This window comes from Eptesicus fuscus, chromosome 15 (assembly GCF_027574615.1).
Source record: "Eptesicus fuscus isolate TK198812 chromosome 15, DD_ASM_mEF_20220401, whole genome shotgun sequence".
NCBI lineage: Eukaryota > Metazoa > Chordata > Mammalia > Chiroptera > Vespertilionidae > Eptesicus > Eptesicus fuscus.
Window position 1 is genome coordinate 229,164 of NC_072487.1, and position 121,986 is coordinate 351,149.

Here is a 121,986-nt window from a genome sequence, read left to right on the forward strand (position 1 = left end):
TAAAAAGTGAAATGATAGACACAGGCTTCTTTTATTTAGGAGGGTGTGATACCGAATTTTTGGACTGGAACCCAGATTCTTTGTCCGCCGGAATCAAAGAATGAATCCACAGGCAGAAAGTGGTATAGCAAAGGTGGAGATTTATTGAAGAACAAGTACAGACTCCCACGTGGGGAGGGGGAAGAGTCCCACTGGGTTCCCTTTCCCTATGGTTTATAAAGGCTGCAGATCCTGGTGCCTTGATATCCCCTGTGATTGGTCACTATTCCCTTAGACTGGTTACTATAGTAACTCCTGGGCTCAAAGGTCAAACCTCACCTGGGACATGTGAGGTTCTCCCCGTCCTTCCTTCTGAATGAAGGGCTTCCTTCTCTTTATTTTGTAAACATAGACCTTTCTTGGCTGCTTCCAGTTCCCTTGTCTTATGGAAATATACCTGTTGCTGCCTCCTTGTCTCATGGAGATGTAACTGCACCTGGCTTCCTTGTGTTATGGAAATGTGCCTTCTCCCAGTCTGTGCTTCTCCATGGACCCCAATTCTAAAAAATCCCTAAGCTGCCTATATCCCCCTAAAATTCCTGCTTCAGTTGATTAGGAAACCCCAACTACCGTTGGGGACAATGGACGCCCTGTCTTTCTGGCTGCTTCCTGCTGGCAAAGGGGTCGTTGTTTGGGGCGGCAGTCAGGGTCCCATCAGAAGTGGGCTACTAAGGGTCCAGGGAAGATGGATGTAGCGGCCTCCATTTGCTGTTCCATGCGGAGGACCAGTTGCAGCTTTACGGCTTCTAAATGGGAGAATATGAAACGTAAAAAGCGCCATGACCGGTTTGGCTCAGTGGATAGAGCGTCGGCCTGCAGACTCAAGGGTCCCAGGTTCGATTCCAGGTCAAGGGCATGTACCTTGGTTGTGGGCACATCCCCAGTGGGAGGTGTGCAGGAGGCAGTTGATCAATGTTTCTCTCTCATGGATGTTTCTGACTCTCTATCCCTCTCCCTTCCTCTCTGTAAAAAATCATTAAAATACATAAAAACAAACAAACAGATAACAAGCAATGGTTCGAGACGAGCAATAGTGAAACAGTATAAACCAAGGCCTGAGAGTGGTTTTGATTGGTGGCAGTGGTAGCATAGGTTGTCCTATAGACCAAGATGTAACACATTTTACTCTGAATCGGGCTGCTTATACTATACTTAGTAGTTAGGGATTTGGGGAGCCGGTCTGGCTTGAGAAATGTACTGTACCAGGGTTACAGAGAGGGGCTATCAGTAGGAGTATCTCGTGATGTTTCTGGGTCCCAGTAAGGACAGACAAGGTCTCCTCCAGGTACCAGCCTAGGATTCAGGTGACACTTATGAAAAGACAGAGTAAGTATTGTTAAAAAGATGAAAATACTGATTATTTAGAAATACCAGGGTATGTTACTTATCTGGCACTCATTGTCTTCCCAGGATCGCTTTGAAAGAGAAGTTTCAGGTCCTTTAGAGGCTCACATGAGGAGAAGGTTGGTGATCTAATTGGTGACAATGCAGCTTCGTCCTCCTCCTGTGCTGGCATTCAAGGCGCACTGGAGACGGACGGGTTTAGGAGTTGGCACTGCTGACCTGTGGAGACTTAAGGACGGTGCCTGTAAAAGAGCCGTTGGGGCTGTTTAAAGGTCTGCCCAAATGAATGAGGGCTGTTCCCGAAAGCTCTGGGCAGTATTGTCTATGTTAGCTGACGGCTTTGATTCTGCACTAGTCCTCCCTCTACTAGGCTCTTGTGCCCCTAAGATGGGGTATTGTGAGGACTATGTCCAGGTTTCAATAAACCTTGGGCTTAGAATATTGAGTCCTTCTAGAGCCTCAGGGTGGAGGGGACAGTGTTTCTGATGTGAATGTGAGGCTTTCTGCAGGGTCAGGAAGGATGGGAAAGGAACCACTTACCCCAGCTGCGCCCTAAAGGCTGAGAAAAAGATCTCTTTCTTGGCTTCCCAGACCTGCCTGTAAGGGCTACAGCCTCTGGGGATGGTTTACCAGGGTTTGGGAGGAGCACAGAGAAGGTGGCTCCAGCATGGGGGTAGGAAATTAATTTCCTTGCCCTCCCCCACTGTCAGGCTTACCCGGGGCTCCTGGGTGGAGGAGGCAGCCCTCTGATGAGCCAGATTGAGAGACCCCGGGCCCCATCAGTCCTGTTGGGCCAACTGGTCGCCAACCCCTCCCCAAGGGGCCTCAGTCTCCAGGGGCAGTCCGACCTCCAGTGGTTTCCTTCACAGGCAGGCAGGGCTTCAGGAGTCCACCACGCCCCTTGGGGCAATTCCAACCTGTCTCCGGTTGTAGCATGTTGTAGCAGGTGGCCGGGACTGACCATCGCCTCCGGGCTCTGACTGGGGCCCTTGCCTTGCCCAAGCACGGCACTAAGAGCCTTGGGTCTGGCCCGGCTGCCCCTGTTTCTCCTTTTTCCCCATTCTGGTCTCCATTATAGAACACAGAGGTGGTAACTTGCAGGAGATTTATAAAGTACGCTTGGGACCAATAGCCAATTCTTGCAACCTCCTGATGTCTGGGAAAGACTGAGTGATAAATTTGTCCTTTAAAATTAGTTGTCCCAATTCTGAATCTGGGGTAATGTTAGTACTTGGCCAATGCCTGCCCGAGCCTTTCTACAAAAGCCGAGGGGTTTTCGTCAGCCCCTTGATTAATGGTGGTTAGTTTAAAGCAGTGGTCGGCAAACTGCGGCTCACGAGCCACATGCGGCTCTTTGGCCCCTTGAGTTTTCAGCAAAGGCCAGCTTAGGAGTACCCTAGTTTAAGTTTAAAAAATGTGGCTCTCCAAAGAAATGTCAGTCGTTGTCCTGTTGATACTTGGCTCTGCTGACTGAGGAGTTTGCCGACCGCTGGGCTGGAGTAGTTGGCAGGCTTTGTTTTACTGCGTGTGAGGCCTCTGTGACACAAACCGGCAGTGCTTCATTCCCACCTCTCAGGGTCAGGCTTCCACCGAGGGTCCACGGGGGAACTGCCTCTTGTCCTGTTCAGAAATCCCTGTTTCTTTCCTCAGAGTCCCCTGTTCCCCAGCGTAAATAAGAAAATGGTCATTCCCAAATTCTCTTGCTTTCTCTAGTATGTTTTGCTTTTCAGTGGCTGAGAGGGTCCTGATGTCTCTATGTGAGACCCAATACTGAGTGAAGTTTGGGAAGGCCTCAATGTATTTGTCAGGGTCTTCTGAGAACTTTCCTCGGTCACTTTTAATCCGGCTCATGTCCTGGGCTAAGAAGGGATCTGGGCTGAAGTTTGACCAGATTCTTCAGATCCTTCATGTGTCTTGGGGCAAGCTAAGGTTGGCTCAGAGCTGGGCTGGGGCGAGCCTCCGCCTTCTCCCTCGGTGGACTTTGGTTGTTATTGCCAGGAGCGAGGTATTTACTTTACATTTCTTATATAAGCTGGCCTGTCCCTTAGGGTAAAGAAAGTTTGGACATATGGGACTTCTTTTTTTTTTTAAATATATTTTATTGATTTTTTACAGAGAGGAAGAGAGAGGGATAGAGAGTTAGAAACATCGATGAGAGAGAAACATCGATCAGCTGCCTCCTGCACACCCTCTACTGGGGATGTGCTCGCAACCAAGGTACATGCCCTTGACCGGAATCGAAACCTGGGACCCTTGAGTCCGCAGGCCGACGCTCTATCCACTGAGCCAAACCGGTTTCGGCCATATGGGACTTCTGACCATTTCTTATTTTTCCTACAGAAGAGATCTAATTGTAGGATGGTGTTATACCTGAGGCTTCCCTCTGAGGGCCAGCTCTCCCCATTTGCTAGTTGGTATTGCAGCCAAACCTGAGTGCAGAGAAAAATCAGGCACTTTTTCTTAACGTCTGTGGGTCAAACATATCCCAGTTCTTGAGGCTACATCCTAACGGACTGTCTTTTTGTAGAGAAAACACGCTTCCCATCGGAAAGAAAAAGAAAGAAGACGTGCACAGGATGTTTGAAAGGGCCTGAGTGAACATTCCAGGTCCTGTATCCGTTCTGTGCTTTAGAAAGAAAAAGGCTTTTTTGAAAAAAAGGTAGGAAAAAACTAAGTGCACAGAAAGAGGGCCTGGGCGAACATTCCAGGTCCTTTGAAAAAGGCTGTGGGTGCACAAGTGTCAGGAGCCAAGAGTTGGTCAAAGGATTAACTCTGACCTTCAGTAAGTTACTGAAACTAGGCCCACCTCCTCTTGCCTGAGGACAAAGCATTCCTCCTGTAGCCGCCCTTCAACCGCCACACCCTTTATCTATAGTCAGCACCCTTTACGACTTTAGCCGATTATCTAAGTCAGCCCCCACCCCTCCTAGGCATCTCCCCTTCTAGAAACCACCTATAAGGAACGCTGTAAAAAATAAAATTTCGAGGCTTGATCAGAAATCCTTTTGTCTTGCCTCCATTCTTCTGCGTCCCTTGTCCGTCTCTCATTCTCTTAGGTGCGCCGCCTCGGTACTCCCGTTAGACAGGCTGCGGGTGGACCAGCGCCCTGACACGGCGGTGAGGGCCCGAGCTCCCACAGAGGCCACCCGAGCCTCCCGTGGAAGCGTGCAGACCCCGTGTTACCGTCCAGGTCCTTTGTGATTTAAAAGGACCTGAACGACTGTCATGTTTGAATTACCCACTGGCCTGGATGGGTTGGAGAGCCTGCTGACCTGAATTTCCGCGGGGTCTACTCTAGGAGGAGGACTTAAGAGCGTTTACACGGTACCCGGAACCCTGGTTTGGCCAATGCGCAGTGATCCGGGTAAAGCACCAACAACTCCGGCCCCCACCCCTTGTATGCCCCCGTCATTGGAGGATTTATTCTTTGCCTGATCTTGTATTTTAAGCTTCCTGCTCACTGGCTTAACTTTTAGTTCCCACTGACCCTTAATTTCTGCTGTTTATTTTCAAACGTTAAAAATGTCACCTTCTTTTAAACTGGGGACCTACTTGGTTGCTTCACCTGCTGGGAGAGGGACATGCTAGTTGACTTTGCAAGGAATTACAAAGGCACGCCTTCCCAGTTTTCATTAATGGTGAATATTGGTGGAAGAGATTTTTAAACTTTAAGCTTCCTTTATTCAGGTATGCTAGGAAAGGGATGCCGTAATTTCCTCAAGTTTTACAAAACACCTTTTAGTTCAACCATGATCTGCTTAGAAGCCTGCACTTTAGAGTAAGTTAGATTCATTTCCATAAATTTTCTAAAGACTTAAATGCACCAAAGTAAGGCAATGGCTGTCTAATGACAAAATTCAAAAGTGGCATGGTTATAGATTTGTTAAAAAATGCAACTGATAAAACCTCTGCTGAGACCACAACTTTCTAGTACATCAAACAATTTGTATGTAACATGTGGCACATGGCTTATTGCAGACGGTGCATTAAAGCATTGAAAACAATTTATAAATCCTAATAAGAGAAACCTAAAACCCCAGAATGTCACTGGCAGACTCAGAATTGTCACACTTGCCCTTTTTCCCTGACTGAAAGTTCCCTGTTTGAACTTGGTTCTGCGTATTCTGAAGTAGACTAAAACCTGTATGACATTCAAAGTGTATGTGTTAAATAGAACACTGCTATTAATTTTTATTTGGCAGAGCTTCCTCATGCAACTTCAAGTATACTGCATTGATCTAATTTAGTTCACAGATATTTCCTTTTAGGGAGAAAGAATAAATCTTTGTATCATCTCAGGGCCCTTGAGATAATAAATATCCTTCAGTTAAAATTCTTGAAATATTACATTCGGAAAAGCTGTCAAATATACCCAATTTAAAGATCATTAAATCTTGAACCGGTTTTTAACATTAAAAATTTGGTCTTGGCCACAGAATTATTTTCAATCTAGCCATTAAATTTTTATATGATGCTAGGGGCCCGGTGCACAAAATTCGTGCACGGGGGGGGGGTCCCCTCAGCAGCCTGCCCCCTCTCACATACTGGGAGCCCTCAGGGGATGTCCTATTGACAGTTATTCAGTTAACAGCTATAATTGGAGACTAACCAAAGACTGTTATTCCCATTTCTGAATGTATATTGAAACTTTGAATCAGTCTGGCCTCCCTTTGTGGGAGACGACTGGGCTGATCAGGGGAAGGCACCAGCCCCATCACCCCGCTGCTGCAGCCACTGCCAGTCACCACAGCCACCAAGGTGTTTTCATCAACAGGGACTCCGGTCCCTTCACCATGAAAAATTGACAACTTTCTTTAGGCATTTTCAAGATGTGTCTTTCATAGGATATGACATTTCTTTTTTTTTTTAACTTAATAAATCTTTATTGTTCAGATTATTACAATTGTTTCTCCTTTTTTCCCCCCCATAGCTCCCCTCCACCTGGTTCCCACTCTACCCTCTACCCTTACTCCCCCTCACTGTCCTCATCCATAGGTGTACGATTTTTGTCCAGTCTCTTCCCGCACCCCCCACACCCCTTTCCCCCTGAGAATTATCAATCCACTCCCATTCTATGCCCCTGATTCTATTATATGCACCAGTTTATTCTGTTCCTCAGATTTTTAATTCACTTGATTTTTAGATTCACTTGTTGATAGATATGTATTTGTTGTTCATAATTTTTATCTTTACTTTTTTCTTCTTCTTCCTCTTCTTAAAGAATACCTTTCATATAATACTGGTTTGGTGGTGATGAACTCCTTTAGCTTTTTCTTATCTGGGAAGCTCTTTATCTGACCTTCCATTCTGAATGATAGCTTTGCTGGGTAGAGTAATCTTGGTTGTAGGTTCTTGCTATTTATCACTTTGAATATTTCTTGCCACTCCTGTCTGGCCTGCATAGTTTCTGTTGAGAAATCAGCTGACAATCATATGGGTGCTCCCTTGTAGGTAACTGTTTTTCTCTTGCTGCTTGTAATATTCTCTCTTTGTCTTTTGCCCTTGGCATTTTGATTATGATGTGTCTTGGTATGGTCCTCTTTGGATTCCTTTTGTTTGGGGGTCTGTGAGCTTCCTGAACTTGTAAGTCTATTTCTTTCACCAGGTGGGGGAAGTTTTCAGTCATTATTTCTTCAGATAGGTTTTCAGTATCTTGCTCTCTCTCTTCTTTTAGCACTCCCATAATTCGGATGTTGGTACGCTTGAAGTTGTCCCAAAGGCTCCTTACACTGTCTTCATAGTTTTGGATTCTTTTTTCTTTTTGCTTTTCTGGTTGGTTGTTCTTTGTTTCTTTGTATTCCAAATCTTTGACTTGATTCTTGCGTTCTTCTAGTCTGCTGTTGGGTCTCTGTATAATATTTTTTATTTCAGTCAGTGTATGTTTAATTTCTAGTTGGTCCTTTTTCATATCCTCGAGGGTCTCGTTAAATTTATCGGCCTTTTCTAGGAAATTCTTGAAAAACCTTATAACCGTGGTTTTGAACTCTATAGCCAGTTGTTTGTTTTCCTCCATTTCTTTTGTTTGTGATTGTTTCCTTGTATCCTTATTTTCGCTGCTTCCCTGAGTTAGTAGGGTGGCTTTGTGTGCTAGGTGTCCTATATGGCCCAGTTGGTCAGCCTCCCAGTTACCTGAGGTGGACACTCTTGGTGCACCCCTTAGTGGACTGTGCATACAGCCTTGTTGTAGTTAAGTCTTGATTGTTGTTGGTGTCACTGGGAGGAATTGACCTCCAGGCCAATTTGCTGTGAGGACCCGCTGTGTCTATAACAGAAGAATTGCTGTGCTGGAGACACGCTTATGGGGCAGGGCTTGTTCCAGTGGGGTTTTGGTGCTCACTGAGTCTGCCTCTTGAATGTATGTATCCCTTATGAGAGTGGTTGAAATCTGGTGTCGTCTCACACTGACCACTAGATACTCTAGCTTCTGGATCTCCAATGGGGTGCAGGTCAGCTACTGTCTGAGGCCACCCAGCAGGAGCTACAGCAAAAACTACAGTTTTCTCCTCTTTGCTTGGGGTTTGGAGGTTTTGGAGCAGTCTGACTAGAGCTGTAGTTTATTTGGTTAAGCTGCAACAGGGCAGGCCATTATATGCAAAAGCCGCTGCGCAGAGCTTGGGTGTGTTTGTAGATTGTGCAGGGCGGGGTCTAGGACGTCACTAGGCAAACAGCAATGGTGGCCAGTCAGCCTTCTCTGCCTTTCCGCATTTCCAAGTCCCCCCATCCCATGCCCCAGCGCAGTAAACAATGATTGCTGGGCGCACCTCTGCAAGAAAGTCACCCTCACTTTCCGACCCGATGGCCGACAGTCCAGCTTCTCCCCATAGGAGTTGGGTCCCACGTGTATCCCCAGAAACTGGATTTCAGAGTGATCGGGAGCCTGTCTCCCTTCGGGTTGAAAAAAAGCAGCGCGCCCAGTCGCCCGCCACCAGCCAATTCTCATGCTTTACAGCGCTTATGCTCTTTTCTCTTTCCTTCTAGTTGTAGAACTTCCACTCATCCAGCTTTCCTGTGGTTCTGGGTGATGTCTGTTCTGTCTTTATTTATTTATTTATTTATTTATTTATTTATTTATTTATTTATATTTATTAGTCAAGTACTTTATTTCAACTTTTATTAAACCAAATCCAAGAACTTTTCAATGCCTTACTAGAGTGTTGCCTCACAAATGAACCATCAATTCTGCAGGGGAAGAAACTATAGCTTCAGACACATAACTGAAGTTTGGCTACATCCTGTCATAAATGCTCCAACATCACCAGAAACAGAAAGCTCAGCATGAGGATTTCAGCCCAAGCCTCCCTACAAAAGGTACTTCTTCAGCTTGTCTATGACTTCTTGCAGCTCAGGGAACTTGAGTTTGCGTGGGGGCCCCTTCTTAGTCCCAATTAGAGCTCCATACTGCTGCCGTCCGGGCGCAGCAGCATCACCTCAAAGCTGCCCCTCCGGGGCTTGGCAGGGTTCACCTTCACTGGGAGCTCCGAGGCCTCTAGGCGCAGCGTCTGGCTCAGGGCCGCGGCGTTGCGCCCATACACGCGTCAACTCGTGCAATGCTCAATAACGACCGTCACCTCCTCCACTTCCTTCTGGCCGCCAGCCAGCTTCTCTTGCTTCTCCACTGCCGAGACCACTGCTGCCTCGGCCTTCAGCCTCCTCCCGCGGGAAGCCATGGAACCCGGCCCGGGAACAGGGTGGAGACATGGCCATGGACAGTGGACAGCCCCTCCACGAGCTCCAAACTGCAGGCCCAAAACCCGTTGTGTCTTTTAGTTGTAGTTTTGAAACTGTTGTGTGAGGCAGCAGTTTAGGTGTTTACCTTTGCCACCATCTTGGTTTCTCCAATATTTCTTTCTTTCTTTTTCTTTCTTTCTTCCTTTCTTTCTTTCTTTCTTTCTTTCTTTCTTTCTTTCTTTTCTTTCTTTCTTTCTTTCTTTCTTTTATCCTCACCTGAGGATATGTTTCCATTGACTTTTAGAGAATGTGGAAGAGAAAGGGAAAGACCGAGAGAAACATCAAAGTGAGAGGAACACTTTGATTTGTTGCCTCCTGCATGAGCCCTGACCTGGGCCCCAGCCAGGGAGGAGCCTGCAACCTAGGTACACGCCCTTGATCAGAATCGAACCCGGACCCTGCAGTAAGCAAACCTAGGCATTATCCACTGAGCCAAACCAGCTAGGGCAGGATATGACATTTCTTAGCCCTCCAGCAGCGGAACTTCGTTTTTTCCCCCAGGAGCGTGGTGGAAAAACCCTAGATCACCCTTTTGGATTCTTATACCCAAGTTACTAAGAATATTACCAGTGGCATACAGGGAGCTTAGCCAATGAGCAGTCAGAAAAGGTGTTTCCTCTGTATTTCACACCTATCTCCTCCGATCTCCGGCTCCACCCCTGCCAAGGCCTAAAACCTTGGGGACTGGGCAGGGCCCCCCCGCCAAGTTCCCTCCAATCACTGGCTCTGCCCCTGCCAAGGCCTAAAGCCTCCGGCCCTGGGCAGGGGACCCCCAGCTGGCTTCGATTGCCCGGCTCCGCCCCCAGCCAAGGCCGCAAGCCTCTGGCCAAGGCTCGGGTCCTGGGCAGGGGACCCCCAGCTGGCTCTGATCGCCCAGCTGGCCAAGGCTGCAAGCCTCTGGCCGAGGCTCGGGCCCTGGGCAGGGGACCCCCATCTCGCTCCAATTGCCCAGCTCCACTCCTGACCAAGGCCAGCAAGGACAGGTGGAAAGCTTGGCTTCCTCCATTGCCAGGGAAACCCAAGCCTCCCTCCTGCTCTCCATGGCCGCAGCCATCTTGGTTGAGTTTATTTGCATATTCGCTCCTGATTGGCTGGTGGGCATGGCTTGTGGATGTAGCAGAGGTAGGGTCAATTTACATATTACTCTTTTATTAGATAGGATACTTTGAATGTCAGAGAAACTGCTGGGAGAACACGCCTACCGCCCGCCCATTCCCTTGCCGCCTTGCCCCCCAAGGGCGCAGAAGTTGCAAAGCTGTGGTCTCCTCTTAGATAACCTTCCTTCCCGCCTCAGCACGGCCTGTGCGGGTTTGTGATGTCACCGGCAGGCTTGGGCCACCCAGCACCCATTACTGCCCAATGCTGTCTGATGGACGTGCTGCTGGGCGGGGCTGTGCCAATCTCCCCGCCCTGCCGCTGCCTTTGGGACCAGAAGCGGCTGGTCTGAGTAAAAGGGCTCTTTTTTCCTTTTCCTGTTTGCCCCGGGTGGGGAAGACACTCACACAACTTAAGCTAGTGGTCTTTATATAAACTTCCCTGGTTAACATATACGCAACCTCCACAATTTTACACTTTAAAATTAGCCTTGGAGTCTTAAAATCTTAACCTGGCAGAGCAGCCTCTGGCTCTGAGTGCCACACAGAGCCTGCACAGGACAGACAGACCGCATTCCGTCTCCATACAGACGGCGAGGAGCGAACCACGCGAGCACTCAGTAACCTGGTGCTGTCACAGGCAAAGAGCCTCTCAGGATTCAAACCCGGCTCTGCTCCTCTGTCCGCAAGCAGCCGAGTCCGGCACACGGGGACGCCCCTGTCTTCCACCAGACTGATTCAGACACCAGCGGGAAACAGAACAGAAACGCTCTCCCGCAGTGTTTACAAGCGCGCACAATCCACAGACACTGCACGAGGCACCCCGTTAAAAGCTGTGTCTCTCCTCCCAGGTTTGGGACTGGCCCTCCCCAGAACCTCAGCATTTCCCAATGGACCATTTTGGCACGTGGCTCGCCCGATGGTCTAGCATTCTCCTTTGCATTTCCGCCATTTTTCAGAGAAAAACCATCTGAGGGCTATCCCACAGCACCAGGAAGAGGTGGGCTCGGGCCAAGGGCCACCCAAAGTCGGGGGCGCCTCCCCTTGAACTGGCCTTTCCTCTGCCCGGGTGCAGAAAAGTCCCAGAAGCAGCCCCTAGTTTATGAGAAACGGCTCACCTTTCCAAATTTCAAACGGGCTGGGAAATAAAACCCGGCGAAATGAGACTTCCAAGAATGCTCCCGAGAGCGTGCGACCATTTTACAGCATCACGATGAAGGCGAGAGGCGAGTTACCCAGTAATTAATGAGATAACTGAACAGCGATGTCTGGCTCCAATGCTGAATTCTCTGAGAGGCTAAAACTTCTGCCGGGGTGGGAAACAGTTAGCTGGCTCTTCCTTTCCTAACTCTTGCCTAGAAATTTTCCCCAGGACCCTTACCGTAAAGGCCTGCACCAATGGAGGCTTAGGATTTTCAGCTTAGTGGGTCCTGGACCGAGGAGGCAGCAGTCTTGGCTGGATCCTATTTGGCCTGACTGAGAAAGGAAGCAGAAGAAAAGGCAGATGACTCTCCGATTAAAACCTGCTTGGGACCAGGGCCAGGGGAGTGGACGTATGTAGTGGGTCAGAAATGTGCTGTTCTGGGAACCGTGTCAGTTTCTCTCCCAGCTGTCTAAGACAGCCGCGAGGACCCGGACGCTGGGTGACCAGCCCTAGTATGCATCCCCTGGACGGGTCAGAATTTAATTACATGCGTTGTTCCTGCGAGGCCCTGCACGTCTGTTAGGGTTCAACAACCCTAGACACCCCTGCAAGGTCCTGTACCCACGTAAGGACATTCGAGATTCTCGAACCAGGGGGAGGAATTGCCTCTTTGATCTTGGGAGCTGGGCAGGGACCCAGGCACTCATTCAGTCGATGGCTGGGCTTTGTCTTGTGACTGGCGGAGCCTAATGCTCTAATCCGACCCGGCACCAGTTTATCCTTCCACGGGAGACTTTCTTCTAGCGGCAGTTGCCCTAGTGGCCTTTACTTGACTGACCCATCCCCACGTTGGTTTTGGCCCTGGAGAATCATCCAGGAAGGAGCAGTGAGAGAGAGAGAGAGGGAGAGAGAGAGAGAGACAGAGAGAGAGAGATGCCTGCTTTTTTGACGGCAGCCTAGTTTAAGTGACTGGCAGGCAGCCGTCTGCCTCTAAAATTATACAAGAGACAGAATCCGTGGTCACTCACCATTCGATGTGAAAAGGGTTGCCTGACTTACAGAGAAATTCCCTGCCAACGCACCATCTGATACTGAATTTTGGACTGGACCCCGTGTTAGAGAGTGGGAATTTTTTTTTTTTTTTTTACATATTTTATTGATTTTTTACAGAGAGGAAGAGAGAGGGATAGAGAGTTAGAAACATCGATCAGCTGCCTCCTGCACACCCCCTACTGGGGATGTGCCCGCAACCAAGGTACATGCCCTTGACCGGAATCGAACCTGGGACCCTTGAGTCCGCAGGCCGACGCTCTATCCACTGAGCCAAACCGGTTTCGGAGAGTGGGAATTTTTGAGCATGCTTTCTCCTAGTCAACTTGGCCATAAATCCCAGCTACAACTAACAAATAGCCTTAGAGGATGTATCACTGTCAACTCTCCTGATAACGGGATGCAGTTACTTACTCCACCAGGCGCCAGGACCTTATAAATGACATGTTGACCTTACCTAAGAAAAACTACTTTGTTTAAATTGTTTGCTCTGCAAAAACAGGAGGTAGTGAATGGGTATAAATACGGTCGGACACAAAGGGTCGGGGCTGCGTGGAGAGAGCGGTCAGCCGGCCGGTTGTTAAAGGCTCCCTACATTTTAATTTGGTCTGGACTCCAGTGGCCGTTCACTCGCCTTCGCTCCACAACACCCGGGCTCTCCCCCCCGCCTTGGGAGTCAGTTCTGTGGGACTCTCCCCCGCCCCACGGGGAGTCTGTACTTGATCTTCAATAAATCTCCATCTTTGCTATCCCACTCTTCTGTCCGGCGGACAAAGCGTCCGGGGTCCAGTCCAAAAATTCGGTATCAGGTGCAGGATAGCCAATAGTTGACAATTAACATAACAACGAGGGCACTTGGCTGTGCCCGGACATTCCCTCTGGACAGGAGGGAAGTCACAAGGTACCCTGACAGGCTCGGTCAAGACTGAAAATGTCTTTGTCAGGGGAGATGCCGGCCTAGGACAGGGCACCCACCACAAACTGCTTTTAATTAGCAGGTTTTCACACCATCTTTGTGGTCACTTTAGAGCCGGAGGTTAGCCCTTGGCCCCTTTGCCGCCACATCACTGTACCCCGTTTTTTTTTAATTTCTTTACTGATTAAGGTATTACATGTCTTCACCGGGCACCCGCTCCGGCTGCGGAGCTGCCACGTGGCTCTGGGTCCGGCGGCCTCCGGAGCGGCCCCTCCCAGCCCGCGGCCCGCGGGGAGCCCCAGGCGGCGCCCGCCGCGCCACTTCCGGAAGAGACCGGCCCCGCTGATGACGTGCTTCCGGGCGCCAGGCGGCCGCGGGGCGGGCCGGCGGGCGCGGGCCCTCAGCCCTCCTCCGCCGCCTCCGCCTGGGCCGTGGGCCCGCAGGCGCCGGCGCGGAGCCCATGAGGGCGCGGGCGGGCGGCGCAGTCCTGCCGGGGCGCCGGGAGCCGGAGCCGGCGCGGCCTGAGCTGGGAGCCCGAGGCGGGAGTCATGGCCGAGGAGCGCGCGGGCGCGCGGGCCGCCGGCGGATGCGGGGTGAGCGGGGCCGGCCTGCGGGGGTCGGGCTCCTTCTGCGCTCCCCGCAGGGGCGGTCGGCCCGGTTCGCGGCGCGGCTCCGGGCAGCCCGTGGGGCGCGGGAGCTGGCCCGGCCGGTCTCGGCTCTGCGGCCCCGGAGCGGCCCGGGTCGGACGCGGCAGGTCCGGTCTGGGCGGTGGAGCCGCGGCGTCTGCGGGCGGCACCGCGCGGGGCCCGTCGTTTCCTGAAGACCGTTCCCTCCGTCCGTCCGCCCGGACCGGAGCGGAGCCTCCCGCGGAGGGGAGCTCTGACGCCCGGGAGACGGGTTCCGGGAGGAAGGGGCTCCGGGCCGTGCGGGTCCGGGTGCCCTCGGAGGGCGGGCGGGCGTTGTGTGGGGGCTGTGAGCCCCGCCGTGGACCGGGGCCGGGGCCGGGGGTCCTGCGCGCAGTGGCGGCGGGGCTGGTTCGGGGCCCGGTTCTGCCGGACTGACGCGTTTCCCAAAGGCGGGAGCGCGGGAGGGGCGGCCTCCTCGGGATTCTGGAAAGGCGGGGTGTCTCGTAGGGCGGGAACCCACTGAACTGCTTTTCCTTCGTTCCTGGTGAAAAGTAGGCGGTTACCTGTCCGCCCCGACACGCCAGGCCGCCGGCTGCGCCGCTGTTTCTGACTTCATGGGCAGTGACTGGGCAGGGATCACCCGAGAGCACGCCTCCTCCTTCCGGTACCCACACCCGACATGCGGCCGGCCGGCGGGCGGAGGGCCTGGGGCGGCCCCGCTGCACTTCGGACCTGGGTTTTGACTCGCTCACCGCGCCGGCGGCGCCCCCCGCAGTGGCCCCGGTGCGAGCTCCCCTGGGGGCGGGGTCAGGGCTGCTCTGCGCAGCTCTCCGCTGGCCCCGGGAAGGAAAGACGGTCTGCCGGTCTGCCGGCGGGGCGTTCGGCCTGGGCTTCGATGAGCATGTTTGCCGTCCCAGTTCCCACCGTAATTAGCTACACCTTGGGGCAAGTGACGTGACCTCTCCGAACTCACAGTGATCTTTACCTCAGGGGTTGTGAGGGTGCCTCCGCCGGCACCGAGTGAGCCCTCAGGAAATATTAGCTGTTACTTTTCTCCCAGTGTTTTTGGCATGAATGATTGGTCCGATTCTGTAGGGGTTCCCTGATGAATAAGTATTCGGTTCTCATTTACTAATCTCTACAGGAACTAGAACCCACTCTAAAAATTAAAATGGTTAATTATGTGTTAGAGCGGGAACTTTTGAGGAATGTTGACTTAAAGAAACCTAGACAGTTTATTCCCAGATTCCTTCTCTGACCCCGCAGGTAATTTGGGCACAAGTAGATTTTCATGTCCAGGCTTCCTTTTCTCTGAAGGTGCAGAAGGTCACTACGTAGTGACACATGGCAGCAGGTAAGGAAATGGCTGTAGTGAGAGAGCCGGCCGGGCCGGGGCTCCGAGAGCAGCGAGCGCCTTCAGTCGGACCGTTCGTGGCGTGTGCCAGTGCCTCCAAACGTGCGTCTTCCTGCTTGCAGTTTGTGTTTGCTAGTGTGTCCCTGCAGGTCCCAGGACGTGGTTTTATTTTCATGGGTTAGAATTTTCCTATCGCTTGACTTCATGGTTTCGGGTTCTGTCCGTGCTACTGCTCTAAGGGATTGGCTGCTGCCATTTTTCTACCTTGTTTGGCCAAGAGGTATATTGACCTAAAAATTATATTGACAAAGACATGTGTTAACCTGAGCAATAGAAGGGAACCAAGTGAGCATTGCCTTCTATGAAAGGGAGGTGTGCATTAATTTTTTTATATGCTGCAGCATGTGAATGGAAGTTCTTTCTGCATTTAGATAACCAGTTGCTGTATCATTTGTTGAAAAGGCGTTTTTATTCACTGAATTGCCTTTGTAGCTTTGTCAAAATGTTAGTCTATTCTGGATTCTCTTTCATTGGTCTATTAGTTTATCTTTACATTAATACTATTCAGTCTCTGTTACTGGAAGTTCATAATAAGACAAAACAAATGAGAGTTAGTCTTAGGACCTTGTTCTCTGTTAAAATTGTTTTGGCTATTCTGGGGTCTGCATTTTAGAAGTATTGAATCAGCTTTATGAATTTATACCAAAAAGCCTGTGGTATTTTCTTTTTCATCCTGTATAATAAGAGCTAACATGCAAATGGTTGTCACCCTGTCATTCCGCGACCTGAGGCTGTGCCCCCCCACCCAGCGGGGCTTGATGGGGGGGACCTGAGGCTGCGCCCCCCCACCTGGAGGGCTTGATGGGGGACCTGAGGCTGTGCCCCTCGCCCAGCACCAGACCTGAAGCTGCAACCCCGTGGGGCTTGATGGGGGTGGCCATAGGGGGAGCAGTTGGGGGCGACCAGTTTGGGGGGGGGCAGTTGGGGGCAACCAGGATTGGCGGGGGGGGGCAGTTAGGGGCAACCAGACTGGCAGGGGGGGCAGTAAAGGGCAACCAGGCCAGTAGGGAGGGCAGTTAGGGGCGATCAGGCTGGCAGGCAGAGGCAGTTAGGGATGATCAGGCTGGTAGGGCGGGGCAGTTAGGGGCGATCAGGCAGGCAGGTAGGTGAGCAGTTAGGAGCCAGCGGTTCCGGATTGTGAGAGGGATGTCCAACTGCTGGGATCAGGCCTAAACAGGCAGTCGGACATCCCCCAAGGGGTCCTGGATTGGAGAAGGTGCAGGCTGGGCTGAGGGGACCTCCCCATGCATGAATTTTGTGCATCAGGCCTCTAGTCTACACTAATAAAAGAGTAAGATGCAAATTGCCATACCTTCGCGATGCCCACCAGTCAATAAGGCATGAGTATGCAAATTAACCCAACAAAAATGGCGGGTTAATTTGCATACACAGGCACTGAGCAGCCGGGGCGCGGGGTACTCTGGGCCTCTGGGCAGCATGGAAAGGCGGCTCCGGCAGCCAGGGGAAGGGAGGCCATTCTTGCATGAATCTTCGTGCATCGGGCCTCAGAGATCTTCATGATCTCTGAATGCATAATAATCTGGCCACTCAGTGTATATCCTATATAATAAAAGGCTAATATGCAAATTGTCCCCTCAACCAGGAGTTCGACCAGCAGGGAGGCTGGCCAACCGCCCATGTCCCCTCCCCCTGGCCAGGCTGGCCGGACCCCACTCATGCACAAATTCATGCACCGGGCCTCTAAAAACAAAAATTACACACACACACACACACACACACACACACACACACTGAATGGCCAGATTATTATGCGTTCAGAGATCATAATAATAATATGGTCACTCAGTGTATATTTCCTTATTGATTTGAGAGAGGAAGGGAGAGAGAGAGGAGAGAAATATCAATGATGAGAGAGAATCATCAATCGGCTGCCTCCTGCACACCTCCTATTGGGAATCGAGCCCACAACCTGGGCATGTGCCCTTGGCCAGAATCGAACCTGGGACCCTCAGTCCACAGGCCGACTCTATCCACTGAGCCACACCGGCTAGGGCCCTGCTGGTATTTTCATTGGGATGGTGTTGATTCTGAAGATAAGTTTGGCGAGAATTGAAAACAATATTGAGTGTTCTGATCCATGAATGCGTTATCTCTCCATTTATTTTAGATCTTTAATTTCTCTCAGCTATGTTTTGTAGTTTTCAGTGTATAATTCTTCTACAACAGTTGTCAGATTATTCCCTATTTCATATTTTGGTGCTATTGTACATGTAATGTAAATGTAATACAAATGTAAATTCTTTAAAAAAATTAAATTCACAATTGTTTATTGCTAATATATGGAAATAGAGTTAATTTAAGAAATATTTATAATAGCCATATTTAACAAAATTTACCATTTTAACCATTTTAAGTAGTTCATTAGTGTTAATTATGTTCACATTGTTTTACAATCAATCTCCATAACTTTTTTATCTTGTAAAACTGGAACTTTATATCCATTAAATAGCAACTCCCATTGACTCCATCACAAATCCCCTAGTAACCACCATTCTGCATTCAGCTTCTCAGTTTGACTCCTCTAGAGACCTCATATAAGTGAAGCCATTTACCGTTTGTCTTTTTGTGACTAGCTTATTTTACTTGGACGTGATGTCATCAGGGTTGTTGATACAGATTGTCATCAATACTGTTGAAAGGATGTGTGGCATGTGCCATAATTTTCTTTTAATACTGCATAGTATTTCATTTTATGTATATGCCACTTTTTGTTTCTCCATTTATCTGTTGATGAGTACTTGGGTTGCTTCTATCTCTTTGCTGTTGTGAATAATGCTCCTGGAACATGAGTGTACAAATACCTTTTTTGAGATTCTGCTTTCAGTTCTGGATATCTACCCAGAAATGGAATTGTGGGATCACTAGGTAATTCTATTTTTAATTATTTGAGGGCTTGCCATAACATTTCCCAAATGGCTGCGACATTTTACTTTCCTGCCAGCAGTGCACCAGGATTCTGATTTCTTCACACCCTCGCCAACGTTGTGTTTTTCTGTTGTCTTTGAGGACGGGTGTGAGGTGATGTTTCATGGTTTGTATTTTGCACTCATCTAACAATGAATGATGTTGAGCATCTTTCCATATGTTTATTGGCCACGTATTCCCATATGCTTCCATATGTTTATTTGTGTATCTTCTTTGGAGAAATATCAACTCAAGTCATTTGCCCATTTTTAAATCGGGTTAATTTGGTGTGGTTTTTTTTGTTGCGTTGTAGAAGTTTCTAATGTATTCTGGATAGTAGCTCATCGGATATATGCTTTACAAATATTTCCTCCACAGCTCCACAGGTTGCCTTTTCATTCTGTTGATTGTCTTTTGATTTATAGAAGTTTTAAATTTTGATAAAGTCCAATTAAAGTTTGTAATTTTGATGAAGCCCATTATCTGTTTTTTCTTTTGTTGCTTATAGTTTGGAGTCATATCTAAGCATCCATTACTAAATCCAAGATTTACATCTATGTTTCCTGTAAGGAGGTTTATGGTTTTAGCTGAGGTCATTCATTCATTTTGAGTTACTTTTTATATATGGTGTGAGGTAGGGGCCAGCTTTATTCCTTATCGGTGGAAATTCAGTCGTCTCAGCCCTCCCGTTGAAGCAGTTGTTCTTTCCCCACTGATTGGAGTCGGCACTGTGGCCCGAAATCAGCTGGACGTGCATACATGGCTTGTTTGTAGACTCTCCTTTTTATTCACTTGGTGTGTATGACGGCCTCTGTCTTTAGCTTCCATATTGACAGGTCACTGGTGTTTACTGGGATCCTGTGTGAAACAAGTGGGAGTAATTTTTAACCTTATCTTTTTCCAACTGACAACAGATGACCTGATTGATAAAAGCCATATGCCCTCATTTATCTGAACTCTTCAGGTCATGGTGAGAAAGCAGGTGAGGGGTTAGTAGAGATTGTCCTTTTGCCAGATTCCTTCGTGTGGGGAAAGGGTGGGTATGTGAGTAAAGGTCTACTGTGCTTTGCTTAAGGAGCGCTCTGCACTTGACTCCTATTTGCCTCTTACTCGGGTTGCTGCAGTCCAGGCTGCCTGCCTTATATCTGTGCTAATTCCATTTGGGGAGAAGTTTGGCCTAAGAAAAGGCGCAGTGTGAGTGATACAGTGGTAACACACTCCGGAGGTATCTGACTCCGGATGGAATACCAGCTGAGGCAGTTACTAACCATTTCAGTTGGGCAAGTTACAAGTAAATTCTCCATCTGAGTTTTGTCATCCATAAAATTAGGGGTTAGTAATAGTTACTATCTCAAAAGTGTAGTGTGTGTGATCAGTGTGTGGCATAGTGGCTGTGGCCACTGTCCCAGGACCCTGTTTTGCCTGGGTCTAGCTCAGGATTCTTTGTAATAGACTGTCCTTATCCTTCAGAGTGTTCATTTCCTTTTTAATTTTACATCCATGAAATGGGAGCAGGAATAGTTTCTGTTGTTGCTAGTATTGTCCCCAGCATCTAGCTGACATATGTAGATAGAGCTCAGCAAGTAACTAATCAGTTGGAGTTGAGTACTTTTATTCTTTTTCTTTTTTTAAGTGGACCCCAGTTTTGGGGAACCCATTTTATTTTTTTTAATTTATGTTGTTAATCCTCACCCCAGGATATTTTTCCCAATGATTTTTAGAAAGGGTGAAAGGAAGAGAGAGAAAGAGAAACATCAGTGTGAGAGAGACACATCAATTGGTTGCCTCCTGCACACCGGATAAGGGTCGGGGATTGAACCTGCAACCCAGGTATGTGCCCTTGACCTTGACCCTTTCAGTGTGTGGGCTGATGCTCTAACCATTGAGAAACACCAACCATGATGAGTATTTTTATTCTTTTTTTAAGTATATTTTTATTGATTTGAGAGAAAAAGGGAAATGGGGAGGGAGATAGAAACATTAATGATGAGAAAGAATCATTGATCGGCTGCCTCCTGCATGCCTCCTACTGGGGACTGAGCCTGCAATCCGGGCATGTGCCCTGACCTCCTGGATCATGGGTCAGTGCTCAACCACTGAGCCACGCCAGCTGGGTTTTCAGGAATTCTTGTTGCCCTTTCTGACTACAACTGGCTGTAATACCTAACTAGTATATTTTTAAAATAAAATACCAAAAAATGGTTTGTGTGAATATTATTCTTTAATCTCACAAATATTTTATCAAGTTATGTTTGAACTGAGGGATGAGATTGGAGAGTTACAAAAGGAACCTCAAAGCAGTCTTAAGAGTTTAAACCTAATCATGAGGGCAAAAGGAGGGTGGTTGTATCACTTAAAAATCCTATCTAATAAAGAGGGAATATGCTAATTGACCCTCACACCTTTGCAAAGATGGCAGCGCCCACAGCCTATAAGGAGGGCATATGCTAATTGACTGCCCCACCCTCAAAGATGATGCCACCCACAGCCAATGAGGGCATATGCTAATTGACTGCCACACCCTCAAAGATGCCACCCACAGCCAATGAGGGCATATGCTAATTGACTGCCATGTCCTCAAAGAGGGCGACTCCCAGTCCCCGCTCCACATGCCTGCCTCTGGAGTCCCCAGTCCCCTCAGCTCCCTAGCCACCCAAGGTGCAGGCAAGCCTCGGATGGCTGCTGCCCAGCTGCCCAGGGCTGCCCGAGGCTCCGGTAACCAGGGCTGGCCGAGACTGGCACTGCCGGCAGTGCCAGCAGCAGAGGTGTGATGGGGGCGTCACCTTCCCCTGATTGCTGGGTCACCTCCTGCCCCTGATGGCTCCCGGACTGTGAGAGAGGGCAGGCTGGGCTGAGGGACCCCCCCCTCCAGTGCATGAATTTTCATGCACCGGGCCTCTAGTTAATACATAAGAAACTACTCCCAAATTAGTGGCTTTTCACGATGGTTGGGGGATTAGCAGTTTGGGCCGTGTTCGGCTAGGGGGTCATCACTAGATTTGATTGCAGATACTGTGGTCATCTTTAGGGTGGCTTAAGATGGCCTTGCTCCTTTTGTCAGGCTATGGATGATGGCTGTCACTGCTGGGTCTAAGGGACATCCATTGGGAGGGCTTAAAATGCTCTCATTCTCCTGTGCCTCTAAGGGATTTCTCCACTTGGCATTGAAGGCCTCTGGGGTCTAGGTTCAGAAGTCCACCTTGTCTCTTCACCTGACATCTGTTGGTTAAGACAGCTCCAGTCCAGGAAGTGGACAAATAACTCCACCTATTGATGGAATCGGCAGCACAGTTTTGTTGCCAAAATGTTGGTATGCAGGAATTGGAATTGTGGGCGGTTTTGTAGTCTTGTGCAAATGGATGAGAGTTGTGTTTTAGATGATCACTCTTGAGTGTAGTGTCAAAGGGGCAGGGAAGAGGAGTCAGGCACTGGGTGATGGCTGTCACTGCTGGGTCTAGGCATCAGTAGTCAGCTATGGGAGAGATGGTAATGAGAGTGTATGAAGACATCACAACACACTTATTTAAACATTTTTAAAATTGATATCAACAAGAAAGGTAGAAGGAGAGAGAGATAGAAACATCAATGGTGAGAATCATTGGCTGCCTCCTGCACGCCCCTACTGGGGACTGAGCATGCAACCCAGGCGTGTGCCCTGACTGGAATTGAACCGAGACTTCCTGGTTCATAGGTTGATGCTCAACCTCTGAGCCAGGCCAGCTGGGCATGACTCATTTTTCATTGTCTGCTTGCTTTCTTTCTTTTTTTTAATATATTTTATTGATTTTTTACAGAGAGGAAGAGAGAGGGATAGAGAGCCAGAAACATCGATGAGAGAGAAACATCGACCAGCTGCCTCCTGCACAGCCTCTACTGGGGGTGTGCCCGCAACCAAGGTACATGCCCTTGACCGGAATCGAACCCGGGACCCTTGAGTCTGCAGGCCGAAGCTCTATCCACTGAGCTAAACCGGTTTCGGCCATTGTCTGCTTTCAAATGTCTCAAGATGTTCTGTAATGATTTATAAAAGGGCAAGAAAATGAAGAGGGGACATTGAACTGATTGAGAGAGGCAGTACTAGATCAGCCTCAACTGGAAATAACTGGTTTTTTAATCCTTACCCAAGTATATTTATTGATTTATTATTTGTTTAGAGCAAGAGGGAAACATTGATGTGAGAGAGAAACATCGAGTGGTTGCCTCTCATATGCGATCCAACCAGGGACCAGTCTTGCAACCTAGGTATGGGCCCACAACCTTTTGGTGTATGGGACAATGCTCCAATCTACGGAGCCACACTGGCCAGGGCAATAATAGGTTAAGTTTTTATAAAGCCTTTCTAATTAGCTCAGATAACTTAAAGGAGAAGTAAATATATGACACTTTTTTCCTCAACATATTGGGCCCCAAGAACTTAGAAATAATTGGAAGTAAGGAAGATTTACTTTTGTGACCTTGTGTCTGATTGCTCACACAAAGTTCCCACCATATCAAGCCTGCCTGTTGCATTTTTCTCATATGTCACTGTTATTGGTTAGGGATGTATGATAGTACAATTAAAGTAATTTATGTAGAGAGGAGAATAATGTAACATTTGCATTTTAAAAGATGTTTATTTTTAAAATTTTTACTTTAAAAATATATAATGTGTGAACAAAAAGGTGGGTTGTCTGTTGTTGTTTTTTGCAAGGTATTAAAAATAATAGCATGAAGAAATGTGCACACCGAAGAAAATGTGCATCTTAAAAATATTTAATCAGCATTGTAGCAACATAGTTTCTATCCAATGGTCTCCGTAAATAAAGCTTCATTGCCCGGGAAAGAGCACCAAGTCACAAACTGTAAATGAAAAAGGGAGTCTTCCTGTGCTTCCTACTTGTAGCTGCTCTTCAGAGTTTTTTGAGATTCTTACATCATCATGCTTGATAAATAAAACAAATGATTCAAGAGGAATAGGCTGTTTATTGACATTCACGCTATTTGACTGTTTGGAAGCATTTACTTTGCTGTATACAGTGAGTGACTATCAGAATTCTCAACCAAGTAATTATGAAATTATCAGTAAAAGAATATAGGCCATTTACTTTTTTTTGTGTGTGTGTGTGTGTGTTACGCTTATTATTATTATTTTTAATATTTTTATTGAGGTATTATATGTGTACATATCTTACTATTACCCCCCACCCCACACCCACACATGCCCTCCCCCCCCAGAGTTTTGCGTCCATTGTTTATGCTTATATGCATGCATACAAGTCCTTCGTTTGATTTCATAACTCCCCCACCTTTCCCAAACTTTCCCCCTGTACTTTGAAAGTCTGTTTGATGCTTTACTGTCTCTGTATCTATCTTTTTGTTCACCACTTTATAATGTTCTTTACTATCCCTAAATGAGTGAGATCATGTGGTATTTTTCTTTCATTGACTGGCTTATTTCACTTAGCATAATGTTCTCCAATTCCATCCAGGTTGCTGCAAATGATGAGAATTCCTTCTTTTTTATGGCAGCATAGTATTCCATTGTGTAGATGTACCACAGTTTTCCGATCCAGTCATCTGCTGATGGGCACCTAGGCTGTTTCCAAATCTTAGCTATTGTAAATTGTGCTGCTATGAACATAGTGGTGCATATATCCTTTCTGATTGGTGTTTCTAGTTTCTTCGGATATATTCCCAGGAGTGGGATTACTGGGTCAAATGGGAGTTCCATTTTCAGTTTTTTGAGGAAACTCCATACTGTTCTCCACAGTGGCTGCACCAGTCTGCATTCCCACCAGCAGTGCACGAGGGTTCCTTTTTCTCCGCATCCTCGCCAACACTTGTTGTTTGTTGATTTGTTGATGATAGCCATTCTGACAGGTGTGAGATGGTACCTCATTGTTGTTTTGATTTGCATCTCTCGTATAATAAGTGACTTTGAACATGTTTTCATGTGTCTCTTGGCCTTCCTTCTGTCTTCTTTTGAAAATATTCTGTTTAGGTCTGTTGCCCATTTTTTTATTGGATCATTTATCTTCCTCTTATTAAGTTGCATAAGCTGCCTGTAGATGTTGGAGATTAAACCTTTATCAGTGATAGCATTTGCAAATATGTTTTCCCATGCGGTGGGCTTTCTTGTTGTTTTGTTGATGGTTTCTTTTGCTGTAAAAAAGCTTTTTATTTTGATGTAGTCCCATTTGTTAATTTTCTCTTTAGCTTCCATTGCCCTAGGGGCAGTGTCAGTGAAGAAGTTCTTTTGGCATATGTCTGAGATTTTGTTGCCTGTGGAGTCCTCTAGTATTTTTATGGTTTCCCGTCTTATGTTTAAGTCCTGTATCCATTTTGAGTTTATTTTTGTGTATGGTGTAAGTTGGTGATCTAGTTTCATTTTTTTGCATGTATCTGTCCAGTTTACCCAACACCATTTATTGAAGAGACTGTCTTGACTCCATTGTATGTTCATGCCTCCTTTGTCAAATATTAATTGAGCATAGTGGTTTGGGTCGATATCTGGGTTCTCTATTCTGTTCCATTGATCAATATGTCTGTTCTTGTGCCAGTACCAGGCTGTTTTGAGAACAGTGGCTTTGTAATACAGCTTGAAATCTGGTATTGAGATCCCACCTACTTTATTCTTCTTTCTGAGGATTGCTGAGGCTAGTCGGGGTCTTTTTTTATTCCAGATGAATTTTTGGAGAGTTCTTTCTAGGTCTGTGAAATATGCTGTTGGTATTTTGATGGGGAGTGCATTGAATCTGTAGATTGCTTTGGGTAGTATGGACATTTTAATGATGTTGATTCTACCAATCCAGGAACATGGTATGTTCTTCCATCTGTTTACGTCTTCCTCTATCTCTTTTTTCAGTGTCCTGTAGTTTTCTGCGTATAGGTCTTTTACCTCCTTAGTTAAGTTTATTCCTAGGTATCTTAATTTTTTTGGTGCGATGGTAAATGGGATTGCTTTTTTAGTCTCTCTTTCTGTAAGTTCATTATTGGTGTATAGAAAAGCCATAGATTTCTTGGCGTTAATTTTGTATCCCGCTACATTGCCGAATTCATTTATTAAGTCTATTAGTTTTTTGATGGAATCTTTTGGGTTTTTTATGTACAATATCATGTCATCTGCAAATAAGGACAGCTTCACTTCTTCTTTTCCAATTTGGATGCCTCTTATTTCTTCTTCTTGCCTAATTGCTATAGCTAATACTTCCAGTACTATGTCAAACAGGAGTGGTGAGAGTGGGCATCCCTGTCTTGTTCCTGTTCTTAGGGGAAATGGTTTTAGTTTTTGCCCATTGAGTATGATGTTTGCTGTGGGTTTATCATAAATAGCTTTTATTATGTTGAGGTACGAGCCTTCTATTCCCAGCTTGCTGAGAGTTTTTATCAAGAAAGGGTGTTGGATTTTGTCAAATGCTTTTTCTGCATCTATTGATATGACTATGTGATTTTTATCTCTCAATTTGTTTATGTGATGTATCACGTTTATTGATTTGCGGATATTGTACCATCCTTGCATTCCTGGAATAAATCCTACTTGGTCATGGTGTATGATCTTTCTGATGTACTGCTGGAGCCGATTTGCTAGAATTTTGTTGAGGATTTTGGCATCAATGTTCATGAGGGATATTGGCCTGTAATTCTCTTTCATTGAGTTGTCTTTATCTGGTTTTGGTATTAGGGTGATGCTGGCTTCATAGAAGGAGCCTGGAAGTGTTCCTTCCTCTTGAATTTTTTGGAATAGTCTGAGGAGGATAGGTTTTAGTTCTTCCTTGAAAGTTTGATAAAACTCTCCTGTGAAGCCATCTGGCCCCGGGCTTTTGTTTGCCGGAAGCTTTTTGATGACTGCTTCAATTTCTTCCATAGTTACTGGCATGTTGAGCTGTTTAGAATCTTCCTGATTAAGTTTTGGAAGGTTGTATTTTTCTAGGAATATGTCGATTTCCTCTAGGTTGTCCAGTTTGTTGGAATAGAGTTGTTCGTAGTATTTTGTAACAATCCTTTGTATCTCAGCGGGATCTGTTGTTATTTCACCTCTTTCATTTCTGATTTTGTTTATTTGGGTCCTCTCTCTTTGCTTCTTGGTGAGCCTGGCTAGAGGCCCATCAATCTTGTTTATCCTTTCAAAGAACCAGCTCTGGGTTTTGTTGATCTTTTGTATTGTTTCTTTGGTCTCTATGTCGTTTATCTCCGCTCTGATCTTTATTATTTCTTTCCTTCTGCTTACACTGGGCTTATCTTGTTGCTCTCTCTCTAACTCTTTGAGTTGTTGGGTTAGGTAATTTATTACCATTGTTTCTTGTTTTTTGAAGTAGGCTTGTAGAGCTATGAACTTCCCTCTCAGGACTGCTTTCATTGTGTCCCATAGATTTTGGATTGTTGTGTTTTCATTGTCGTTTGTTGCCATGATGTTTTTTATTTCTTCCTTGATGTCTTTGGTAACCCAGTCATGGTTTAATAACATGCTGTTTAGTCTCCAAGTATTTGATTTCTTTGGGTTGTTTTTATTGTAGTTGATTTCCAGTTTTATGCCACTGTGATCTGAGAAGATACTTGATATGATTTCTATCTTCTTGAATTTGTAGAGACTTTGCCTATGTCCTAACATATGGTCTATCTTTGAAAATGACCCATGTGCACATGAGAAGAATGTATATTCTGTGGCTTTGGGGTGAAATGTTCTGAAGATGTCGATTAATTCCATCTGTTCTAGTGAGTCATTTAGGTTTGATGTTTCTTTGCTGATTTTTTGTTTAGAGGATTTGTCCAGTGGTGATAGTGGGGTATTGAAGTCTCCTACTATGATTGTATTACTGTCAATCTCTCCTTTGATATCTTCCAGGAGTTTTTTAATGTATCTTGGTGCTCCTGTATTGGGTGCATATATGTTTACCAGAGTTATTTCTTCTTGTTGGATTTCTCCCTTTAGTATTATGAAGTGGCCTTCATTATCTCTTGTTATGTCCTTCACTTTGAGATCTAATTTGTCAGATATAAGTATTGCAACCCCAGCTTTTTTTTCATTTCCATTTGCCTGGAAAACCTTTTTCCATCCCTTTACTCTCAGTCTGTATGCATCCTTTTTTTTTGAGGTGGGTTTCCTGTAGACAGCAGATATCTGGGTTTTGTTTTCTTATCCAGTCTGTTACCCTGTGTCTTTTGATTGGGGCATTCAATCCATTTACATTTAAAGTTATTATTGATAGGTACTTATTTGACGCCATTTTTATTCTATACCCCTGTGTACCTTCTTTGCTTCCTATTTCTTTCTTTCTTTTTTTTTTTTTTTTTTTTTTACAGCAGACCCTTTAGCATTTCTTTCATTGCTGGTTTGGTGGTGATAAACTCCCTTAGTCCTTTTTTGTCTGTGAAGCTCCTGATTTCACCTTCAATTTTGATTGATAGCCTTGCTGGGTACAGTATTCTTGGATTTAGACCCTTCCTTTGCATGACTTGGTATATTTCATTCCATTCCCTTCTGGCCTGATGAGTTTCTGTTGAGAAATCAGTTGCTAGTCTGATGGGGGTTCCTTTGTATGTAACTGTCTGTCTCTCTCTGGCCGCTTGTAAGATTCTTACTTTGTCGTTGGTGTTTGCCAACTTAACTATAATGTGCCTTGGCGTCGGTCTTTTGGGGTTCATTTTGCTTGGAACTCTGTGAGCTTCTTGGATTTGTGTGGGTTTTTTCTTCCCTATATCAGGGAAGTTTTCTGTCATTATTTCTTCAAACAGGTTTTCTATTCCTTGCTCAGTTTCCTTTCCTTCTGGCACCCCTATTATCCTGATGTTGTTTTGTTTTGTATTGTCCCGAAGTTCCCTTACGCTCTCCTCAATCTTTCTAATTTTTGTTTCTAGAAGCTGTTGTAATTGGGTATTTTTTTCCATCTTGTCTTCTAGCTCACTTATGCGGTCCTCTGCTTCATCTAGTCTACTCTTTTTTTTTTTTTTTTTTTTAAAAACACACACACATATTTTATTGATTTTTTACAGAGAGGAAGGGAGAGGGATAGAGAGTTAGAAACATCGATGAGAGAGAAACATCGATCAGCTGCCTCCTGCACACTCCCCACTGAGTATGTGCCCGCAACCAAGGTACATGCCCTTGACCGGAATCGAACCCGGGACCCTTAAGTCTTCAGGCCAACGCTCTATCCACTGAGCCAAACCGGCCAGGGCTCATCTAGTCTACTCTTGATGCTTTCTATTGAGTTCTTTACAGCAGCGATGTCATTTTTCATTTCTTCTTGGTTCTTCTTCATTTCTTCTTGGTTCTTACTCATATTGTCGAATTTGTCTTCCATCCTTTTCAGCCACCCTATGATCATTTCTCTGAATTCTTTCTCTGATAGGTTGTTTGCCTCTAAATCGTTTACTTCCTTTTCTGGTGATGCCTGTTTCTCTTTCCTGTGGGGGCTGTTTCTTTGTCTCCTCATGGTCTCTCTTCTCCGGATGTCTGGTTATATAGATTTCTCTCTCTGGCGTTGATTTAAAGGTATAAAATACAACACAACCAGGCACAACAGACAAGGCACTGAACAGAATTGTATTCACGATATTAATAACCTCCAATAAAGGTAACCACCAGAGAAAGACAAATTAGGGAATAGGAGTGGAAGAGGGAGAGTAAAAAGAAAGAACAACAATGAAAACAAAACAAAACAAAACAAAAAAAACAACGAGTGTGAATCTGAACTTGGGAAAAGAGCAGAAAGAAAGAAAAGAAAAAGAAATAACAGAAAAGAAAAATAAAAGAAAAAAAAAAGTAAGAGAGACAAGAATGATACTAAGAGAGAAAAGGGGAACAAACTATATATATGGGGAGTAAACTCCACTAGAACAACCACTATTCCCAGCAAATTCCAGCAACACGAGCCTGGAGATTAATACAAACTGCAACAGCAGCTAATATCAAGTGAGGCAAGGGAAAACAAAAGTAAAAAACAAACAAAAACAAAGCAAACAAAAGAACCAACCAAACCAACAAAAAGAATAATCAAAACAATCTCATAAAAAAGCATAAAAATTCAATCTAATCAACATTCAAGCAAACAACAACAAAAGGCCCGAGAGAAAAATAATTTTTTAAAGGTAGCGTAGAGAGAGGTTTGTATGGATTTGGAGCAGGGGGTTGGGAATTAGATATATAAGTAGGGTGAAGTTTTAGCAGGGAGTAAACTAAAAAAGTAGGGAAAATCTAAAGCCAGAAAGGGTTAAGATAAACTGGGGACCAAAATGGGAAAGGTTAGGAGGAGAGTGATGGCATAATGTTAGCTTTGAGATAGGGTAAAGCGATTGTAAGGGAAAGATGCAAATCGAATGTAGGACACTAATCCAAAAAAAAAAGAAAGAGAAAATCAAATGACATTAAAAAAAAAAAAAAAGTAAAATAATAGTAATAATAGTGTTGATTGAAAATAAAAATGTAATAATTAAAAAGGTGAAAATCGAGTGAGGAAAAAGAAAAAAAATTAGTTTCTTAAGTAAAAGATGCAAAAAATGAAAATTAAAAAATATGAGAATAAAAAATTTTAAAAATTGAAAAAAGAATTGAAAATTAAAAAATAGGAAGACTAAAATGTGCAGTAGCGGCTGTCATTCACTTCCTCTATTATTCTGTTTGGTACGCCTTTTTCCCAGTCTGGGCGGTATTTCAGTTCAGCTTCATTCCAGGGCTCCTCAGTGTTGGAAGCCAGTCCTGCTTTTTAAGCCAGCCGTGTCTTAATTTCTCGTATTTATTTTTTATTACACCAGAGACAATTAGCGTTTCAGCCCCTGGGTGGCAGTGTTTCTGAATTGACTTCCGGGCCTCTCTAGCTCTTTTTTCTTTTTTTTTTCCCCTCTATGGCACTCACTACCGGTTTGTGGAGGTGTGCGCCTCAGGGCTGCCTCTCTGATGGTCACACGCAGCTCTGGTCCCCAGGTTCCGAAAAAGCACCTTCCCCCTGCAGTCTTTCAGGGTTTCCACCTGGGTTTTTCTATGTGTTGGGCTTAGCAATCAGAGTCGGAAAGAGCCCAGGTGTGCGGACCGTGGGTCTGTGCCCCAGACTAAGGAGCCTGCACTCCTTTGAAAATTCTTAGTCTGACCCTCCTCGTCAGATTAAAATGAGTTGCTTTCAGGAGGTCACTTCTGTTAGCAGCTCAGAAGACCCCCCTCCTCATTCACGGATCACGGCAGTTCCAACTGCCGCTGATTTTTCTAGGCACAGACCTCCCGGCTCCTGCCGGTCCTGCGGCTGCCGCGCTTCCCTCACCCAGCGCTTCCCTCACCCACCGCGGGGATTAGAAACCGCCCCTCATTTCAGGCGAAATCTGACCTTTCCGTGGTGCAGTGAAGAGTTTCTTTGAATCCGACTGTTTGCACTGATAGGGGACCGGTGGTCTGGTGCTCCCAGCAGCTCAGTGTTTGCAGTTGTCGCGGAAAGTCAGGTTTCCACTAAAATCCTCCTTTCCTTGCAAGATGGCGAGGCGCCCGGCGAGCCCGCAGCTCCAGGAGGGGACCCAGCCCCTGTGGGTGCTGCGCGGTCAGAGGAACACTGCCCAGCACTCCCCCGCCTTCTCCTGGAGTTTAGCTGTCCCTTGGCTTGCCCACATACACTCCCTCTGCGAGCCCGCCATTTACTTTTAAAAATGTATGCACTTGCCACCCTATTTCCTACTTTTGTTATCATCTAATATCCAGTGCATTTTAAAATTTCTATGATGACTTAAAATTGTCTCTTTTTCCCCCCAGTTTATTTAAGTCAAAACTCAAAAGTCCACATATTTCTTAAATCTATATACTAACACTAGAGGCCCGGTGCATGAAATTCGTGCGGGGTCGGGGGGTCCCTCAGCCCAGCTTGCACCCTCTTCATTCCGGGATCCCTCTCATAATCTAGGACTGCTGGACTGCTCACCTATCTGCCTGCCTGGTCGCCCCCAACTGCCCTCCCCTGCTGGTCTGGTCACCCCTAACTGACCTCGCCAGCTGGCCTGGTCGCCCCTAACCACCTCTGCCTTGGTCCCTGCCACCGTGGCTTTTTCCAGAAGATGTCTGGTCTAATTAGCATATTACCCTTTTATTAGTATAGATAAGTATTTGTCATATTATTCTCTACTTTTCTATATGTATTTAAAATATTCCAGAATATTTTCTTTAAATATATTTTATTGATTTTTCACAGAGAAAAAGGGAGAGAGAGAGTTAGAAACATCAATGAGAGAGAAACATCGATCAGCTGCCTCCTGCACACCTCCAACTGGAGATGTGCCCGCAACCAAGGCACGTGCCCCTGACCGGAATCGAACCTGGGACCCTTCAGTCCGCAGGCTGACGCTCTTATCCACTGAGCCAAACCAGTTTTGGCCTCCAGAATATTTTAAGCGAATAAAAAATGGTCAAGTTGCAGAAAAATAAAAGTTTTGAAATACAACCTGGTAGACTTGAAAGCAACATTTGCATAAAAGGGCATAAGTTGCAGTCTGCAACAAAACTTGCTGTTAGGATTGCTTGGTTAATATTCTTTTGTTGGAAAGGCATGGTATGGGCAAAGGAGAAAAGGAAACCAGCCCTATAAAAGGGAATGTCTGATTGGGCTGTTGCCACAGCAGAGAGGGGCAGGTGCGGCAAAGGTTCAGGCTGTCCCACAGGCAAGGATGTCTGTGTGTGTGGGACACCAAAGGACACCTGTCACACCTGAAGCACAATTTGCTAACACTCACAATTGCAGAGCTCAGGAAGAATCACTGTTTTTAAAACTATTATCTCCCTGACATATAAAATATACATACATATAAATATACATGCCCTCTTCTGAGCTTCCCCTGCCCTCCACTTGGCTATGGCCTTCTTTTCATGTCAGCGAATTGGATGTACAGACATAATTTTTAATGGCTACAGTGTTATCCCTGACTGTTTGACATTACTATGGTTTACTTCACTAACGCTTTATTGTGGGGCAGGTTGCTTCTGTTTCCCCTGGCATCAACAACCACAGTAAACATAATTGCTTATTTGACTGTTTACTTAGGACACATTCACAGACATGGAACTCCTGGCCCAAAGTAATTCACTTGAATTTTGATCCACATTTCTAAATTGACTTTCTAGAAAGTGCTTCTGTTTGTTTAGTCCATTGGTTTTAAATCAGATTACACTCCCATAAATGGGTTAAGAGAAAAACTGTTCAACGCACCTTGGGCAAATCGCAAACTCTTGCTAAACTTGAGCGACCCCAGGGTGCAGGACCTGGAGGATCTGGGCTGGAGGATGAAGTCCAGGGAAGCGCAGGTGACGCAGTCGAGGGCCTTGTGTGGGTATGGGCCTGTTAGTGTGTGTCACTCGGGTCCACGCTTATGCGCACAACCCACACGCCCTCGCTCCCGCTCTGCACCCTTGGCCACCAGGAACCTCCGTGGAGCCTTCCATGAGCTCGGATGCATCCAGTCCCAGCACCAAGCAAGTCTGAGAAAGTTTTCCCAGACTGACTCCCGCCCGCTCCAAGGGGAGGCGGGATCAGGAGGATCTGGGCTGGAGGGTGAGGTCCAGGGAGGCGTGGGTGGCACGCCGAGGACCCTGTGTGGGTGCGGGTGTGTGAGTGTGTGTTGCTCAGGTCCACGCTCATGCACACACCTACACGCCCACACTCCCGCTCTGCACCCTTGGCCACCAGGAACCTTGCAGAGTTCAGCCCGCTCGCCAGTCCCCGCCCACTTGGTCGAGCCTTCGGTAGGACCCTGGCTCTGTATATAAATAGATACCCACGCAGATGCCTGGCAGCTAGCAAGTCCTTTTAACCTCTCTGTTAAGATGTATCCTGGTTTCAAAAATGTTAAAATTTGAAGAAAGGAGTATGCGTACCAATGGAGGAAATACAGTATTTTGAGTACAATTGAGGACTGCTGCAGAAGTGTTTGTAACAGGCAATTTTGGAAAAACAGAACAAAACTCAAATACATCCTCTGTCTCATCCCGCCCCTGTCATTTGAGCAGGTAGATCGCTCCACGGTGACCAGGTCCAGTGTATCTGGGACCCCAAAATCAGTCCTCGTTCCCTGGAAAGGAAGCCAACCCAACTTTTTGAAGTTTGTGGGGGAAGGGTGCGGAGTCTTTCGGCCCGGGGCCGGAGCAGACACCCAGCTCCCTGCGATCAATTGCAGGGGGTCTTTTCCGGCACCAGGCCTAAGCAACCCCCAGCTCTGCGATCTATCGCAGGGTCTGTACTCCAGCAGCGGGGCTGAGGGTACTGGGCGCTGCCATCTTGTGGCTATGGGGGCCGCCATTTTGTCGCGGAGTGATGGTTAATTTGCATATTGCTCTATTATTAGATAGGATAGTTCTCCTTTTTTCTTCTCTTTATACCATTTCTTTGTTGAAGAAACTGGTCCATTTGTTTCAAAATTTTTTCCACATTCTAGGTTTTGCTATTTAAAGACCAGAAAAAAGACATTAGTTTGGTTGTTATGACTGTGGTCTTCCTACATTTACTTCTGTCTTTTAAACATTGAGGTTTTTAAGGAGAATAGGCTAGTGTCTTGTTGAATGTCCCACAGACTGGATTTGTCTGATCTTTGGTTATGATTAGATTCTAGTTAAATAATGCAGATGTAATTGTGTCTTTTGAAGACTTGAAAATATAAACATAGGAATCCTGTGGGTTTTACAGAGTCTTTTGTCAGTTCACTTCTAGGTCTCCCAAGTGCTAACAGCACCTGATCTCATACTAAGCATTGTAACAGAGTCAGAGAACATTCAGTGAAGAGGAGTTTTAGGTTTCCTCTCTGGAAGCCACAAACTGTAGAAAACTAGCAGAATAGGCCCAGTCTTAAAACAGAAACAGAAAACGGGATTTTGACACTTTTAGTATGGAGTACGTTTCTTCCCCTAACCACTGGATTTACATCGCCACTTTCCTGAAGCTTTTGAGCATATGACTGACTCCAGTGCCTATGTCTCCTTCTGTGGCTAGAGCAGTGGTCGGCAAACTCATTAGTCAACTGAGCCAAATATCAACAGTATGACAATTGAAAAATTTTTTAAAAATATATTTTATTGATTTTTTTACAGAGAGAAAGGGAGAGAGATAGAGAGCTAGAAACACCGATAAGAGAGAAACATCGATCAGCTGCCTCCTGCACACCCCCCACTGGGGATGTGCCTGCAACCAAGGTACATGCCCTTGACTGGAATCGAACCCAGGACCTTTCAGTCCGCAGGCTGACGCTCTATCCACTGAGCCAAACTGGTTTGGCTTGAAATTTCTTTTGAGAGCCAAATTTTTTAAACTTAAACTATATAGGTAGGTACATTGTTATTAACTTAATTAGAGTACCCTAATTAGCCACACTCAAGGGGCCAAAGAGCCGCATGTGGCTCACGAGCTGAGGTTTGCCGACCACTGGGCTAGAAGAACTTTAGACCTATAGAGGCCAAGATGCTGAAAAACAACACATAATTAAGAGACTGAATAGTGAGATCCTGGAACCTCAGTATCTTGAATAATCAGTTGATTTTTTTTTAAATATTTTATTGATTTTTTTTACAGAGAGGAAGGGAAAGGGATAGAGAGTCAGAAACATCGGAGTTAGAAACATCGATGAGAGAGAAACAACGATCAGCTGCCTCCTGCACACCTCCCACTGGGGATGTGCCCGCAACCAATGTACATGCCCTTGACTGGAATCGAACCTGGGACCTTTCAGTCCACAGGCCGACGCTCTATCCACTGAGCCAAACCAGTCAGGGCGAATCAGTTGATTTTTTACCAAAGCTCCAGTGATTTGTATTGATGGGATGAGTAGAAAGTCTATAATCATGGTACTTTCTATAATTAGGGAAGATAAAAGAATCAGGGATACTGCAGAATGAAGTTTTATCTTAAAGACTAGAGGCCCATTGCATGACATTCCTGCACTGGGAGGACGCGGGGGTCCCTCAGCCTGGCCTGTGCCCTCTCGTAGTCCGGACCCGGGCCTAAGCCAGCAGTGGGACATCCCCTGAGGGGTCCTTAGGACTGCTACCGTGGCGCTGTGCTCACCAGCCAGCCTTAAGCCCGGCTGCTGGCTGAGCAGCACTCTCCCTGTGGGAGCGCACTGATCACCAGGGGGCAGCTCCTGCATTGAGCATCTGCCCCCTGGTGGACAGTGCATGTCGTAGTGACCTGTCGTTCTGCCGTTTGGTCAATTTGCATTATTAGCCTTTTATTATATAGGATTATTGTATAGGGTAGGTTTTAAATTTATACGGTGTGTGTGTGTGTTAGATGCTATTTGAGGATAATGGATTTAAAAAATTTCTTTACTCTTTTTTATAATAACTTTCTTCCTTTTTTAGCAAGAAGGCTTTGGCCGACCAAGTGTGTACCATGCTGCAATTGTAATTTTCCTTGAATTCTTTGCTTGGGGCCTGTTGACAACTCCAATGCTAACTGTAAGTATTGCTGAACTGGGTCTTCATTTATATGAGCCAAAGAGAAGTGTTTAAGTCTATGTTTGCAGGATGATATGTCTAAATATGTGTTTGAGAGTAGTTTTTGACAGCAATGTAAAGACTGCTTATTCCACTGGGTTGTTTATGCTGTGCCAGGTGGAACCACCTGCAACAGAGCACTTGGGTTGCTCATTAAGTATTCCTGGGTAGCAGGACACTCACTGCACCCAAGTCCTGGTTCATAATGAATAAACTATATATATTTTAAGAGATCATTAAGATGTCTTAGAGGGAATTACAAAGCTTTGTTGAAGATTACAAATTACTTTATATGGATGTGATGGCCTTTGACTTAACATAAAAATTAGGAGATTGGTAAGTACCTTGTAACAATGAAAGTGATGATTGTAAGAATATTGACATTTCCACTTTTGGTAGCTTACCTACAGTCATATCTTTGCAGAGGCTGTATTGAATTTCTTAGAAAGAACTTAGATGTTTGATGTATGGAAGAGAGATGCTAAGTAAAGATTCGGGTACAGATTTTAGGTGCCTAGTAACTAACACTTAATTTTAATAAAGATATTTTAAAATTGGCCTTAAATTACAGTTGTCTTTAATTGTTCTTTTTTTAAAGAACATATTTCTATTGATTTCAGAGAGGGAGAAGAGATAGAAACATCGATGAGAGAGAATCATTGATCGGCTGCCTCCTGCATGCCCCTCACTGGGGATCAAGCCCACAACCTGGGCATGCTCCCCTGATCGGAATCGAACCCAGGACCCCTCAGTACGCAGGCTGACGTTCTATCCACTGGGCCAAACCGGCCAGGGCAAATTATTCTTTAAAAATAATTGGAAATTAACTCTTCCTAGTCACCATTTTGTCTTACTCAAGAGAATCCCTTTGTATATAACTAAACTTTGTTTCCAAAGTAGGTTTAGAAAATAGAGAAATTTAGAGGGTGGCTATTAGCCTTACATGAGACTTCGCTATATACATTTTAAGATTTTAATTCTTGTGGCACATTTAAAATACAATATGATTAAATAAAATTATAACTTGGATGAAGCAATCACTTTAAAAAATTGTCTGTGTTTTAATCCTCTGTTTTATTCTTTCTCATTGTACTACTTTTTTCTGCATAATGCTTTACTACGGAAGGAACTGGGAATAAGTAGTCCGCAATTTAGGTTTCATGAGATTTGCCTGCTGTGCTCATCACTTGTGGCCCTAGGGACTAGGGTTGCCTTGGACACAGCTGGTATTTTTCTTTGAACAAATATATATATTGTAGGTACATATATGTCCCCAAGTGATTATTTCTTTAACGTATTTTTAGCATAAATATGGACACATCAGGGCACTCATTTGAAGAACCTGTTATTTGAGTTTTTGCCCTAGTTCTTTCTTTATTTTTCCTTCCAGCTTTTCTAGGTTGCAGAGTTGCTTCTAGTCTGTTGTGGCAGTCCAGCAGCTCTCTCATTTGGAAGCAATCCTGTGATCTTTCTTCACTGGGTAAAAATTCACATTGAATTGAAGAGTGCTTTAATGTTTCTAGTACCCATCAGAAATTCTGCAACTTCCTTCTACACATTAAAATCCTTGGGCCTTTTTGACCCTAGACCCCTTTTAATTTTAATTAAACTAGTGAATTTTAATATGCCCCAGGGACTGATGCGCCCTCCTTCTTGCTGCCCAAAGCAAATAATATTCCTAGATTTTCTATATCCCTGTTAGTTCCCGGAATGCAGTCTTATAAGGCAGCTAAAATGCTGCTCTCCTGTCACTTTGCAGTTTCTAAGCAGTTCTGCTGCTGTCAAGGATTTGGTTAGAATGGACATTTGTTTGTGAGGAGCATAGAGTCACTAGTGTCACTTTGTCACTCTGTGGTGTCCTAGAAGTGTTGCTGAGTTAGTGGATGTACTTATTTTCTAAGCTCTTGATGTTGCTAAAAATAGTTTTTACATTTTTAAATGGTGGTTTTCCTCAAAATTTTTGCTGAACTTTATTTACAAATGGGATAGATCAGGGATTGTGAAAACATGTCTTGTGGGGCTAGGCAAGGAAGTAAATGTGACAAACATTGGCAATTGGAATATATGTTCCTTCTACTGCACGGCCACTGTCTGCTACTCAGCCCGTCAGTTACATGGCAGTTCAAGCCCCATGTTTTGAAATCTTCAATGACTTCCTATGAAATGCTAGAAAGTCATAGAAAGTTGGGTGAAATTTCCTGAAATTTGCAGACTGACAGCTAATTCACCATGAAAAATACAATGAGTCAAAAAGAATTACTTTGCTAATTTCCCACCTGTGGTGTAGACACCTCTGGTAGCAAGAGTGTTGTTCTCCAGCCTGATGGAAAGTCCTGTTCCTTAGAATTGCACCAAGTGCTGCTTATAGGACCTCTTGCTTTATTAAAGTTCGGGTGTCTGGGAACTCCTGTGGTCCTGGAGAACTTTACCCTGTGACTGTAGGGCTTCATGCCATTGGCAGCCATGAGTGACCTGGTGTACTGTCCTTTTTAATGAATCTGACACCATTCAATTCTTCAAGTATTTCACTTAGAAGTCCCACTTCACACAACTGTGCTTGTGATTGTTACCTTGGAGACCAATAGCAGCTTTTTTCTTTTACTTTTCTTTTTTTATTTTGTTAATCCTCACCACTTTTTCCCATTGATTTTCAGAGAGGGAGGTGGGGGGCCGGGAGAGAGAGAGACAGACAGAGAGACAGAGACACAAACATCAATGTAAGAGAGGGAGGTGGGGAGGGGGAGAGGGAGACAGACTGAGAGACAGAGACACAAACATCAATGTAAGAGAGGGAGGTGGGGAGGGGGAGAGGGAGACAGACTGAGAGACAGAGACACAAACATCAATGTAAGAGAGGGAGGTGGGGAGGGGGAGAGGGGGACAGACTGAGAGACAGAGACACAAACATCAATGTAAGAGAGGGAGGTGGGGAGGGGGAGAGGGGGACAGACTGAGAGACAGAGACACAAACATCAATGTAAGAGAGGGAGGTGGGGAGGGGGAGAGGGGGACAGACTGAGAGACAGAGACACAAACATCAATGTAAGAGAGGGAGGTGGGGAGGGGGAGAGGGGGACAGACTGAGAGACAGAGACACAAACATCAATGTAAGAGAGGGAGGTGGGGAGGGGGAGAGGGAGACAGACTGAGAGACAGAGACACAAACATCAATGTAAGAGAGGCATATCAATTGGTTGCCTCCTGTAGGAGCCCGGACCAGGCTGGGGATCAAATGTGCAACCCGCTGACCGGCTGTAGCTCCGCAGATTTGAGAGTAAGATTCCAGGAGCTTATTTCATAACCTTTTATTAACCCTTTCAGCTATAGATGTTTTTCCAAACAAAGGAGAGAATGGGCTACTGTGAGTCAGTTTACCCATTAACATCTCAGTAAATTGTGCTGTGAATATTTGTGGGGGTTTTTGCTGGCAAAATGGATGATTACCACAATGTTAAGGCATAAAAGAGGTCATCAAGCATGCTGGTATTTCTAATGAACAACATAAACTGATGAAAAAAACAAAACAAATCCAAAGACAGAGAAACATTGATCAGACTGTCAAACCTCAGAGGGAAGGCAGGGGAGGGTGGGGGTAGGGGGAGAGATCAACCAAAGGACTTGTATGCATGCATATAAGCCTAACCAATGGACACAGACAACAGAGGCGGTGAGGAGTGAGGGCATGAGTGGGGGGGGTTGGGGGAGCAACTGGGGGATAGGACACAATATGTAATACCTTAATAAAGAAATTTAAAAAAAAGGAGTGCTGGTATTTCTAATGGTGTGAAAACAGTAATGACCTCAGGCAATGGAAGAGGTAGAAAACTGCTGTTGGTTTGGATGAATGAAAAGCAGTCAGCCTGTGACAGCAAGGAAGACGCTGCATGCTGGAGTGAGGCTGAAAGTTTAAGGCGAGTAGGAGGTGGTTCGATAAATTTAAGAAAGAAAGTGTTTGTTTATAGATTAAACAGTACATTAGACATGTACTGTATGTAAGAAAGGTTAAAACAGTCATTTGGGGATCTGGATGAATTAATCCAATCTACATTATTTCTAATGGGGAAAAATGATTCAGTTTTCGAACAAATCTCAACCATCCTTCTGGAACAAATTAAGTTCGAGAACTGAGGTTCTACCAAGTCGTATTTTCCATATGAACAACTATACATACATGCAGATATTGTACAGGAAATAATTTCTCCAAGTTTTCTAAAGTTATGTTTTTAAAGTGATAAACATAACTTTTATGTTTACAATAGTCCTTCCCAAGAATAAAGGCGATATCTTCCTTGAGTTTTTATTTCTTACCATGTTTTAATTGATTTTAGAGAGAGGAAGGGAGATAGACAAACAGGGATGAATCTGGTTGGCTGCCTCCTGCACGCCCCCTGCTGGGGACAGAATGCACAACCTGGATGTGCACCCTGACCAGGAATCGAGCCACACAGGATGACGCTCAACCACCAACCACACCAGCCAGGGATCCCTGAGTTTCTTATGTGAAAGGTGTTTTAAAAAATGAAAACTTTGACCTTATCTGAGATATTAATATACTTCTTATAATTAGGTTTACTTTATTATGGTTACAGTTATCTTTTGTAGTTCAATTTATTTATATCTTTAATTTCTTTGACTGTCATAAAAAGTTTGAATATTGCTGTTTCCTTTACAGATGCTTTATTTTATGGAGGTTTAGTCATTAGCTTTAAAAACAATTATTGACTTCTTTTATTTATCCCTCCTATAAGATTTTACTGTTTCCTTCTCTCTTTTTTTAATGGAGAAAATTAGAAAGTTTTAGAAAGCATAGATAGAAAATCTTTAGAGGAACAGCCTGCATCATGGCTGTTACCCAGAAATGGTCACTCAGACTGCCAGAAATTAGAAAGCATAGACTGTCATCCATGCATGGTTATGGTTTTACCAAATTAAAAGGTTATCTCTTATTCCTAGAGAGCAGTACCTGCATCGGTGAATGCATGTTTGGATCATTTTGAGTGTAGAATTGTTTTAGGGACGTAAGGGGTCAGGAGTGTGAAGACAGAGCTGGGGGCAGCGATCAGCACTGCTGCTCCTCGACCATGAGGGTAACCTGGAGTTTTGAGTGCTCACGGCACTCCCCCGAGTGGCAGAAGCTGTGAGAAAGCCTGTAGTCAAGAGAGTCAGAAATGTCTTCTAAGCTCTCGGTCTTGCTCTGACAGGGGATGGAAGGGAAAGGGGGAGGCTGAGAGACAGTGTCACTCCCTGGATCAGAGAAGCACTTTTAAAAATATACTGATTTCTTGTTTTGCCGTTTCACCACATTTTTGTGATGTGTGTGACAAAATAAATTATTAAACAGTTCTAACATTCATTTGTATGTCTTTAATTTACATTTTATATTGTTGACACCATTGTAGATTTCCTTCTACTCTCCCCCCATTGCCCACCTACATCTCCCCCTACCCATGCCCGCACCACGCTATTGTCTGTGTCCGTGGCATATGCATGTATGTTCTTTAGCTACTCCCGGCTCCTCTTGTCCCGTCACCACCACCCTTCTCCCCTCGGACTTTCTCAGGCTGTTTCATGTATCCAAGCCTCTGCTTCTGTTTTGTTCACCAGTTCCTTTTGCTTATTAGATTCCATATATTAGTGAGATAATGTGGTATTTCTTTCTCTGACTTGCATATTTCACTTAGCATAATACTTTCCAGGTCCAACCATGGTTGTTTTTTGTTTGTGTGTTTGTTTGTTTTTTACTGCTGCATAGCATTCCATGGTGTAAATGTACCACAACTTTTTATCCACTCGTCTGCTGATGGGCACGTGGCTGTTTCCAGATCTTAGCTACTGTAAACAACACTGCCATGAGCACAGCGGCGCATATATTCTTTCTGACTGGTGCTTCAGGATTCTTAGGAAATTATTGTTCTCCACAGTGACTGCACCAGTCTGTGTTCCCACCAGCAGTGCAGGAGGGTTCTCTCTTCTCCACATCCTCGCCAACACTTGTTTGTTGATTTATTGATGGCAGCCATTCTGACAGGTGTGAGGTAATACCTCATTGTGGTTTTAATTTGCATCTACCTGATAATTAGTGACCTTGAGTATTTTTCTCAAATGGCTGTTGAACATCTGTATGTCCTGTTTGGAGAAGTGTGTATTCAGGTCCTTTGCCCATTTTTAACTTGGATTGTCTGTCTTCCTGGTGTTGAGTTGTATTAATTTTTTATTTACAGTGTGGGGTAAAAGTAGGTTTACAATTGTTCATATGGAAAATAATACAATAAGAAATAAGTAATGAGCCCTAACCGGTTTGGCTCAGTGGATAGAGCGTCAGCCTGCAGACTCAAGGGTCCCAGGTTTGATTCCGGTCAAGGGCATGTACCTTGGTTGCAGGCACATACCCAGCAGGGAGTGTGCAGGAGGCAGCTGATGGATGTTTCTCTCTCACCAATTTTTCTAACTATCCCTCTCCCTTCCTCTCTGTAAAAAAATCAATAATATATATATATATATATAAGGAATAAGTAATGATATAAGAATATACTGTGTATCTCATACTCAGAACTATAAATCTAATTTTACCCCACCCTATAGCTGGGAGATAACCTCTTATCAGATGAACTATTACCAAGTATGTTCTCCCGTACAGTGGGCTCCTTTTGGTGATGGTTTCTTTGGATGTAGTCCCATTTGTTTGTTTTCTCTTTAGTTTCCTTTGCCCTAGGAGATGTGTCAACAAACATTGCTACGAGAGATGTCTGAGATTATATATTCTAGGATTTTTATGGTTTCACTATATACATTTAAGTCTTTTACCCATTTTGAGTTTATACTTGTGTATGGTATAAGGTAGTGGTCTAGTTTGATTTTTTTTGCATGTGTCTGTCCAATTTTCTCAACACTATTTATTGAAGAGGCTGTCTTTATTCACTGTATGCTCTTGTCTCCTTTGTCAAGTAGTAATTGAGCATAATGGCTGGATCAATTTCTGGGTTCTCTGTTCTGTTCCATTGGTCTATGTGCCTGTTCTTGTGCCAGTACCAGGCTGCTTTAAAGTGGCTTTGTAGTATAACTTGATATACGGTATTGTGATTCCTCCAGCTTTATTCTTCTTTCTCAAGATGGCTGAGGGTATTTGGGGTCTTATTTGGTTCCATATACATTTGTTCTAGTTCTGTGAAGTATGCTGTTGGTATTTTTGTAGGGATTGCATTGAATCTATAGATTGTTTAAGGTAATATGGACATTTTAATGTTGATTCTACCAATCTATGGACACGGTATATTTTTCCACTTGTTTATATTGTCCTCTATGTCTTTTTTAAATGTCCTGTAGTTTTCTGAGTACAGGACTTTTATCTCCTTTGTTAAGTTTATTGCTAAGTATGTTAATTTTTTTTATTGTTGTTGCAATGGTAAATGCGATTTTTTTTTTTTTTTTTTAGTTTCTCTGATAATTCGTTATTGGTGTATAAAAATGCCATCAATTTTTGGGAGTTAATTTTATATCCTGTTACATTGTCAAATTCATTTATTAAATCTAGTTTTTTGTGTGTTTTTTTGGTGGAGTCTAGGGTTTTCTATGTACAATTATTCAAGTCACCTGTGAATAATGACAGTTTTACTTCCTCCTTTCCAATTTGGATGCCTTTTATCTCTTCTTCTATGTCTAAGACTTCCAGTACTGTGTTGAATAAGAGAGGTGAATGCAGACATCCCTGTTTTTGATGTTGGCTGTAGGTTTGTCACATATGGCCTTTATTATATTGAGGTATGATCCCTGTATTCTCACGTTGCTCAGAGGTTTTTATTAAAAACTAGAGGCCTGGTGCACGAAATTTGTGCACAGATGGGGGTGTCCCTCAGCCCAGCCTGCACCCTCTCCAATCTGGGATCCCTCTCACAATCCAGGACTGCTGGCTCACAACTGCTCGCCTGCCTGCCTTCCTGATTGCCCCTAACCGCTTCTACCTGCCAGCCTGATCACCCCGTAACCACGCCCCTGCCAGCCTGTATGCCCCTAACTTCCCTCCCCTGCAGGCCTGGTCACCCCCAACTTCCCTCCTCTGCCGGTCTGGTCACCCCTAACTGTCCTCCCCTGCAGGCTTGATCACCCCCAACTGACCTCCCTTGCAGGCCTGGTTCCTCACAACTGCCCTCCCCTGCTGGCCATCTTTTGGTGGCCATCTTGTGTCCACATGGGGGCAGCCATCTTGTGTGTTGCAGTGATGGTCAATCTGCATATTACTCTTTTATTAGATAGGAGAGAGGCCTGGTGCATGGGTGGGGACCGGCTGGTTTTCCCTGAAGGGTGTCCTGGATCAGGGTGGGGGTTCCCTTGGGGCGTGGGGTGGCCTGGGCGAGGGGCCTGTGGTGGTTTGCAGGCCGGTCACACCCCCCGGCGACCCAAGCGGAGGCCCTGGTATCTGGAATTTATTTACCTTCTACAATTGAAACTTTGTAGCCTGGAGCGGAGCCAAACCTTCTGCTCTCTCAGTGGCAGCAGCCATTTTTGGTGGGATTTATTTACCTTCTATAATTGAAACTTTGTAGCCTGGAATGGAGGCCTAGGCTGGCCAGGGCTGCAGAAGCTTGGCTTCCTCCATTGCCGGGGACAACCCTAGCCTCCTGCTCTTCCAGCTCCGTGGCTGCCGCCATTTCTGTTGGGATTTATTTACCTTCTATAATTGAAACTTTCTAGCATTGAGTGGAGGCCTAGGCTGGCAAGGGCAGGTGGAAGGCTTGGCTTCCTCCATTGCTGGGGAAACCCAAGCCTCCCTCCTGCTGTCTGTGGCTGCAGCCATCTTGGTTGGGTTTATTTGCATATTTGCTCCTGATTGGCTGGTGGAGGAAGCATATGTAGCAGAAGTACGGTCAATTTGCATATTGCTCTTTTATTACATAGTATGGGTGTTGGATTTTTTTTTTAAATTTCTTTATTGATTAAGGTGTCACATATTTGTCCTCATCCCCCCCATTCCCATCCCTCACTCCTCCCCACGGATGCCCCCACCCCCCTGTTGTCCTTAACCATTGGTTAGGCTCGTATGCATGCACACAAGTCCTTTGGTTGATTTCTCCCCCCTACCCCCACCCTCCCCTACCCTCCCTCTGAGGCCCGACAGTCCGGTCGATGCCTCCTTGTTTCTGGGTCTGTTCTTGTTCATCAGTCTATGTTGTTCATCATTTCCCCTAGATGAGTGAGATCATGTGTTACTAGAAATATAAGAACCGAATGTGAGATGAGCAATAATAGTTATGCTGACAGGCAAATGAATCAGACTGTACTAAGTTTCTTTCTGGACCAACAGTTCTTTTGAGACCCAATTTCAATGTCCACCAGTTCCTTATGTGTACATGTCGGCACTGACTTTTCAGCTCTGGATGGTGGACAAATGGTGGTAATACAGGTCCGACTCCCTCTGGTTTGGTCTCGCCCGGATGCAGGGGCGTGGCTTCACCCGGACTCGGGCACGCGGCCTCACCTGGACCTGGGACCCAGCATCACCCAGGCCCCGGGGCGCGTGGCCTCACCCAGAACCAGTTGTGCGCGGCCTCACCCGGTCCCGGGATCCAGCCTCACCCGGACCCGGGACCCAGCTTCACCTGGACCCAGGGGCGCACGGCCTCGCCCGGACCCGGGGGCACGCGGCCTCACCCAGACCTGGGACCCAGCCTCACCTGGATCCAGGGGCGCACGGCCTCACCCGGACCCAGGATCCAGCTTCACCTGGACCCAGGGGCGCACGGCCTCGCCCGGACCCGGGGGCACGCGGCCTCACCCAGACCTGGGACCCAGCCTCACCTGGATCCAGGGGCGCACGGCCTCACCCGGACCCAGGATCCAGCTTCACCCGGACCCAGGGGCGCACAGCCTCACCCAGACCCAGGATCCAGCTTCACCCGGTCCCAGGGGGGGCACGGCCTCGCCTTGACCCGGTGGCGCGCAGCCTCACCCAGACCTGGGACCCAGCCTCACCCGGATCCAGGGGCGCACGGCCTCACCCAGACCCGGGATCCAGCTACACCCGGACCCAGGGGCGTGGCCTCGCCCGGACCCAGGACCCAGCGGGGCTTCGTCTTCTTGATCCCAATTCCTGTCGGTCAATTCCCTCTCAGCAATTCCTTCGGCCATTTTCTCAAAGCTCCGGGGCAGCTGCCGCGGAACTCGCTGGGCGGTGGGCTCGGCGAAGCTCTAGTGCGCCTGGTGCATGGCAACGGGTTGGTCCGAGGTCGCTGTGGCTGCACTCGGGTCTGCAGCGGCGACCAGTCGCCGGGCGAGCGCACCTGGATCCGGGACCCAGCGGGGCCTCGTCTTCCCGATGCCAACTCCCATCAGTCAATTCCTTCTCAGCAATTCCTCCGGCCATTGTTCTGGATGGTGTCTGCTCTGCTTTCCAGTTGTAGTTTCAAAATTGTTGTGGTAGGCAACAATCAGGCATCTGCCCTATGCCGCCATCTTGGTCCTCCAGAAGACTCCCAAGCAACCCTATAAATGTGGTTCTGAACACTGTGTCGTCCATTAGTTTACTTTCCTTCATCCCTTCTATTCGTGACCTGCATCGGTGTCTTCACCTTTTGGCTGCCTCCCTATAGCTCAGCTTCCTCAATCTCCCTAGGTGGTTGCTCTTGATACCCTCCTTTGTGGACTGAGTGCGAAGTCTATTGTACTGAGGTGGGTCTCTTATAGATAGCATATAATTGGGTCATGTTTTCTTATCCATTCAGCTACCCTGTGTCTTTTTTATTGGAGCATTTAATCCATTTACATTTAAGGTTATTATTGATAGGTACTCATTTACTGCCATTTTTTTCTTTATACCAATGTCCTGTCTCAATTTTTTTCTTCTTAAAGCACTCCCTTTTGCATTTCTTGCAATGCTGGTTTGGTGGTAATTAACTCTTTAACCTTTTTATTTATTTATTGGAAGGTTTTTATTTCACCTTCAATTTGAAATGATAGCCTTGCTGAGTAGAGTAGCCTTGGTTTCAGGTCCTTGCTTTTCATTATTTTGTCAATCCCCTCTGGCTTGAAGACTTTCTGTTGAAAATCAGTTAATACACTGATGGGAACTCCTTGGTAGGTAACTAACTGTTTCTCTCTTGATGCCTTTAAGATCATCTCTTTGTCTTTGACCTTTGTCATTATAATAATGATGTGTCTCATTGTGGGTTCCTTTGGGTTCATCTTGATTGGAACTCTGTGCTTCCTGCACTTGTGGGTCTTTGTCCTTCACCAGGGTAGGGAAGTTTGTATGTTTGTTTGTTTGTCTGTAGCTATGTTTTGTGCATGGTGTCTTCTTTTTGTATCTGATTTCCTTTGATTACATACCATTCATTATACTTGAAAAAAATATATGTATGGTTGGTTTGAAGTCTAGATGATAGCCTTTTCAGCAGTGACTTTAGATTTTTCCCTGTTAGACATAAGGAGGTTACCAGTCTGGAGTCACTATAATCCACATTTAAGGCTATTGTTTCCCGGACTGCCTCAGTGACATAAAACTGGGCTGCAGGTCCAACTGGGATATGTGTAACCATTTGTGGTACCTGCTTAAAATTGTTGGTGATTGAGGGGGTAGCTAATTAACAGGTTTTTTTTTTACTGCAGGTGCTTTTGTAACAAAAGGAACCGAATGACTGAAGTGCCTTTTTGGGCTCTTATTTAGGTTTCTGCCTCACTATCTTGTTAACTTTTTATACTTTTAGATACTTTTAAAATTTCATCTATACTTAAAAATTATTCATTACATGGTTCCATCTTACTTACCTAGCCTGCCATTAACAGAAGCAGAAATATTTTCCTTTAATTTGCTTTTGAATTTGCCTTGATGTTTGTTTGCTTTTTGTAGGTTCTACATGAAACATTTCCTCAACACACATTCCTCATGAATGGTCTCATTCAAGGTGTGAAGGTAAGAATAATTGTGAATGAAGCCAGGAATTCTTAGCAGTTTAACTCAGGAAGTTTAGATGGGATTTAGGAAAACAGTTATTATTTGTTTTGTAGACCTAAATTTAAATTTTTAGCTTGATTATCAAAGTCAAAATAAAATAACAATCCAAATCAGTAAGGCATAAAATAATTTACTGGTAAATGAAAGACTGTTTTTATTAACGTACATTGCAGTTTATAGAGGGTTCGATTTTGTGAACTTTTGATTTCTCTACCTATCAGCAGAATAAAATGGGCAAGTACTGTCTTCTTTTGAGAAATACTATTGGATTGAGGAAGAAGGATCAAGACTTAGTTGGGTATATGACTTTTGGCAAGGCTAGTAGTTGACAGTATTGCAGATGTCCCCCATTTCCCCCTTAACCCTTCTGCACCTGAGGCCTTCCCCACCCTATTGTCTGTGTCCATGGGTTATGCATATATGTTCTTTGGTTGATCTCTAACCATCCCCTTCAACCCCCTTTCCTCTGAGATCTGTCAGTCTGGTCCATGCTTCCAATCCTCTGGACCTATTTTGTTTGGCAATTTATTTTGTTCATTAGATTTCACATATGAGATTATGTGATATTTGTCTTACTCTAAGTGGCTTATTTTGCTCAGCATAATAATCTACAGGTCCTAGCCACACTTTTTGAGTTCTCAACCTCTTAACATAATTAGCCTTTATTGTTTGAATTTTAATGTGCTCTTTATTATAATAGCTTATAGTATAACAGCTTAAGTATTTTTCATTTAAATAAAATGATGAAAATAATGTTATACTCCAGTTAGACTTCATAGTAAAGTATATGAATATAGTGTCTAATTTGCCCTTCCCAGCTTAGATCATATAAATCGGTGCATAATTTTACTTTGTAATGAACCGTACACTTAAAGTTATGCCCTAATAATTTGCTGAATTTGTACACTGCAGCGGGGAGGGTCCCTCAGCCCAGCCTGCGCCCTCTTGCAGTTTGGGACCCTGAGGGATCTTTAGCGCTGCCTCAGAGGCAGGAGAGGTTCCCTCCAAGGCTCCGCTTGCAGCCATGAACTGGGCTTCTGGCGCTAACCACCAGGGGGTAGCTCCAGCGTTGAGCATCTTCCCCCTGGTAGTCAGTGTGTGTCATAGCAAACAGTCGTTCCACCGTTCGGTCGATTTGCATAGAGTTTTATTATATAGGAGTAGAGGCCCAGTGCATGAAATTTGAGCACGGGGAGGGGTGTCCCTCAGCCCGGCCTGCACCCTCTCCAACCTGGGACCCCTCTCACAATCCAGGACTACTGGCTCCTAACCACTCGCCTGCCTGATTGCCCCTAAATGCTTCCGCCTGCCAGCCTGATCACCCCCTAGTCGCTCCCCTGATGTCCTGATTGATGCCTAACTGCTCCCCTGCAGGCCCGATCGCCCCCAACTGCCCTCCCCTGCTGGCCTGGTCACCCCCAACTGCCCTCCCCTGCAGACCTGGTTGCCCACAACAGCCCTCCCCTGCGAGGCTGGTCGCCCACAACTGCCCTCCCCTGCTGGCCATCTTGTGACGACGTGAAGGCGCCATGCGAGGGCTACCTAGGCTTTTATTAGTATAGATAAATTGAAGACTGCTATTCTCTGGAGCATTATCTCAATCTGTTCAGATTTTGCTTCCTGGCACTTGTCAACAGCTTAGCTCAAAAACTCACAAAAATTCTTCAGAGGTTTGAATGTTTCTTTGTTTTTAATAAATCTTTATTGTTCAGATTATTACAGTTGTTCCTCTTTTTTCAACCATCGTTCCCCTCCACCCAGTTCCCACCCCACCCTTGCCCTCACCCGCCCCACCACTGTCCTCATCCATAGGTGTACGCTTTTTGTCCACTCTCTTCCCACACCCGCCACAACCCTTTCCCCCCAAGGATTGTCAGTCCACTCCCTTCCTATGCCCCTGATTCTATTATATTCACCAGTTTATTCTGTTCATCAGATTTTTAATTCACTTGATTTTTAGTTTCACTTGTTGATAGATATGTGTTTGTTGTTCATAATTTTTATCTTTACCTTTTTTCTTCTTCTTCCTCTTCTTAAAGAATACCTTTCAGCATTTCATATAATACTGGTTTGTCGGTGATGAACTCCTTTAGCTTTTTCTTATCTGGGAAGCTCTTTATCTGACCTTCATTCTGAATGATAGCTTTGCTGGGTAGAGTAATCTTGGTTGTAGGTTCTTGCTATTCATCACTTTGAATATTTCTTGACATTCCCGTCTGGCCTGCATAGTTTCTATTGAGAAATCAGATGACAATCGTATGGGTACTCCCTTGTAGGTAACTAACTGTTTTTCTCTTGCTGCTTTTAAGATTCTCTCTTTATCTTTTAGTCGTGGCATTTTGATTATTATGTGTCTTGGTGTGGTCCTCTTTGGATTCCTTTTGTTTGGGGTTCTCTGCCCTTCCTGGACTTGTAAGTCTATTTCTTGCACCAGGTAGGGAAAGTTTTCAGTCATTATTTCTTCAAATAGGTTTTCAGTATCTTGCTCTCTCTCTTCTTGCACCCCCATAATTCTGATGTTGGTACGCTTGAAGTTGTCCCAGAGGCTCCTTACACTATCTTCATATTTTGGGATTCTTTTTGCTTTTTTGGTTGGGTGTTTTTTTGCTTCTTTGTATTTCAAGTCTTTGACTTGATTCTTGCAATCCTCTAGTCTACTGTTGGATCTCTGTATATTATTCTTTATTTCAGTCAGTGTATGCTTAATTTCTAGTTGGTCCTTTTTCATATCCTTGAGGGTCTCACTAAATTTATCGGCGGTTTCTTAAAAATCCTTATAACCGTGGTTTTGAACTCTATATCCAGTCCTTTGCTTTCCTCCATTTCTTTCATTTGTGACCTGTTTCTTTGTCTCTGCATTTTGCCTGCTTCCCTGAGTTGATAGAGTGGCTTTGTGTGCTAGGTGTCCTATAGGGCCCAGTGACTCAGCCTCCCCAGTTACTTGAGATGGACACTCTTGGTGCACCCCTTTGTGGACTGTGTGCACAGCCTTGTTGTAGTTGAGTCTTGATTGTTGTTGGTATCACTGGGAGGAATTGACCACCAGGCCAATTTGATGTGAGGATCAGCTGTGTCTACGATGGGAGAACTTCTGTGCTGGAGACACCCTTATGGGGCAAGACTTGTTTCACTGGGGCTTTGGTGCTCACTGATTCTGCCCCCAGAGTGTGTCCCTTATGGATCTGAGCAGTTGTAATGTGGATGGTCCCACTCTGATCACTGAGTACACTGGCTCTTGGATATCCAAGGAGGTGCTAATTTAGCCCCTGCCTGAGGCCACCCAGCAGGAGCTGAATTAGTACACTGAAAGAAACATCGATGAGAGAGGAACATCGATCAGCTGCCTCCTGCACATCTCCTATGGGGATGTGCCCGCAGCCAAGGTACATGCCCTTGACCGGAATCGAACCTGGGACCTTTCAGTCTGCAGGCCGATGCTCTATCCACTGAGCCAAACCGGTTCAGGCCGTTGTATGATTTTTAAAGAAGGCAAGTGTTAGGCCGATGACATGGGCTGTGAAAGAATTCACAACTGAGAGAAGAGAGGGGTGCAGGGAGGAAATTTCTTTTACTGTTCAAGGGAGGTAACGGCCAGATTCCATTAGGTGGCACAAGGCACCAAAGATAGAGTGGGTTGGTCTTTTATTAGGGTTTTAGAGAGTAAAGGGAGGTAGAAGGAGGGTTATGGAAAACGATAAAGAGGAGGGGCATTGGGTTGAAGTTCCCCAGTTCCTGCGGGTTGTCTGGAGAAGTTAGTTAGTTTGCTTTCCAGGAGATAGTCCCGCAGACACCCGAGCTCAGGGTGGTGTCTCGGCATCCTCCCAGGCCTGTGAGACAGGCTTAGAGCAAAGGTCCCAGAGAATCGGAAGGGGGAGGCTTGGGTGTGAGAGACTCTACTAAGAGACTCTGAGCATTGAAACCGCAGGGAGCGGGTGCTGGAGACAGCAGCATCCCTTACCACCCTCACCTGTGCTGCCGTCTGAATAGAGGCTTTTTGACTCCGGAGCCGCAGTCTCCACGTGCCGTCTCCAGGCGCTTCTCACGACGGGTGGAGTCACAGCAAAGAAAGAGGCCTTTCTGTCCTCACAGCAAGAACTGTTCAGATGACTTGATACGTTTTTTACAAAGAAATAAAACACTTAAATTCTTAACGTTTTAAATTACAGTATACTAAATAAATACTACTTTTACTTTTTTATTTTCCTAAACATTTATAACTGACAGTAAAGGTTTTCAGTGTTCTGACAAAATTTCTAAAGGTCCTAGAACAAATCACAATATTTCTGATTAATTGAAGTCACTTACACAATTGGAGCTCGTACAGTTAGTTTATAGCCCTGCACCACCATGCAAAGCAAGAACTGCCTGAGTTATTTGAATGGTGATGTGCTATTCAATTGTATGAATATGCCATAGTTTATTTACCCATTTTTCTATATAAATTGTTTTCCAAGTTCAAACCATTGAAGATAATTACTTAATAAATTGTAAAAAATAAATCTCTGTAATTTTTATTGTTTTCTAAAAACGGCATTGTGAAGGTGTAACCAGTGAGTGAGAGGTTTGGGCGTCTACAGTCCTCCATGTATGTAGCCACATTATCTGTCTCCGCCAGGCGCCGTGCTGCTTCCCACCCCACCCACCCCACCCAGCAGCGCGGAGCTCTGTGTTAGTTTTCAGATCATCAGCAGGCTGGGAGCTTGAAAATGATGTCTAGTCTTTTCTTTATTACAAGTAAGGGGTTGTTTTTACATATAGTTGCTGGCCACTTTTATGAAGTACCTTCAAGCTTTTTTGTTTATTTTTCTAATAAATATTATGTGATTCTTTATTTCCAAAGAATGTATTTTAGTAATCATTAAAAGATGAGGGGATTATCATAAAATAATTTAGTACCTGTTTATCTTAACAATTATGAAGGAAAAAAACAACTCAAACTTGATTCCACTTCTCAGGTTCCCAAAATCTTAACCTTTCAACCACTTTCTACAGCACTTTTTTGTTTTTATGGAATTGAAATATGTGGCCACATTGGTACATGCATAGCCATAAGAATTTGTATCAGTCAGTGTTCTCCAAAGAAACAAAACCAATAGTGTGTGTGGGGGGTGTGTGTAGACTGCCTTTAAGGAATTGACTCACATGAGTGGGGCTGGTGAGTGTGACATACGGAGGGAGGCCTGGGGCTGGCTGGGACTGCTGCAGCCCTGAAGCAGGATTCTTTCCTTGCCTGGAAACCTCCGATTTTTCTGCTAAGGCCTTCATCAGCTGATGGATGAGGCTCCCCGTATTGTTGAGGGTGCTACACCTTAAAGCCAGCTGTTGCAGATGTTAACCACATCTACAAAAAACCTTCCCAGGGCTGGTGCCATGTTGGGGCTCAGCCCGTCTGGTTTTCCGGATGACTTAATAAATTCATAATTGTTTAAAAAAAGAGCTCTCTATAGCTGCCATGTGGCCCGGCCAGTGTGCTGCGCGGGGAGACGGAGAAGCTGCTGAGCCGGAGAGCTCAGGGGCCGCGACCGCGTGAGGCGGTGAGTCTGGGGGCAGCGGGCGGCTGCTCAGGTAGCAGCGGTGGGGACGGAGATTGCTAACTGTGCAGGGAAGATGTCTTCACCAGCTGCGGTCCGGCTGCCTGCCGTATGAACTTGGCTGTAATGAATGGTCCTTGTCTGACGGCTGTGTGGCCACTGGCTTCTGCAGTAAGACTCATCCTTGTACACCCTCAACTTCTCATGCTTCTGTCTGCCCGCCGCTGAGAACTGACCCGTGTCTGTGAGCAGGTGGAGGAGGAATGTGGACCAAGTTCCCGCAGTCAGCACCGTGGGCAGGGTGGGAGAAGGCCCAGCCCTGGCGTCGTCGGGAAGAATTGAGAAGATACATGGAGTCAGAGCTGAGCAGGCTCCGGCGGCTCTGACGGCAAGCTGCTCATCGTTGCTCTCGGGGCTGTGTGAAAACCATGCTGGAGGGAGGGAGGACAGGGTCGGGGCCGCTAGGAGATGGTTTGTTTTCATTCAGGTAGCAGTGCTACAGGGATGGATAGAAGAGGTCATTTGGAGACAGTGGTCTGAACAGTGGTCTTGGGCAGTGGAGGGATGAAGGAAAAAGCTTTGGAGGGCTTCTAGCCAAGATGGGAGGTGTGTGTGGCCAGGTTTACAGAGGTCCTGTCTTATCTGTTGAGGTTTCTTTCCTCAGTTTCAGTTACCCATGGTCAATTGCAATCTGAAAATATTAGATGAAAAACTTCATAAGTAAACAATCATACGGCTTTTTGAATTTAAATTCTTTATTTTTGAAAGTATAAGTCTCCTCCCCTTCTCCCTCCCCGCCCCCCATTGACCTCTCCCTGGCCACTCGCACTACCCAGCACATGCCCTCACCGCCCCCCTACTGTCTGGTGTCCATTGGTTATGCTTATATGCCAATTCATAAGATGTTTTTTTAAAAATATATTTTATTGATTTTTTACAGAGAGGAAGAGAGAGGGATAGAGAATTAGAAACATCGATGAGAGAGAAACATTGATCAGCTGCCTTCTGCACACTCCCTACTGGGGATGTGCCCGCAACCAAGGTACATGCCCTTGACCGGAATTGAACCTGGGACCCTTGAGTCCGCAGGCCGACGCTCTATCCACTGAGCCAAACCGGTTCAGGCCGTTGTATGATTTTTAAAGAAGGCAAGTGTTAGGCCGATGACATGGGCTGTGAAAGAATTCACAACTGAGAGAAGAGAGGGGTGCAGGGAGGAAATTTCTTTTACTGTTCAAGGGAGGTAACGGCCAGATTCCATTAGGTGGCACAAGGCACCAAAGATAGAGTGGGTTGGTCTTTTATTAGGGTTTTAGAGAGTAAAGGGAGGTAGAAGGAGGGTTATGGAAAACGATAAAGAGGAGGGGCATTGGGTTGAAGTTCCCCAGTTCCTGCGGGTTGTCTGGAGAAGTTAGTTAGTTTGCTTTCCAGGAGATAGTCCCGCAGACACCCGAGCTCAGGGTGGTGTCTCGGCATCCTCCCAGGCCTGTGAGACAGGCTTAGAGCAAAGGTCCCAGAGAATCGGAAGGGGGAGGCTTGGGTGTGAGAGACTCTACTAAGAGACTCTGAGCATTGAAACCGCAGGGAGCGGGTGCTGGAGACAGCAGCATCCCTTACCACCCTCACCTGTGCTGCCGTCTGAATAGAGGCTTTTTGACTCCGGAGCCGCAGTCTCCACGTGCCGTCTCCAGGCGCTTCTCACGACGGGTGGAGTCACAGCAAAGAAAGAGGCCTTTCTGTCCTCACAGCAAGAACTGTTCAGATGACTTGATACGTTTTTTACAAAGAAATAAAACACTTAAATTCTTAACGTTTTAAATTACAGTATACTAAATAAATACTACTTTTACTTTTTTATTTTCCTAAACATTTATAACTGACAGTAAAGGTTTTCAGTGTTCTGACAAAATTTCTAAAGGTCCTAGAACAAATCACAATATTTCTGATTAATTGAAGTCACTTACACAATTGGAGCTCGTACAGTTAGTTTATAGCCCTGCACCACCATGCAAAGCAAGAACTGCCTGAGTTATTTGAATGGTGATGTGCTATTCAATTGTATGAATATGCCATAGTTTATTTACCCATTTTTCTATATAAATTGTTTTCCAAGTTCAAACCATTGAAGATAATTACTTAATAAATTGTAAAAAATAAATCTCTGTAATTTTTATTGTTTTCTAAAAACGGCATTGTGAAGGTGTAACCAGTGAGTGAGAGGTTTGGGCGTCTACAGTCCTCCATGTATGTAGCCACATTATCTGTCTCCGCCAGGCGCCGTGCTGCTTCCCACCCCACCCACCCCACCCAGCAGCGCGGAGCTCTGTGTTAGTTTTCAGATCATCAGCAGGCTGGGAGCTTGAAAATGATGTCTAGTCTTTTCTTTATTACAAGTAAGGGGTTGTTTTTACATATAGTTGCTGGCCACTTTTATGAAGTACCTTCAAGCTTTTTTGTTTATTTTTCTAATAAATATTATGTGATTCTTTATTTCCAAAGAATGTATTTTAGTAATCATTAAAAGATGAGGGGATTATCATAAAATAATTTAGTACCTGTTTATCTTAACAATTATGAAGGAAAAAAACAACTCAAACTTGATTCCACTTCTCAGGTTCCCAAAATCTTAACCTTTCAACCACTTTCTACAGCACTTTTTTGTTTTTATGGAATTGAAATATGTGGCCACATTGGTACATGCATAGCCATAAGAATTTGTATCAGTCAGTGTTCTCCAAAGAAACAAAACCAATAGTGTGTGTGGGGGGTGTGTGTAGACTGCCTTTAAGGAATTGACTCACATGAGTGGGGCTGGTGAGTGTGACATACGGAGGGAGGCCTGGGGCTGGCTGGGACTGCTGCAGCCCTGAAGCAGGATTCTTTCCTTGCCTGGAAACCTCCGATTTTTCTGCTAAGGCCTTCATCAGCTGATGGATGAGGCTCCCCGTATTGTTGAAGGTGCTACACCTTAAAGCCAGCTGTTGCAGATGTTAACCACATCTACAAAAAACCTTCCCAGGGCTGGTGCCATGTTGGGGCTCAGCCCGTCTGGTTTTCCGGATGACTTAATAAATTCATAATTGTTTAAAAAAAGAGCTCTCTATAGCTGCCATGTGGACTGGCCAGTGTGCTGCGCGGGGAGACGGAGAAGCTGCTGAGCCGGAGAGCTCAGGGGCCGCGACCGCGTGAGGCGGTGAGTCTGGGGGCAGCGGGCGGCTGCTCAGGTAGCAGCGGTGGGGACGGAGATTGCTAACTGTGCAGGGAAGATGTCTTCACCAGCTGCGGTCCGGCTGCCTGCCGTATGAACTTGGCTGTAATGAATGGTCCTTGTCTGACGGCTGTGTGGCCACTGGCTTCTGCAGTAAGAGTCATCCTTGTACACCCTCAACTTCTCATGCTTCTGTCTGCCCGCTGCTGAGAACTGACCCGTGTCTGTGAGCAGGTGGAGGAGGAACGTGGACCAAGTTTCCGCAGTCAGCACCGGGGGCAGGGTGGGAGAAGGCCCAGCCCTGGCGTCGTCGGGAAGAATTGAGAAGATACATGGAGTCAGAGCTGAGCAGGCTCCGGCGGCTCTGACGGCAAGCTGCTCATCGTTGCTCTCGGGGCTGTGTGAAAACCATGCTGGAGGGAGGGAGGACAGGGTCGGGGCCGCTAGGAGATGGTTTGTTTTCATTCAGGTAGCAGTGCTACAGGGATGGATAGAAGAGGTCATTTGTAGACAGTGGTCTGAACAGTGGTCTTGGGCAGTGGAGGGATGAAGGAAAAAGCTTTGGAGGGCTTCTAGCCAAGATGGGAGGTGTGTGTGGCCAGGTTTACAGAGGTCCTGTCTTATCTGTTGAGGTTTCTTTCCTCAGTTTCAGTTACCCATGGTCAATTGCAATCTGAAAATATTAGATGAAAAACTTCATAAGTAAACAATCATACGGCTTTTTGAATTTAAATTCTTTATTTTTGAAAGTATAAGTCTCCTCCCCTCCTCCCTCCCCGCCCCCCATTGACCTCTCCCTGGCCACTCGCACTACCCAGCACATGCCCTCACCGCCCCCCTACTGTCTGGTGTCCATTGGTTATGCTTATATGCCAATTCATAAGATGTTTTTTTAAAAATATATTTTATTGATTTTTTACAGAGAGGAAGGGAGAGGGATAGAGAGTTAGAAACATCGATGAGAGAGAAACATTGATCAGCTGCCTTCTGCACACTCCCTACTGGGGATGTGCCCGCAACCAAGGTACATGCCCTTGACCGGAATTGAACCTGGGACCCTTGAGTCTGCAGGCCGACGCTCTATCCACTGAGCCAAACTGGTTATGGCCCAATTCATAAGTTTTAAGTTGCACACCATTCTGAGTACCATGATGAACTCTGCGCAATCCCTCCTGGCACCTAAATCGTCCCTTTGTCCAGAGCATCCACACTGTACATACAGTGCAATAAGATATTTTGAGAAAGAGATCACAGTCACATAAGTTTTATTACAGTATATGTTATTATTTATTGTTGTCAGTCTCTTACTGGGTCTAATTTATAAATTAAACTTTATCATGGATATATGCGTATAGGAAAAAATATACCATATACAGGATTTGGTATTATCTGTGGTTTCAGGCATCCACTTGGGGGCTTAGAATGTATGCCCCTTAGATAAAGGGGGGACTGCTGTAAAGGGAGAGTGTGCATCTTAAATGTCCTAATAGAGAAGTCTATGTAGCTGTAAGCATGGAGCTCAAAAGAGACAGATTGGAAATCTGTTTGTAATGTGAAGTGAGCACTGTGCCACCAGCAGGGTCTGCGGATCAGACCTGTGGCCACCTCAGAGGACCCTGAGGTCAAAAAGGAAGTTATTATGAAAGTGCCAGCTAACAGAGTGACTGGCAAATAATTAGTGTGAGTTTCTTTACTTCTTTTGCTTATGTGTGGTGTTCCTGTTTCTTGCTTCTCCCTAGCCTAACCCCGTTGTCAAGTTGCGTTATCTTCTTCCTAAATTCAACAGGAAGATGGGTCTTTAGCTTTTCTTATGGATGTTTGGTATATGCATACTTGTTCTGTTTATCCCTGTTAGCTTACAAGTGGTTTGAGAGTAGCAGGTGTGTATTTGTTTGGGTGTCTTTATAGCATCAGTTAATTCACAGCTTTGTACATAATAGATATGCTGTGCATATTAAAATGAATTTATTAATGTTCATCTTAAGGGCCAACTGTGGGTATAAATGTATTTCATATCACCTTTTCAACTTGTCCCAGAAAACAAGCTCTTACCCCTCTCTTCCTTTTCTAACAGATTTAGAAATTTTGTTAGAATTTTTAAAAACGATCGTTTATATTTAATATTTCAAATTATTCTGTTTGGGGGCCAAAAAGTGAACTGCAGCATTTAGAAATTCATGGAGAAAATGAGTATCACAAGTACTATAATTCTGTAAGTGCTAGAATCACAAGTACTGTAAATGCATCGGAACTCTGACTGGGCTTCTGCTTTCTTCTCCAGGGCCTGCTCTCCTTCCTGAGCGCCCCGCTCATAGGCGCCCTGTCCGATGTGTGGGGGAGGAAGCCCTTCCTCCTGGGCACCGTCTTCTTTACCTGCTTCCCGATACCCCTGCTGACCGTCAGCCCGTGGTGAGTGCTCAGCCTTGCGTCATCCGGCTGTCTTGGGTCATGTATGAATAATACATCTGTGAGCCCTTCTTAACAATTTCAAAGCAGTTGTATCTGGTTTTTATTCGATCTCTTTGCTAATACTGAAAGCCAGTTTGGGCAGTTGCTATCTTGCCCATATTATAATGGGGAAATGAAGAGATTACATAATTCAGTCCGAGGTAAAGAAAGACAAGTAAAAGCTGTAGTTGCCATGATGTCAGTTACAGGATTTGGGTCTTGGGGGAAAGGGGGTCTGGGGGTCCCACTTGCTCCTGTGGCTCAGTTTCCTTTGGGAATGTAATTGTTTTGGTCAGCTCATTGATCTAGGGCCGTGGTCGGCAAACTGCGGCTTGCGAGCCATATGCAGCTCTTTGGCCCCTTGAGTGTGGCTCTTCCACAAAATACCACGGCCTGGGCGAGTCTATTTTGAAGAAGTGGCGTTAGAAGAAGTTTAAGTTTAAAAATTTTGGCTCTCCAAAGAAATTTCAATTGTTGTACTGTTGATATTTGGCTCTGTTGACTAATGAGTTTGCCGACCACTGGTCTAGAACACTGATCTGAACATAATTTATGTCAATAGTCAGGGGTCACTTTTGTGTATAATAAATTCAGACCAATAGCCTATTCTAAATCATAATATGAATTTTAAAATTTTTTTATTTATTGATTTTGAGAGAGAAAGAAAAACATGGATTTGTTGTTCCACTTATTCATTCCTTCTTTGGTTGATTCTTGTATGTGCCCTGAGAGGGGATCAAGCCCACAACCTTGCCATATCGGGACAATGCTCAAACCAACTGAGCTACCCAGCCAGGGCCATAATATGAATTTTAATTAGACCTCATTTTTTCCGTGATAAGCAGGGAGAGAATATTGAGCACATAAACAAGTCTATTTAGTTACCAAAGATGGGTTGGAATTTGCACCTGAGCTTATAACATCATTGTTTTCTTGGAGTCCAAAGAATGGTAATTTGGCCAGAATTCCTATTGCTGATCTCAGCAATGTGAAGGACATACCTTATGATGGAAGATTTTTGTTTTTAATTCAATTAGTAGATTTTCTTTTCTTTTTGTTCTTGTGTGAAAATATTATCATTTTATTATTTGATAGGGCTTTTATGTCAACACTAGAGGCCGATGCACAAAAATTTGTGCAAGAGTAGGCCTTCTTTCCCTGGCTGCCAGCACTGGCTTCCCTCTGGCACCCGGAACCTGGGCTGGCTTCCCTCCAGACTGCTTTGTCAGGAAGGACATGTGGTCTCATTAGCATATTACCCATTTATTACTATAGACTAGAGGCCCGTTGCACAAAATTCATGCATAGGGGGGTATCACTCAGCCCAGCCTGCACCCTCTCCAATCTGGGACCCCTCGAAGGATGTCCAACTACCCGTTTAGGCCTAATCCCCGTACGGCCTAACGGGCAGTCGGACATCCCTCTCCCAACTGCTCGCCTCCCTTCCTTTCTGATTGCCCCTAACCACTTCTGCCTGCTAGCCTAATTGCCCCTAACTGCCCTCCCCTGCAGGCCTGGTCACCCCTAACTGCCCTCCCCTGCAGGCCTGATCCCCTCAACTGCCCTCCCCTGCAGACCTGGTATCCCCACAACTTCTCTCCCCTGCAGGCCTGGGTCCCCCAAAACTGCCCTTCCCTGCAGTCCCAGTCGCCCCCAACTTCCCTCCTCTGCTGGCCTGGTCACCCCAACAGCCGTCCCCTGCAGGCTTGATTGCCCCCAACTGCCCTCCCTTGCAGGCCTGGTCCCTCCCAACTGCCCTCCTCTGCTGGCCATCTTGTGGTGGCCATCTTGTGTCCACATGGGGACAGGATCTTTGATGACATAGGGGCAGCCATCTTGTATGTTGGAGTGATGGTCAATCTGCATATTACTCTTTTATTAGGTAGGATAGAGGCCTGGTGCACGGATGAGGGCCAGCTTGTTTGCCCTAAAGGGTGTCCCAGATCAGGGTGAGGGTTCCCTTGGGGCGTGGGGTGGCCTGGGTGAGGGGCCTGTGGTGGTTTGCAGGCCGGCCACACCCCACAGTGACCCAAGCAGAGGCCCTGGTATCTGGGATTTATTTATCTTCTATAATTGAAACTTTGTAGCCTTGAGCAGAGGCCAAGGCAGGCCAGGGCTGCAGGAGCATGGCTTCCTCCATTGCCGGGGGCAACTCAAGCCTCCTGCTCTCTCCAGCTCCATGGCTGCCGCCATTTTTGTTGGGATTTATTTATCTTTTATAATTGAAACTTTGTAGCCTTGAGTGGAGGCCTAGGCCGGCCAGAGTGTGCGGAAAGCTTGGCTTCCTTCATTGCCAGGGAAATCCAAGCCTCCTGCTCGCTCTGTGGCCGCAGCCATCTTGGTTGCATTAATTTGCATACTTGCTCCTGATTGGCTTGTGGGTGTGATGGTTAATTTGCATATTACTCTTTTATTAGATAGGATTAGTAGCCTGGTGCACGAAATTCGTGCACTGGGAGGGGGGGGGGTTGTCCCTCAGCCTGGCTTGCGGATCAGGCCTAAACCAGCAGTCAAACATCCCACTCGCCATCTGGGACCACTGGCTCCTAACCGCTCACCTGCCTGATCGCCCCTAACCACTCTGCCTGCCAGCCTACTCACCCCCAAGTACCCCCCTGCTGGCCTTCTCGCCCCCAACTACCCCTCCCGCCAGCCTGCTCACCCCTAACTGCCCCCCCCACTGGCCTGCTCGCCCCCAACTGCCCTCCCCTCCTGGCCTGATCGCCCCTAACTGCCTCTGCCTCGGCCCCGCCACCATGGCTTTGTCTGGAAGGACGTCCAGAAGGTCTCTCAGAAGGTCTCCCGGTCTAGTTAGCATCTTACTCTTTTATTAGTATAGATTATCATCATGTTCTAAATTTGTAACCATACTGAAGCATTTTATTTCCTACCAGATGAAGAATTTAAAGAAACTACTTCTTGGTATTAAGCCTTTCCTTCCAAGAATGTCCTACTTTTCCAATGATTTAGAGCTTTTTTAATGTTCTCTGAATATCTTTAAAATGTTTTATAGATCTTTAAATGATTTTACCTCTTCTAGTTTTCTTGATACTGCTTTTGCTACTTGTATGAATAATGATAAATAGAAGTGATGATTATAGACTTACCTTCCTCATAAAGAAAACATTGTAATGTTTTATCATGAAGTGTTAAGCTAGCTTTTATAAGTTAGCTTTTAGATTGAAAAATACTAATTTCTATTTTATGCAGAGATTTTCTTAAAATTAAGATTGGATGCCAAATTTTATTAGATGCCTTTTTTTTTTGCATCAGTGGAGATCATTTCATTTTTCTCCTGGGATCTGTTACCATAATGAATTATATTAATATATTTTCTAATGTTGAAACATTATTATATCTGGAATAAACCCTATGTTTTGTCCTGTTTGCTAGTATTTTAACTAGTTGTTTTTTTTTAAGCATCTATGCATGTGATAAAAATGTTTGGTCTTAATTACATTTATATTTTTGTTACTCTTTCTGCTTTTGTGTAGCTCTCATGAAGTCATTTGCTAAATATGTCTTTTTCTTAACTAAAGCTAGGGAATTTAGAAAGTTTTTGTTTTTCTTATTTTAGCTTCCTTTAAAACTATAACTTTACTTAGTTTTTTAAAACTTTATTGATTTCAGAGAGGAAGGGAGAGGGAGAGAGAGATAGAAACATAAATGATGAGAGTCACTGATCAGCTGCCTACTGCACGCCCCACACTAGGGATTGAGCTTGCAACTCGGGCAAGTGCCCTATCTGGAATCGAACCCTGACTTCCTGGTTCATGGGTGGATGCTCAACCACTGAACCACACCGGCCAGGCTAACTATTTAAACTGCATGTACTGACTCCCTTTGAGCAGTGACGGAATTAGTGTGTTTCTACTTCTTTCCCTCCATGCGATTATAATTTTGTTAGTTGTCCTTTATATCTTATATGTGCATATAAATAAAATTTATTATTTTGTTTATAATCTACATGATATCTTTGTGGTTATGAAAATGTACATACACTACCTCTCTCCTGGGTAAACTGAAATATCTTTTTATAGGTGGTATTTTGCAATGATTTCTGTGTCTGGAGTCTTCTCAGTCACATTCTCTGTGATATTTGCCTATGTAGCTGATGTCACTCAGGAGCATGAGCGAAGTACTGCTTATGGATGGGTAAGATAATAGTTTGTTTGTTTTTAACCAGAGAAATAATTAACATCCTATTGAAAGGTCACTGAAAAGTGAGGTTTAAAATATGTAGTAAATATTGACATATAAAAGAAAATTTAAAGAATTGAAATTTAAAAAGAGACTTAAAAGTTAAAAATAGCCTGACCAGTGTGGCTCAGTGGTTGAGCATTGACCCAAGAGCCAGCAGGTCACGGTTCAATTCCCGGTCAGGGCACATGCCTGGGTTGTGGGCTGGATCCCATTTCGGGGGGTGCAGGAGGCAGCCGATCAGTGATGTTTCTCTTTCATCACTAATGTTTCTCTCTCTCCCTCTCCCTTCATTTAAAAAAAAAAAGTTAAAAATAGCAAGCTAGGAATTGCTATTAATCTATTCTCTGATTTTAAGGTTGGAATCTATGAGTTGTCAGTTGTAAAGTTTTTTAAAAGTTGACTTGTTTCTTGTTAGCTATTCTCTTGACAGATCATAAATAGGCAGATTAGAAGTCTCTGTGCACGCACCTGTTTTGAATTGGAGAGGTGTTAAAACCTCAGCCATGTTAATCCAACTGTTATTTGGTGTGTGGCTCAGGCATTTATTTGGGATCTGATATTGCAAAAAAGGACTACACATTCATTCAGCAAATAATGTTTGAATGCATTGCAAAGGTTGTAAGAGCCCTTTTCTTTTTGGATACTTGAATATTAGACAATCATTCCTGATTTTCCTAGGCCTGAGAATGGCAGTGCGGTTGTGCAGCGAAGAAAGATTGTAGATGACAGGCTGAATCTGTTGATACCATAGCATCTCGTCTCTGAGAGCTGCTCCGCTGTTCCAGGGGAAAGAGGGTGCGTGAGCATGTGGTCGGTGTGCGCACCCCTGGCATGTGTGGGTGTTGTTGGAGAGGGAGAATTGTTCCGTCTTAAACCTTCTGGGTTCTTTGACTGACCTAGTAATTAAATTGACATAAGACAGATTAACAGGAGAAAACGAATTTAATTTTATATGTACAAGAGCTCCACAAAGACATGAGCACCTCAGAGGCAGTCCGGCAGTTGAGGCTTCTATACTGTCCAGGGCTGAGGAGAAAGGGGGAGCGCTCTGGGCTTCAAAGGGGGAGGAAGACAATTCACAGGAAGAGCAAACGATCGTTAATCACATGTTTGTCCTGCCATGCAGGTAAGTTTTTCTGACATAAAAAGTTGTCTTTCGCCGAAACCGGTTTGGCTCCGTGGATAGAGCGTCGGTCTGCGGACTGGAAGGTCCCAGGTTCGATTCCGGTCAAGGGCATGTACCTTGGTTGCAGGCACATCCCCGGTAGGGGGTGTGCAGGAGGCAGCTGATCGATGTTTCTCTCTCATCGATGTTTCTCTAGCTCTCTATCCCTCTCCCTTCCTCTCTGTAAAAAATCAATAAAATATATTAAGAAAAAAAAGTTGTCTTTGGTAATAGCTCTCTTTCTGGTACCAGCTCCCTATGTAACATTTTTCAGGCTCCTGTGGGAGAAGTATAAAGCTTCTCCTGAGGCTTTCGGGTGTTAATTGCCTTCAGCTCAAAACAATCCACATGCCATAGTGGCACACTTTGGGGTGTTATTTCCACTCCCCCCAACATGCCCTGTGCTCCTCCTTCCACGTTCCTGTGTTTGAAATGTTTACGGTAAGAAGGTGGAAGAAGAAGAAGTATCTAGCTGGATTGTTGAATAATTTGAAGGGGGATTAAATGCCAGAAACCCAGGTTACTTCTCTTTTTCTTTAAATCCCACTTCCTGGGAGATAGCAAGTAAGGAGTCATTCAATGTTGACTCATTAAATGATTGATTGCAGGAATCAGTGATGGACTAGGTCAATTACTGCTCTCCCACTAAACACAATAGCAATTTTTACTTTGTTGACTTTAGACCTCAGTAGTTTAAAAAACTTCCCTTTCAACCCAACTTCCCATCTAGCTACTCCCTGCTCTCTCCTCCCTTTCTTTCCCCCCCTCTCCTGAATTTCTCCATGCCATGTCCTAAAACCAGGCATCTCCAGAGTCCTGCAGAGGAGGACAGAGGAAGCTGATGGGAAGGGTTCAAAATGGCTCTCAGAGGTTTGTCAGCGGGAAAATGTACAGGTGCCAAAGCCTCTTCCACACTTGTGCAGATTTTCTCTACATTGTAGGAAACACCTGTTGAGAAACTCATTTCTCTCCAATTTACTAGATTTCTGTTTCTTGCTTTCAGCAGAAAAATCAGTCACAAAGCTGTGGTGCTGAGCATTAGGGCTTTAAGGAGATTTCAGAGAGAAAGTTCTGGAACCAGTGACTTAGCTCCCCTCACTAGCTCAGTTCTTCGTCTGTAAAATAATGCTTGTTCACAGGGGTGTTAGAAGTCATGAGAGCAGTGCTCAGCAAAAGTATAAGATTGCTTCTCTAATAATGGAAGGAATAAGGTTGGGACAAGTAGGCAGTAGTGGAGGGAGAGATGACAGGAGGGAGTCCTGAGCACAGGATGCCCTACCTGACGCAGCTGTCAGGTGTAAGAGTGGGACCTGTCCCTCTGTCTGCTGTGCCTTCTACATCAGGTGTGAGGCTTTTGACTCCAAATGTGTGGACTTGTAAATAATAATGTTCCTTTCTTCCTCATTTGCAAGACTTAATAAAGTCTTATCAAGATTTCTGCCTTTACTAATTCCCAGTTTTTCCCATGGCAATTTACACATATTTAAATTATGGAAATACCAGAAAATGAGCGGAGCACTGCCTCGGAGCACCGCTGCAGGGGGCACTGCCTGGATGGGACAGGTGCCTCAGCTCAGAGTGGTTCAGAACGCACTAGTTAACAATGAGCATTCATCTCATAGTCAACATTTCTTTCCCCTCTACATCTCAAGTAGCTATTGTATCGCCTCCAAATTGAGGGGGTGGGGAGGTGCTTTTATTATTCACTCATTCATTTAATCTGATTGTTGAGAGTATTACATATGTCCACCTATTGCCCCACATTGTCCCCCTCCACCTGGCTCCTGCCTCACCCTGGTCCTTGACCACCCTATTGTCTGTGTTCCATAGGTAATGCATATCTATAAGAATAAAAGTGTAATATGCTAATTACACCAGACAACCTTCTGGATTCGGGGCTGCGAGGGAAGCCAGTGCCGGCAGCCGGGTGAAGAAATGCCTACTCTTGCATGAATTTCATGCATCGAGCCTCCAGTATGCATATAAGATCTTTTGTTAATCTCTTCCCACCTCCACCCCCCCCTTCTCTCTGAGATTTGTCACATGGGCTCTTCCTTGTAGGTAACTAGCGGCTTTTCTCTTGCTGCTTTTAAGATTGTCTCTAACCCTTGGCATTTTAATTATGATGTATCCTGGTGTGGGCCTCTTTGGGTTCCTCTTGTTTGGGACTCTTTGTGCTTCCTAGACTTGTAAATTTTTTCTTTCACCAGGTGGGGGAAATTTTCTGTCACTATTTTTTCAAATAGGTTTTCAATATCTTGCTCTCTCTATTCTCCTTCTGGTACCCCTATAATGTGAATGTCCCAGAGGCTCCTTACACTATCTTCATATTTTTTTATTCTTTTTCTTTTTGCTTTTTTAATTGGGTGTTTTTTGCTTCCTCATATTCTAAATCACTGATTTGATTCTCAGAATCCTCTATTGTTGAGTTCCTATATATTATATTTTGTTTCAGTTAGTGTATGCTTCATTTCTGATTGGTTCTTTTTCATATCCTTGACATTCTCACTAAAATCCTTGAAAGTCTCACTAAATCCCTTGACGTTCTCATCAAGTCCCTTGAAGCTCTCACTAAGATCCTTGAGTATCCTTATAATGATTGTTTTGTATTGTGTATCTGGTAGTTTTCTTGCTTCCATTTCATTTTTATCTTTTTCTGGAGATTTCTCCTGTTCTTTCATTCGGGAAATGTTTCTTTGTCTCCACATTGTGGCTGTTTCCCTGTGTTTGTTTCTATGTATTGGTAGAGCTTCTATGTCTCCTGGAACTGGTAGAGTGGCCATGTGTAGTAGGTGTCCTGTAGGGCCCAGTGGCTCAGCCTCCCCAGTCACCTGAGCTGGACACTCTAGGTGCACCCCTGTGTGAGCTATGTGCACAGTCTTATAGTTGAGCCTTGATTGCTATTAGCGTCATTGGAAGGAATTGACTTCCAGGCCAATTGGCTGTGAGGACCATCTGGGACTACAGTGAAGACACCCCTATGGATCAGGACTTGCTTCAGTGGGGCTTTGGTGCTCACTGAGTCTTCCCCTTGAGTGTGTCACTTGTGGATGTGTAGAGTTGTGATCTGGTGTGGCCTGAAGCTGCTCACTGGGTGCACTGGCTCTGGGGCCTCCCAGGAGGTGCAAAGTCAGCCACTGTCTGTGGCCACCTGGCAGGAGCTACAGAGGGATCTACAACTGCTATTTGCTATTTGTACCCAGGCAAGGCCCATCAAGGCAGGCTGGGTCTTGGTCCCTTTATTGATAGGTTTGGGGCACACTGATGCCAGCTGCAGCTTTTTTAAGAGATTTTTGCAAAGTCTGAAGCCTGAGCCAGGACAGGCCATTCATGTGGAGAAGCTGCTGCAAACAGCTTGGATGGGGCGGGGTCTCAGGAAATCCCCAGGGTGGAGCAAAGAGAGTGCTCCAGACTAATGGAAACTCAGATATGGCTGCCAGTCAGCTCTGTGACACAGGAGGTCCCAGCACAGGAGCAATGACCCCTGTGAGCACTCCCATCTAAGAGAAAGCTGCCCCCAAGTTCCTGCCAGACAATCCAGTTCCTCCTCCTATGTCCCTGGATCCCTCAAAGCTGCCACCCAGCGCTGGAGCTCAGAGGAAGTGGGACCATGTAAGTCTAGGCACCAGCTATTTAAGAGGAACTGCTGGATCTCCAGTAACCTTACTGTCACTTAGCCGCAACCCCTGCTGGATTTTACAGCCTGAAGTTCAGGGGACTTCTCTTCCTAGCACTGGAACTCTGGGCAGGGGGTCTGTTGTGGGGCTGGGACCCCTTGATCCACATGGGCGGCCGCCACAGAGATCTCCCTCCCAATAAAAAAAGCGGCACAAGTGGGTATCAGACCAGCCCATTCCGTGCCTCCCCCTCACCCCCTTCTACCAGCCTCAGTGTGCTTCTTTACTTCTGTAGTTGTAGGGCTTCCACTCAGTCTGATTTCAGGTGGTTCTGAATGATGGTCATTCTGTACTAGAGGCCCGGTGCACACAGTTCATGCAAGGGGCCTGGCCTTTGCAGCCCTGGCTGCCTCAAAACCCTGCGGCCCTGCCCCTGCCCACTGGTCTTCGCAAGGTGATTCCAATGTCTGGTCTAATTAGCATATTATCTCTTTTTTTATATATAGGATTTTAGTTGCAATTTTGATATGATTGTGGGAGGCTGCAAATACCAGCTTTTAGCTACGCCAGCATCTTGGTTCCGGGTGGTGTTCTTTGTATCTGAGTCTGTTTCTGTTTTGTATGTTCATTTGTATTGTTCTAGATTCCACATGTACATGAAATCATACGGTAATTGTCTTTCTTAGACTGACTTATTTCACATAGCATAATACCCTCTAGGTACATCTGTGCTATCACAAATGGTAAGATTTCATGTGTTTTTTCTTTTTTATGGCTGAGTAATATTCCGTTGCATATATGTACCACAACTTTTTTTTTGTATGTTTTTTATTGATTTCAGAGAGGAAGGGGGAGGGAGAGAGATAGAAACATCAATGATGAGAGAGAATCATCGATTGGCTGCCTCCTGCATGCCCCCTACTGGGGATTGAGCCTGCAACCCGGGCATGTGCCCTTGACTCGAATCGAACCCGGGACCCTTCAGTCTTCAGGCTAACACTCTAAATTTGTCAGTCTGTTCCATGTTTCCATGTCTTTTATTCTACTTAGAGACACGTGCAGTGACTGAGTGCTGTGTTTCTGGGGTAGGGACCACTTTCCCCCCAATGAGTGCCTGTCCTGTACCACCCCCAAAGAGGAGATCCACTAGCCCTGTTCTGTCCCCGGTTGCCATGCCCTATCGAGCTCACACCTTGTGGGCTACCACCAGCCTGGGCCTACACTACAGACTTCATTCAAACGACTCTGGAAGTCCAGGCAACCTTGGGGTGGTGGAGCAGCTGCCACGTGGAGGCTGGTCTCCGAGTACCTTGGGCCTTTTATTGATCTGCCCCAGGCTTGGAGTTTCTGAAGCCGAGCTTGTCTATTCCTACACACACCCAGACCCAGTGGAGGCAGTCACTAACTGTGGATTATATGGTAGCTCCACACAGGTAGTTCAGAGCCAGTTACAGGCAGCCTCTGACATCACCTGCACCAGAGTTCCTCCCAAAATGGACTCAGAACCAGCACAACCACAGGTGGGCTTCAGACCAAACCAGAGCACGACCAACCAACCACACAAGTGGCACATTCACAGGGAGCTCTCAGCAGTCGCCATTTTCTTCTAGGGCCAACTCTGATTCGAGGGGGAGGTCCCACCGGTGGCTCATACACTGGTCAGGTTTGATCCTTATAGTCAACCTGCTTGGGTGTTAGTCCACTCACAGATGGGCTGACCGCAGTCATGACGCCACTACAACAGGAGGGCTCACATAACCCACCCAAGAGACATTTCTGGAACACCGAGCTGAAGTGATCAGGAAGATCCTACTACTGAGCCCCACCACACCCCAGCTACATAAGACCAGCACACCAACATTGGGAAACATGGCAGGTATACCTCATACACAGAGGCAAGTACAAGAAGGCAGGCAAAATGGAGAGATAAAGAACCATGCCCCAAATGAAAGAAGAGGAGAAATCCTCAGAAAAAAGAACTAAATAAAATGGAGGCAAACAACCTACCAGAGATTAAAAACAACGGTTATATGTTTTTTGTTTTTTGTTGTTTTTTTTAATATATTTTATTGATTTTTTACAGAGAGGAAGGGAGAGGAATAGAAAGCTAGAAACATCGATGAGAGAGAAACATCGACCAGCTGCCTCCTGCACACCCCCCACCGGAGATGTGCCCGCAACCAAGGTACATGCCCTTGACCGGAATCGAACCTGGGACCCTTGTGTCCGCAGGCCGACGCTCTATCCACTGAGCCAAACCGGTTTTGGCAACAACAGTTATATGTTTACACTAGAGGCCTAGCGCACAAAATTTGTGTGCGGGTACAGTCCCTAGGCTTGGCCTGCGATCAGGGCCATCCTACCCAGCTGCCCACAGCCAACTCCACCCCCCACTGCCACCTACCCCCGGTTTCCTGTTCACCATGGGGTGATCGGTGCCTGATGGCCGGGGCAAGGGACCAAGAGGTGGTCAGTGTGCCTCATAGTGACTGGCCCAGCAGTTGTTCTGGTCATTCTACCATTAGTATCAATTTGCATATTACCCTTTTATTATATAGATTAAGGAATTTAGGGGAAGAATGGATGAACTCAATGAGAAGAATACAGTATTTCAAGATGGATGAACTCAATGAGAAGAATACACTAGAAGGAATCAATACCAGATTAGATGAAGCAGAGGATCGAATCAGCAATTTAGAGGAAAAGATAACAGAAAACACCCAAGCAGAACAACAAAAGGACGTCCAGAAGATGGCTGGTCAACCCAATCTAATTAGCATATTACTCTTTGAATACTATAGATAGATTATATAGGATAGGATTGCTTAAATGGGGTGGGGGGGAGCCTTTTTCATCAGAAGGAGATGCTCTTGGCAGACAAAAATACATAATCCCTATAGCTGGACTGATAGCCAGCCATATACACTATACTGCCAAACCGATCCTTAAAAAATTGAACCGCTTTCTTACATCTTACACCAAACTGCTATTGCCCTTAAAACCCTCCTCAGCTCCCACCTTAGGTTCTGCCTTCGCAGTTCACCCAGATTAGGTTCTGATTGGTCGGTTTCTATGCCAGTCAGCATCCAAAGCTCTGCCTCCTAGGCAGCCATTGGCTCCTTGCACTTCACCCAGATTTGGTTCTGATTGGTCAGTTTCTATGCCAGTCAGCATCAAAAGCTCCGCCTCTAGACAGCCATTAGCTCCTTGCACTTCACCCAGATTTTGTTCTGATTGGTTGGTTTCTATGCCAGTCAGCGTCTACGGGCCTATCAATGGGTCTGATCAGAGAGGCAGAGCTGATCAGCAGCCCCAGCGGAGACAGCCCGAGAGAAAGGCAAGTGCTGATCAACAGCTGCCAGAGAGACTACGGGTCAGACCCTGCCTCTCTCTTCAGGCCTCTCCTCAGACCTGAGGCGACCCAGCACTGGCTGCAGGACTGACTTCCAGTCAGCCAAGGCTTCGGTTGTTTTGGATGTTACTGACCCTGGGTTTTTCTATATTAGGATAGTACCGGGTCGTCCTAGCCGCAGCAGTGAGATAAGAGGGGGGAAATGCATCCAGCTTGGCAAGAAAAAAGTAAAACTGTCATTTGCAGATGCCATGATGCTGTATATGGAGAACCCTAAAGATTCCACCAGAAAAACTACTGAACTGATAAATAAATTTCGTAAAAGTAGTAGGATGCAAAATCAATATCCATAAATTGGTTGCATTTTTATACATCAACAAAGAAAGGAAAACAATCCCATTTACAATTGCATGAAAAAATAAAGTTCCTAGGAATAAGTTTAACCAAGGAGATAAAAGACCTGTATTTGGCCCTAACTGGTTTGGCTCAGTGGATAGAGCGTCAGCCTGCGGACTGAAAGGTCCCAGGTTCAGTTCTGGTCAAGGGCATGTGTCTTGGTTGTGAGCACATCCCCAGTAGGAGGTGTGCAGGAGGCAGCTGATAGATGTTTCTCTCTCATCGATGTTTCTAACTCTCTATCCCTCTTCCTCCTCTCTGTAAAAAATCAGTAAAAAATATTTTTTAAAAAGACCTGTATTTGTAAGATTATAAGATACTGAAAAAAAGAAATTGAGTAATATACAAATAAAGCATATACCATGCTGCAGATAGGAAGAATTAACATAATTAAAATGTCCATACCACCCAAAGCAATCTATAGATTCAAAACAACTATCAAAATACCAACAGCATACATCACAGAACTAGAACAAATAATCCAGAAATTTATCTGGAACCACAGAAGAGCCCAAATAACAACAACAACCTTGAGAAAGAGGAACAAAGCTGGAGGAATCACAATACCAGAGAAAACCAAAACACCATGGTACTAGCATAAAAACAGATACATGACCCAATGAAACAGATTAGAGAGCCCAGAAATAGACCCAGGTCTTTATGGTCAATTAATGTTCGACAAAGGAGACAAGAACATACAGTGGGGTAAAGACAGCCTAGTCCAGTGGTCGGCAAACTCATGAGTCAACAGAGCCAAATATCAACAGTACAACAATTGAAATTTCTTTTGAGAGCCACATTTTTTAAACTTAAACTTCTTCTAACACCACTTCTTCAAAATAGACTCGCCCAGGCCGTGGTATTTTGTGGAAGAGCCACACTCAAGGGGCCAAAGAGCCGCATGTGGCTCGTGAGCCACGGTTTGCCGACCACTGACCTAGTCAATAAATGGTGTTGGGAAAATTGGACAGATAATGTGCAAAAAAATGAAACTAGACCACATTACACCATATACAAGAATAAAACTCAAAATGGATTAAAGACTTAAATATAAGACTTGAAACAATAAAACTCCTAGAAGAAAATATATGCAGTAAAATGTTGGATATTTCTGTTAACACTTTTTCCTGACACCTTTTGGGTAAGGAAAACAAAAGAAAAAATAAACAGTTGAGACTGCGTCAAACTATCTCCTTTTCCCAAGCCACACAGTCTAGTCGCTGACTGGGGCTCCGAACAATGACTTTCAAGAGAGTAGAGGGTCCTTCAGAGTCACTGCTGGGTGCAACTAGACCCTCTGCTGGACCCACCCACTGCAGCCAACACTCCCCAGCAGTCAGAGCCCAGGGCCAGCCTCTCCGGCTGGGCTGCCCACCGGAGGGCGCTCCTTCACTGGGAGGGCGGGTCCCAGTCCCAGGTAGAGTCCCCCTCTTTCCTTCTGCCCCATGCTGTGCAGGCTCATCCAGTCTCTGCTGCGGTGGGTTTGGGATCCTGTGTGGGGTTGAGATTCCACACACTAAGGGGAGGGCTCTTTACAGATGGTATTGCTCAGCCTCTCAGCCTTGCACCTGCTCCAGGGGGCTCCCCCTTTCCGGGACTCCCCTCCTCTTACCAGTCTCTAGGTTGTTTCCTCAGTGATCCTTAGATACAGTATGTTCAATCACTATACTTCTCCATTTTTCATATTGAGTGCTCAGTATTTTAGCTGAAAATCTGGTCGAGCCCTATCTGGTTTGGCTCAAGGGCTAGAGCGGCGGCCTGTGGACTGAAGGGTCATGGGTTCAATTCCAGTCAAGGGCACATGCCTGGGTTGCGACTCCATCCCCAGGAGGGGATGTGCAGGAGGCAGCCAATCAATGATTCTCTCTCAACGATGTTTCTGTCTCTCCCTCTCTTTCCTCTCTGAGAACAATAAAAAGATTAAAAAAAAAAAAAAAACAGAAGAAAATCTGGTTGCTGGCTGAAATAGGCCACACAACCTCCAGCTACTCTGCAGCCATCTTGCCTCCCCCTGTAGTGTGTTCTTCATTTCAGGTATTCTTTATTTCTCAGTGGTTCTTTTTTATGTTTTCTATCTTTTTTTAATTTTTGTTTCCTGCCTCTTTCTTGAAGTTCTCTCTAAATTCCTCTCCTAAGTTCATTGAGCATCCTTGTAACCCTTGTTTTGAATTTTGCATCTTCCACGTTTTGGCTGCTTTGCTGTGTTTGTTTCTGTGTGTTGGGTGGAGCCGCTGTGTCTCCAGGTCTTGGTCAAGTGGCCTCGTGTAGTAGGTGTCCCGTAGGGCCCTGTAGCTCAGCCTCCCCAGTCACTGAGCTGGGTGCTCCAGGTACCACCCTACCCTTTGGGGCTGTGTGCACCCTCCCATTGTAGTTGATCCTTGATTGCTGTTGGCACGTCAATGGGATGGATTTTACCCACCTGTGAGGACTGATCAGCTGTGAGGACTGGCCACAACCATCACAGAGGATGTGCTGGGTAGGGGCTGACCCAGTGGAGCAGGATTCACCTCAGTGGGGCTCTGGTGCCCGCTGAGTTCACCCCTTGAGTGTGTCGCTCATGGAGATTTTGGGTTGTTCTTAAGTGTGATCTGAGGCTGTCCGCCGGGTGAGCTAACTTTGGAGCCTTCTGGGAAGTGCAGGTCAATGTCAGCTGCTGCTTTCACCCTACGGCATGCGCTACAGTGTTTTCCAGATGGTGGTTGCCACTTGTGCTGGGCTCGGAGGTGCCTGGGGGAGGCCCCGGGGTGAAGTGAGGCACTGTCACTTAGCAGGCGGGGAAGGGGTGCTGAGGCCAGATGCTGGTGTTTGGGGCTTGTGAACCTCTGAGAGAATTTAGCGTAAGCCTAGTTAGGCCATTTGTATGGAAATAGCACTGGGAGTGGCTTGGGTGGTCCCACAAGTTGGGTGGGGCTGGTCTCAGGGACTCGCCAGGGTGATGGAGACCCCCTGCCTGCACGCGGGGGCGGGCTCGGCAAAGGAGCCCTGGGCGCCGCCAGCACTTTTGCCCTGATGGCCGGCACTTTAGTTCTTCCCACGTGCTTGGGAGCTTTTCGGGCTTGTGCCCCAGTGCCCCAGTGCGCCCACGCTAAGTTCACGCGTGGACCTTCGAAGAGCGCCCAGCACTCCAGCAGCCTCTCTCACGCAGCCAGGCTCACAGCCAGCAGTTCTGGGGACTTCTCTTCCTGGCACTGGCACCCTGAGCTGGGGCCCTCCGCAGCTGAGGCTCAGTCCTGATTGACCTCCCACATGGGTGTGGGACCAGCCCATTCCGGGCCCCTGGCCCTCTGATCTCTAGGAGGCCCTTGTAATTTAGTTGTAATTTTTGTTTGGTTGTGGGAGAAGGCAAGGACAGCGTTTTCCTACTCTGCCATCTTGACCGGAAGCTCAAACAGTGCATATTTCTGAGAGATAAAATCGAGTACAGTCCCTGAGTAGTTTTTATCATTGCCAGTAGGCATTTTTAAAATACCTTTCTTCCCACAGCCCTATTTCTCAAATAAAGAAGACTAAAGCATGTGTGTTTTCTTTATAAGGAAGATTTGCACAGTCTTTTTTTCCATCCTCACCAGAGGATAATTTTTTCTTTGATTTTAGAGAGAGGGAAGTGGGGGGAGAGACATCAATGTGGGAGAAAAACATCTATCAGTTGCCTTGTATGCACCCCAACCCGGGATCAGGCTCACAACCTTTCTTTGTACGGAATGTTGCTCTAACCCACTGAGTCAGGGCCACAATTTTTATTTTTAATTACTTTTTTTTTTTGCTCTTGTAGCTTTACAAAATATCTCCAATTAGTTAGTAGTGGATGAAAAATATTCTTAAAACAAAATGACCTTGATTCTCGTTGTTTCTTAAAATTTGTGTGCAACACATTCCTTTGTCTTGTTTGAAACCGAGGGAGGATGGCTGTAGGTGTGCACCTGCTGCAGGTGGGACTCTGGGGAGAGTGTGCCTTTTCCACAGGTCTCAGCCACCTTCGCCGCCAGTCTGGTCAGCAGCCCCGCCATCGGAGCGTACCTCTCAGCCAGCTACGGAGACGGCCTCGTTGTGCTGGTGGCCACGGTGGTGGCTCTTCTGGACATCTGCTTCATCTTATTGGCTGTCCCAGAATCCTTGCCAGAGAAAATGGGACCACTCTCCTGGGGAGCTCAGGTTTCCTGGAAACAAGCAGATCCTTTTGCGGTAAATAAAAATCTGAAAACAATATTTTTTCAAGTATCTTTCTAAGCCATGTAAATAAGAGAACATTTCTGCAACCTGAAGCATCCCCGCGATTGTTAATCCATTTCTGTCTCCAGTAATAGAAAAAATTAACTGCAAGGAAGGGACTGAGGTAGAGTGTGCACCAAGGATATAGAGAGTTGGTATTTCTTAAGTCATGCATGTGGTTATCACAACGAAAGAGAGAAAAAATGTCTAGTTAATTCCTGATGAGGGAAAGAATTTTTTTGGTTTTGCATGGTGGTTTATATTCATTTTTTAACAAAGAAATGAAGGTGGCCATTTAAAGTAGTTGTTTTCATTTGCTAAATTAAAAAAGGATAAAAATATCAGATCTGACTAAAGTAGTTATTTTCTAGGTTGTAGAAATACATCCATTTAGACCAGAGGCTTTGAGCTTGTATTTTATAGATTGGATCTTGGTTTTCTTTCTTTTCAAAAAAATATATTTATTTTTTGCATCGGAGAATTCCATTAAAAACTCAAAATAGTACTCAGAAGAAGAACTTTAGTTCCCCCTCTTGATTTGAAACTGTCCTTAAAGAAAATATGTACAGAAAAAAAATTAACCAGAGAGTTGATACTTGTTTTTTATCCTCCAAGTCTACCCTTTAGGAAAATACATGTAATAAGAAACTAACTCATGAGAAATTCTTTTCCAAAAAGCTTCCTTGGGGCCTGGCCTGGGACCTGCCTGTTCTGTGTGTGCCCATCCACTGGTGCCACGTGGAGGAGGAGGAGGCCAGGCACACCCAGATGCAGGCAGCCTCTCACCACCTACCTTGTTGATCAATTTACAGGCAAACTGAATGCTAACATTTTAAAGAATAGAGTGAATTTATATGTAATGAAACGCCTATACTGTTTATGGCTTTAAATAAGTTATGAATGAAAAAGAGATCAGATTTTTCTTTTTTTTTTTCTTTTTTTAATATATTTTATTGATCTTTTACAGAGAGGAAGGGAGAGGGATAGAGAGTTAGAAACATCAATGAGAGAGAAACATCGATCAGCTGCCTCCTGCACACCCCCAGCTGGGGATGTGCCCACAACCAAGGTACATGCCATTGACCGGAATCGAACCTGGGACTCTTCAGTCCACAGGCCGACACTCTATCCACTGAGCCAAATCGGTTAGGGCAGATTTTTCTTAAAAGGTTCTGGAGTAACATGTTTACAGGGTGTTTATAGGATGTTCAGGGTCTGTTTCAGGTTGTGAAGCAATGTTGTTAAGTAAACAGGAGCAAACGTGTGTCTGTGTGCATTTACGCTGTAATATTTGAAGCACATATCTCAGAAATGAGGACTTGTAACCTCCATAGAGAGATGGTGATCGATATCATGTGAAGGTTCACTTCCTTTTATAGTCCAATCAACAGTTGTTACTCTACCTCAATAGATGAAAACAATGAAGCCAGTATGGCAGAATAGCTGACATCAGTTTCTATTTGCTGCTTCTTATTTTTCAATTACAGTTGTCATCTACTATTATATTAGTTTTCGGTGTGCACCCAGTGATTAGACATTATAGAACTTACTAAGTGATCGTCCGATAAATTTCGGACCCACCTGACTATTTCTTCTTTTATCTTTCTGCTTTTTCTTAGCCACTGAAGAAAGTTGGAAAAGATCCTACCGTGTTACTCATCTGCATCACTGTGTTTCTTTCTTACCTTCCTGAAGCCGGACAGTACTCAAGTTTTTTTCTCTACCTCAGACAGGTAGGTAGTGGGTGCCTAGTAGCTTTCGAACATAAGGAAAAAGCAAGGATTGGCATCTGTCTAAAGGTATTTTGGGGAAAACAGTGTCGAGAGAAAAAAATGTGTCAACTTGCTTTAAGTTATAAACGAAGGTGCTGACATGTAATGAGTAGGCAGGAAACCTTTAATACAGTGGTGTTTGAAAATGTAGTGAAATGTTTACTGTGGAAAAAATTACCTTGAGAACTATGGAGAATTAGCAGAAGCAATTCATCGTAATGTTTTGAATCGTTAATACCCAGTCAGTTTTGCAAAGGGAACGCTGACTTCAGAAGCACCTGCTATGGGCCCGAGGTGGCTCACAGGAATGATGAAAACAATGCTGTTTCTCCGGATTGTTTCCTCTTAAAAATGTGTGCTTTCCTCTGTGCCCACAAAGGCGTTTGCCCTAAGACAGTTTTTCAAGTTCCTTTTTCCAGATGTGGTTTCAGGTCTCTGGGATCGTTGGGACCTTGTATCGCAAACAGCAAGCTGGACAAGACGCCTTAATGAGCCAGTTAGTTAGGTGTCATCTTTATTGCCCGCAGGTTCAGAGCAGATTACCTCTGTCAAATTCTGAACCCCCAAAGGAGGACGCATTCTCTTTTTATATCTTTTAGGTCCTTGTGTAAGTTATTTTTACAGACAGTTTGTAACCTTGAGTACATATCATATCTAACAAACACCTGTCATATCTATACAGACAACTTGTAACCTTGAGTGCATACATATCTATACAGACACCTGTAACCTTGGATACGTATCATATCTATACAGACACCTGGCATCAGTATCAGCGTATCAGCCCCTTATGTTAGATGGCTAGCTTGCAAGGTCAGACAGTTAAGTTTATCTTTTCTTTTCTATTATTCAAGCTAAAAAACAAAGTTCTATTTTACAGAATAAGAGACTGTCTAAAAATGACAGAGTAGTTCAAACAGCAGTTTTCCAAAGGAGGGACCACCTGCTTCAGCCTGAGCTGCCCTCCGTTACGTCCTGCCTGCAGCCTTGCCCTGGCCTCCCTGCGAGTCCTCATGGCCACACAGCCTGGGCAGCAGGCCTCCTGAGCGGAGTCCTCTATGTTGGCAATGTTTTTAAATGAAATTGGTTAAGTTTGCCATTCTCATAGTTTCTGAGATTGTACCACTAATATTTTATGGCGGCATTAAGTAAAACCTTTTTCAAGCAGTTTTATTTTGTTGTTCTCATTTTTGGTGGGTGGATGCTAGAGATTTAGAGGGAAGAGTGGAGGTAATTAAATTATCCATGGAATTAAATATGCATTTAATGTAGGAAATATGGGAAAGCCCAAAGAAGAAAATGAAAAGTCATATCTCATCCCTTCACATGTATAAAAACTACTGTGAATAATTTTTTTCTTTCCCTTTTTCCTATATATATATATTTTTTATAAATTACTTTTTTTAAGATATATTTTATTGATTTTTTACAGAGAGGAAGGGAAAGGAATAGAGAGTTAGAAACATTGATGAGAGAGAAACATCGATCAGCTGCCTCCTGCACATCTCCTACTGGGGATGTGCCCACAACCAAGGTACATGCCCTTTTCTGGAATCGAACCCGACCTTTCAGTCCGCAGGCCGACGCTCTGTCCACTGAGCCAAACCAGTTAGGGCCATATATATTTTTATGTCACCACCACCACCACCACTGCCATACAACAGAATCATTGTTATTTTGTATTTGTGCTTGCTTTACAAGAAGTTAACATTCACACATTTTAATTAAAATTGCATCTGATATTTGTAAATCATATATTTGATAAGGAATTATAGCTAGTATATATGTCGAACTTTTTTTAATCCTCACCCAATGATATGTTTTTTTTTTTTTGTTTGTTTGTTTTTTTTTTAATATATTTTATTGATTTTTTTACAGAGAGGAAGGAAGAGGGATAGAGAGCTAGAAACATCGATGAGAGAGAAACATCGACCAGCTGCCTCCTGCACACCCCGCACTGGGGATGTGCCCGCAACCAATGTACATGCCCTTGACCGGAATCGAACCTGGGACCCTTCAGTCCGCAGACCGACGCTCTATCCACTGAGCCAAACCGGTTTCGGCCCAATGATATGTTTTTATTGGTTAGAGAAAGAGAAAGAGAGAGAGATCAGCTGCCTTTCATATGTTTCCGACCAGTGACCGAACTCACAACGTTTTTTGGTGTCCAGGGTGATGCTCCAGCCAGCTGAGCCACCTACCAGAGCCTTACGTAGAACTCTTACAACTCAACAATGAAAACAATTCACTCAGCTGGGAAAATCGGCACAGAATTTTAAGTAGATATTTCTCCAAGGAAGATATATAAATGACCAGTAAGCACACGAAAAGATGCTTAACATCATTAGCCTCAAGGAAATGCAAATCAAAACAACTTTACACCTGCTAAGATGGCTTTAGTCAAAAGAAGGATATGGAGGAACGGGATCTCTTATGCTAGTGGGAATGTGAAATGATGCAGGCTCTGGGGGAAGGAGTCTGGCCATTCCTGAAAGTGCTCAGCATAGGGTTCCAGTCAAAGCTAATCTTAGGTACATACCCAAGAGAAATGGGAAAAATGTCCATACAGAAACTTCTATGCAGATTACTATTCATAACAGCCTAAAAGTAGAAACTATCAGCTCATGAAATGGGGCAACAAATGGGGTCTGTCACTACAATGGAATGCCGTTATTTGGTGACAAAAGCAGTGAAGCCCTGAGAACCCTCCGTGTGAGTGAATAAATGAAAGAAGCCAGGACCATAGACTGTGTGATACTGAAACCAAAATGGGGGGTGTTTGAGTCCGAGTTTGTTGAGAACCGAAAAATGGATTCGCATACATAAACGGTTAGCAGAAGCAGCGTTTCTTGAGGGAAGCCAGTCCTGCTTCCGTTCCATGCTCCTGTCGGGTGTAGTTCAGCATCCAAGTGAATTAAAGCCTGTGACTCCATGTATGGATCCCACACTGCCGTACGCCGCGTGGGCACAAGCATGTGCTCCACAGGAATGCCAGGAGCCATGGCGGGGGCGGGGACGAGAGGAAGCGGGGCTTTTTAATCTCCAGGCAGATACATGCCTTGCTAGGTCCTGATTGGTCCTCTCAAAGAATTCTGCCCTGCCCTAGCTGGTGTGGCTCAGTGGATAGAGCATCAGCATGTGGACCAGAGGGTCCCAGTTGGATTCTGGTCAAGGGCACATGCCTGGGGTTGTGGGCTGTATCCCCAGTGGGGGGCGTGCAGGAGGCAGCCAATCTATGATTCTTTCTAATCATTGATGTTTCTATCCCTCTCCCTTCCTCTCTGAAATAAAAATATATTTCAAAAAAGAATTCTGCTTTAATAACATTCTTGGGGTTGGTCATAGCCTTGTCTTAGGTTGGTTATCTGCAGGTTGCCTGTCTTAGCAGTTCACACATTTTGAAGCTCAGGTCTCTGGGCGCCTCCTTTCCCCACCCAGTTGGGTGCCTTAGTTACCCCACCCAGCTGGTTCCGCTGCCACCTTCTCCCGCCCCACACCTGCTTCCTGACTAGCTTCCTCTGTCTTCTCAGTGCCATTCGTGGGACATGCTGTTCCGACAGGAGCAGATGGCTGACGGGTGGAGGGAAGGCTAGAGGGGGGGATGCTTCTTGGAGGACTGATGAGACCTTCTACAACTCACTGTGGTCACTGTCCAGCTCTGAATACACAAAGCCATTGAATGTGCACTTCTAATGGGTGAATTGTGTGGCATTTACATTCTATCAATGAAACGTTTAAAAATATACTTATTTAAAAAGGGTAGGCAGAGAAATAATTCTTAAAGCCACATTTTTTGTTTCTAATTTTTTAATTGCATTTGATTAGCAGCTAAGAATGTTGTGAATGTCAGCAACACTGATTTAGAAGCAGGATCTAGCTCTAGTTCATTTTTTAGCTAAAGTTGTGTGACATGAAATGAGAAGAATGTATAATGTACACAATAATTTTTCCTTTTTGTCTCGTGCATTCTGTTTTGTCTGCTTAGAATTGCTCCTTTGCTCTTTAAAGTAATTTTGCTCAACCATCCCACCCCACTCTTTTGTGTCTGAAAATGTCTTATTCTAAGCTGCATCTTTTGGAAGGATAGTATTTCTTTTTATTTTTTATTTTCTGCTCTTGCATGAATTTTGTGCACCAGGCCTCTAGTCCACTTGACCTTTTTATCTCCAAGTATTTTTTGTATTTTTCTTTTCAGTGTATTTAAATTTTAAAAAGTTTACCCATTTCTTATTACCCACCCCAGCTGCCTCTGGCCGCTACCAATAAGTTCTGTATTCATGAACTCTTTTTTTTTTTTTTAATGTAAGATTCCACATATAAGTGAATTCATGTGGTATTTGTCTTTGATTTATTTCACTTAATACCCTCTAGGTGCATCCATGTTGTTGCAAATGGCAAGATTTCATTTTGTTTTATTGATTAACTAGAGGCCCGATGCACAGAATTCATGCAAGGGGCTCGGCCCTCACAGTTCCGGCTTCATCTGGAAGGTCATTCTGCTGTTGGGTCTAATTAGCATATTTAGCTCTTTATTATATAGGATAGTATTTCTCTGTGTGCGTGTGAGTGTGTCACATCTTTATCCATGCACCCACCAATAGGCACTCTTTTATGGGTGAATAATATTCCATATTATAGATACCATATTTCTTTATCCATGTACCCAGCAATGGACACTTAGGTTGGTATGTTATCTTTATAGTAAATATTGCTGCATATGGGGGTGTTACTAATTGGGGTTACTGGCTGGGACCTTGGTTCTTTTTGTTGATGTAGAAAAGATTTTAAGGTCAACAAAAATAAAAGTAAAGCAAAGTGGGGTTGATTGAAGATACATTCCAAACGAGGAGCGGGCCATGAGAGAGAGCAGAGGGAGAGGGGAGAAAGAGGAGAGGGAGTGGGAGAAAGGGGAGAGGGAGTGGGAGAAAGGGGAGAGGGAGTGGGAGAAAGGGGAGAGGGAGTGGGAGAAAGGGGAGAGGGAGTGGGAGAAAGGGGAGAGGGAGTGGGAGAAAGGGGAGAGGGAGAGGGGAGAAAGGAGAGGGAGCGGGAGAAAGAGGAGAAGGAGAGGGGAGAAAGGGGAGAGGGAGAAAGGGGAGAGGGAGCGGGAGAAAGAGGAGAAGGAGAGGGAGCGGGAGAAAGGAGAGGGAGAGGGAGAAAGGGGAGAGGGAGCAGGAGAAAGAGGAGAGGGAGCGGGAGAAAGAGCAGAGGGAGAAGGGAGAAAGGAGAGGGAAGAGAGGGGAGAGGGGAGAGGGAGAGGAGGCAGGCAGACAGTATGGATATGGCCGGTTGCTTACATTCCAGCCTGGAGCCAGGCAGTGGAGGGAGACAGTGGCCGGGCTGCTTTCGCTCACTGGGACTCGAGAAAAGGGGGCCTTGGAGACAGGTTCAGGCCTTAGCCCAGGACCAGCCCAGCTTCCCATTGCTTCCTTGGCTGCAAGTCTCATGGGGTCCCTTAGAGGTTGGGGGATCCGTGCCTGCGGGGGCGGGGAAAGGGAATGGCATGGCTATGCTCCTTGGAGGTAGAGCGTGCTCCAGAGAGAGACAGACAGACAGCCTGGGGCCCCACCTCCAGTTTTAAAAGAGGGATTTTCTGGCCCCATGGGCTGCCTCTCTGCCAGAGCCCTCCAGCTCTTGCTTTTTAAAAAAACCCTGTCACCAGCCTGCCCCACCATGTCCCACTGGCGTAGACACCAGCTCCCAGCTCACCCAGGCCCTAAAGGAGAGGGCTTTGTGGTGCCTGCCAAAGACGAGGTGGATGCAGGAGGGAGAAGGTGGTGAGAGAAGAGGGGAGGGAGAGGGGAGGGAGAGGAGGCGGAGGGAGAGGGGAGGGAGAGGGGAGGGAGAGGAGGCGGAGGGAGAGGGGGCGGAGGGAGAGGAGGGAGAGGAGGGAGAGGGGAGGGAGGGGGTGGGAGGGGGGGCGGAGGGAGAGGGGAGGGAGAGGGGGCGGAGGGAGAGGAGGCGGAGGGAGAGGGGGCGGAGGGAGAGGAGGCGGAGGGAGAGGGGAGGGAGGGGGTGGAGAGGGGGCGGAGGGAGAGGAGGCGGAGGGAGAGGAGGTGGAGAGGGGGCGGAGGGAGAGGGGAGGGAGAGGAGGCGGAGGGAGAGGGGAGGGAGAGGGGGCGGAGGGAGAGGGCGGAGGCAGGGGAACAGCTGAAGATGATGGTGACATGTGGATGCTGAGAAGCAGGAGGCCGATGGGCCCGCTGGGGCAGCAAAAAAGAAAAGTTAAACAAAAAAGGCCTCGTGACCTACTCACCCTCCACTGACCGTCTCAGGATGTAAGTGGGTGCCTCGGAGGAGAGAGCCTGGCAGAGCCCCTGCAGGTGGCCGCCCTTCCCCCCAGCCAGGCCAGCGGGGAATGGGCCCAGGGAGGAGGAAGAACCACGACTCCCAAGGCCCTGCTTTTTTTCTTAAAAGCGCTTTAAAAAGAAAATTTGTATTTTTGTACATGTTCGGGGTCAGCCATTTTTAATGATGGGAGCGTTCTCTGTCCTACTTCTGACTTGACTTTGGGGTGACCATGTTCATTACACTCGCAACCAACGGAGAAAGAAAACCTTGTAAAACAAAAACAAAATAATCTTATTCCAAGCATTCCAGTAACTTTTTGTGTATGTACTTCGCTGTACTATAAGTAGTTGGCTTGTATGAGATGGTTTAAAAGGCCAAGGATAAAAAGGTTTCTTTTTTCTTCTCCTTTTTTTGTCCATGAAGTTGCCGGGTTTTTGTGTTTTTTTCTCTTTGTTTGGCCAGTTTGATGTGTTTGAAACAATGTCCAACAATAAACAGGAATTTTATTTTGCAAAAAAAGGGGGGAGACTCTGGATCGAGACTCATTTGCATCCAGGGGTGATTGACACAAACTTTCTTCTGGAAATGCCCTTACCCATAATGCATACAGAAAAACCCACGGTGGGAGTGGGGGTGAAACCAGCATTGGCATTGAGGTGCCGTCTTTTCCTCTGAGCTCGCACCAAAGCCAGCTGCCTGCGGGCTGTCTGCTGGGCCAGGTCTGAAGGCCACATTGGCCCACCCCAGGGCAGCCCCCACCCCAGCCCCTCGTTTTCGTTTAGTTTCAAAGAAACGCCCGGAAGTGGAATTGCTGTATCGTATGGTAGCTCTGTTTTTAGTTGTTTTGTTGGGGCCCTGGGAAAGGCACTAGATGGTAGATTGGTGGGGTCAGGCGACCGGATTCAGCAACTTTGGTTCTTGAGTTCAGCTTAGGAAAGAACTCGGCCAAGACCCAAACTGTAAGAGGACATTTACATGGGAAATCACAGAGGTGGGAGTAATTGGGAAAAGAAAGAGATTTCGGGAACCAGTGAGAGAGAGGCCCAGGAAAGCCGTGGAGCTTCAGAGTGAGCAGGCGAAGGTGACCCAGCGGGCCCAGGGAGGTGGGGAGGGCGAGGGAGGACGGGCAGGTGGAGTGCTCCCGAGACCAGCGGTCTCCTCGTTCTAGGCGTTAAGGGTGGAGGCTGTGGGGAGGGCCCAGGGGAGTAGCATGGCAGGTCCAGCAGCTTCCCAGGGGTGTCCTCTCAGGGTCTGGGTCTCCACGGACTGGTTGGTCGGCTCCAGGGCAAGAGGCCATTCATTAGCCAGTGCAGCTGGTCCTGAGGCAGCCTGGGTGTCACTTGTCTGGTTTTGCCACTTTCCTGGGCCTGGTGCTGGAATATAACTGAGGCCTCGATGTTATCTCCAAGATCAGAGGGTCCAAACTGCATAACCAGCAAAATGCTAGGGGCGGAAAGGTCACCCTGGGTCAAGGTCCCACCCTACAATTGTCCATTGTTTGGCACCGGGGGCTTTGTTCCCTGCTGACCTGTACAGCGCCCATCGTCCTCGCTCTGCTCGTATCTGCCTGCCACCGTGTGAGGAACCGCCTTGCTGTTTTCCTTAGTGGTTGCACCAATTCATAGTCCCACCCACAGTGTATTGGTTCCCTTTCTCCACATCCTCACCAGCACTTGTAATTCTGGAAATAGCCATTCGAACTAGTGTGAGGTGATAGTGCACTTCTCCGATGATTAGTGATTTCAGCATGTTTTCATGTACTTATTGGCCATCTGTATGTCTTCTTTGGAAAAATGCTGTTCAGTTTTATGCCCATTTTTTAAATTGGATTGTTTGTTTGCTTGTTGCTACTGAGTTACATGAATTCTTTATATATTTTGGATATTAGTCCCTTATGCAATATATGACATCCAGTTATTTCTTCCCATTTAGTAAATTGCTTTTTCATTTTGTTGATGATATCCTTTTTAGTTTGATATAGTCCCACTTCCTTATTTTTGCTTTTGCTTTTGATTTTGGTGTTAGATTCACAAAATCATCTCCAAGATCTAAGTCAAGGAGCTCACCACCTATGTTTTCTCCTAGGAGTTTTATGGTTCCGGTCCTACATTCAAGTCCTTAATCCACTTTCAGTTAATTTACTTTGTATGGTGTCAGTTGGTGGTCTAGTTTCATTACTATTTTGCATGGCTGTCCAGTTTTTCCAACACTATTGAAGAAACTGTCTTCTCCCCATTGTATATTCTTGGCTCCTTTATCATAAGTTAATTGACTATATATGCAAGGTGTATTTCTGGGCTCTCTAATTGGTTTCTTTAGTCTGTGTCTGTGTTTATGCCAGTGCAGATTGCTTTAATTACTGTGATTGGGTACGATACTTTGAAATTAGGTGGTGTGATGCCCCGGCGGTGGTGTTCTTCCTCACAAGTGCTTTGACCATTGAGGGCCATGTTAACACTGTTCATTCTTCCCGTCCATGAACACGACAGCTTTGTGTCTCCCGCTTCCTTCAACAATGCCTTGTGGTTTTCAGAGTACAGAGTACAGTCTTCAACTCCTTTGTTAAGACTGTTCCTAGGTATTTTATTCTTTTTTTAAATATATTTTTGTTGATTTCAGAGACGAAAGGAGAGGAGGAGAGAGATGAAAACATCAGTGAAGAGAGAATCATTGATCAGCTGCCTCCTGCACACCACACACTGGGGATCAAGCCCACAACCCAGGCATGTGCCCTGACCGGGAATCAAACCATGACCTTCTGGTTCATAGGTCGACGCTCAACCACTGAGCCATGCCAGCCAGGCAGTTTTACTTCTTCACTTCCAATGTGGATGCATTTTATTTATTTTTCTTGCCTCTTTGCTGCTGCTAGGACTACCAATACTATCCTATATAATAAAAGGCTAATATGCAAATTGTCCCCTTGGGAGTTTGACTGACCAGGAGTTCAACCACTTGCTATGATGTGTACTGACCACCAGCCGACAGTGCGGATCGAAGAAAGGCCCCGGCTGGCAGCCGGCAGCCAGTAAAGGAAGGCCCTAGCTAGCCCTGTTCGCCAGCCAGGCCTAGGGACCCTACCTGTGCATGAATTTTGTGCACCAGGCCTCTAGTCCTATATAATAAAAAGCTAATATGTGCCCTAACCGGTTTGGCTCAGTGGATAGAGCGTTGGCCTACGGACTGAAGGGTCCCAGGTTCGAATCCCAGGTTTGATTCCAAGGGCATGTACCTTGGTTGCAGGCACCTCCCCAGTACGGGGTGTGCAGGAGGCAGCTGATAGATGTTTCTCTCTCATCGATGTTTCTAACTCTCTGTCCCTCTCCCTGCCTCTCTGTAAAAAATCAATAAAATTTAAAAAAAAGCTAATAATCAAATTGACCAAACGATGGAATTACCGGTTGCTATGATGCACACTGACCACTGGGGGGCAGACGCTCAATGCAGGAGATACCCCCTGGTGGTCAGTGCACTCCCACAGAGGGAGCGCTGCTCAGCCAGAAGCCGGGCTCATGGCTGGCAAGCACAGCGGTGGTGGCGGCAGCCTCTCCTGCCTCGCCGGGAGCACTAAGGATGTCTGACTGATGGGCCTAAGCCATCAGTCGAACATCCCCTGAGGGCTCCCGGCCTGTGAAAGGGCACAGGCCGGGCTGAGGGACCCCCTCCCCCCACCCCCGAGTGAACAAATTTCGTGCACCGGGCCTCTAGTATCAAATAAAATGGCAAGAGTGGACATCCTTGTCTTGTTCCTGACCTGACAGAAAAAGTTTTGTATTTGTGGTCTTATCATATGATGCCTTTATTATATTGGGGTACTTTCCTTCCACACCCATTTTGTTTTTTTATCATAAATGGGTGTTGAAATTTGTCAAATGCTTTGCATTTATTGAAATGGTCGTATGATTTTTAGCCTTCATTTTATTGATGTGGTATATTACATCAACTGATTTGCAGATGTTGAACTATCCTTGCCTCTGATATAAATTTCACTTGATCATAATGCATGATTTTTTAAAATGTACTATTAAATTCAGTCTACATCATGTTCATCACAGGTATTAGCCTGTAATTATATTTTTTTGTGTGTCATTTTTGTCTGGTTTTGGTATCAGGATAATGCTGGCCCTCCTGTAAAATGTGTTTGAGAGCCCTAGCCGGTTTGGCTCAGTGGATAGAGCATCGGCCTGTAGACTGAAGGGTCCCTGGTTCGATTCTGGTCAAGGACACATGCCCGGACTGCGTGCTCGATCCCCAGTAGGGATCGTGCAGGAGGCAGCTGAGCAATGATTCTCTCTTATTGGTGTTTCTATCTCTTGCCTTCTTCCATTCTCCAGGAAGTCAATAAAAATATATTTTTAAAAACTTAGTATTTAAAACAACTAGTTTTTGGCATATCAGAGCTGTTCCAGTGAAGCTTTGGAACGTGCCTGTGTCGAGGCCTGAGGCTGCCCAGTCGGTGTCCACGGGCCCGACGTGATTTTAATGTGCAACCAACGCTGAGAGCCACTGAACTTGCTATGAGTAAATTCCAAATTCTGCATCAGAAGTCAGGTTATGTTCTTTATATTTTCTCTAACGCTTGATAACATTTGTTTTTCGGTGGGTTGGGGATGGGAAGGAATATGAAACGATAGGCCTGTAATAAAAAATATCTTTAAAATATTTGTTAAGTTATGCTTACTTGTAATGGTTTTTTATCAGATTTAGATGTAATTTTCTGGTTAAATAGGTTCAACTTTCAGCACTGCCTTAATTTGCCATAATCAAGGTTTTATTAACTTTTTCCAACTATTTTGTTCTTATAGCCTTATTAAAACATAACATTTCTTATTTTTATAATATCTATATTAACAATAGTGTTTCTACCCCTCCCCCTCTATTTCACAGATCATAGGTTTTGGATCTGTTAAAATTGCAGAGTTCATAGCTGTGCTAGGAATTCTGTCTATTGTGGCTCAGGTGAGTGTCATTTTTCTCATTTCTTTTTTAAACATTTTTATTCTGAAATAACCGTAAGTTCACAGGAAGCTGCAGGAAGCGTTCTTGAATGTCTCCCGCACGCCGGCCTTCGTTCCCTGCCATGGCAGTGACATCGTGTGTGTCTGTGGTACAATAGCAGACCCAGGAACCTGACATGGACTCAGATACCCAGAAGTTCACTTCACCAGGAGAAGGCTCCGGTGGTATTTTCCTGTTGGGAAGTGAGTGGAAGTGAAAAGCAGAAATGGAAATCGGCACCTCTGCTCGAAGAAACGTGGCAGATGGGTGTGTTGGAACATGCGTGATGAGTAAAGAGCACCGAATTTCTTCATCTGTTATAAACAGGCCACGAAGCCGGTGCGTGTGCCTGCCTCCCCCCCACAGGCCTCCCTGCGTCCTGTGGCCCCGGGGCTGCTCCCTGGCACCGCGGCTGGAGCGGGCCCCGGAAAGGAGGGGCTGCAGGGCTGTGTCGCCCACGGGTCCGCCTCAGGCAAAGGCCTGTGTTTATTTTCGTCCAGTTGTATCAGCAAATGTAAATTACGTTACACTTTCAAGTTGCTCATAATTGGGGGGGGGGGGGGGGCATGTTAACTCTAGTTAGTCATCAGCCCAGACCATCTCCACTAGTTTTTAACAGAGTATATATGTGTTAAAATCAAATTCGTATCAGTCCAACTTTGCAAAACTGCTAACCTCCAGCAAAACTCCACACGTCCTGTAACTGTTCAGCGGGGCTTGCTCGTCACCGGCGGGTAAGGGGTTGGCGTTTCTCAGAAAAGACGGAGGCCGTGGCCCTCTCGGGCACGCCAGCTGGTGCATGGCTCCAGCCTCCCTGGGGAAGTGCTGGCGGAGCACCCGGTGAACAGCGTTGGGAGGAGGCCGAGGGCCCTGAGCCCCCGGAGAGCTGCGTCAGCCCCGCGTGGTCCCTGTCCTGGGCGCCCTCCCCGAGGGCCTCCGCGGGGTGTCCATGCTTCTCAGGGCTCTCCTTGGCTTTGCAGACAGCCCTGCTCCCCCTCTCCATGCGCTCGCTGGGGAAGAAGAAGACCGTGCTCCTGGGCCTGGGCCTCCAGGTGCTCCAGCTGGCCTGGTACGGGCTCGGATCGCAGGCCTGGTAAGCCTTCCCGACCCTCACCGCCAGGCCCACCTTCTGGGGGAGCTGGGCATGACGTGTGGTGTGAAGGCAGAAGGGGTGCGCTCAGCATTTCAAAACCTGTTTGGACTTCGTTTTGGGAAGGCTGAGCGAGGTGACAGGATCATTTAAACAGTCTTCACCTTCGTGGCTGTCAGGGAGTTGTTATTAACGAAATGTGTGCTCCTCCAACCCCTCCAGAAATGTTATGTCTGTATTTTAAACACGTTTGTCAGTTTTTAGGGACATCAGATATACTCCAAAACAAAACAAAAAGGCAAGGAAAAATGATAGCAGGGCTCATTGCTGTAATTAGCTGAGTGACTTTATAACATAAGACTGAGGTAGATTAATCCTACAATCTCTTCCAAAACCATGTGTGCCCTGGGGCAGTGAGCCTGCTGCCACAGTCTCCTCCCCTAACAGGAAGGCCAGGAGAAATGACAATCCCTAGTGCGGTTCTCTGATGTGGCTAGTGTCCCCAGTGCCTGGCTACCAAATCCAGAGGTCCTATCTCTTTAAATACTAGTTACTCCTCATTTTGCCTGCATGGCATAACTTACAGACACGAGAAGTGCTTTAGAGGTCAGCAGATGGTTCTTGTTCGTTAAGATTCAGTCCGATGGACTTTGGTTCCGGAGCTGAGCCAGTCAAGCTCATGCCGGAAGAGGATGCTGTCGCCCTGAGGGTCTCTCCTTAAGGATGCGCAGGCCGGCCATCCCCACGGGAGTCCGGTCGAGCAGGGTCTAAGCCACGGTGGGGCCTCACCTTCCTCACACAGAGGCTTAATACTGATTCGCACTCGAGTTCCTTTCACTGGGGAAGGGACCAGAGTCTAAGGAGCACAGACGCGGGCCGCGGGGCGGCCTTGGCGGTGACAGGCTTGGTCCAGAGGAAGCGGGTGGCAGTCCGCGGGTGTCATCCCGCACGCCAGGGCTGGCTCCGCCGAGGGCAGCAAAATGAGCAGCTCACAGGCAGTGTGCAGCCAGCCTCTGAGATAGCGGAGCAAGTGGAATGGGGAGGAAAGGTGGCATTCGTGGAAATAAATCCTTTCGAGTTTCATTGAGCTTACATCTAAAGGTGGTAAAGGGGAAATCAAGCAGAACAGATTTTGAAAGAGGTGAAGTAAAATTAAAAAAGGAAACTTTCCCAGCCTGTGAAGTGACAAATAACTTTCCAGGTTAAAAAAAAAAAAAATCCCTTTGTAAAGAGGAAAGATTAAATACAAGGTAACCTGAGGAGCCAGCACCGCGTGCTCCGCCCCTGACGCTGCCCTGTCCTTGCAGGATGGTGTGGGCCGCAGGGGCCGTGGCCGCCGCGTCCAGCATCACCTTCCCCGCGGTCAGTGCCCTGGTCTCTCAGAACGCGGAGTCCGATCAGCAAGGTGAGAGCACTGTCCCCGGTCTCCCTCCTGCCCTGGAGCCGTACCTGCCGGCGGCTCTGAGCCTCTTCACCCCGGGCGCTCCCTCAGTGATCACACGTGTTTGCTTTCCGTCCTGCCCTGAAATCATACTCTGTTTTTAAAATGTGCACTCAGCAGTTCAGTACACTAAGAAATAGAAATAGGCTGTTTCCTCTTTTTGCTTTTGACTCTTTATTGTGATGCCATAGAAATTAACTAGACTGGAACAGATGTCTCTTAAATGATACCGACTAGTTAGCAAAGCAGCGAGCTTTTTATTTACTCACTGTCACCACTGGAAGGTGTTTAAATCGGACTCCCTCTAACGCACGAGCTGCATTAGGAGTGATTCTCCCAGAGGATGAAGAACAAATCTGTGCGGTTGCTGGTAATCGGATGCCGAGTGAGAGGCAGAGTGGGGACAACTGTGTGGAGAGAAGCTTGTAGATTCCTTCCTTCTTGTGTCTCTGGTTCACCATCAGGCATTTCCCACGACCAGAATTAATCCTTTTCCACTTCCTCTTTCAATGACTCACCTTATTGTAGTCAGGAAGTAGTAAATTTGAAAAAAATTGTAAATGCCTGACAGCCCTCTAGAAAGTTTCAATAAAAAACTATATTGGAAAAGATAGTTTATTTATTGCACCCATTTTTCCTCATCAGAAATTAGCCATCTTATTCATATCCACATTTTAAAATAGCCCTAGTCGGTTTGGCTCAGTGGATAGAGTGTCGGCCTGCAGACTGAAGGGTCCCAGGTTCGATTCCGGCCAAGGGCACATGCCTGGGTTTCGGGCTCGATCCCAGTAGGGGTGTGCAGGAGGCAGCCTATCAATGATTCTCATCATTGATGTTTCAGTCTCTCTATCCCTCTCCCTTCCTCTCTAAAATCAATAAAAATACTTTTAAAAATAATAAAAAACTAAAATAGTGACCGCAGATCCTGTGTGTCCCCGGCCACGGACATCCCGCCGGCTGCACAGCGTGGAGAGGCGTGGTCCCGGCAGAAGGCCCTGCAGAGCAGGCCCTGCTCAGCACCTGACAGGCGCACCTCTCTTTCACGGACTAAATCCTCTGGCTCTCTTTTTTTTCTTTTAATAAATCTTTATTATTCAGATTATTACAATTGTTCCTCTTTTTTCCTTCCATAGATCCCCTCCACCCAGTTCCCACCCCACCCTCTGCCCTTACCCCCACACACACACACTGTCCCCATCCATAGGTGTATGATTTTTGTCTGGTCTCTTCCCGCACCCTCCACACCCCTTTCCCCCTGAGAATTATCAATCCACTCCCATTCTATGCCCCTGATTCTATTATATTCACCAGTTTATTCTGTTCATCAGATTTTTTATTCACTTGATTTTTAGACTCACTTGTTGATAGATATGTATTTGTTGTTCATAATTTTTATCTTTACCTTTTTCTTCTTCCTCTTCTTAAAGAATACCTTTCAGCATTTCATATAATATTGGTTTGGCAGTGATGAACTCCTTTAGCTTTTTCTTATCTGTGAAGCTCTTTATATGCCCTTAGCTTTGCTGGGTAGAGTAATCTTGGTTGTAGGTTCTTGCTATTCATCACTTTGAATATTTCTTGCCACTCCCGTTTGGCCTGCGTAGTTTCTGTTGAGAAATCAACTGACAATCGTATGGGCACTCTCTTGTAGGTAACTAACTGTTTTTCTTTTGCTGCTTTTAATATTCTCTCTCTGTCTTTTGCTCTTGGCATTTTAATTATGATGTGTCTTGGTGTGGTCCTCTTTGGATTCCTTTTGTTTGGGGTTCTCTGCACTTCCTGGACTTGTGAGTCTATTTCTTTCACCAGGTGGGGGAAGTTTTTGGTCATTATTTCTTCAAATAGGTTTTCAGTATCTTGCTGCTCTCTCTCTTCTTCTGGCACCCCCATAATTCTGATGTTGGTACGCTTGAAGTTGTCCCAAAGGCTCCTTACACTGTCCTCATAGTTTTGGATTCATTTTTCTTTTTGCTTTTCCGGTTGGGTGTTTTTTGCTTTTTTGTATTTCAAATCTTTGACTTGATTCTTGCAATCCTCTAGTCTGCTGTTGGATCTCTGTATATATTTTTTTTATTTCAGTCAGTGTATGCTTAACTTCTAGTTGGTCCTTTTTCATATCCTTGAGGGTCTCACTAAATTTATCGCATTTTCTAGAAAATTCTTGAAAAACCTTATAACTGTGGTTTTGAACTCTATATCCAGTTGTTTGCTTTCCTCCATTTTGTTCATTTGTGACCTGTTTCTTTGTCTCCGCATTTTCGCTGCTTCCCTGAGTTGGTAGAGTAGCTTTGTGTGCTAGGTGTCCTATATGGCCCAGTGGCTCAGCCTCCCCAGTTACTTGAGATGGACACTCTTGATGCACCCCTTTGTGGGCTATGTGCACAGCCTTGATGTAGTTGAGTCTTTTTTTTTTTTTTTTTCCCGTGGCTCATTAGAAACTGGGAAAGTTTATATATTTTATTGATTTTTTTACAGAGATGAAGGGAGAGGGATAGAGAGTTAGAAACATAGATGAGAGAGAAACATCGATCAGCTGCCTCCTGCACACTCCCTACTGGGGATGTGCCTGCATCCAAGGTACATGCCCTTGACCAGAATCGAACCCGGGACCCTTCAGTCCGCAGGCCGACGCTCTATCCACTGAGCCACACCGGCCAGGGCTGTAGTTGAGTCTTGATTGTTGTTGGTATCACTGGGAGGAATTGACCTCCAGGCCAATTAGCTGTGAGTATCACCTGTGTCTACACTGGGTGAACTTCTGTGCTGGAGACACCCTTATGAGGCAAGACTTGCTTCAGTGGGGCTTTGGTGCTCACTGATTCTGCCCCCAGAGTGTGTCCCTTATGGATCTGAGGAGTTGTAATCTGGATGGTCCTACTCTGAACCCTGGGTACACTGGTTCTTGGATCTCTAAGAAGGTGCTAATTTAGCTCTACCTGAGGCCACCCAGCAGGAGCTACGGAGAGATCTGCAGATTCCTCTTCTTTGGGTTTTGGAAGTGCCCAGATGAGGCCCAGCTGTGAAGCAATGCAAGCTGCTGCAGGGCCTTGGCCCTTCTTTTGGATGTTCTGGGTCTCTCTGACTCAGCTAGTTTGTTAGGTAAGTTTAGATTTCAAAGGACCAGGCCATTCATATGCAAAAGCCTCTGCTTGTTCAGCTTGGATGGGGTGAGGTCTCAGGGCAGAGCAAACATCAATGGCTTCCCATCAGCCCTGCTTAAGAGGCCCCGGGGTCTCAGTGTCCCTAGGTAATCGCTGCAAGCACCTCTGAGAGAAAGCTGCCCTCGAGTTTCGCCCGCTGCCAGACAGTCCAGTTTTTCCCCATGAGTCTGGGTCCCCAGAGTCTCGCCTGGAACTGGAGTTGAGAGCAGTCGGGAGCTTGTGTCTCCTTGCGGATTGAAAAAGCCAGCCACGTACTCAGTTGCCAGCCCTCTCCGCGCACACGCCTCCGTACCTCTGCCTTCCACAGCTCCTCTGAGTCTCAGTGTGCTTTTCTCTTTCCTTCTAGTTGTAGAATTTTCACTCAGCCAGCCTTCCCGTGGTTCTGGATGATGTCTATTTTGTCTTTTAGTTGTAGTTTTGAAATACTTGTGCGAGGCAGTAGTTCAGGTGTTTACCTGTGCCGCCATCTTGGTTTCTCCCTCTTTGGCTCTTTTTATGCTCATATGTGTTAGTACAGATGTTTCTAAATGTCCATGCATAAAACTATTACAGCACATTGCATTGGGTTGAATAATCTTTGACCATTTTTTACCTACAAACACATGCATTTCATACAATTCAAGCTAATTTTTTCCTTTCTTGTTAGAAACCAGAGATATCTAGAAATGGGCACTTGTGGGATATTTCAATGCAGGCCTACAGGAAGATGCATCAGAAATGGGGGTCGCCTTGAGGAGCAGTCTGCCGGAGGCTGGGCCGCAGCATCAGGGCTGTTGTGGGCACATGCACGGGCTGCAGGAGGCAGAGGGCAGGATTTTACTGTAGAGGCACCTTTAAATAAGCAGAGCAGGGAGATCTTAGTCCACAGAAAAGTGGAAACTGTCTGCAGATGGAGAATATTAAAGTTTTTCATTTTGTTATCCCCATTTATAGGACTATCTAGCTGTTAGGAGGAGGGGTCAGGCCCTGTGGGATCTCAGAAACATCGCTGTCATTTCATCTCCTTATGGATGTTAGGGCAGAGTGACCGCATTAAACGGACACAGTGCAGCCGCAAACACATCTGTAGAGTGATGAATCCCTGCCTTCTCGGCACGGACGCCCAGTCCCGCCGCCTCAGTGCTCACAGCCGCTAGAGAGCCCAGTCAAGCCCCCAGTCCCGACATGCCTTTCTGAGCAGACTGCCTTCCTTTTTGTTCTCACTCAGGAGTTGCCCAGGGGATCGTAACTGGAATCCGAGGGCTGTGTAATGGCCTGGGGCCAGCGCTATATGGCTTCATATTCTACATGTTCCATGTAGAGCTGACTGAGTTGGAACCGAAATTGAATTCTAACAATGCTGCTTTGCAGGTAATTTGGTGATAAGTCTGGTGTTGTTACCATGAATATGTCTGACTGTAGCAAACCCTCTGACCTTAAATGTGGAGCGTGTCCTTGTTTGTACAATAAACAGACTGTTGGACCTCACAGTAGGGAGGCTGCGCTCAGTGCTGCCAGTTTCGGTGATTTAATGTCTCATATAAAAGATTTATTTTAATTTGTCCAGATTCTGTTCTCACCTACACAGTAACTCTGATCAGAACCCTGTCTTCTGGGAAAACCCAAGCCAGATAAAATATAAAATGACCTACAATTCCAGCTAGAAATTGAACTAGAGTCTTTTTCCTATTCTTTATTTAGTATTTCCCCTCCTTCCTTCGAAGCAATATTTAATAGAGATTTCTATACAGAATTGGAATTAATGTTCATGGACAGAATGCATGGTCTGGGACCAGAGGGTAAGATTAGAGAGAAACAATGTTACAGGCTGGGGCTCAGCTGCTGAGCAGTGATGAGGCCGTGAGAGGCTGCCTGCCTCTCGGGGCTCCAGGCCCGGGGAGTTTGCCCTGGCACGCAAGGAAACTGCGCATGAGAAAGTGATTCTCTTGGAGGAGGTGTGGGGTTTGGGTCACCCAGAGCTAATTTTGCATTGAAGAGACTAACCAAATTTCATCTGTTTGTTTCCACACCCATCAGGGAGCCCTCATCCCAGGCCCGCCGTTTTTATTTGGGGCCTGTATAGTTCTTTTCTCTTTCCTGGTTGCCTTATTCATCCCTGAATGTAGTCTTGGGGCTAAGAAACATAGCCACAGCCTCAGCGGCACCGGGACCAACACGCCGGAGCCGGACAGCGACGAGGACATGGAGCCCCTGCTGCCGAGTGGCAGCGTCTGGGGCCCGTCTCCCTGCCAGGAGCCGGGGAGCCTGTGCACCGAGCTGTGAGCGGCAGACGCACCTGTGACGCTGTCTTTGGGAAGTCGCCGCAGCCACCCCACCGGAGACTTGGTGCTGGAGGGGGGACGCAGTGGCATCCTTTAGGGCCAAGTTTGATGAGTAGCCCTCTGCCTCCCCGCTCTCCCTCCTCCTCTCTTCTTCCATTCTTTTTCTGTCAGTTTGTACATTGGAACAAGTTAGGATTTGAAATACGTTGCTGCAAATGGTATGCAACTCTCAAAGTTACCTGGAGTTCCGGCTTCGAATCTCAAATGGAAAAAGTCGCGTCTCTGAGAAGGGTGTCTTTCCTCTCTCACCTCCGGGGCCGAGGGCAGCAGCCCCGGGTCCTGCTCCGGAGAAGCTGCAGGGCAGCAGGGCCTGCCCTCTTGGCCAGGGTCCCGGTGCAGAACCCCTCTTCCTCCTCGCTCCGTGGCCCGCAGGTGTGGAGGGCGTCGGGCCCTGTTGCCTTCGTTCTAAGGTCGAACAAAGCCGGTCTTCCTCCCCTCTCGTCTCCGCTTCCTGTTCTTCCCTAGAATGAGGTCCAGCGTACACACTGGGTGTTCATGATACCGACCCGTGATGTCCTTTACCGGTGAGGAACATTTTCCCTCCAAGTTTAAATCTTGAAGAAATAGCAATTCAGATTCCTTGACCTAGTGTCTTGGTCGGGTTCAAGATGATTGTACAGAAGAAACGTCCAGAACTCTGGTGCAGCACAGAACTCGGAGGTGCTCTGCGGGGTGTTCCCACGGAGCGGCCCTCGGGAGCGGCCAGCCGGGCGCAGCCGCGGGCGCAGGACTGTTCCTCCCACACCCGCCCTCCCGGTCCCAGCCAGCCTCCTGCCTTCACTGCTCTGTAAGCTCTGTTCTCAGTAGGTCTCTCCACCTGTGCGTCTGACATTGAATCCCATGGGAATATGCACATCAAATTCCTTTCTACAATAGGATCGTTTAGGAAACTCGGTTTCACAGGAAGTGTCTTGCTAATTTTTCAAGATGTTTTACAGACAAAGAAAACTTCAGATTTACATGCATTTTGTTGCACCAGTAAATGAACCCTTCGATAGGCCTACCTTGAACAGAGCCCTGTGAAGGGTTATAGACATGAAATATAGGTACATATTTTTGAGGGTTTTAAAATTTTTTGATGGAGTGCTGTGCAAATCTAGTATTTATAAATGTAACGAAGGTATTGACAATAATATATATGTAACTTTTATAAAGGATTATGTACTGCTTGAATACATTTAAAAGAAAATATATTTTGAAATCTGTTCTGCTATGAACAGAAATGACCTCTCTTTTTATCACGCTGCTGGTTGTAAGCTAAGCTTCCGAGTGCGCAGTGACCTGCACTGGGCGCTTTGTGTCGTGTGTGCCTCTGTAAGGTGAATGTGCATTGATCTCGGGGTTCTCTTTTGGGTGGCTTTCAACTAAAATAAATTGCTAATCTTTAAGCTAATGCAATATGTATATTTTCAAAGTTTAGTTTTTAACAAACTGCCTTAAAAGCTCCCTTTAGTAACATCATCACTAATTTTTTAATCTTTGTTGTTGAGACTATTACAGATGCCCCCCCTGTTTCCCCATTGCCCCCTCCACCCAGTTCCCACCCCAGGCGTCACCACCCTATTATCTGGGTCCATGTGGAAGGGTTAACTTGACGCGCGGCAGACAGGGCAGGGCAGACGGGGCAGGGCAGGGGCCGAGAGGGAACAAGGGCGGGTGGACACAGGCAGGTCAGACGGGGCAGGGCAGGGGCCGAGTGGGAACAAGGGCGGGTGGACACAGGCAGGCAGACGGGGCAGGGCAGGGGCCGAGAGGGAACAAGGGCAGGTGGACACAGGCAGGCAGACGGGGCAGGGCAGACGGGGCAGGGCAGGGGCCGAGAGGGAACAAGGGCAGGTGGACACAGGCAGGCAGACGGGGCAGGGCAGGGGCCGAGTGGGAACAAGGGCGGGTGGACACAGGCAGGCAGATGGGGCAGGGCAGGGCCGAGTGGGAACAAGGGCGGGTGGACACAGGCAGGGCAGACGGGGCAGGCAGACGGGGCAGAGCAGGGCCGAGAGGGAACAAGGGCGGGTGGACACAGGCAGGGCAGACGGGGCAGGCAGACGGGGCAGAGCAGGGCCGAGAGGGAACAAGGGCGGGTGGACACAGGCAGGGCAGACGGGGCAGGGCAGACGGGCAGTGGAGCAGCCTGACCACAGGCACCAACCGAGCAGAAGTGACGGCTGTTTCTGGACTCCGAGCGGGAGGCATGGGAGACCAAGGCAGGGCCTGCGGCAACAAGGTGTATTGACACACAGAAACAGAGAAAGTTCAGCACAGGAACAGAGAAAGAACACAGAAACAGGGACAGTTCAGGTCCGTTGCTGGGCCAAAACGATTGAGGGAATCAATCCGGTGAGGACATGGGTAGATATAGGAACAGGCTTGTAGCAAATAAATCCCCTGGACTAGAAGGCTTCACGGGGCAGCCCATCACTGGGCCCCCTTCACTGTAAGGGAAGTCTGAATCTGCTGGTAATAAAATTTCCGCTTTTCCTTAAGTCTTCTGGTCTGTGGAGCTTATTCTTTGGCGTCATGAAACACAACCCCGGGGAAAAAACCTTGGCTTGCTGTTCCAGCTATCACATGGACAATGCATATCTACACTAATAAAAGCCTAGGTGGCCCTCACGCCCTTGCACTATGTCCTCATGTCATCACAGGATGGCTGCCACCAGATGGCTACCACAAGATGGCTGTCAGGGGAGGGCAGTTGGGGGTGACCAGGCCTGCAGGGGAGGGCAGTTGGGGGCGACCAGGCCTGCAGGAGAGGGCAGTTGGGGGCAATTGGGCCGGCAGGGGAGCAGTTAGGCATCAATCAGGCCAACATGGCAGTGGTTAGGGGGCAATCAGGCAGGCAGGCAGGCGAGTGGTTAGGAGCCACCAGTCCCAGATTGTGAGAGGGATGTCCAACTGCAGGTTTAGGCCCCTAGGGGTCCCAGATTGGAGAGGGTGCAGGCTGGGCTAAGGGACACCCCCCACCCCATGCACCAATTTCATGCACTGGGCCTCTTGTATATATATATTTTTTAAGTCAGGGACACTGATATTTGTACACCCATGTTGATTAGCAGCATTATTCACACTAGACAAAAGCTGGAAGCAACCCAAGTATCCATTGTTGGGTGAATGAATCAAGAAAATGTCCAATGTGGAACTGACTCGGCCTTAGAAAGGAAGGGAATCTGATACATGCTACATACAACATGAATGAACATGAAGACATTATGCTAAATGAACTGAGCCAGTCACAAGAGGACAAGTACTGTATGATTCCACTCTTACGAAATATCTAATCAAATCGTGGAGACACAAAGTAGAAGAGTGGTGGCCAGGACTAGGGGAGTGGGAAGGTATTTAACAGGCAGAGCTTCAGTTTTGTACGATGAGCAAAGTTCTGAAAATGGGTGGTGAGGATGGTTGCACAATATCGTGAATGTATTTAATACCACAGAACTACTTAAAAATAATTAAAATGTATAGTTTGCCAGTATTTTAAAAATACTCTCATAGCATCATTTTTCTTTACCACTGTTTATCAAAATTGGAGTTTCTTACCCAGTATCACAAACGGCATTTTTTGGTGTACGCAATTAGGTGGGTTCTTAAAATTGAGATAAAATTCACTATTTTAACCATTTCAAAGTATACTATTCATTAGTTTTTAGCTTATCCATATGGTTGTGCATCTAATATCACTATCTGACTCCAGAACATTTCTATCATTTCAAAAAGAAACCCCATAACAATTAGCAATCATTATTAATTCCTCCTTCCCCTGTCCCCTGGCAATCAATAATATACTTTCTGTCTGTGTATTTGCCTATTTTGGACATTTCATAATTCAATGTGTGACCTTTTGTATCTAGCTTCTTTCAACATAGTGTGTTTTTCAAGGCTCATCTATGTTGCAGCATGTGTCAAATTTTCTTCCCTTTAAAATTTATTTTTAATCCTGACCTGAAGATATTTTTTTTCCATTGCTTTTTCAGAGAGAGTGGAGGGAGTGAGGGAGAGAGAGAAACATTGATGTGAGAGAACCACATCGAACCACATGGACTGGTTGCCTCCCACACATGCCTTGACAGGTTGGGCCAATGCTCTATCCACTGAGCCAAACCAGCTTGGTCTATTTCTATGCTTTTAATGTATTCCATTGGTCTACATGTCTATGCTTAGGCCAGTAACACATGGTTTTTATTACTGTAACTTTGCAAAACTAAGTTTTCAGAAATCAGAAGATGTTTTAAAAATTGTTTTGACTATTTTCTAGTGACTATATAAATTGATATTCCATATAAATTTTAATATCAGCTTTTCCATTTTGGTAGGGATAGCACTGAATCTGTAGATCACTTTGGTTGGTACTGCCATCTTAACAATATTAAGCTCTCCTATCCATGAATATGGAATGTCTTTTATTTTATTTTCAGATTATTCATTCCTAGTGTATGGAAACACTGATTTTTATGTTGATTTTTTATGTTGATCATGTATTTTACAACTTTGTTGAATTTATTAGCTCCAGAAATTTGTGTGAGTGTGTGCATGCGTGCATGTGTACTCATTAGGATTTTCTATATATCTTTCTTGCCTAATTTTCTGGCTAGAACTTCCGGTAAAATGTTGAATAGCAGTGGCAAAAGCAAGGAAAGCTTTCAGCTTTTTACCACCGAGTATAATGTGAGCTGTAGGTTTTTCATAATAGATGTCCTTCATTATGTGGTAGGGAGTCCCCCTATATTTCTGGTTTGTTGAGTGGATTGTTTTAAATCATGAAAGTGTGTTTGATTGTATCAAGTGCTTTTTCTGCATTAATTTAGATGATTGTGGGGGTTTTTTCCTTCATTTCATTAATATGGTGTATAATTCTATCACAATGGTTGATTTTTATATGGTGATTCTCCCTTGCATTTCGGGGTAAATACTTCTTCGTCATGGTGAATGATCCTCTTAATATGCTGCTGGATTCAGTACACTAAGTCTTTTTAGGATTTTTGCATCTGTATTCATAAGGGATACTGGTCTTGCGATGTTTTTCTCTGGCTTTGGTCATGCTGACCTCACAAAGTGCATTGGGAAATGTTCCCTTCTCTGTTTTGGAAGGGTTTAAGGATTGATGTTGATACGTCTTTAAATATTTGATAGAATTCTACTAGATTGGTCAGGTGTCCCACACCAGTAATTTAAAGAAATACTTTAATATGAAGATTTGCGAACTATGCTGTTCACTAGATAACTGAAAGAGTGAAGCGAGAACTCCAAGGCAGTGAGCACTGGGTCTCAAGCCTCAGCCGCCTCAGGGTCAGCAGGAGGCGGGTTAACGCGCTGCCAGGTCACGTGGCCAGAGGTGCTGACCCGGAAGGCTGGGTGGGGCTTGAGTATCTGCATTTCTAACAAGTCCCAGGAGATGCCCATGCTGCTGGCCCTGGGCACACAGCTGAGAACTATGCCAAGGTACCATGAGGCTGAACAGTCGTTTCCCTGGATGATGGGAACAAAGGGTACAAGTTTAAATCATTAAAACAGAATTTAGGGAAGGGTCATAAAATCTGTGGTTGGGCCTCAGACTTCTGAAGAAGGCCTGCCAGCTGGCCAGTGTGTGCCTCTAGGCTGGGAGACACGGTCCTGGGTGTGGTGGAGGGGCTGGCACAACGCCCTGGGTGTTGGAAACACTGCAAGCGGGGTCGGCTGCTGCCGAGGTGGGAACAGGCACCGCCAGGTGAAGAAGCATCGCTGGAATGAAGCTGTGAGGAAAGAGAAGGCAGCAGGAGTCTGTGAGTCCCTCCCTTCCTCTTCAGTTAGCAGTTCTCTTCTAGCATCCTTTCTGGCAGAGCTCAGACACAGCCAGCTGGCAATGTGGAATGGCTGTGCCAACTAAAGAGCAGGTTGCAAATGGGAGATAATACTGAGTCACTGACACCAGTATTGTGAGCTTCTGTGCAACCAGCAACCAACTCCATTTTCTCTCTAATGAGATGTGAGGCCCGGTGCACAAAATTCGTGCTCAGGGTAGGGGGTGTCCCTCAGCCCAGCCTGCACCCTCTCCCATCTGGGACATCCCTCTCACAATCCAGGACTGCTGGCTCCCAAATGCTCCCCTGCCTGCCTTCCTGATTGCCCCTAACCGATTCTGCCTGCCAGCCAGCCTGATCACCCCCTAACCCCTCCCCTGCCAGGCTGGTCAATGTCTAACTGCTCCCATGCCGGCCTGATTGCCCCTAACAGTTCTCCTGGTCACCCCTAACTGCCCTCCCCTGACAGCCTGGTTCCCCCTAACCGTCCTCCCCTCAAGGCCTGGTAGCCCTCCCCTGCTGGCCCGGTCTCCCCTAATTGCCCTCTCCTGCTGGCCTGATTGCCTACAACTGCCCTCCCCTGCTGGCCTTCTTGTGGCGGCCATCTCTTGTCCACATGGGGGCAGCCATCTTGTGTGTTGGAGTGATGGTCAGTTTGCATATTACCTCCTTATTATATAGGATGATCCTCCCACTCTCTCCACACAATTAGGAGATGCAAAATTTTAGCAGTCAGGTATCTATCACTAGATATTGATTACTCCTCCCAAATCAGTCATAGTCCCATCTGAAAATTCTCTTACAAACAGGTAAAATTAGTCTCCGGTGAAACTTGTATAAAGCGAGGAAGAAAAAAAGATAGGGCTTAATCTGCACACTTACACACCAACAGCAAGAAGGAGGAGCTGCTGCGTGCAACTGGCTGTCCTCTTTCCTGCGACGGCCATGCCGGCGGCTTCTGCCGGCACCGATCCCATGGTCCTTGGCGCAGATCAGAACTGCAGCTGGGGTTTTCCACGTGGTGGTTGACGTAGATCTCCATGCTAATGGCTGAATCCTCAGCAGCCCTGCCCTTTTCAATAGCTGTAATTTCCCACCAACTGTTCCCCTGGGCTCCTCAGAGAAGCCAGCTCCGAGTGCTAGCCCTCCTTCCCCATGGAGGGCAGCGCCCATGAGCCTCCTGCCTTAGTTTCCTGAGCAGCCCGATGGAGTGGCACCATGTCTGTTTCTGTGTGGCAGCGTTAGCCACACGCCTCCCACTGGAAGCTGTCGGAGCTGCAGAGGGGTTAGCAGGTGTGACGGCGGAGGGGCCTCCACTCCGTCCCCTGGAGCCTGAGCCTCGTGTGCTGGCTCTGAGGCCCCCGTAGATGGCACTGCGCCCTGTTAGAGCCCCTCCTTTAAGGGTTTAGGTTTTCGCTAGTTTTGAATACTTTGTCTTGATTAAAATTCTTTGTATTAAATTTATTTTTATTGTATAAAATATTTCAAATAGCTAAACTTTAAAAGCTTATAAAATTTTCAAACAATGAGGTAATGCATACATTAAGATCAGATTTATGAACATCAAGGTGTACAGTTTGAAAATGTTTTATGTCAATGACTAGAGGCCCAGTGCATGAAATTCGTGCACTCGGCGGGGGGGAGGGGGTCCTCAGCCCGGCCTGCACCCTCTCACAGTCTGGGAGCCCTCGGGGGATGTCCGGCTGCCATGGAGGCAGGAGAGGCTCCCATCACCACTGCTGCTCTCGCCAGCTTCTGGCTGAGCAGTGCTCCCCCTGTGGGAGTGCACTGACCACCAGGGGGCAGCACCCGCATTGAGAAGGATTGGACCAAATCCAGATCTCCAACATTCCCTGAGGGGTCCTGGATTGCGAGAGGGTGAGGGCTGAGGGACCCCACTGGTGCAAGATCAGAGCTGGGGAGGGACATGGGAGGTTGACCAGCCAAGGAGGAACTGCAGGAGGACTCCAGGGCATTTCTGGCCCATCTCACTCAGCCCTGATTGGCTGGACCCCAACAGCAAGCTAACCTACCAGTTGGAGCATCTGCCCCCTGGTGGTCAGTGCACATCATAGCAAGCAGTTGAGCAGCCTTAGCATATCATTAGCATATTACCCTTTGATTGGTTAAATGGACAACTGGATAACTGGACAACCGGACACTTAGCATATTAGGCTTTTATTATATAGGATAATAAAGCTGTTTTTAAAGACTCATGGCACAGTTGTGTCTTTTCTGTGTATTCTCCACACAGTAACTTGAGGAATCCTCACCGAGTGTCTGATCTTGTTCATCCCCTGCCCAGAGCCTCCAGGTGTCCTCCACACTCTGCTGCCCCTCCACTTTGGCTCCAGTGCCCCCCGCACCTCCCCCCACCCCCCACCGCTACCTTCTGCACCCAGGCGTTTCCACAATGCTCTCCTTCCTTCAGATCCCCACCAGGGTGTTTGCTTCATCTTCTGATTTTTAGTCATCTTTCATGATGCCTTCCCTAATTATCCTATTGAAAACCACCACCATTCAGTCCCAGCACAACCTCTGCTACTCGGAGCTTTCTGAGCCCGGGATTGTGCTGAACTGAAGAAGACTCCTGTGGAAATGCACTCTGTTCTGCCAGAGGTTAGTTTTCCTTCTCTCAGTTGCAGAACAGAAACAGCAATCAACCTGTCTGTGAAGATTCATCCTGCAGAGGGCTGTGCGTTCTCACCTTCATTCTGTGTTTGTCCGTTCAGAGGAGTCTGCCCACGCCCCCATGAGACCGGGCGGTGTGATCTCTGCCTCAGCTTCTGCCCTGGAGGGGCTGCAGGGGAGGTCCTTGGAGTGCACTCACTCCCGGGCTAAGCTCTGGGTTAAGAGCAGGAGCAGCCAGAAGCCTGGTCTCTTAGCAATAAAGCGGAGGACAGACAGGCCTGGAGAGCGTCCCGGCATAGGACACGGAGGGGCAGCCTTGGTGCTCTTCTTTGTCTCTGACTGAATTTCCCACAATGCAGTTTCAGGCCACTGTCCCCGCTGGCTGGACTCATGGCCCTGGGTTCTTTTTAAATGAGAAACGTGCCTCTGCCCTTAGCACATACTTTTTTGTTTTGTTTTTATTGATTTCAGAGAGGAAGGGAGAGGGAGAGAGAGAGATAGAAACATCAATGGTGAGAGTCACCGATCGGCTGCCTCTTGCACGTCCCCTACTGGGAATCGAGCCCGCAACCTGGGCATGTGCCCCTGACCAGAATCAAACCTGGGACCCTTCAGACCATAGGTTGACGCTCTATCCACTGAGCCACACCAGCTTGGGCTTAGCATATTCTTTTTTAAACGATCTGAACTGAATGCGTGGCTGTTGTATTTACCATGGAGTTTTGTCATATGTTTGTGTCATTTCTGTCGGCGTCCCTGCCTGTGATTTGTGGGGTGTCTGCTGTCCTCCAGCCTCAGTCTCAGGGCCTCCGTCTCAGTGCACTGTTCCTATCAGAGGTCCAGGCCCAGAGCTGGTGGGGGCTCCTGAGTCAGATGCCCCAACAGGGGGCTGCAGTTCTGGGAGAACCCGTTCTGAGTCTCCTCCTCAGACCCAGCACCGGGCCGGCGTGAGCGCCAGCTCTTTGTCCTGATTCTTCTCTCCTTCGTGTCCAGGGCAGAGGCTTGTTTTCACCTGGCTACCAAGTCTGGATTAGATTTTCATTTTGCTTTTTGTTTTTTTCATTCTGGATTGATGCACAGGGAGTGGGCCTCTTTTTAAAAATATATTTTTACTGATTTCAGAGAGGAAGGGAGAGGAGGATAGAAACATCAATGATGAGAGAGAATCATTGATCGGCTGCCTCTTGCACGCCCCCTACTGGGGATCGAGCCCACAACCTGGGCCTGTGCCCTTGACCAGAATCGAACTTGAGACCCTTCAGTCCCCAGGCTGATGCTCTATCCACTGAGCCACACCACCTAGGGCGGGAGTGGGCCTCTGGAATAGGTCACCCTGTCTCTCTTTCTGGATTGGCTGTGTTCAACAGCTTTCTTTATTCCTTTTTAAATTTTAAGACAAGTGTTTAACAGTTTGCCTAACCTTCCTGGTGCCAGGCCCAGAAACCGATTGTACCCTCGTTCCTGGCATCAGTGCGGCGCCACCGCAGCGGCTGCCGGGGCCTCGTGTGCCTCCGGGGAATGAGTGGGCTCACAGGTCTGCGTGAGGCTAAGAGACATGAACCGCAAAGGCTGACTTTTGTCATTTTAGCTCCAACAACATGACTTCATATCTTTGTCATCAGGGATAAGGACACTAAAAAGCCTTGCATTTTCTAAAATCTGTAAAAAAAGAACATAACTAAAAAAAAGTCACGAAAGGTGGATTAAAAAGTGCCAGTGGAGTAACTGGAAGCTACACGGACACGCTCCCAGGACCAAACTGGAAATACAACTAAAACACAGGAAAACCACCCTGAGGACCCAGCTGGAGGCAAACCCAACGCCACGGACAGGAGGTGGAGGCCGCACAGAGACTGGGAGAAACCCTGGGAAGCCAGGCGCACGCTGGGGGAATGAATCTGGGCTGTGGGGCGGAAACACAGAGGAGCGGCGGAAGGCAGAGCTCCAGAGGCGCGCACGGGAAGGTGCGCAGAGAAGGGACTGATGCCTGCGCCACTGAATGGCCCTGCTGGGAAGGAGACATAAGCTCAGGACCGTGCTGAACCCCAGTTCCGACTGCACTGAAACCCAGTTCCAGGCGAGAATCTGGGAGTCCAGATTCATTAGGGGAGGGACTGGACTGTTTGGCAGAGGGCGAAACTCCAAGGCGAGTTTCTCTCAGAGGTGTTTGCAGGGAGTACAGAGAGACACAGACACAGGAACCTCATAGGGCGGGGCTGACAGGAAGCCAAGGTTGTAGGCTCCACCCTGTAACTCCGCCCCATCCAAGCTGAGCACAGAGGCTTTTCCCTGCTGAGTGCCTCAGGCAGTAGCTGACCTACACTCCATTGGAGACCCAGAAACAAGGGCATCTAGTGGTCAGTGTGAGATGACACCAGATTTCAACCACTCGCATAAGGGACACATTCAAGAGGTAGACTCAGTGAGCGCCAAAGCATTGCTGCACTGAGACCCGGCCCATAAACGTGTCTCCTGCACAGCAACTCTTCCTATATAGACAAAGAGGGTCCTCACGGCCAATTGGCCTGGAGGACAATTCCTCCCAGTGACACCAACAACAATCAAGACTTAACTGTACAAAGGAGGACCAAGATGGAGACATAGGGCGGAAGCCTGATTGTTGCCTACCACAACAATTTTGAGACTACGACGGGAGAGCAGAGCAGACACCATCCAGAACCACCAGAGGGCTGGCTGAGCAGATGCTCTACAACTAGAATAAAAGAGAGGGGTACGCGGGATGATGCTAATGCCGGTGACCCAAAGTCCACACTTTAAGAACTACGGCTCAGGCGACACAATGATGGCCTGGAACGTGCTCGGCGCAGTTCCCCCGGCGGTCTCCGGCTGAGGGGTCGGCTCCACTCGCTGCCAAGCACGGACAGATGAGCCCCTGGGAGACATGGGGTGGGAGATTCCGTGCTTGCTGACCTCCGAGTCCTTCAAGAATCTCAATGCCCCGGAAGCGGCCAGGTGCGCACGCTCGGCGACCGGCCACCGCTGCAGACCCAAGGGCCGACGCAGCGACACCGGACCAGCCCGCCGCCGCGCACCGGGCACACCGGAGCTTCGCCGAGCCCGCCACCCAACGAGTTCTGCGGCAGCCGCCCTGGAGCTCTGAGAAAATGGCCGAAGGAATTGCTGAGAGGGAATTGACCAACAGGAATTGGGATCAAGAAGACAAAATCCCGCTGAGACCCGGGTCCGGGCGAGGCTGCGAGCCTCTGGGCTCGGGTGTGGTCACACGCCCTTGGGTCTAGGTGAGGCCTCACGCCCCTGGGTCTGGGTGAGGCCACGCGCGCCTGGGTCCAAGTGAAGCCGGATTCCGGGGTCGGGTGAGGCCATGCGCCCCTGGGTCCGGGTGAAGCTGAATTCTGGGTCCGGGTGAGGCCGTGTGCCCCTGGATCCGGGTAAGGCTGGGTCCCGGGTCCGGGTGAGGCCGTGCTCCCATGGATCCGGGTGAGGCCACACGACCAGGGGTCTGGGAGAGGTCACGCGCCCCTGGGTCCGGGTGAGGCCACGTGCCCCTGAGTCTAGGTGAAGCTAGATCCCGGGTCTGGGTGAGACCGTGTGCCCCTGGATCCGGGTGAGGCTGGGTCCTGGGCCTGGGTGAGGCCATGTGCCCCTGGGTCCGGGTGAGGCCACGCGCCCCTGGGTCTGGGTGAAGCTGGAGCCCGGGTCCGGGTGAGGCCATGTGTCCCTGGATCCGGGTGAGGCTGGGTCCCGGGTCCGAGTGAGGCCTCGCGCACCTAGGTCCGGGTGAGGCCACGCGCCCCTGGGTCTGGGAGAGGCCACGCGCCCCTGGGTCCAGGTGAGGCCATGTGTCCCTGGGTCCGGGTGAGGCCACGCGCCCCTGGGTCTGGGTGAAGCTGGAGCCCGGGTCCGGGTGAGGCCATGTGTCCCTGGATCCGGGTGAGGCTGGGTCCCGGGTCCGAGTGAGGCCTCGCGCACCTGGGTCTGGGAGAGGCCACGCGCCCTCGGGTCCGGGTGAGGCCATGTGTCCCTGGATCCGGGTGAGGCCTCGCGCACCTAGGTCCGGGTGAGGCCACGCGCCCCTTGGTCTGGGAGAGGCCACGCGCCCCCGGGTCCAGGTGAGGCCATGTGTCCCTGGATCCGGGTGAGGCTGGGTCCCGGGTCCGGGTGAGGCCTTGCGCACCTAGGTCTGGGTGAGGCCACGCGTCCCTGGGTCTGGGAGAGGCCACGCGCCCCCGGGTCCGGGTGAGGCCATGTGTCCCTGGATCCGGGTGAGGCCTCGCTCACCTAGGTCCGGGTGAGGCCACGCGCCCCTGGGTCTGGGAGAGGCCACGCGCCCCTGGGTACGGGTGAGGCCTTGCGCCCCTGGGTACGGGTGAAGCTGGATCCTGGGTCCGGGTGAGGCCGTGTGCCCCTGGATCCGGGTGAGGCTGGGTCCCGGGCCCGGGTGAGGCCACGCACCCCCTGGGTCTGGGTGAGGCCACGTGCCCCTGAGTCTGGGTGAAGCCGTGCCCCTGGGTCCAGCCGAGACCAAACCAGAGGGAGTCGGACCTCCGTTACCACCATTTGTCCACCATCCAGAGCTGAGGGGTCAGTGCTGACATGTACACATAAGGAACTGGTGGACATTGAAATTGGGTCTCAAAAGAACTGTTGGTCCAGAAAGAAACTCACTACAGACTGATTCATTTGCCTGTCAGCATAACTATTATTGCTCGTCTCACATTCAGTTCTTATAAGTATATCTCTAGGGACACATGATCTCGCTCATCTAGGGGAAATGATGAACAACATAGACTGAGGAACAAGAACAGAACCAGAAACAAGGAGGCATCGATCAGACTATCGGGCCTCAGAGGTAGGATAGGGGAGGGTGGGAGGGAGGGGGGAGAGATCAACCAAAGGACTTGTGTGCATGCATATGAGCCTATCCAATGGTTAAGTTCAACAGGGGGTTGGGGCATCCGTGTGGAGGGGTGTGGGATGGGAATGGGTGGATGAGGACAAATATGTGACACCTTAATAAAGAAATTAAAAAATAATAATAATTAAAAAAAAAGGACAGCTTAAGGGAGCTATGGGACAACATAAAACATAACAATATTAGAATAACTGGAGTGTCAGAAGGAGAAGAAAGTGATTGAGAGATCCTCCCTCCCCACAACTGGTGGGCGGAGTTATGATGTTACCGGTGTCTGAACCACCAATCAGCGCATGCCGAGTGCCCTGGGCCCAACCCCTTCCTGTTCCCTCAAAAGGCCGTCTCAACCCCTCCATTGCCGCTGCTCTCCTCTCTCTCTGTCTACAGAGACAGCCCGGTTGGGTCCCTCCTCCTCCCCCTCCCCCTACTTTAATCCTTGTTTCTACCTCCTCCGTAATGAATCTCACTCGTTACTGCGGAATAAACCTCCCTTTAATATGTCGTGGTCTCCGGCTCCCGTTTCCTCCACCTTGAACCTTACAGTGATCAAGGATTTAAAAACCTGTTTGAAGAAATAATGATAGAAAACTTCCCTAACCTGGTGAAGGAAAAGGTCACACAAGTCCAGCAGATACAGAGAGTCCCAAGCAAGAAGAACCCAAGCAGGCCCATACCCAGACACATCATAATTAAAATGCCAAAAATTAAAGACAAAGAATCTTAAAGGGGAGAAACCAAGATGGTGGCATAGGTAAACACCTAAACTGCTGCCTTGCACAACAATATCAAAACTACAACTAAAAGACAAAACGGACACCATCCAGAACCACAGGAAAGCTGGCTAAGTAGAAATTCTACAACTAGAAGAAAAGAGGAAAGCACATTCAGACTGCAAAAGGCTGAGGTACTGAGACTCGCATGCGGAGAGGACGGGCAGCTGTGTGCACGGGCAGCTGAGTGCATGGCTGGCGTTCTAAAGTGGGAGGGAGACGACGCCCCCGACTGCAATGAACTCCAGTCCTGGGCAAGACTCTGGGAAACCAGACTCATTCGGGGGGAATCTGGACTGTCAGGAAAAGAGAAAGCACACTGAGACTCGGGGGAGCTGCGGAAGGCAGAGGTCCAGAGGCGTGTGGTGCAGAGAGGACTGACTGCTGAGTGCACGGGCGGCTGAGTGTGTGGCTGGCTTTCTAAAGTGGGAGGGAGACAGAAGCTCCCAACTGCGCTAAACTCCAGTTCTGGGCGAGTTTCTGGGAACCCCGACTCATTCGGGGAGAAACTGCACTGTCTGGCAGTGGGTGAAACTCGAGGGCGGCTTTCTCTCAGAGGTGCTTGCAGTGATTACCGAGGGACACTGAGACCCAGGGGCCTCATAGGGCAGGGCTGATGGGAAGCCAAGGCTGTCTGCTCCGCCCTGAGACTCCGCCTCATTTAAGCTGAGCACAGAGGCTTTTGCAATTTTGCAAGTCTTGTCTCATAAGGGTGTCTCCAGCATAGAAGTTCTCCAATCGTAGACACAGCTGATCCTCACAGCCAATTGGTCTGGAGGTCAATTCTTCCCAGTAATACCAACAACAATCAAGACTTAACTACAACAAGGCTGTGCACACAGTCCACAAAGGGGTACACCAAGTGTGTCCACCTAGGTAAATGGGGAGGCTGAGCCACTGGGCCCTATAGGACACCTACCACACAAAGCTACTCTACCAACTCAGGGAAGCAGCTAAAATGCGGAGACAAAGAAACAGATCACAAATGAAAGAAATGGAGGAAAGCAAACAATTGGATATAGAGTTCAAAACCACGGTTATAGGTTTTTCAAGAATTTCCTAGAAAAGGCCGATAAATTTAGTGAGACCTTCGAGGATAAGAAAAAGGACCAACTAGAAATTAAACATACACTGACTGAAATAAAAAATATTATACAGAGACCTAATAGCAGACTAGAGGAACGCAAGAATCAAGTCAAAGATTTGAAATACAAAGAAGCAAAAAAAACACTCAACTGGAAAAGTAAAAAGAAAAAAGAATCCAAAAAATTTGAAGATAGTGTAAGGAGCCTCTGGGACAACCTCAAGTGTACTAACATCTGAATTATGGGGGTGCCAGAAGAAGAGAGAGAGCAAGATACTGAAAACCTATTAGAAGAAATAATGACCAAAAACTTCCCCCACCTGGTAAAAGAAATAGACTTACAAGTCCAGGAAGTGCAGAGAACCCCCCAAAAAAAAGGAATCCAAAGAGGACCACACCAAGACACATAATTAAAATGCCAAGAGCAAAAGACAAAGAGAGAATATTAAAAGCAGCAAGAGAAAAACAGTTAATTACCTACAAGGGAGCACCCATACGATTGTCAGTTGATTTCTCAACAGAAACTATGCAGGCCAGACTGGAGTGGCAAGAAATATTCAACGTGATGAATAGCAAGAACCTACAACCAAGATTACTCTACCCAGCAAAGCTATCATTCAGAATTGAAGGTCTGATAAAGAGCTTCACAGATAAGAAAAAGCTAAAGGAATTCATCACCACCAAACCAGTATTATATGAAATGCTGAAAGGTATTCTTTAAGAAGAGGAAGAAGAAGAAAAAGGTAAAGATAAAAATTATGAATAACAAATACATGTCTGTCAACAAGTGAATCTAAAAATCAAGTGAATAAAAAATCTGATGAACAGAATAAACTGGTGAATATAATAGAATCAGCGGCATAGGAAGGGAGTGGACTGACAATTCTCGGGGGGAAAAGGGGTGTGGGGGTGCGGAAAAAGACTGGACAAAAATCGTACACCTATGGATGAGGACAGTGGTAGCGGGGGGAGGTAAGGGCAGAGGGTGGGGTGGGAACCAAGTGGAGGGGATCTATGGGGGGGAAAAAAGAGGAACAATTTTAATAACCTGAACAATAAAGATTTTATTAAATTAAAAAATGAATAAATAAATTTAAGTCAGAAACCAAAAAAAAAAGAATCTTAAAGGCAACCAAGAGAAAAGCAACTTGTTAGCTACAAAAGAGCTCCCATAAGGCTGTCAGCTGATTTCTGATCAGAAACTCTACATCCCAGAAGGGAATGGCATAAAATATTCAAGGCAACGAAAAGCAAGGATCTGAAACCAATATTACTATAGCCAGTAAGGCTGTTATTCAAAATTGAATGTGAAATAAAGAGCTTCCCAGACCAAAAAAGAAAAAAAAGGCTAAAGGAGTTTATCACCACCATTTAAGCACTGCAAGAAATGCTAAAGGGACTGCTGTAATGAGAAAAAGAAATAGACACAGAGAGAAACATACAGAATTAAAATGGCAATAAATAAGTCCCTATCAATAACCTTAAATGTAAATGGATTAAATGCTCCAATGAAAAGACATAGCATAGCTGAATGGATACAAAAACATGACCTAACTATATGCTGTCTACAGGAGACACACCTCAGAACAAAAGGCACACACAGGATGAGAATGAAGGGATGGAAAAATTTTTTCCATGCTAATGGAAAATTAAAAAAAGCTGGAATAGCAAAATATCTGACAAAATAGATTTCAAAATGAAGACAATCACGAGACAACAAAGGCCACAACATAATATTCCAGGGTTTGATCCAACAAGGGCAGGAAACAGTGACTAAAGGACACACTGGATCCGATGGGTTCAACTGACACTTACAGAGCATTTCACCACAAGCTGCAGGAGACACAGTCCTCTCACGTGCACATGGGTGGCTCTTAAAGGTAGATCACAGCTCCAGCCGTTTGGCTCAGTGGATACAGTACTGGCCGGTGAACCAAAGGGTCCCGGGTTCGATTCCAGTCAAGGGCACGTACCTTGGTTGCAGGCTCCTCCCTGGCCCAGGCCCTGGTCGGGGCACATGCAGAAGGCAATCAATGGATGTATTTCTCTCACATCGATGTTTCTCTCTATCTTTCCCTCTCTCTCTCCCACTCTCCCTAAAAAACAATGGAAAAATATCCTCTGGTGAGGATTAACCTTTTGCGCTCGGATGTGGAGTGTGACTCGACACGGTTAGCATTAGAATAAAGGAATCGAGAAAAAAGCAAGCGAGTGCAAAGGGTTAACAACAACAACAAAAAGACCACTTGGTTAGGACAGAAATCAAGTCTCTACAAGTTCAAGAAGATTGCAATCATACCGAGCATCATAGGGAGTGACGTCAGCATCATGATGGTGTGAGACATCCCGAGTGGACAAGTGTAATTCAACAAGTAATTCCCTGCTCCACGTGCACAGGCCTGAGAGATCCTCACATTTCAACCTCTAGAACAAGCATGACAAACTCGCCTGCAGGCCACATGTGGCCCACAATGAATATTTTTGCCACCCAGCCAATATAACGGTATGTAAGAAATGCTTTAATAAAAATTTCATAACTTAATTTTTATAATATCCTGTTATACATAATCCTACATAATAAAAGCCTGATATGCTAAGTGTCTGGTTGTCCGGTTGACCATTCAACCAATCAAAGTGCAATATGCTAATGATATGCTAAGGCCACTCAACTACTTGCTATGATGTGCACTGACCACCAGGGGGCAGATGCTCTGACCAGTAGGGTAGCTTGCTGCTGGGGGACTGAGTGAAATGGGCTGGACGTGCCGTGGAACCCTCCTGCTGTTCCTCCCCAGCTGGCCAACCTCCCGTGTCCCTCCCCGCCCCAATCCTGTACCCTCTCGCAATCAGGGCTGAGGGACCTCCCCCCCGCCACCCCCCCCCCGTGCATGAATTGAGTGCACTGGGCCTGTAGTTATTAATAACGAACTGCAATGTTCGCTAATGGCTGATGTCTATAATCATGTTGCATTCATTTCCCTTACGCGCAGGCGCACCATCTCTCTCCACTAACACCAGCAGCGAATATTTTAGCAGCCGATGGCCACGTCCTTAGTCTTGGACTGACTTGTTTGGTGTGCGCAACAGGAAACATTTCGCTTTTGGAGAAGAAAAATAGGTTTATTTGTGTTATGCTTATTAATTTGTGCAGTTATTCAGTGTCTGGTAAGTGAATGTTCAAGAAAAATACTAATTTTTATTAAAATATTCAGTTATTTTATGTTAACAATGACTCATGCATTTCAGCCCTTTGTGTTCAGCATGTCTCTATCGAAATAAACCTACGTTTCTATGGAAATGGGAGCTTCTGGTTTTTGCGGCGCACTTGAACTTAAACCTTGTTTATTTGGCCCGTGTTCTTTTTGAGTTTGACATGCTTGGTCTAGAGGTAGGATATGTGAGCAAACAGGGAAGGAGGGGCACAGCCCAGAGCTCACCCACCCTGGCATCCCACAGGACTGGGGAGCAGGCACGGAGGCCAGGGAGGCGCATCCGCAGCCCTCAGGGCAGATGGCAACACCCCCTGCACCTGAGCGGGCAACAGGGCAGAGACATGGCAGGAGGGGCTGCCCGCCCCGCCCCGCCCCTCAGAGGACAAAGCATGCAGAGCCCCCTCCGCTCCCCCGCTCCCCAGGAGAGGCGCTGGCGCGGTGGCTGCAGCAGCCCCGAGGGCTGAGGTCAGAACCAGGTCTTCTTCTTCTTCTTCTTTTTTAAATTTTATTTTATTGTTTAAAGTATTACAAGTAGTAGTACATATATGTCCTTTTATTCCCCATTGACCTTCCCCCTGCCTCCCCTACCCCCCGGCACATGCCCTCCTCCCCCCCCCGCAGTGTCTTGTGTCCATTGGTTGTGCTTATATGCATGCATACAAGTCCTTCAGTTGATTTCTTTCCCCACCTCCCCAACACTCCACAGCATTCCCGCTGTAATTTGACAGTCTGTTCGGTGCTTTACTGCCTCTGTATCTATCTTTTTGTTCATCAGGTTATAATGTTCTTTATTTTCCATGAATGAGTGAGATCATGTGGTATTTTTCTTTCATTGCCTGGCTTATTTCACTTAGCATAATGCTCTCCAGGTCCATCCATGCTGCTGCAAATGGTAAGAATTCCTTCTTTTTTATGGCAGCATAGTATTCCATTTTGTATGTAGATGTACCACAGTTTTCCGATCCACTCATCTGCTGATGAGCACTTAGGCTGTTTCCAAATCTTAGCTATTGTGAATTGTGCTGCTATGAACATAGGGGTGCATATATCCTTTCTGACTGGTGTTTCTAGTTTCTTGGGATATATTCCTAGAAGTGGGATAACTGGGTCAAATGGGAGTTCCATTTTCAGTTTTTTGAGGAAACTCCATACTGTTCTCCACAGTGGCTGCACCAGTCTGCATTCCCACCAGCAGTGCACGAGGGTTCCTTTTTCTCCGCATCCTCGCCAACACTTGTCGTTTGTTGATTTGTTGATGATAGCCATTCGGACAGGTGTGAGATGGTACCGCCTTGTCATTTTGATTTGCATCTCTCGGATGATTAGTGACTTTGAGCATGTTTTCATATGTCTCTTGGCCTTCCTTCTGTCTTCTTTCAAAAAGTATCTATTTAGGTCCATTGCCCACTTTTTTATTGGATCATTTATCTTCCTTTTATTACATTGTATGAGTTCCCTGTAAATGTTGGAGATTAAACTTTTATCAGTGATAACATTTGCAAATATGTTCTCCCATGCAGTGGGCTTTCTTATTGTTTTATTGATGGTTTCTTTTGCTGTGAAAAAGCTTTTTATTTTGATGTAGTCCCATTTGTTTATTTTCTCTTTAGTTTCCATTGCCCTAGGAGCGGTATCGGTGAACAAATTGATTCGGCATATGTCTGAGATTTCTCTGCCTGTGGATTCCTCTAGTATTTTTATGGTTTCCTGTCTTATGTTTAAGTCCTGTATCCATTTTGAGTTTATTTTTGTGTATGGTGTAAGTTGGTGATCTAGTTTCAATTTTTTGCATGTATCTGTCCAATTTTCCTAACACCATTTATTGAAGAGACTGTCTTGACTCCATTGTATGTTCATGCCTCCTTTGTCAAATATTACTAGAGCATAGTGGTTTGAGTCAATATCTGGATTCTCTATTCTATTCCATTGGTCTATATGTTTGTTCTTGTGTAAGTACCAGGCTATTTTTGAGAACAGTGGTCTTGTAATACAGCTTGAAATCTGGTATTGAGATCCCACCTACTTTGTTTTCTTTCTCAGGATTGCTGTGGCTATTCGGGGTCTTTTTTTTTTTAAAATATATTTTATTGATTTTTTACAGAGAGGAAGAGAGAGGGATAGAGAGTTAGAAACATCGATGAGAGAGATACATGGATCAGCTGCCTCTTGCACACCCCCTACTGGGGATGTGCCCGCAACCAAGGTACATGCCCCTTGACCGGAATCGAACCTGGGACCCTTGAGTCCGCAGGCCGACGCTCTATCCACTGAGCCAAACCGGTTTCGGCCTTTTTTTATTCCAGATGAATTTTTGGAGAGTTCTTTCTAGGTCTGTGAAATATGCTGTTGGTATTTTAATGGGGAGTGCATTGAATCTATAGATTGCCTTGGGTAGTATGGACATTTTAATGATGTTGATTCTACCAACCCATGAACATGGTATGTTCTTCCATCTGTTTATGTCTTCCTCTATCTCTTTTTTTCAGTGTCCTGTAGTTTTCCATGTATAGGTCTTTTACCTCCTTAGTCAAGTTTATTCCTAGGTATCTTAATTTTTTTGGTGCGATGGTAAATGGGATTGCTTTTTTAGTCTCTCTTTCTGTAATTTCACTATTGGTGTAGAGAAATGCCATAGATTTCTTGGCGTTAATTTTGTATCCTGCTACATACCCAGTGGGGAGTGTGCGGGAGGCAGCTGATAGATGTTTCTCTCTCATCAATGTTTCTGACTCTCTATCCCTCTCCTTTTCTCTCTGTAAAAAATCAATAAAATATATTTAAAAAAAGAAAAAGAAAAAAAAGCTGGGGTAGCAATACTTATAGCTGACAAATTAGATCTCAAAGTGAAGGACATAACAAGCGATAAGGAAGGCCACTTCATAATATTAAAGGGAGCAATCCAACATAAAGAAATAACTCTGGTAAACATATATGCACCCAATACAGGAGCACCCAAATACATAAAAAAACTCCTGGAGGATATCAAGGGAGAGATTGATAGCAATACAGTAATAGTAGGAGACTTTAATACCCCACTATCATCATTGGACAAATCCTCTAAACAAAAAATCAGCAAAGAAACATCAATCCTAAATGACTCACCAGATCAGATGGAATGAATTGACATCTCCAGAACATTTCACCCCAAAGCCACAGAATATACATTCTTCTCAAGTGCACACGGGTCATTTTCAAAGATAGACCATATATTGGGTCACAGACAAAGTCTCTTCAAATTCAATAAGATAGAAATCATATCAAGCATCTTCTCAGATCACAGTGACATAAAACTGGAAATCAACTACAATAAAAACAATCCAAAGAAATCAAACACATGGACACTAAACAGCATGCAATTAACAATGACTGGGTTACCAGAGAGATCAAAGAAGAAGTAAAAAACATCATGGCAACAAATGACAATGAAAACACAACAATCCAAAATCTATGGGACACAGCGAAAGCAGTCTTGAGAGAGAAGTTCATAGCTCTACAAGCCTACTGCAAAAAAACAAGAAACAATGGTAATAAATTACCTAACCCTACAACTCAAAGAGAAAAGCCCAGTGTAAGCAGAAGGAAGGAAATCATGAAGATTAGAGTGGAGATAAACGACATAGAGACCAAAAAACAAACAAACAAACAAAAAAGATCAACAAAACCAAGAGCTGGTTCTTTGAAAGGATAAACAAAATGGATGAACCTCTAGCCAGGCTCACCAAGAAGCAGAGAGAGAGGACTCAAATAAACAAAATCAGAAATGAGAGAGGAGAAATAACAATAGACCCCACCGAAATACAAAGGATTGTTAAAAAATACTATGAACAACTCTATTCTAACAAAATGGACAACCTGGAGGAAATGGACATATTCCTAGAAAAATACAACCTTCCAAAAATCAATAAGGAAGAACCTAAACATCTCCATAGGCCAATAACTATGGAAGAAATTGGAGCAGTCATCAAAAAGCTTCCGGCAAACAAAAGCCCGGGGCCAGACGGCTTCACAGGAGAGTTTTACCAAACTTTCAAGGAAGAACTAAAACCTATCCTCCTCAGACTATTCCAAAAAATTCAAGAGGAAGGAACGCTTCCAAGCTCCTTCTATGAAGCCAGCATCACCCTAATACCAAAACCAGATAAAGACAACACAATGAAAGAGAATTACAGGCCAATATCCCTCATGAACATAGATGCCAAAATTCTCAACAAAATTCTAGCAAATTGGCTCCAGCAGTACATCAGAAAGATCATACACCATGACCAAGTAGGATTTATCCCAGGAATGCAAGGATGGTACAATATCCGCAAATCAATAAACATAATACATCACATAATCAAATAGTCATATCAATAGATGCAGAAAAAGCATTTGACAAAATCCAACACCCTTTCTTGATAAAAACTCTCAACATAACAAAAGCCATATATGATAAACCCACAGCCCACATCACACTCAATGGGCAAAACCAACACCGTTTCCCGGAGAACGGGGAGGAGACAGGGATGCCGCTCACCGCCTGGGACCGGGTCCTCCTGAGGGGCAGGTGCACACGGACCCCGCCCCCAGCACGGCCGCTCCCCGGGGGGCGCCAAGGGGGGCCCCTGCCCGCCCGCCTCCGGACAGGAGGCCGCCGGTGCTCCCCCAAAACCAGACTTCAAGGTTTGTCGGACAGACGGGCGGACGGACGGCGGCGGCATAGCGACCCCTGGCTTCCTGAGTCACAGCCATGGAGGCGCCGTTCACCGGGGTGCCCTGCTCCCCGCAGCCTGTCGGGGTTCGGCCCGGGGTCCCGGGGCACCTGGAGGCGGGGGGGGGGGGGGGGGGGGTCAGCGGAGCCCCGGAGCCACAGGACCGCGGGCTCCCCGCCGCCTCACCCGGGGCTCCCGGCTCCGAAACCCTCCGCCCGGCACCCCCAGGGACCGGCCTGGCTCTGGAGCCGGTTCGGTTCGGCAGAGGAGGCGGGGCCCCAGCTGAGCGTGTGTCCCTTCCTGCGCCCACCGACATCTGCTCCCCCGGGCACCGCCGGGACGAACGCTCAGCTGGATCTGGCCTGTGCGGTTGTCCGGCCACAGTCTGGGGGCACAGAGTTCCAGGGGTCCCACCTGCTGCGGGGCGGCCTCCTGGTCCCAGCCGCAGCCTGGGATCCCGGAACCTCCCCTGGGACGTGGGCCGGACCAGAGCCTCTCTGTCCGCGGGAGGCGAGTCAAGCGTGTTTGAGCCAGGCGGTCCCTGGACCAGCCTGGCCAGGCCCCGGGGGGAGACCCATCCACTCTGGGACGAGAGGCACTGCTCTGCTTCAGTGGTTTCTTGTTTACTTATTTAATAATTTTTAAAATCTTTATTGTTGACAGTCCTCCTTTCCCCCATCAACCCCCCCAGCCCACCTCCGCCTCCCGCCCCACTGTCTGTCCAGGGGCCATGCACAGACGCACACAAGGTCCTTGGTTAGTTACCGCCCCTCCCGCTCTCCCCGCCTGCCCTCCCAGATTCCCCACTCTGTTCCCTGCTTCCATGGCTGGGATCCACTCCGTTCATCAGTTTATTTTGTTCACTAGATTCCACATGTGAGTGAGATCATGTGATACTTGTCTGTCTCTGGCTGACTTATTTCACTCAGCATGATGCTCTCCAGGTCCCTCCATGCTGGTTTTATTTTTTATTTTTTACTGCTGCACAGCATTCCATGGTGTAGATGTACCACAGCTTTTTATCCACTCATCTGCTGATGGGCACTTGGGCTGTTTCCAGATCTTAGCTATTGTAAACTGTGCTGCTGTGAACATAGGGGTGCATATATCCTTTCTGATTAGTGTTTCTAGTTTTTTGGGATAGATTCCTAGAATTGGGGTCACTGGGTCAAATGGCAGTTCCATTTGTTCTCCACAGTGGCTGCCCTAGTCTGCATTCCCACCAGCAGTGCACGAGGGTTCCCTCTTCTCCGCATCCTCGCCAGCACTTGTCATTTGTTGATTTGTTGATGGTAGCCATTCTGACAGGTGTGAGGTGATAGCTCTGATGATCGTTGACTTGAATCTGTAGATTGCTTTGGGTAGTATGGACATTTTAATAATGTTGATTCTACCAATCTGTGAACACAGTATATTCTTCCACTTGTTTATATCTTCTTCTATCTCTTTTTTTCAGCATTCTGGAGTTTGCCAAGTACAGGTCTTTTGCCTCCTTGGTTAAGTTTTATCCTAAGTATCATAATTTTTTGTTGCAATAGTAAATGGGATTGCTTGTTTAATTTCTCTTTCTGAGAATTCATTATTGGTGTTTAAAAAATCCATAGATTTTTGGGTGTTGATTTTGTATACTGCTACTTTGCTAAATTCATTTATTAAATCTAGTAGTTTTTTGGTGGAGACTTTAGGGTTTTCTATATATAATATCATGTCATCTACAAATAATGAGAGTTTTTCTTCCTCCTTTCCAATTTGGATGCCTTTCATTTCTTCTGATTGCTGTGCCTAGGACTTCCAGTGCTGTGTTGAACGAGAGTGGTGAAAGCAGACATCCCTGTCTTGTTCCTGTTCTTAGGGGAAATGGTTTTAGCTTTTGCCCATTGAGTATGATGTTGGCTGTAGGTTTGTCATATATGGCTTTTATCATGTTGAGATATGATGCCTCTATTCCCACTTTGCTGAGAGTTTTTATCAAAAAGGGTGTTGGATTTTGTCGAATGCTTTTTCTGCATCTATTGATATGATCATGTGATTTTTGTCTTTCAATTTATGTGATGTATCACGTTTATTGATTTGCGGAC

The 121,986-nt window shown here is 46.4% G+C and overlaps 1 protein-coding gene and 1 pseudogene across 5 annotated transcripts; one reads left to right on the top strand and one right to left on the bottom strand.

Annotated features, from left to right (window-relative positions):
• Positions 1–8,675: 8,675 nt before the first annotated feature.
• LOC103300035 (selenoprotein H-like) lies at positions 8,676–9,192 on the bottom strand (annotated as a pseudogene).
• Positions 9,193–13,657: 4,465 nt separating this feature from the next.
• On the top strand, positions 13,658–98,242 carry MFSD14B (major facilitator superfamily domain containing 14B). Of its 5 annotated transcripts, XM_054727762.1 has the most exons (13): positions 13,659–13,908; positions 14,497–14,724; positions 35,571–35,666; positions 47,545–47,607; positions 58,670–58,797; positions 62,877–62,991; positions 75,533–75,751; positions 77,398–77,511; positions 88,726–88,797; positions 89,817–89,929; positions 91,234–91,331; positions 95,736–95,878; positions 96,545–98,242. In XM_054727762.1, the coding sequence occupies exons 1-13, from the start codon at positions 13,864–13,866 to the stop codon at positions 96,788–96,790; spliced, it is 1,680 nt and encodes a 559-aa protein (XP_054583737.1). In that variant the 5' UTR covers positions 13,659–13,863; the 3' UTR covers positions 96,791–98,242. The 5 variants fall into 5 exon arrangements, with proteins under 5 accessions (XP_054583739.1, XP_054583737.1, XP_054583738.1 ...); XM_054727764.1 differs by lacking the exons at positions 95,736–95,878; positions 96,545–98,242 and adding an exon at positions 92,281–92,451 and having other exon boundaries at positions 13,658–13,908; XM_054727763.1 differs by lacking the exon at positions 47,545–47,607.
• The last annotated feature ends 23,744 nt before the right edge of the window (positions 98,243–121,986 follow it).

What these genes read in the sequence shown, in the direction of transcription:
- MFSD14B (XM_054727762.1), top strand. Translation starts at nt 13,864, where the DNA reads ATGGCCGAGGAGCGCGCGGGCGCGCGGGCCGCCGGCGGATGCGGG. An exon ending in GGGCCGCCGGCGGATGCGGG is followed by an intron (nt 13,909 to 14,496) that starts GTGAGCGGGGCC and finishes GGTGAAAAGTAG; the next exon opens with GCGGTTACCTGTCCGCCCCG. An exon ending in CGCGGAGTCCGATCAGCAAG is followed by an intron (nt 91,332 to 95,735) that starts GTGAGAGCACTG and finishes GTTCTCACTCAG; the next exon opens with GAGTTGCCCAGGGGATCGTA.